The sequence below is a fragment of the Myripristis murdjan genome, chromosome 8 (assembly GCF_902150065.1).
Source record: "Myripristis murdjan chromosome 8, fMyrMur1.1, whole genome shotgun sequence".
NCBI classification, from domain to species: domain Eukaryota; kingdom Metazoa; phylum Chordata; class Actinopteri; order Holocentriformes; family Holocentridae; genus Myripristis; species Myripristis murdjan.
The window spans coordinates 29,925,395-30,048,429 of NC_043987.1; the positions used below are offsets into that span (position 1 = coordinate 29,925,395).

The window sequence follows — 123,035 nt, forward strand, 5'->3', positions numbered from 1 at the left end:
TCACTTTCGGTTGTGACTCTGAGTGAGTCTCAGCCCCATAATCAGTCCAGTGTGCTGGAGGAGAATCCCCAGAGTGCACCGTGAAACCTAATGAGCATCTTTGCTCACAATGCTCTGATTATGTACTCTGCTCTGTACTATCTCTCTCCTCCCTGCGAGGATAGTTTTGTTTTGTATTGGGTTATTTTCTGTTGGATTTATCTTGATTGGCCTCTGGAATATAGTACATGTTCACACATGCATCCACCACTTTCACTACTGAAACCACTGATACTCATATACATTGCATATTTGTAAGTGGTTAACTGTGCTCAATTAAATTTATTTCATTTAAAACCATAGTTATCTGTGTGGTCTCCCCTGTTTTTGTCTGGACTCTGAGCCGGTTCATGACAATGACTAAATGGTGTTTCATATCATAGTGTTGCTGAATTATTTATCGCTTTTTTTGCATATCGCCTGAGCTGCCTACCTGAACCATTCCTGGGTTCAAATCCAACCTCAGGCCATTTACTGCATGTCATCCCCTCTCTCTCCCCTGCCTTTGCTCTCTCTCTGTACTGTGACTGTCAAATAAAACAGAAATGCCAAAAAATAATCTTAAAAAACTACCTATATTAACTGAGCTAAAGGCTATTGTTAATGTAAGGCTTGTACTTAACAGTGAGATAGCGAGATATAGATGGAGATGGCAGAATAAAAAATGCTCTGTTGAAGGTAGGATATTATTAAAAAGATAGAGACATGCCAGTTTGTTTGAAGTGAAACTGTAATTGGCGAGTCACCCTCACTAAATCTGGCTCACTTCATGGGACATCCACTAATGTGGTGGTGACTTGTGAAAATGTGAGTTTAGTGTGTGTGTGTGTGTGTGTGTGTGTGTGTGTGTGTGTGTGTGTGTGTGTGTGTGTGTGTGTGTGTGTGTCTTTAGGGGTTGTAACTGGACAGGGTTTCCTCTGAATCTTTTTCTGACTCAGTCTCCATCATCTTCATCAGTCTTCATCTAAGTCTTGTAATTGAAAAAATTCAGTATAACATTTCAAAGCCTTTTCTGTCCATAATCAGTAATTCCTGTTTTTATCTGCCAGCCTCCTGTTGACATCGTGGCTCCTCTGATCCAGACTCAAGCAGACAGAAGTTTTCTCCTCTGGTCACAAGGGACTGGGAGACCATGGCCATCGCAGACGAACTCGTGGATGAGATTTTCTCCTGGATCCAGCAGAGCAAGCGCTGTGCAGAGAAGCTGAGGGAACTGGCCCAAGAGCTGGAGTCTCTCAGGGAGAAATATTCCCATATTAAGAGATTGTCTGAGTTTGGTAAAGCAAGTTTGTTATGGGCCGGCATGGCCACTGTCTTAACTGCAGGAGCTGCTCTTCCTCTTCTAGGTGCGGCAGGAGCAACATATGCGGTGGCTGCTGCATCAGGCAACGCTGTCTTGAAGCTGGCTGAGGACTTCACATCAAGTGACACACTGAAAGATGCAGAGAAAATGGCAAAGACCATAAGTGAAACTGAAGGAAAAATCAAGCAGATGTTCCTACAGCTAAAGGAAGAGGAAGAGGCCTGGAGCTCTGAGTCCGATGAGTAGGAAGGAAACGACATCAGTCAGGTTCTTGGAGCGGTGGCAAGACGAACAGGAATACCGTGCCCGGTGACGAATGGCCATGTGTCAAAGCTACAGGCCTCTTCTATAGAGTACCTTAACATGCAACTCCTGAATCCTGTGCATATAAAGGAGCTAGTTCATAGATTCACACTTTTTATGGAAAAAATATTTTTTCCACCAAAATCATCCGAGAACCTCGTCAGGGAGACGTCAGCAGCTTCACTTAAAGGAGGCGCCGAGGTTGGTCTGATAACTGATTCTGCAGTTATGAAAACACCAACAATAGTAACAATTTAGTTTTTCAGACCGAATCACAATTAAATCGTGATAAACAGGAAAATTACATCCGATGATTTGAAATGCATGTCATGCAGACAACATGGTTTAAACCGAGATAAATGTCTGAGCATGATGTGCTGTCCAAGGGGGGACATATGCACATTGTCTTCAGCTGACCGATCCTAAGTCCCGCCCCCTCCTAGTTACTGTTGCTAGGTTGGACGATGTTTGTGTGCTCACACGCAGAGAAAGTGAAATTCGGTGACAGGCTACTCGTCGTGTTTATTCCCGCAGTTTTAAACAAATATACATGTTATATATATATGTATATTTCCGGTGTTTTCTACTTTGAACCATGCCAGGGTCGTAGCAATTTGACCTTGACTTTTTACATGATGACTTTCAAAAAGGTGGCTCTGCCCTGTCCAAGGTGCACAAAGCCTCTTTCTCTCTGTGTTCGTTCCCACCATTTCAGTCAACCAACATGTCAGATATGAAAATGTTAAATCTGAACACGTCACCGTCAAAACAACTGCACTTCTTCTTTTCACACCACGTCTCCCAGAAGTCACTGGTGTCACCAAGGCTACAGTAGGCTAAATTAGCTGTAGATGTATTGTATGTATGTATGTATTGTTTACTGCGCTGCAATTGGCTGGTTTGAATTAGGTGGGCGGGACTTGGGATCAGTCAGTCGAGCAGCCCGCTGTACAAATCTACAAACTTGGAGCCTTTCCCAAATCCTTTCCCGATCATTTCCAGGTTCCACTTCCTGTGACGATTGACAACTGCAAGGATTCAGTCAGGAAATATCATGTGACCGAAGCCAGCCAATCACTGAGAAGTAAAGCTGATGAGATGATAGAAATTTCCCAGGAAGTTGAGACGATACTCAAAGGACTCAAGTAAGATATTTTGTCCAATGGAAAATGTTACCTTAAGTTTTCACTTAGTGTGTAATAACTGATGTTTAACTCTTATTGTTCCTCCATATGAAAATAGAGAAGGGGCTTTTTTTTTTTTTTTTTTTTTTTTTTTTCAAAATTGCACCTGTTGAAAATGGGCAGAAAACATTTCTCTGTTTCTGTGCAAAGTATCTGCTGCTGATCAGATTTTTATGAAATTATGGCACTTTCAAAATGTGCAACCACATTAATGAGGGCTGATATTTTGCTGTTAATTTGTTTTCTCCCTTTGGCCACAACATTTAGGAATTCAGCTGATTTTATGTTTATTATTCATCATTATTCCTTCATGTTAATTATCACATAAAACTATTTTTATCACCATTATAACTGTTCAAATGAGTAGTTTCAAAATCACCACTGTTGATGTCGGTGTTGTTTGAACCCTCCTCTTCATGATTGTTATTCACAGAGACAAGCTTGCTGGCATACAATCACAGATCCTCAGGAACCATCAGATTCCTTCAGAAACCGATCAAGATGAAAGCAGCTGTGATGAAGAGGAGGAGCGCTGGGCGAGAATGGGGCTGCTCAACGTTCAGTCCTTGAATAACAAAGTGGACAAAGTCAGAGAGCTCATCGTGCAGAACAAGCTCGATGTGTTTCTCCCAACAGAGACCTGGTTAGATCCGTCCAGTGCAGACATCGTCCTGCGACAAGCTTCACCTGGGGGCTTTAGCTTCTGTCATCAGTCCAGGGGTGGTAGAGGACAAGGTGTGGCAATTCAGTACTCAACTAAATTCCAGGGGAGGAAAATTAACATTGAATCCATGGAAACATTTGAATGTGTTGCCTTGGATCTGCGGCATGATAAGTGGGATGCACCGATCCTGCTGGTCAACGTGTATCGCCCGCCAAAACAAAAGCGGGAACACTTTGACAAGTTCCTGAGGGAGTTTGAAAAGCTCTTGGATGACATTTCGAATGATAAAAATGTCCTCCTGACTGGTGATTTCAATATTCATGTTGATAAAGTTTACAATAAGTTGCGTGATGAATGGGAGTGGCTATGCTTGCTGATCTATAAAAGGAGATCCCCTGAGAAGGATTTCCGTTTTTTATTGTCGAAACATGGTCTTTATCAACGTATACGCCAGCCGACCCACAAGCGTGGCCACATTTTGGATCTGGTCATTACCAGGAATGTCCAAATTTCCTCCCTCTTTGTCCGAAATGATGATATATCCGATCACTACACTGTGTATTTCAGTGCAAGGCCAGATGGGAAAAAGAAAAGATGCAAAAAGAATAAAGAACAGGGACCAGATGACCTTTGGGAAGTTTTATATAGCGTTACCTTTACAAACTGAACACCTGACAAATATGGAAATAATGTTGTTGTCGCAAAAAGGAAGCTTTTCTAAGAAATGACGAGTTTCAGTTTTAATGACTCAAATTTGGTGGCCAAAATTAGACAAGTTTATTGATATTTGTATGTATTGCATGGCAAACAAAGCAAACCCTGACTGTGCTGCAGCAAAGTCTGCAGAGACAGAGAGCGCAGTACAGTCTGTTGGCCACTGGGGGCAGCACTCACTAAACAGAATATGACCCGACTTTACTTTCTGATTTATTAATTAAAATCAATCCATTTTTAGTCAACCAATCAATGGGAAATTGTTGGCATGTTGACTCATGAAAATTACACGTAATGTAGAATTATATAAAGCAAAGGAGAGAAATGCAACAAATACAGAGCAGACAGGCTTGCCATTTTTGCAAAAAACTGCACATATCTTTTTTTCTTTCTTTCTTTCTTTTAATTCTACAAACAATTGTCATCCTACAAACCATGTTTTTTGATAGCGGTTTTGTTAAGCGTACACACATTACTATGATTCCGCTTTCCATAGTCACGGCACTTTTATATTTTCTGTTGATATTGATGTTTTGCGATATTGGAAATTGATTTTATTGTTTGTATTTATCTTATTGTCACTATAAATTTAAATCGTGCTTGTATTAGTATCATCGAGTTTGTTCTTTTAACAGCATTCTGTTTGTTTTATAGGAGATCATTATTCATTCATTCATTTTCCATTCATTCTATAAATAAGAATTATTATTAATATTATGACCTACAAGTAAACACGCTCACCAAATGATAACCTTGATGAAATTACTAAACAGTTTACGTTCAAGCTCATTAATTGATCATGTATCTATCGACGCATGGAAACACTTTAATCTCATTCAGTCAGGAGATTTTAACACGTTAATCATCATGGATCTATTTAATAACGTCTGTAGTTATATATATATATATATATATATATATATGTACACATGTAGTGTTATTAAATTACACTGATGTTGTAGCCTACAATTTGTTGTCGTGTTGTTACCATGTTTTTGAGCCTCTAATGTACAAAATAAAAACAGAGAAACACACACACACACACACACACACGCTTGTTTGTTTGTCTATCTAAATAATAAAATAATAACAATAATAATAAAAGAAATTAAAGCTGCAAGCAGCGTTGAACGGGCCCTAGCACCCGTGCCCCGCGTCCCACTCGTGCCCGTCAGGAACGGTCCATTCACGGTGCCATTCACTCAATCACACACACACACACACACAGACACACACACTCACACACACACACACACACACACACACACACACACACACACACACACACACACACACACACACACACACTCACATACACACACACGCACACACACACACACGCACGTACAGGTACACACACACACACACACACACACAAAGTTCTGGCCCTGTTGCTAGCGGTGCTCCTCCAGCAGATGGCGCCCTTAGCATGTCCTAGTGTGTGCTTGACATGACCTGTCACTCCATTTAAGGGGTATGTGCATTGGGGGATGTGACAGCAGCTAGTGTGTGTCAGTAGAGAAGGCAGAGTGCAGAGCAGAGCAGACCAGAGTCCCATCTGTTAAACAACTCTTCACCGTGGCCACAAACTTTTTCCAATCCACACCATGATATAAAGTTTTGTAGGAATTTTGGTCCTCTTTCCATCGGCATAGGTTTGAAAGCTGTCAGACTTTTACTTTAGTCACCGGGGGCCTCATGTATAAAGACTTGCGTGGATTTCCTACTAGAAAATGGCGTACGCTCAAATCCAGAAAACGGCGTACGCCCAAAAAAATCCAGATGTATAAATCTGTGCGTACACATGAATCCAAGCACATTTCCTTTGAACATCCCGATCAACGTGGAATTGAGCGCACATGTTGGCGTACCTGACCCCTCCCTTTCCACGCCGCCATTTAAATATGCAAATCATATTTAAATGAGCCCGGCACCTGAGATTGCCCTTTCTGTATGATCAGAAAACTACAACCCTTGACATGAATAAGACCGAAGAAAGAGAAATTTCACGGAATGTGAATTAGAGACGTTCCTCACTGAAGTGTAGGCGCGCAAAGATGTCCTGTTTGGCACGCTGTCCAACACGAAAAGCAAGAGGAGTGAGCGGGAGAGTGTGTGGGGCTGTCGGTGCTGTGGGGTCGGAAAGGCGCACACACGCTGAATTAAATGCATTGGTGAATACGTGAATTCTGTGTCCTTGCCTCTTTTAAATGGTTGAAATCAAATGTTGCCGGGCCGAATGGCCTCCCGGGTAAGATGTGAATTCATTAATTGCTTGTTAATTTTATACACCACTTACACGGATCTAGTTGTAAATGAATGCAGAAGTGCGCCGGGGAAAAGGTGAGGATGATTAAGACATTTCACACTTTACGCACAGGTTTATTAATATTATTTTTTAGCAGTTCTGCTTTATTTGGTAGTCACAATAGAGATAAACAGGGGACGACATGCAGCAAAGGAGCTGAGGCCAGATTCCAACCCCGGTCGCTGCGATCGGGACTGAGCCTTGGTGCACGGTACGCGCTCTTGGCCGGTGAGCCACCGGGGCGTCCGACGCACGGCTTTGTTGACATGAGTACTTTACACACAGAGACAATCAAGCTGTAGTTTAACCAGCAAAAAACAGCAAGTCACTAACTTGAACCACAGACTGGTACTGATGTTGTGAAGACACGATCATATTTGGGGGCGCACATGCTCAATGTGCATGAGGGGGCTTAATATTAGGACAATTAAACGAATAAATTATTTACTCACCAAGAAGCCACCTATCGCGCACAGTGCCAGTTTGTAGTCTGCTCCCTCAGAATGTATGAATCGTGCGTTGAACCAGGCCACGGCACCGGTATTTCCATCACTTTGACATGCGGGCGTATTAATTGTTCATCAGTTTTAATTGTTCATGTGTCTGGGACGAATTGTTTTCATATTATCAACAGTTTCCCAGCATCACCTCTAAGTGTCGCCAAAGGAACAATAGCTGTAGAAACGTGCGTACGCCAGCTATGAAGTTGGCGTGAGGCACCGCACATTTCCACGCTCATTTCACTTTTTATACATCTGAACCTTGCCGTGGAAAAGGGCGTACGCCACGTTTTTGTGCGTACGCACGCTTTATACATGAGGCCCCAGGGGCCTAATTAGCCCCTAGCATTCTGCATTATTCCCACCAGGGTCCATGGGAAAAAGTGGAGGCGCTGGTTGTGGACACTCTGACTTTGAGGGCTTCTGAAATCCAAACTGTTCAAAATGTTCTTTTGTTAAGCACTGTGTCCTCTGTCATATATTAGCTGTTCAAGCCAATAAAATTAACGCCCTGGGAGGAGATACATTTTCTACAAAGCGCAAATTTGGGCGAAAACGTGACTTTCAAATGCAAATTGCGGACTTCCTGTTGGTTTTAGGACGGGGGCACGAGCACGAAAAATGTCGGGCTCGATGAGATCTACGTTTCGGCGCTGGTTTGGTCTTTCTATCACATTCCTGTGGGCCGCATCGGCTGCCTTTGCGTCCCTAGGTGGCGCTACTGAGCCCATTTTTGCACCGGGGGGTTCCGATTTTTGATTTTATTGAATTTTTCGCTGGACCTGATGTGCGTGCCGAATTTGGTGAGTTTTTGAGCATGTTTATGGGGTCAAATTAAGCGTCAAAGAGACGTAATAGTGTTCACAGTTTGAGCAAATCATTTGGATGAGCTTTTTTCCCTCCAAGAAGTCATGTGCATAAAAATTAAAAGTGTGGGGTTCTGGCTTGTTTTGTTAAGTTAATCGATAATCAATCATAAATCAATAGTGTGAAATAATAATAATGTAGACTGTGAAATGTAGCGTGAGTCGGTGCTGATATGCTGTAACTTGGTAATATAATATGATGCTAAAACGTTGTTCCATGTCTTCACAGGCAGCTCTCTCCAGCAACATGAGTGCAGCTAAAGGTGTAGCTATTGGCATTGACCTGGGCACCACCTACTCCTGTGTGGGGGTTTTCCAGCACGGAAAAGTAGAAATCAACGCCAACGAGCAGGGCAACAGGACCACTCCCAGCTATGTGGCCTTCACAGACACCGAGAGACTGATCGGTGATGCGGCCAAGAACCAGGTGGCCATGAACCCCAGCAACACGGTGTTTGACGCCAAGCGGCTGATCGGAAGAAAGTTTGATGATGCGGTGGTGCAGTCTGACATGAAGCACTGGCCCTTCAAGGTGGTTTCAGATGGAGGGAAGCCCAAAATTCAAGTGGAATACAAGGGGGAGGACAAGTGCTTCTACCCTGAGGAGATTTCCTCCATGGTCCTGGTGAAGATGAAAGAGATTGCCGAGGCCTACCTGGGCCAGAAGGTGTCCAACGCAGTCATCACTGTCCCAGCTTACTTCAATGACTCCCAGCGTCAGGCCACTAAGGATGCGGGTGTCATCGCAGGACTGAACGTCATGAGGATTATCAACGAGCCCACAGCCGCTGCCATCGCCTATGGTCTGGACAAAGGCAAGTCAGGAGAACGTAACGTCCTGATCTTCGACCTGGGCGGGGGCACCTTCGACGTGTCCATCCTGACCATTGAGGACGGGATCTTTGAGGTGAAAGCCACAGCTGGAGACACACACCTGGGCGGAGAGGACTTTGACAACCGCATGGTCAGCCACTTTGTTGAGGAGTTCAAGAGGAAACACAAGAAGGACATCAGCCAAAACAAGAGAGCCCTGAGGAGGCTGCGCACTGCGTGTGAGAGGGCCAAGAGAACCCTTTCCTCCAGCTCCCAGGCCAGCATTGAGATCGATTCTCTGTTTGAGGGCATCGACTTCTACACCTCCATCACCAGGGCCTGCTTTGAGGAGCTGTGCTCCGACCTGTTCCGGGGAACATTAGAGCCTGTAGAGAAAGCCCTGAGTGATGCCAAAATGGACAAGGCCAAGATCCATGACATTGTCCTTGTCGGTGGCTCCACCCGAATCCCCAAAATCCAGAAACTGCTGCAGGATTTCTTCAACGGCAGGGAGCTGAACAAGAGCATCAACCCAGATGAGGCAGTGGCTTATGGTGCCGCCGTCCAGGCCGCCATCCTCACAGGCGACACCTCAGGCAGCATTCAGGACATGCTGCTGCTGGACGTGGCACCTCTGTCCCTGGGTATCGAGACAGCTGGAGGTGTCATGACGTCCCTGATCCAACGCAACACCACCATCCCCACAAAACAGACCCAGACCTTCAGCACTTACTCTGACAACCAGCCTGGGGTCCTCATCCAGGTCTACGAAGGGGAGCGAGCCATGACCAAGGACAACAACCTGCTGGGCAAGTTTGAGCTGTCAGGAATCCCCCCTGCTCCCAGAGGGGTTCCTCAGATCCAGGTCACCTTTGACATCGATGCCAACGGCATCCTGAACGTGTCTGCGGTGGACCAAAGCACCGGCAAAGAGAACAAGATCACCATCACCAATGATAAGGGCCGGCTCAGCAAAGAGGAGATCGAGAGGATGGTGCAGGACGCTGACAAATATAAAGCTGAGGACGATCTTCAGAGGGAGAAGATTGCTGCCAAGAACTCCCTGGAGTCGTATGCCTTCAACATGAAGAGCAGCGTGCAGGATGAGAGTTTGAAGAGCAAAATCAGTGAGGAGGAGCAGAAGAAGGTGGTGGAGAAGTGTGAGCAGACCATTGCCTGGCTGGAGAACAACCAGCTGGCTGATAAAGAGGAGTTCCAGCACCAGCAGAAAGAGCTGGAGAAAGTGTGTAACCCCATCATCACCAAGTTGTATCAGGGAGGAGCACCTGCAGGCGGCTGCCGAGAGCAGGCACGATCCAGCTCTCAGGGCCCGACCATCGAGGAGGTGGACTAAAGCGGCCCTTCATCTGGACTCTGACATGAATCTGCTGTCATCACTGTGATCGTTTATGAACGTTGACCTCCTGCCATATTTTTTAAATATTTGACTGTTTTGTGTTTGTGATGTATAAATTGTAAAGACCTTTAAAAGTGGAGAAATGACTGTTCCTACTGTTAACTATTCATCCATGCATTGCTGGACATTGCAATAAAATGACAATATAATTACATAGGTTTTGGTAGTTTTGGCTCCATCTTTCTGATTTTTGTATTGATACTATCATGCCAGTTATTTCCTTTAAATATTGACAAGTAAGCCTGAACAGTGCAGCCTGGAAACGTGAGTCGATGAAAGCATTTCACTTCCATGTCAGACTTACTCATCATAACTAACAAATGAAACTCTGCACATTTTCCCCCTCACTCCAAAACTGTTGTTGGGTAAAACAGATCTCTATAAATGACTGTGAATTCCTGTCACATCTGTAGACTCCAAAAAGGTGAATATTTTCAATCAAAGACTTTTATTACAGTTTTTAACCAGTTTTCCAGACCATCACCCACACACCTCTACACACTTACCATAAAAACTCACTCCAGACTAGCAAAATGTAAAATATGTACATCTCTTGCAAAAGCAAACAATTCTTGTGAAACTTTTCAAACTCTTTTAAGAACTTGTGTTTATTCAAATGATGGTTTGTGTGTATTGACAAAAAATATATCACAAACACACAGACTAGAGATGAAAAACACTGTCTGCAGAGCAGCAGTTTGCAATAAACTTTTGTCATACATGTAGGGAACACACACACACACATAGGTATCCAAATGTGTAAAGTATGAATGTGTATTCCTTACAACACTATCAATACAAATAAGGGGATTTAAAAAAAAAAAAAAAAAAAAAAAAAAAAAGCTCTACTGCAACTCTCACCAAATAACAAAATCACAGTTGAAGAAAACCAAAAAATACTTGTGCCGGAAAAAAAGACCCCCCAAAAAACTGGGCAAAATCTCACCTTCTATTTTAGTCCAGCGTTTGGGTTGGATATCACTCTGCACTGTTGCCACCGCTGCATTGTGGGAAAACAGTGTACATGTTAGGAGCCGCCTCTATCCTGTCCCTGTCAGTTTGTTTTCCCTCGGTTTCCCCTCCCCTTGTGTTTTGTCAGTCTGTCTTCCTGTTTGTAGGCTGGGCGTGGCAGGCTCATTGGTCTCATCTCCCTCACCTGTCCCTTCACGCACCTGGTCTGCATCTCCAATTATCTCCACCCTGCTACAGTATATTACCCCGGTTCAGACCTCCATTCTCCGCCAGTTCGTCGTTTGCCATGCGTGACCCTGGCTGAATCTCAATCTCCTCTCTAAGCCCTGAGCCCTGAGCTCTCACTGACTTACGTAGCTGCACCTGGAAAGTGACTGAGTGCGTGAGGCTGCAAGGGGCTGAAGTACTATAAAAAGGAATGGGACAGCCCTTTGTTTGGTTGTCAGCAGCGATGCATCATGTTTCTCACAATCGCAGCTTTGGGACTTTTTATTTTACGTTTTTTGCTTGGTATTTTAGAGGAGTTGTGAAAACAGCATTAAAAAAATGATCTACTCTCACAAAAGGCATTGATGAGTTTGCCAAGAGATAAAAAACAAATAGCCTATGCATTGCCTATCTGCTTATTTCCTTAGTTTCTGAAGGCCATCATATATATATTATTATACTCACATGAGAACATTTTCTTTTTTGCAGCGTCACTGCTGATTGCACCCTCCATGTTTTTTTCTTTTTATGCTGTGCGGGCACTGCATTTTACATATTTTATTCTATTTAAATTATAATTGTATTATTATTTTATTTTATTTTAGTATTTTATATTATCTTTTCTTATTATTATTATTATTTTATTTGATTTGATTTGATCTTATCTTATTTTATCGTGTTATCCTATTGTGTATTTTACTTTTTTATTCAGCTTCTATTGTGTTATCTTGTGGTGTTCTATCTTGTTGTGCAGCACTTCGGAAAACCTTGTGTCTGTTAAAATTGTGCTTTATAAATAAAGTGGATTGGATTGGATTGGATTGTTTACAAATTTGCTCGTTTCACTTCACTTTTATCGCGGCCGCCAGCTGGTTTCCCCAGGGGAATCATGTCATATGTCACAATGCAATGAACTATGGGTAATTCCCTTACACTAAGTCTGCGGAGATGCCCACTTATGGAAAGGGTGCATTAAGGGCTCAAAAAGTCCGGGAGAGATCCCTCACACACTTCATGATTTGTCAATGGGACAACCCTAAGACCTCACGGACTTAGCGGGAGCGCGCCTCAAAGTCAGTGAGTGTGTGAGGGTGGACATTGGGATTGGGCCCATATTACCCCAGTTCAGACCTCCATTCTCTGCCAGTTCATCGTTTGCCATGCGTGACCCTGTCTGCTCCTCCGTGCCCTGCCTGCCTCTCCTTGCCCTGCCTGACGCGCCCAGCCTCGTCGGTGGATCTCCATTGTCTCTGTCTATTTTTGTGCCATCTGGCCTCGATTAAAGTGCTTTTTGATTGTATCACCGACTCCACATTGTGGGTTCAGTTTTGTTCGAAAGCCTCGGCTTAACAGTACACACTCAAAATCCTGAGCCGGTTCAGTGTGGACTGATATTCTGGAGTTTACTGCATTTTGAAACCATTCTTAAAGCTTGGTTAGAATAACTATGGAGTATGCTTTTGGGTCATAGCTAAAAACTCAAACAGTGGTTAAAGAGCGATTTCCCCCGAAGTCACTGTCTCATAAACTGTAGCAGCAATAGGCAGACAGACTGAAGTTTAGTTAAACAGGCTAATCCCAGACATTGCCACCCCAAGGCCCTCTGATGTCTGCGCCTCCATGACGATGCTGATCTCAGGAACCACCTCAGACAGAGTGATCAGAACCAGAGTTTACAACATAACAATAGAAAACATCTGAAAATAAACCAACTAACATATTAATCCCTTAAATAGGATCCATCTTTAGCAGATTAACACAATCAAAAGAAACTACACCAACAACACATCGTAATCTGATGCATACATTTATTTGGGAGTGTGCGTATTGGAACTGTGCACCTGTTTAGTGAGGCGATGCCTGCAGCTCCATCACACACACACACTCAGACTGCAGTTTCTCATTACAACACAGTGATCAGGATGTGAGGAGCCACAACAGTTATAAACTTTAAGTTCCCTTTTTAAATGTCTGTGTTCTTCCCGTGCAAGCCTGGAGCACTTTTCTAATTTTAATCTCATTTTTTGAAAACAATATGTATTTTTGATTCTTAACTAACTAAAGATTATTATTATCATTACTATCATTAGTATTAGCAGAGCTGTTGCTGAGCCCTGCAGCTCTGTCTTATCATCATGCCATGCAGCGCTGAGGCTCTCTGTCCCATCAGTATGTGGGTGGGAGACTGTCTCTTCACTCAGAGAACCATGGTGATAACATAACCCCAGTTCCTGCAGACAGAGCATTTACAAGAAATCACATGGTGAGCAGATATAAAACCACCCAGATCGTCTCTGGGAGTCCAGTGCAGCAGCTTCCCCTCTGCACACAGACCTCGGCTGCACAACACTCAGACACAGAAGAACAGGTAAGTTCCTTGTTCGTTTTCTCTCTCATGATTCAACTCACTGTCTCACTATGTGCATTTACAGATTGATATATAGGCCATCTTTTTTCCCTGCAACATGCATGTCAGTGCGCACAGGCCTTTTATTTGTCTTGTAGTTATTATTAGTTATTATTTATCTGTTATTTTACCAGTCTAATTTTATCCTTTCATTTGTTTGGTTGGTTTCTTACTGTAATTTGTAGTTTCACAAGAACTTTTATTTAACACAAAACTCCTCCTTGCTGGTTTTACTTGAGATCAGTCCCTCAGCTGATTCCTATCATGTCTGCAGGATTGCAATCTCAGTCGGTTGGTTGATCATCATTTCTGTCGTGTCATCCAGAGACTCAGGTTTCACTTTCGGTTGTGACTCTGAGTGAGTCTCAGCCCCATAATCAGTCCAGTGCGCTGGAGGAGAATCCCCAGAGCGCACCATGAAACCTAATGAGCATCTTTGCTCATAGTGCTCTGATTATGTACTCTGCTCTGTACTCTCTCTCTCTCCTCCCTGCTAGGATAGTTTTGTTTTGTGTTGGGTTATTTTCTGTTAGATTTATTTTGATTGGCCTCTGGAATATAGTACATATTCACACATGCATCCACCACTTTCACTACTGAAACCACCGATACTCATCTACATTGCATCTTTGTAATTGGTTAACTGTGCTCAATTAAATTTATTTCATTTAAAACCATAGTTATTTGTGTGGTCTCTCCTGTTTTTGTCTGCACTTGGTTCATGACAATGACTAAATGGTGTTTCATATCATAGTGTTGCTGAATTATTTATCGCTTTTTTTGCATATCCCCTGAGCTGCCTACCTGAACTATTCCTGGGTTCAAATCCAACCTCAGGCCATTTACTGCATATCATCCCCTCTCTCTCCCCTGCCTTTGCTGTCTCTCTGTACTGTGATTGTCAAATAAAACAGAAATGCCAAAAAATAATCTTAAAAAAACTACCTGTATTAACTGAGGTAAAGGCTGTTGTTAATGTAAGGCCTGTACTTAACAGTGAGATAGCGAGCTATAGATGGAGATGGACATAGAAACAGACTGCAGAATAAAAAATGCTCTGTTGAAGGTAGGATATTATTAAAAAGATAGAGGCATGCCAGTTTATTTGAAGTGAAACTGTAAGTGGCGAGTCACCCTCACTAAATCTGGCTTACTTCATGGGACATCCACTAATGTGGTGGTGACTTGTGAAAATGTGAGTTTAGTGTGTGTGTGTGTGTGTGTGTGTGTGTGTGTGTGTCTTTAGGAGTTGTAACTGGACAGGGTTTCCTCTGAATCTTTTTCTGACTCAGTCGCCTTCATCCTCATCAGTCTTCATCTAAGTCTTTTTATTGAAAAAATGCAATGTAACATTTCAAAGCCTTTTCTGTCCATAATCAGTCATTCCTGTTTTTATCTGCCAGCCTCCTGTTGACATCGTGGCTCCCCTGATCCAGACTCAAGCAGACAGAAGTTTTCTCCTCTGGTCACAAGGGACTGGGAGACCATGGCCATCGCAGACGAACTCGTGGATGAGATTTTCTCCTGGATCCACCAGAGCGAGCGCTGTGCAGAGAAGCTGAGGGAACTGGCTCAAGAGCTGGAGTCTCTCTGGGAGAAATACAATTCCGATGCTGAGAGATTGTCCAAGCTTGGTAAAGCAACTTTGGTATGGGGCGGCCTGGTCACTCTCTTAACTGCAGGAGCTGCTCTTCCTCTTCTAGGTGCGGCAGGAGCAACATATGCGGTGGCTGCTGCATCAGGCAACCCTGTCTTGAAGCTGGCTGAGGACTTCACATCAAGTGACACACTGAAAGATGCAGAGAAAATGGCAAAGAACATAAGTGAAACTGAAGGAAAAATCAAGCAGAAGTTCCTACAGCTAAAGGAAGAGGAAGAGGAAGAAGAAGAAGCGAGGAGCTCTGAGTCCGATGAGCAGGAAGGAAACGACATCAGTCAGGTTCTTGGAGCGGTGGCAAGACGAACAGGAATACCATGCCCAGTGACGAATGGCCATGTGTCAAAGCTACAGGCCTCTTCTATAGAGTACCTTAACATGCTGCTCCTGAATCCTGTGCGTATAAAGGAGCTAGTTCATAGATTCACACTTTTGATGGAAAAAATATTTTTTCCGCCAAAATCACCCGAGAACCTCGTCAGGGAGACGTCAACAGCTTCACTTAAAGGAGGCGCCAAGGTTGGACTGATAACTGATTCTGCAGTTATGAAAACACCAACAATAGTAACAATTTAGTTTTTCAGACTGAATCACAATTAAATCATGATAAACAGGAAATTACATCTGATGATATGAAAAGCATTTTTTTTTTTAATTATTTTTTATTTTGTTTTTATTTGATATGGACATCACAAATACACTGAGACTGTCCCAGTGGACAGACCAGATGCTTTTGCTTGGGTGATTGTAGCACACGTGCTAATTTTCAACACCAGTCCATAGGCGGCTTTTCTGAAAACACAGAGCATATGATCAACAATGATAAAACAAACACAATTCATGTTCACAACAGTAATATTAGTAACAATAATAGACTAAGTCCATATTTATATGTGTGAACATTGTTGTTTTACTTTTAACCATGCTTTTAGTCCTCTGTTAAAAGCATCAGTCTCCAGTTTCAGGTGAGTGGGTAGAGTGTTCCATAGGTTAACGCCTTTTACTGAGAAGGCAGACTGTCCAAATGATGTTGTACACCTGGGAACAATGCAGTCACCATTATAGGAGGCCCGTGTGTTTATTTGGCTTGAGCTCTGACGTCTTTTTATCAGTGCAGAAAACAGGGGTGATACATAGTTATGAAGATATTTAAAAACCAGTCTGGTATTAATGTAAATTATGAAGTTTTCAAATGCAAGAAGGTTGTGTTTTCTCAGGATGCCATAGTGGTGCCATCTCATTGGTTTTTGGTCCATAATTTTTATTGCTTGCTTATATATTGCTACTACGGGTTTCAGAATGACTTGAGAGGCTTGTGACCATGACGTGATACAGTATGACAAATGGGAGAGAATCATAGCATGCATGTAGAGTTGTGCTGCTTTGCATGACAGGTCTCTTCAGATAAAACGAAAACAGTTGAGGTTTGGTTTAACCTTCTTGCAGATGTACTGTACTTGTTTATCAAATTTTAAGTTTTTATCTAATATAATCCCCAAGTATTTGACCTCATTCACCTCTGTAAGTATTTCATTTTTAATTTTCACCTCAAACAAATCGTTCACAGGCTTATTGCGGATAGAAATACACATAAAAAAACAGTTTTCTTGACGTTCAGGGTTAAATGAGACAACTCAAGCCAGTTAGTGACTTTCTCAAGTGCTTGCGTCAGGTGGTCAGCTGCTTTGCTAGCTGTTTTAGCAGATGCATAGATGACAGTATCATCAGCGTACATCTGGCAGCTTATACCTGTACAACTTAGCGTGTCATGCATACAACTTAGCGTGTCATGCATACAACATGGTTTAAACCGAGATAAATGTCTGAGCATGATGTGCTGTCCAAGGGGGGACATGTGCACATTGTCTTCAGCTGACTGATCCTAAGTCCCGCCCCTTCCTAGTTACTGTTGCTAGGTTGGACGATATTTATGTGCTCACACGCAGAAAAAGTGAAATTCAGTGAAAGGCTACTCGTCGTGTTTATCCCCGCAGTTTTAAACAAACATACATGTTATATACACTATATTACCAAAAGTATTCGCTCACCCATTCAAATGATCAGAATCAGGTGTCCTAATCACTTGGCCTGGCCACAGGTGTATAAAATCAAGCACTCAGGCATGCAGACTGTGAAACAAGACATTTGTGAAAGAATGGGCCGCTCTCAGGAGCTCAGTGAATTCCAGCGTGGAACTGTCATAGGATGCCACCTGTGCAACAAATCCAGTCGTGAAATTTCCTCGCTCCTAAATATTCCACAGTCAACTGTCAGCTCTATTATAACAAAATGGAAGCGTTTGGGAACAACAGCAACTCAGCCACGAAGTGGTAGGCCACGTAAAGTGACGGAGAGGGGTCAGCGGATGCTGAAGCGCATAGTGCAAAGAGGTCGCCGACTTTCTGCACAGTCAATTGCTACAGAGCTACAAACTTCATGTGACCTTCAGATTAGCCCAAGTACAGTACGCAGAGAGCTTCATGGAATGGGTTTCCATGGCCGAGCAGCTGCAGCCAAGCCACACATCACCAAGTGCAATGCAAAGCGTCGGATGCAATGGTGTAAAGCACGCCGCCACTGGCCTCTAGAGCAGTGGAGACGCGTTCTCTGGAGTGATGAATCACGCTTTTCCATCTGGCAATCTGATGGACGAGTCTGGGTTTGGAGGTTGCCAGGAGAACGGTACATTTCAGACTGCATTGTGCCGACTGTGAAATTTGGTGGAGGAGGAATTATGGTGTGGGGTTGTTTTTCAGGAGCTGGGCTTGGCCCCTTAGTTCCAGTGAAAGGAACTTTGAATGCTTCAGGATACCAAAACATTTTGGACAATTCCATGCTCCCAACCTTGTGGGAACAGTTTGGAGCGGGCCCCTTCCTCTTCCAACATGACTGTACACCAGTGCACAAAGCAAGGTCCATAAAGACATGGATGACAGAGTCTGGTGTGGATGAACTTGACTGGCCTGCACAGAGTCCTGACCTGAACCCGATAGAACACCTTTGGGATGAATTAGAGCGGAGACTGAGAGCCAGGCCTTCTCGACCAACATCAGTGTGTGACCTCACCAATGCGCTTTTGGAAGAATGGTCAAAAATTCCTATAAACACTCTCCTCAACCTTGTGGACAGTCTTCCCAGAAGAGTTGAAGCTGTAATAGCTGCAAAAGGTGGACCGACATCATATTGAACTCTATGGGTTAGGAATGGGATGGCACTTCAGTTCATAGTATGAGTAAAGGCAGGTGAGCGAATACTTTTGGTAATATAGTGTATGTATATTTCCGGCGTTTTCTACTTTGAACCATGCGAGGGTCATAGCAATTTGACCTTGACTTTTTACATGATGACCTTCGAAAAGATGGCTCCGCCCTGTCCAAGGCGCACAAAGCCTCTTTTTCTCTGTGTTCGTTCCCACTGTTTCAGTCAACCAACATGTCAGATATGAAAATGTTCAGTGTCCTCTGCTGAATCTGAACATGTCACCGTCAAAGCAACCCCACTTCTTCTTTTTACAGCGCGTCTCCCAGAAGTTGCCAGCGTCACCAAGGCTACGGTAGGCTAAATTAGCTGTAGATGTATCATATGTCCGAGGGAAACGTTTACTGAGCTGCAATTGGCTGGTTTGAATAAGGGGGTTGGGACTTAGGATCAGTCAGTCGAGCAGCAAATCTACAAACTCGGAGCCTTTCCCAAATCCTTTCCTGATAATTTACAGGTTCCAGGCGGTGCTGGTGGATTGACGCTTCCACTTCCTGTGACGATTGACAACTGCAAGGATTCAGTCAGGAAATCTCATGTGACCGAAGCCAGCCAATCACTGAGAAGTAAAGCTGATGAGATGTTAGAAGATTCCCAGGAAGTTGATATGGTACTCATGCAACTCATGTAAGATATTTTGTCCGATGGAAAATGTTACCTAAAGTTTTCACTTATTGTTTAATAACTGATTTTTAGCTCTTATTGTTCCTCCATATGAAAACAGAGAAGGGGCTATTTATTTTCTCTGTTTCTGTGCAAAGTATTTCAGTTGCTGCTGATCAGATTTTTATGAAATTCTGGCACTTTCAAAATGTGCAACCACATTAATGAGGGCTGATATTTTGCTGTTAATTTGTTTTCTCCCTTTGGCCACAACACTTAGGAATTCAGCTGATTTTATTATTATTATTATTCAGTCATTATTCCTTCATGTTAATTATCACATAAAACTGCTTTTATCACCATTATAACTGTTCAAATGAGTAGTTTCAAAATCACCACTGCTGATGTCAGTGTTGTTTTATCCACAGAGACATGATTGCTGACATACAGACCCTCAGGAACCATCAGATTCCTTCAGAAACCAATCAAGATGAAAGCAGCTGTGATGAAGAGGAGGAGCACTGGGCGAGAATGGGGCTGCTCAATGTTCAGTCCTTGAATAACAAAGTGGACAAAGTCAAGCGGCTCATCATGCAGAACGAGCTCGATGTGTTTCTCCCAACAGAGACCTGGTTAGATCCGTCCAGCGCAGATGATGTCCTGCGACGAGCTTCACCTGGAGGCTTCAGTTTCTGTCATCAGTCCAGGGGTGGTAGAGGACAAGGTGTGGCAATTCAGTACTCAAATAAATTCCATATGAGTCCAATTGAGATTGAATCCATGGAAACATTTCAATGTGTTGCCTTGGCTCTGCGGCACAATAAGTGGGATGCACCGATCCTGCTGGTCAACGTGTATCACCCGCCAAGACCAAAGCGGGAACACTTTGACAAGTTCCTGATGGAGTTTGAAAAGCTCTTGAATGAGATTTCGAATTATAAAAACATCCTCCTGACCGGTGATTTCAATCTTCGTGTTGATGAGTTTTACAATAAGCAGCCGCCTGGAGAGTTGCTACGCTTGCTGATCTATAAAAGGAGATCCCCTGAGAAGGATTTCTGTTTGTCTTTGTTCATCCGCGGTCTTGATCAACGTGTATGTCAGCCAACCCACAAGCGCGGCCACATTTTGGATCTGGTCATCACCAGGAATGTCCAAATTTCCTCCCTCTTTGTCCGAGATGATGATATATCTGATCACTACACTGTGTATTTCAGTGCAAGGCCAGATGGGAAAAAGAAAAGATGCAAAAAGAATAAAGAACAGGAACCAGATGACCTTTAAGAAGTTTTAGTTAGCTTGGTCCACCTGTTACTGAAAAGATAGCCAATGGTAATAATAATAATAATAATAATAAAAAAGAATATAAGTAGTAAGATGTTTTCAAAATAGAGTGAAGCACTCCCAAGAAACATGAAAAACAATTTCTGAAAACATTAAAAACAACAAATCAGTCCAACTGGGCAACAAACTGATGCCAAAAGCATCATTTGAATATGAAACAAAGTTTGGATTGTACAAACTGAACACCTAACAAATATGGAAATAGATAGATAGATAGATAGATAGATAGATAGATAGATAGATACTTTATTCATCCCGAAGGAAATTCACAGTTTTTCAGCAGTATCCACAGATTACAAGATTAAATAAATAAAAAATAAAGAATAAGATCTAAGTACAAATAATGTTGGCACAAGGAAAGCTTTTCTAAGAAATGTCGAGTTTCAGTTTTAATGACTCAAATTTCATTTGGTGGCCAAAATTAGACAAGTTTATTGATATTTGTGCTGCAGCAAAGTCTACTCCTCAGAGAGAGAGAGAGCGCAGTACAGTCTGTTGGCCACTGGGGGCAGCACTCAGTAGACAGAATATGACCCGGCATTACTTTCTGATTTATGAATTAAAATCAATCAATTTATAGCCAACCAATCAATGGGAAATTGCATGTTGACTCATGAAAATTACACGTAATGTAGAATTACATAAAGAAAATAGGAGAAATGCAACAAATACAGAGCAGACAGGCTTGCCATTTTTGAAAAAAAAAAAAAAAATGCGCTTATCTTTTTTCTTTCTTTCTTTCTTTCTTTCTTTTTTTTAATTCTACAAACAATTGTCATCCTACAAACCATGTTTTTTGATAGCGGGTTTGTTAAACGTACACACATTACTATGATTCCCCTTTCCATAGTCACGCCACTTTTATATTTTCTGTTGATATTGATGTTTTGCGGTATTGGAAATTGATTTTATTGTTTGGATTTATCTTATTTTCACTAGCTATAAATTTTAATCCTGCTTGTATTAGTATCGTCGAGTTTGTTCTTTTAATGGCATTCTGTTTGTTTTATAGGAGATCATTATATATTTGCCTTTTGTATTTACATCTTCACCCATTCATTTATTCATTCATTTTCCAAACCGTTGATCCTAGTGAGGGTCTATAAATAAGAATTAATATGAACATTATTACCTACAAGTAAACACGCTCACCAAATTATAGCCTTGATGAAATTACTAATCAGTCTAGTCGCTCAAGCTAATTAATTGATCATGTATCTATCAACGCATGGAAACACTTCAATCTCATTCAGTCAGGAGATTTTAACACTTTAATCGTAATGGATCTATTTAATGACGTCTGTAGTTAAATACATATGCAAACATGTAGTCTTATTAAATTACTCTGATGCTGTACAATTTGTTGTTGTGTTATTTCCATGTTTTTGAGCCTCTAATGTACAAAATAAAACCAGAGAATAATAAAATAAAAAAAAGGGGTGTGTGTGTGTGTGTGTGTGTGTGTGTGGGGGGGGGGGGGGGGGGGGGGGGGGGGGGTCATTGATAGAAGCTTCATGTCGTGTTTTTTCTGGAAGTTTCTCGGTTTCGCTCCAACAGTCCAGGCTGAGACGTGGGTTGACGTGACCGGGCCGTCATCGCTCATTGGTCAGGACTGTATGAATCAGCTGAGTAAAGTAACCAGAATTATCCACGAACAGAACCGAATATAAGAGTAATTTACCTTCAAAATAAAAGCAGCAACGACACGCCTTCTTGATTCGAGTGCACGTTCATGATGAGGATTTTATTTTACAAGCGACAGACGGAAGTGACTTGTTTTATTCAGGAAAACTTGACAATAATGTGTGAAACGTCTGGAAACAACTAGAACTCATTGAAAACCGTTTATAAGAGCTCCGCCGGGAGCAGAAAGAGAAACTGCGGCAGGTCAGACCTCAGCAGAGGATCAAGAGGAGAAGAAGAAAACTCGTCCACTTCCTTTATCGGACAGGCACATTTAACAATAGTAAGTAGCCTACTGATTCACTATTATTTATATGAAATAAATGCTATCAAACTGTATGATTATTACTGGGACAATTTACGGTTGGCAATCAAGTTGTTCTTATTTTATAATAGATGGTAGGCTATGAAAAATATTCATAGCAGTAGTGTTTACAGTTTGAGCAAATCATATGGATGAGCTTTTTTTCCCTCTAAGAAGTCATGAGTATGAAAACAATTAAAAGTGTGGGGATTTGGCTTGTTTTGTTAAGTTAATCAATAATTAAATCAATAGTGTGACATAATAATAATGTAGACTGTGAGATGTAGTGTGAGTAGGTGTTGATATGCTGTAACTTGGTGATATAATATGATGCTAAAATGTTGCTCCACGTCTTCACAGGCAGCTCTCTCCAGCAAGATGAGTGCAGCTAAAGGTGTAGCTATTGGCATTGACCTGGGCACCACCTACTCCTGTGTGGGGGTTTTCCAGCACGGAAAAGTTGAAATCATCGCCAACGAGCAGGGCAACAGGACCACTCCCAGCTATGTGGCCTTCACAGACGCCGAGAGACTGATCGGTGATGCGGCCAAGAACCAGGTGGCCATGAACCCCAGCAACACGGTGTTTGATGCCAAGCGGCTGATCGGAAGAAAGTTTGACGATGCGGTGGTGCAGTCAGACATGAAGCACTGGCCCTTCAAGGTGGTTTCAGATGGAGGGAAGCCCAAAGTTCAAGTGGAATACAAGGGGGAGGACAAGTGCTTCTACCCTGAGGAGATTTCCTCCATGGTCCTGGTGAAGATGAAAGAGATTGCCGAGGCCTACCTGGGCCAGAAGGTGTCCAACGCAGTCATCACTGTCCCAGCTTACTTCAATGACTCTCAGCGTCAGGCCACTAAGGATGCGGGCGTCATCGCAGGACTGAACGTCATGAGGATCATCAACGAGCCCACGGCCGCCGCCATCGCCTACGGTCTGGACAAAGGCAAGTCAGGAGAACGTAACGTCCTGATCTTCGACCTGGGCGGGGGCACCTTCGACGTGTCCATCCTGACCATTGAGGACGGGATCTTTGAGGTGAAAGCCACAGCTGGAGACACCCACCTGGGCGGAGAGGACTTTGACAACCGCATGGTCAGCCACTTTGTGGAGGAGTTTAAGAGGAAACACAAGAAGGACATAAGCCAAAACAAGAGAGCCCTGAGGAGGCTGCGCACTGCTTGTGAGAGGGCCAAGAGGACCCTTTCCTCCAGCTCCCAGGCCAGCATTGAGATTGATTCTCTGTTTGAGGGCATTGACTTCTACACCTCCATCACCAGGGCTCGCTTTGAGGAGCTGTGCTCCGACCTGTTCCGGGGAACATTAGAGCCTGTGGAGAAAGCCCTGAGTGATGCCAAAATGGACAAGGCCAAGATCCATGACATTGTCCTGGTCGGAGGCTCCACCCGAATCCCCAAAATCCAGAAACTGCTGCAGGATTTCTTCAACGGCAGGGAGCTGAACAAGAGCATCAACCCAGATGAAGCAGTGGCTTATGGTGCCGCCGTCCAGGCCGCCATCCTCACAGGCGACACCTCAGGCAGCATTCAGGACATGCTGCTGCTGGACGTGGCACCTCTGTCCCTGGGTATCGAGACAGCCGGAGGTGTCATGACGTCTCTGATCAAACGCAACACCACCATCCCCACAAAACAGACCCAGACCTTCAGCACTTACTCTGACAACCAGCCTGGGGTCCTCATCCAGGTCTATGAAGGAGAGCGAGCCATGACCAAGGACAACAACCTGCTGGGCAAGTTTGAGCTGTCAGGAATCCCCCCTGCTCCCAGAGGGGTTCCTCAGATCCAGGTCACCTTTGACATCGACGCCAACGGCATCCTGAACGTGTCTGCGGTGGACCAAAGCACCGGCAAAGAGAACAAGATCACCATCACCAACGATAAGGGCCGGCTCAGCAAAGAGGAGATCGAGAGGATGGTGCAGGACGCTGACAAATATAAAGCCGAGGACGATCTTCAGAGGGAGAAGATCGCTGCCAAGAACTCCCTGGAGTCGTACGCCTTCAACATGAAGAGCAGCGTGCAGGACGAGACTCTGAAGGGCAAAATCAATGAAGAGGAGCAGAAGAAGGTGGTGGAGAAGTGTGAACAGACCATTGCCTGGCTGGAGAACAACCAGCTGGCTGATAAAGAGGAGTTCCAGCACCAGCAGAAAGAGCTGGAGAAAGTGTGTAACCCCATCATCACCAAGTTGTATCAGGGAGGAGTGCCTGCAGGCAGCTGCCGAGAGCAGGCACGATCCAGCTCTCAGGGCCCGACCATCGAGGAGGTGGACTAAAGCGGCCCTCCATCTGGACTCTGACATGAATCTGCTGTCATCACTGTGATCGTTTATGAACGTTGACCTCCTGCCACATTTTTCTAAATATTTGACTGTTTTGTGTTTGTGATGTATAAATTGTAAAGACCTTTAAAAGTGGAGAAATGACTGTTCCTACTGTTAACTATTCATCCATGCATTGCTGGACATTGCAATAAAATGACAATATAATTACATAGGTTTTGGTAGTTTTGGCTCCATCTTTCTGATTTTTGTATTGATACTATCATGCCAGTTATTTCCATTAAATATTGACAAGTAAGCCTGAACAGTGCAGCCTGGAAACGTGAGTCGATGAAAGCATTTCACTTCCATGTCAGACTTACTCATCATAACTAACAAATGAAACTCTGCACATTTTCCCCCTCACTCCAAAACTGTTGTTGGGTAAAACAGATCTCTATAAATGACTGTGAATTCCTGTCACATCTGTAGACTCCAAAAAGGTGAATATTTTCAATCAAAGACTTTTATTACAGTTTTTAACCAGTTTTCCAGACCATCACCCACACACCTCTACACACTTACCATAAAAACTCACTCCAGACTAGCAAAATGTAAAATATGTACATCTCTTGCAAAAGCAAACAATTCTTGTGAAACTTTTCAAACTCTTTTAAGAACTTGTGTTTATTCAAATGATGGTTTGTGTGTACTGACAAAAAATATATCACAAACACACAGACTAGAGATGAAAAACACTTGTTGCTTTTTCTTTTTCTGTCTGCAGAGCAGCAGTTTGCAATAAACTTTTGTCATACATGTAGGGAACACACACACATAGGTATCCAAATGTGTAAAGTATGAATGTGTATTCCTTACAACACTATCAATACAAATAAGGGGATTTAAAAAAAAAAAAAAAAAAAAGCTCTACTGCAACTCTCACCAAATGACAAAATCACAGTTGAAGAAAACCAAAAAATACTTGTGCTGGAAAAAAAGACCCCCCAAAAAACTGGGCAAAATCTCACCTTCTACTTTAGTCCAGCGCTTGGGTTGGATATCACTCTGCACTGTTGCCACCGCTGCATTGTGGGAAAACAGTGTACATGTTAGGAGCCGCCTCTATCCTGTCCCTGTCAGTTTCCCTGCGTTCCAAATCGCATACTTATACTTTTTAACTTTAGTATGTACTGCAGCTGCCCTTACAAAGTATGTAGTTTAGTATGTATTGGGACATACTAATTCTTTTTTTCCCTACTAAATAGTATGGTAGTATGGGTCTTGGAACGCAGGGTGAGTTTTCCCTCTGTTTCCCCTCCCCTTGTGTTTTGTCAGTCTGTCTTCCTGTTTGTAGGCTGGGCGTGGCAGGCTCATTAGTCTCATCTCCCTCACCTGTCCCTTCACGCACCTGGTCTGCATCTCCAATTATCTCCACCCTGCTACAGTATATTACCCCGGTTCAGACCTCCATTCTCCGCCAGTTCGTCGTTTGCCATGCGTGACCCTGGCTGAATCTCAATCTCCTCCCTAAGCCCTGAGCCCTGAGCCCTCACTGACTTAAGTAGCTGCACCTGGAAAGTGACTGAGTGCGTGAGGCTGCAAGGGGCTGAAGTACTATAAAAAGGAATGGGACAGCCCTTTGTTTGGTTGTCAGCAGCGATGCATCATGTTTCTCACAATCGCAGCTTTGGGACTTTTTATTTTTACGTTTTTTTGCTTGGTATTTTTGAGGAGTTGTGAAAACAGCATTAAAAAAATGATCTACTCTCACAAAAGGCATTGATGAGTTTGCCAAGAGATAAAAAACAAATAGCCTATGCATTGCCTATCTGCTTATTTCCTTAGTTTCTGAAGGCCATCATATATATATTATTATACTCACATGAGAACATTTTCTTTTTTGCAGCGTCACTGCTGATTGCACCCTCCATGTTTTTTTCTTTTTATGCTGTGCGGGCACTGCATTTTACATATTTTATTCTATTTAAATTATAATTGTATTATTATTTTATTTTATTTTAGTATTTTATATTATCTTTTCTTCTTATTATTATTATTTTATTTTATTTGATTTGATCTTATCTTATTTTATCGTGTTATCCTATTGTGTATTTTACTTTTTTATTCAGCTTCTATTGTGTTATCTTGTGGTGTTCTATCTTGTTGTGCAGCACTTCGGAAAACCTTGTGTTTGTTAAAATTGTGCTTTATAAATAAAGTGGATTGGATTGGATTGGATTGTTTACAAATTTGCTCGTTTCACTTCACTTTTATCGCGGCCGCCAGCTGGTTTCCCCAGGGGAATCATGTCATATGTCACAATGCAATGAACTATGGGTAATTCCCTTACGCTAAGTCTGCGGAGATGCCCACTTATGGAAAGGGTGCATTAAGGGCTCAAAAAGTCCGGGAGAGATCCCTCACACACTTCATGATTTGTCAATGGGACAACCCTAAGACCTCACGGACTTAGCGGGAGCGCGCCTCAAAGTCAGTGAGTGTGTGAGGGTGGACATTGGGATTGGGCCCATATTACCCCAGTTCAGACCTCCATTCTCCGCCAGTTCATCGTTTGCCATGCGTGACCCTGTCTGCTCCTCCGTGCCCTGCCTGCCTCTCCTTGCCCTGCCTGACGCGTCCAGCCTCGTCGGTGGATCTCCATTGTCTCTGTCTATTTTTGTGCCATCTGGCCTCGATTAAAGTGCTTTTTGATTGTATCACCGACTCCACATTGTGGGTTCAGTTTTGTTCGAAAGCCTCGGCTTAACAGTACACACTCAAAATCCTGAGCCGGTTCAGTGTGGACTGATATTCTGGAGTTTACTGCATTTTGAAACCATTCTTAAAGCTTGGTTAGAATAACTATGGAGTATGCTTTTGGGTCATAGCTAAAAACTCAAACAGTGGTTAAAGAGCGATTTCCCCCGAAGTCACTGTCTCATAAACTGTAGCAGCAATAGGCAGACAGACTGAAGTTTAGTTAAACAGGCTAATCCCAGACATTGCCACCCCAAGGCCCTCTGATGTCTGCGCCTCCATGACGATGCTGATCTCAGGAACCACCTCAGACAGAGTGATCAGAACCAGAGTTTACAACATAACAATAGAAAACATCTGAAAATAAACCAACTAACATGTTAATCCCTTAAATAGGATCCATCTTTAGCAGATTAACACAATCAAAAGAAACTACACCAACAACACATTGTAATCTGATGCATACATTTATTTGGGAGTGTGCGTATTGGAACTGTGCACCTGTTTAGTGAGGCGATGCCTGCAGCTCCATCACACACACACACTCAGACTGCAGTTTCTCATTACAACACAGTGATCAGGTTGTGAGGAACAACAACACTTATAAACTTTAAGTTCCCTGTTTAAATGTCTGTGTTCTTCCCGTGCAAGCCTGGAGCGCTTTTCTAATTTTAATCTCATTTTTTGAAAACGATATGTATTTTTGATTCCTAACTGTTTGTGCAAGGTATTATATAAATTAAAAAATTTATCATTATCATTACTATCATTAGTATTAGCAGAGCTGTTGCTGAGCCCTGCAGCTCTGTCTTATCATCGTGCCATGCAGCGCTGAGGCTCTCTGTCCCATCAGTATGTGGGTGGGAGACTGTCTCTTCACTCAGAGAACCATGGTGGTAACATAACCCCAGTTCCTGCAGACAGAGCATTTACTAGAAATCACATGGTGAGCAGATATAAAACCACTCAGATCATCACTGGGAGTCCAGTGCAGCAGCTTCCCCTCTGCACACAGACCTCGGCTGCACAACACTCAGACACAGAAGAACAGGTAAGTTCCTTGTTCGTTTTCTCACTCATGATTCAACTCACTGTCTCACTATGTGCATTTACAGATTGATATATTGTCCATCTTTTTTCCCTGCAACATGCATGTCAGTGCGCACTGGCCTTTTATTTGTCTTGTAGTTATTATTTATCTGTTATTTTACCTGTCTAATTTCTTACTGTAATTTGTAGTTTCACAAGAACTTTTATTTAACACAAAACTCCTCCTTGCTGGTTTTACTTGAGATCAGTCCCTCAGCTGATTCCTATCATGTCTGCAGGATTGCAATCTCAGTCGGTCGGTTGATCATCATTTCTGTCGTGTCATCCAGAGACTTAGGTTTCACTTTTGGTTGTGACTCTGAGTGAGTCTCAGCCCCATAATCAGTCCAGTGCGCTGGAGGAGAATCCCCAGAGCGCACCATAAAACCTAATGAGCATCTTTGCTCACAGTGCTCTGATTATGTACTCTCCTCTGTACTCTCTCTCTCTCCTCCCTGCCAGGATAGTTTTGTTTTGTGTTGGGTTATTTCTGTTAGATTTATCTTGATTGGCCTCTGGAATACAGTACATGTTCACACATTCATCCACCACTTTCACTACTGAAACCACTGATACTCATCTACATTGCATCTTTGTAATTGGTTAACTGTGCTCAATTAAATTTATTTCATTTAAAACCATAGTTATCTGTGTGGTCTCTCCTGTTTTTGTCTGGACTCTGAGCCGGTTCATGACAATGACTAAATGGTGTTTCATATCATAGTGTTGCTGAATTATTTATCGCTTTTTTTGCATATCCCCTGGGCTCCCTACCTGAACTATTCCTGGGTTCTAATCCAACCTCAGGCCATTTAGTGCATGTCATCCCCTCTCTCTCCCCTGCATTTCCTGTCTTTCTCTACTGTGACTGTCAAATAAAACAGAAATGCCAAAAACTAATCTTAAAAAAACTACCTGTATTAACTGAGGTAAAGGCTGTTAAGTACAGGCCTTACATTAACAACAGAATAGAATGTCTTTAGAATGTCTTTGGAATTAAAGACATTCTAAAGACATTCTAAAGACATTCTATTCTGTTGTTAATGTAAGGCCTGTACTTAACAGTGAGATAGCGACATATAGATGGAGATGGACATAGAAACAGACTGCAGAATAAAAAATGCTCTGTTGCAGGTAGGATATGATTAAAAGATAGAGACATGCCAGTTTATTTGAAGTGAAACTGTAAGTGGCGAGTCACCCTCACTAAATCTGGCTCACTTCATGGGACATCCACTAATGTGGTGGTGTGACGGCCTCCTGCCTGGCAGGGCCTGCTGGGTGTGGTTATGTGTTTTCCCCCTGTTGTTGTGTGTATGTGTGTCTCCCTGTTGCAGGCTGCTGGTGGGTGGAGACTAGTCTCCCCAATTGGGAGCACCTGGCCAGGCTCCCAGGGGTTAAAAGGCCCCCTCTCCTTCCCTCATTCTCCCTCTTATCCACCCTGATGGCACCACGTCTTTTCTTTGGTTGGCTTTGGCCTGATTTAGTTTTATTTCTCTTACACAACACCCCGCACTCACCATTTGTTCACACATCCATCGGCAGACACACTGACATTACAGATTCTCACACTTCACAACTATAGAATGGTTTTGGTTAAGTTATGTTAATAAATCTTTAATTCTTTACGTTAAACACTGTGTACCTCCACTTTTTGTCACGGCTCATGAGCCGGGTCGTGACAAATTGGGGGCTCGTCTTTTCCCGGTTTGTATAGAGACTTTGGTAATGTTGTTGATAGTAATTGTGAATTAGATCACGCATGTCTCTTGGTTTGTTGTTGCGAGTGTGCGCTGATTACTGGATTTGGTCCTGGTGTGCGCAGCCAGGTACGCGATCGGTAAATGGTGATTTGTGAATGGGCTCCGAAGTTGTGAATGAGCTGACGTCATCGGGGTTCCCACAGCGCAGCTGTTGTAGAGCGTAATTTGGAAACCTTGAGTGGTTGTTTACGCACTCTGTTGGAGTTAGACAGTGTTTGGTAAGTTGTTTAATGTTTAAAAGTTTGTTGCTTTTGTTGTTTTGCATGGTGCTGGGGTATTAGTGAGAGTCGGCTGGTGCTGAAGGTTTTTTTCGGGTGTGTAATCCCCTAGATAGGTATAGCGGCGTTACCCCTTTGGGTGCGTCGAGTTTATTGTTTTCACTAGTGTTGCAGTGAACGTGGTTGGAGCAATTGCTCGGGAGCACGGCCGTGGTTTCGGGGGAGTTGCCATTCATTGGTCGCTTTTCCGTGCCAGCGGTATTTAGTGCATAAGTACCCGCCGCGGGACTGCATGAAGACTAGGGATGAGTGGAGCCAGGTAAGTTTACAGTAGGCAGGTAAGATAGAGGGGATTGTGCGCTCTTTGTGGTTGTAGGCACCGTGCTGACACTTGCTTTTGCCTCCTTTGTTTGTGCAGGGTGTTTGGATTTAATTCTCTGGTTTGGTGTAAAATGGCGGAGATTGTAGATTTTGTTAAAGCTCCATCGGAGGAGTTTTTGGATAAATGCACCAAAGATCAGCTGTTAAAAATAGCTGAGCATTATGAGGTGGATGTGCCTGACAAAAGGTTAAAGGACAACATTAAATGTATTTTGAGGGCAACCTTGTTTGATGCGGGGGTTTTGGCCGTAAGTGAGGAGCAACCTCCCAGTGGTCCTCCCAGTCCGGTTGAGACCGCTGGTTTGCCTCCACCGGCTGCCGCCGGTGGGTTAACATTTGAGCAACAGAAGGAGATGCTCACGTTGCAATTGGAACACGATCGATTGAAGCAGAAGGCGGAAATTGAGAAAGAACTGGCAGTTGAAAAACTACGCTTTCAGTCTGAACAGTCAAAACTGAATTTGGAGCAGTACAAGCTTGATTTGATTAAATGTGGTAAGTTGCCTGTTGACAGTGTTGCGGAGCGGGAGAGTTTCTCCAGTAGCTCTGGGCCGGACAATGGTTTTGACATTTTGGGTAACTTGCGTCTGTTGCCAAAATTCAATGACAAGGATCCGGAGACGTTTTTCGCTCTGTTTGAACGGGTGGCGGACACGCTGAAATGGCCGGAGTCAGCTCGCACGTTAATGCTTCAGTGCGCATTGACTGGGAGAGCGCAGGAGGCCTACTCCTCGTTGTCTTCTGTTGACTGTCAAAGCTATGTTGTTGTAAAATCAGCTGTCTTGAAAGCTTATGAGCTTGTTCCCGAAGCTTATCGCCAGCGTTTTCGGACGTGGGTAAAAGGAGATAAGCAGACTCATTTGGAATTTGCACGTGACCTGACCGCGCACTTTACGCGCTGGTGTTCTGCTTTGAAGGTAGAGAACTTTGACCAACTGTGTGATTTAATTGTGCTGGAGCAGTTTAAGAACTCAATTCCTGAGAGTATTGCCACGTACATCGGCGATCAGAAAGTGAAAACTGCTGCTGCAGCGGCTGCTCTAGCCGACGACTACGTTTTAACTCACAGGCGTAATCCAAGGGAGTTACGCGCGCACAGTGTTGGTTTTGTGGAGAACGCTGACGCAGGCGGCCCGTTTTCTTCTGCCCACACAGGTAGACCTGACATGAGAGAGCGTGGCATGAGAAATTCTGATAAAGTCTGTAATTTTTGCCATAAAAAAGGGCACTGGAAGGCAGACTGTTTTGCCCTTAAGAACAAGTCTAAACAGACTGGTCCTGCGGGACAGGCAAAGGGTGCTTGTGTGGCTGTGTCTAAGCCTACGTTGTCTGCTGTGCATGTGGTAAGTGCTGAGAAGCAAACGAAAGCCTTACCTGATGAACTTGATTCGTTCCTCCCTTTTGTGTCTGATGGTTTTGTTTCCTTGGTAGGTAGTGATGTTAAAGTGCCAGTGAAAATCCTGCGGGATACTGCTGCTTTTGATTCTTTCATCCAAGCCTCAGTGTTGCCATTCTCAGAAGAAAGCGACACCGGGTGCTCCGTTCCTGTCTTGGGAATGGGCATGAAAGTGTTGCAGGTGCCGCTGCATAACGTCATGCTGCAGTCGGATCTCTTTGAGGGCAAGGTGGCTGTTGGTGTGCGTCCGGCGCTGCCTATCCAGGGCATCACACTGATTTTGGGGAATGGTGTGGCAGGAGATCGTGTGTGGGCTGATGCCCCGCCGCCACCGCCTCTGGTGGTGTCATCTGTTCCGCTAGTGAGGAAGCAGCCTGATGACAGTGAAGTGAACTTCCCAGACGTTTTTACTGCTTGTGCGGTAACGCGCTCTATGACGAGTGGCAATTCAGATGTGTCTGGTGTTGAGAAGTTGGAGGCTGATGTCTCAGAGTTGTGTGCATTTTCTTTGTCTGGTGTTCCTCTGGAGATTTCACAGGAGGACCTGAAGGCTGAGCAGCGAGCTGATCTCTCTCTGGGAGAGTTGTTTGAACAAGTGCTATCTGCAGAGGAGGTAAAAAATAACTCACGGTGTTATTTTATGCATGGTGGATTGTTAGTCCGGAAGTGGGTGCCCCACGGGGACAGGTTCATTGGAGACCCCATCATTCAGATTGTGTTGCCTCGTAAGTATCGTGAGTCTGTGCTGAAGCTGGCCCACGATGATGCTGGGCACTGGGGTGTCCGGAAAACCTACGACCGGTTGCTGCGGCATTTCTTTTGGCCGCGTGTGAAAAAGGATGTTGCCGCTTATATTAAAACTTGTCACACCTGCCAACTCACTGGTAAGCCCAACCAGGGTATAGCACCTGCTCCTCTGTTTCCAATTCCAGCTGTAGCGCAGCCTTTTGAACATGTAATTATTGATTGTGTGGGTCCACTGCCTCGCTCTCGTTCTGGCGCAGTTTACCTTCTCACAGTGATGTGTCAATCCACCAGATATCCAGCTGCTTACCCGCTTCGCACGATAACTGCTCGGTCTGTGGTACGTGCTCTCACCCAGTTTATGTCTATTTTTGGTATCCCAAAAATCATCCAGTCGGACCAGGGGTCAAACTTCTCTTCTCATCTCTTCTCCCAGGTGTTGAAACAGCTCCATGTAAAGCATAACAAGGCCTCGGCTTACCATGCACAGAGTCAAGGCGCACTAGAGCGTTTCCATCAGACCCTGAAGTCGCTCTTGCGGGCTTATTGTGTTGAGATGGATGCAGACTGGGAGGAGGGGTTGCCTTGGCTGATGTTGGCGGCTCGAGAGGTGACACAGGAGAGCACGGGATTTAGTCCAAATGATTTGGTGTTTGGGCACACTGTACGTGGCCCGTTGACCCTGTTGTATGACAAGTGGAGGGAGGCAGAGCCTCCCAAGAATCTTATAGATTTTGTAAATGGATTCCGGCACAGATTGTATGCAGCTGGAGAGCTGGCAAAACGGAAATTGTCATCTGCGCAAGGTAAAATGAAAAATCTGTATGATAGACGTGCTGAGCGCCGTGTATTTTGTGTGGGGGACCAGGTATTGGCGTTGCTGCCCATTGTTACTTCGCCATTCCAGGCGAGATTTACTGGTCCACACAAGGTGTTGAAGCAAGTGTCTGAACAGAACTATATTATATCAACCCCTGAGCGCAGGAAGGCAACTCAGCTGTGCCATGTAAATTTGTTGAAGCCTTATTATGGTCGTGGGTCTGGTCCATCTGTGGCTAATGTTCAGTCTCCTCCGGTGCGCACGCACCCGGCATGTTCAGTGCAAAGAGTGTCTGTGATTTCTGCTCCTCAGTCTGTGGCAGCAGATGTAGAGGATGGATTGCCTGGGCTTGATTCTGCTGTGTTGCATGGCCGTTTGAAGAACTCAGAGTCACTTTCCCAGTTGAGTGTTTTGCTGGGTCATCTGGCGGAGTCAGAGCAGGCAGATTTATCAGAGCTCATCAATGCTTGTCCATGTTTGTTTGGAGACACTCCCACCCAGACGCACCTCATTGAACATGATATAGATGTTGGGGATGCTCAGCCAATTCGGCAGAGATTTTACAGAGTCAATCCTGAAAAGCGTAAATATCTGGACGCTGAGGTAATGTATATGTTGGACCATGGAATCGCTGAGCCCTCGTCCTCAAGCTGGGCTTCACCTTGCCTGTTAGTTCCCAAATCTGATAACACTCCCAGGTTTTGCACGGACTTCCGTAAGGTGAATGCGGTGACTAAGCCCGATTCGTTTCCACTTCCTCGTATGGAAGACTGTATTGACCAGGTTGGCCATGCTAAATATGTGAGTAAATTTGATTTACTGAAGGGCTATTGGCAGGTCCCATTGTCAGAGCGGGCACGTGAAATCTCGGCGTTTATAACGCCAAATGGCTTGTTTTCTTACAATGTAATGCCTTTTGGTCTGCGTAATGCGCCGGCAACATTTCAGTGGCTCATGACCAAAGTCCTGGGGGACTTGGAGGGATGTACTGTCTATTTAGATGATGTTGTTGTATGTTCTGATACGTGGTCTTCTCATCTGGAGCGCATCCGGGCGCTGTTCAGCCGTCTGGCAGAAGCGCGTCTCACTGTCAACCTCGCCAAGTGTGAGTTCGCGAGGGCGACGGTGACGTACTTGGGTCGGGTGGTTGGTCAGGGCACAGTCTGTCCGGTGCAGGAAAAGGTGCGAGCTGTGGAACAGTATTCTCCACCTACCACGAAAAAAGAACTCATGCGCTTTCTTGGTCTTGTGGGATACTACAGAAGTTTTTGCAGAAATTTTTCTGAAGTGGTAGCGCCACTTACTGATTTATTGAAGGGTAAGGTAACTTTTGTGTGGTCCCCTGTGTGCCAACAGGCTTTTGAGCGTGTGAAAGCACTATTGATTAATGCGCCAGTTTTGGCGGCCCCGCGGTTTGACCGTCCGTTCTCACTCCAAGTGGACGCTAGTCACGTGGGAGCGGGCGCAGTCCTCCTGCAGGCTGATGATTTTGGCTTTGAGAAACCCGTGAGCTTCTTTTCGAAGAAATTCAACTCCTACCAGTTAAACTATTCTACGGTAGAGAAAGAAGCGCTTGCACTCATTTGGGCCCTGAAACATTTTGATGTTTATGTGGGATGTGGTGTTGTACCGGTTGTTGTTTACACCGACCACAATCCCCTAACTTTCCTTAACTCTCTGCAATGTCCAAACCAGAGGTTAATAAGATGGTCTTTACTCCTGCAGTCCTACTGGCTAGACATTAAGTTCATCAAGGGTTCTGACAACGTGGTGGCAGACGCGCTGTCCAGAGCTCCTCAGTAGGACTGTAATAACTGTGTAGCAACCTGCATGTCCTCAGTGTAACTTTTCCTTGTGCGTAACTTTCCCTTTCTTAAACTGCTTCTTACTGGTACCAGGTTGCTGAGGGGGAAGGGGTATGTTACAAGTGCTGAGCTGCACCCACGGATGGAAAATGTCAGGTTAGTAGTTCGTTTGGTGGGGAGGAAAAAAAAAAAAAAAAAATGTATATTTATGTGATAACTTATGTCTAGCTTGCAAGAACTTATTTAATGGTTAGAGATACTTTGATTATTTGTTGTTCCGGGGTTGGAACCCCTTTCTTATGGAGGGGGGTGTGACGGCCTCCTGCCTGGCAGGGCCTGCTGGGTGTGGTTATGTGTTTTCCCCCTGTTGTTGTGTGTATGTGTGTCTCCCTGTTGCAGGCTGCTGGTGGGTGGAGACTAGTCTCCCCAATTGGGAGCACCTGGCCAGGCTCCCAGGGGTTAAAAGGCCCCCTCTCCTTCCCTCATTCTCCCTCTTATCCACCCTGATGGCACCACGTCTTTTCTTTGGTTGGCTTTGGCCTGATTTAGTTTTATTTCTCTTACACAACACCCCGCACTCACCATTTGTTCACACATCCATCGGCAGACACACTGACATTACAGATTCTCACACTTCACAACTATAGAATGGTTTTGGTTAAGTTATGTTAATAAATCTTTAATTCTTTACGTTAAACACTGTGTACCTCCACTTTTTGTCACGGCTCATGAGCCGGGTCGTGACAGTGGTGACTTGTGAAAATGTGAGTTTAGTGTGTGTGTGTGTGTGTGTGTGTGTGTGTAGGGGTTGTAATTGACAGGGTGTCTTCTGAAACTGTTTATGACTCAATTGCCTTCATCAGTCTTCATCTAAGTCTTGTAATTGAAAAAATTCAGTATAACATTTCAAAGCCTTTTCTGTCCATAATCATTCATTCCTGTTTTTATCTGCCAGCCTCCTGTTGACATCGTGGCTCCTCTGATCCAGACTCAAGCAGACAGAAGTTTTCTCCTCTGGTCACAAGGGACTGGGAGACCATGGCCATCGCAGACGAACTCGTGGATGAGATTTTCTCCTGGATCCAGCAGAGTGAGCGCTGTGCAGAGAAGCTGAGGGAACTGGCCCAAGAGCTGGAGTCTCTCAGGGAGAAATATTCCCATATTAAGAGATTGTCTGAGTTTGGTAAAGCAAGTTTGGTATGGGGCGGCCTGGTCAGTCTCTTAACTGCAGGAGCTGCTCTTCCTCTTCTAGGTGCGGCAGGAGCAACATATGCGGTGGCTGCTGCATCAGGCAACGCTGACTTGAAGCTGGCTGAGGACTTCACATCAAGTGACACACTGAAAGATGCAGAGAAAATGGCAAAGAACATAAGTGAAACTGAAGGAAAAATCAAGCAGATGTTCCTACAGCTAAAGGAGGAGGAAGAGGCCTGGAGCTCTGAGTCCGATGAGCAGGAAGGAAACGACATCAGTCAGGTTCTTGGAGCGGTGGCAAGACGAACAGGAATACCGTGCCCGGTGACGAATGGCCATGTGTCAAAGCTACACGCTTCTTCTATAGAGTACCTTAACATGCAACTCCTGAATCCTGTGCATATAAAGGAGCTAGTTCATAGATTCACACTTTTTATGGAAAAAATATTTTTTCCACCAAAATCATCCGAGAACCTCGTCAGGGAGACGTCAACAGCTTCACTTAAAGGAGGCGCCGAGGTTGGTCTGATAACTGATTCGGCAGTTATGAAAACACCAACAATAGTAACAATTTAGTTTTTCAGACTGAATAACAATTAAATCATGATAAACAGGAAAATTACATCTGATGATATGAAAAGCATGTCATGCATCCAACATGGTTTAAACCAAGTTAAAAGTCTGAGAATGACGCGCTGTCCAAGGGGAAACGTGCTGACCGATCCTAAGTCCCGTCCCCTCCTAGTTACTGTTGCTAGGTTGGACGATGTTTGTGTGCTCACACGCAGAGAAAGTGAAATTCAGTGGCAGGCTACTCGTCATGTTTATTCCCGCAGTTTTAAACAGACATACATGTTATATATGTATATTATCAGCGTTTTCTACTTTGAACCATGCCAGGGTCGTTGCAATTTGACCTTGACTTTTTACATGACGACCTTCGAAAAAGGCGGTTCCGCCCTGTCCAAGGTGCACAAAGCCTTAAACGGCTCTATCTCTGTGTGTTCGTTCCCACCGTTTCAGTCAACCAACATGTCACATATGAAAATGTTCAGTGTCCTCTGCTGAATCTGAACACATCACCATCAAGGCAACCACACTTCTTTTTACAGCATGTCTCCCAGAAGTCGCCAGCGTCACCAAGGCTACGGTAGGCTAAATTAGCTGTAGATGTGTTGTATGTCTGAGGGAAACATTTACTGAGCTGCAATTGGCTGGTTTGAATTAGGGGGCAGGACTTAGGATTGGTCAGTCGAGCAGGCCGCTTTACAAATCTACAAACTCGGAGCCTTTCCCAAATCCTTTCCCGATCATTTACAGGTTCCAGGCAGTGCTGGTGGATCGATGTTTCCACTTCCTGACAACTGCACGGATTCATTCAGGAAATATCATCTGATCGAAGCCAGCCATTCACTGAGGAGTAAAGCTGATGAGATTATAGAAGACTCCCAGGAACTTGAGATGCTACTCAAAGAATTCATGTAAGATATTTTGTCCAATGGAAAATGTTACCTAAAGTTTTCACTTATTGTTTAATAATTGATTTTAAACTCTTATTGTTCCTCCATATGAAAACAGAGAAGGGGCTTTTTTTTTTTTTTTTTTCTCAAAATTGCGCCTGTTGAAAATGGGCAGAAAACATTTCTCTGTTTCTGTGCAAAATATCTCAGATGCTGCTGATCAGATTTTTATGAAATTCTGGCACTTTCAAAATGTGCAACCACACTAATGAGGGCTGATATTTTGCTGTTAATTTGTTTTCTCCCTTTGGCCACAACATTTAGGAATTCAGCTGATTTTATGATTATTATTCAGTCATTATTCCTTCATGTTAATTATCACATAAAACTGTTTTTATCACCATTATAACTGTTCAAATGAGTAGTTTCAAAGTCACTACTGTTGATATTGGTGTTGTTTAAACCCCCCTCTTCATGATTGTTATTCACAGAGACATGGTCACTGACATACAATCACAGATCCTCAGGAACCATCAGATTCCTTCAGAAACCGATCAAGATGAAAGCAGCTGTGATGAAGAGGAGGAGCACTGGGCGAGAATGGGGCTGCTCAACATTCAGTCCTTGAATAACAAAGTGAGCAAAGTCAGACGGTTCATCGTGCAGAACAAGCTCGATGTGTTTCTCCCAACAGAGACCTGGTTAGATCCGTCCAGTGCAGACATCGTCCTGTCACGAGCTTTACCTGGGAGCTTTAGCTTCTGTCATCAGTCCAGGGGTGGTAGAGGACAAGGTGTGGCGATTCAGTACTCAAATAAATTCCAGGGGAGGAAAATTAACATTGAATCCATGGAAACATTTCAATGTGTTGCCTTGGATCTGTGGCACGATAAGTGGGATGCACCGATCCTGCTGGTCAATGTGTATCGCCCGCCAAAACAAAAGCGGGTACGCTTTGACAAGTTCCTGATGGAGTTTGAAAAACTCTTGAATGAGATTTTGAATTATAAAAATGTACTCATGACCGGTGATTTCAATATTCATGTTGATAAAGTTTACAATAAGTGGTGGCCTTGGGAGTGGCTACGCTGGGTGATCTATAAAAGGAGATCCCCCAAGAAGGATTTCTGTTTGTTTTTGTTGAAACATGGTCTTGATCAAGACCATGTTTGTGAGCCGACCCACAAGGACGGCCACATTTTGGATCTGGTCATCACCAGGAATGTCCAAGTTTCCTCCTTCTCTGTCCAAAACGATAGGATATCCGATCACTACACTGTGTATTTCAGTGCAAGGCCAGATGGGAAAAAGAAAACATGCAAAAAGAATAAAGTACAGGAACCAGACGACCTTTAAGAAGTTTGATATAGCTTGGTCCACCTGTTACTGAAAAGATAGCCAATGGTAATAAAAAAAAAAAAAAACTAATATAAGTAGTAAGATGTTTTCAAAACAGAGTTTAGAAGCACTCCCAAGAAACATGAAAAACAATTTCTGAAAACATTAAAAACAACAAATCAGTCCAACTGGCCAACAAATTGATGGCAAAAGCATCATATGAATATGAAACCAAGGTTTGGATTGTGTTATCTTTACAAACTGAACACCTGACAAATATGGAAATAATGTTGGCACACGTTAAGCTTTTCTAAGAAATGTCGAGTTTTAGTTTTAATGACTCAAATTTCATTTGGTGGCCAAAATAAGACAAGTTTATTGGTATTTGTACTACATGGAAAACAAACCAAGCTGTGACTCTGCTGCAGCAAAGTCTGCAGAGAGAGAGAGCGCAGTACAGTCTGTTGGCCACTGGGGGCAGCACTCACTAGACAGGTATATGACCCGACTTTACTTTCTGATTTATTAATTAAAATCAATCAATTTTTAGCCAACCAATCAATAGGAAATTGCATGTTGACTCATGAAAATTACACGTAATGTAGAATTACATAAAGCAGAGGAGAGAAATGCAACAAATACAGAGCAGACAGGCTTGCCATTTTTGCACTAAATAAATAAATAAATAAATAAAAAAAATAAAAAATGCGCTTATCTTTTTTCTTTCTTTTCTTTTTCTTTTTTTTTTTTAATTCTACAAACAATTGTCAACCTACAAAGCATGTTTTTTGATAGCGGGTTTGTTAAACGTACACACATTACTATGATTCCCCTTTCCATAGTCACGCCACTTTTATATTTTCTGTTGATATTGATGTTTTGCGGTATTGGAAATTGATTTTATTGTTTGGATTTATCTTATTGTCACTATAAATTTTAATCGTGCCTGTATTAGTATCGTCGAGTTTGTTCTTTTAACGGCATTCTGTTTGTTTTATAGGAGATCATTATATATTTGCCTTTTGTATTTACATCTTCACCCATTCATTCATTCATTCATCCATTTTCCAAACCGCTGATCCTAGTGAGGGTCTATAAGTAAGAATTATTATTAACATTATTACCTACAAGGAAACACGCTCACCAAATGATAGCCTTGATGCAATTACTAATCAGTCTATAAGTTCAAGTTCATTAATTGATCATCTATCTATCGACGCATGGAAACACTTTAATCTCTTTCAGTCAGGAGATTTTAAAACTTTAATGATCATGGATCTCTTTAATGACTTCTGTAATTAAATATATATGGAAACATGTAGTCTTATTAAATTACTGATGTTGTACAATTTGTTGTCGTGTTGTTACCATGTTTTTGAGCCTCGAATGTACAAAATAAAACCAGAGAAACACACACACACACACACACACACATACACATGCTTCTTTGTTTGTCCATCTAAATAATAAAATTAAAAAAAAAAAAAAAAAAGGGGGGGGGGGGGGGGGGGGGGGGGGCAATCATTGATAGAAGCTTCATGTCGTGTTTTTTCTGGAAGTTTCTCGGTTTCGCTCCAACAGTCCATATTAGGCTGGGACGTGGGTTGACGTCACCGGGCCGTCATCGCTCATTGGTCAGGACTGTATGAATCAGCTGAGTAAAGTAACCAGAATTATCCGCGAACAGAACCGGATGTAAGACTAATTTACCTTCAAAATAAAAGCAGCAACGACACGCCTACTTGATTCGAGTGCACGTTCATGATGAGGATTTTTTTTTACAAGCGACAGACGGAAGTGACTTGTTTTATTCAGGAAAACTTGACAATAATGTGTGAAACGTCTGGAAACAACTAGAACTCATTGAAAACCGTTTATAAGAGCTCCGCCGGGAGCAGAAAGAGAAACTGCGGCAGGTCAGACCTCAGCAGAGGGTCAAGAGGAGAAGAAGAAAACTCGTCCACTTCCTTTATCGGACAGGCACATTTAACAATAGTAAGTAGCCTACTGATTCACTATTATTTATATGAAATAAATGCTATCAAACTGTATGATTATTACTGGGACAATTTACGGTTGGCAATCAAGTTGTTCTTATTTTATAATAGATGGTAGGCTATGAAACATATTCATAGCAGTAGTGTTTACAGTTTGAGCAAATCATATGGATGAGCTTTTTTTCCCTCTAAGAAGTCATGAGTATGAAAACAATTAAAAGTGTGGGGATTTGGCTTGTTTTATTAAGTTAATCAATAATTAAATCAATAGTGTAAAATAATAATAATGTAGACCTTGAGATGTAGTGTGAGTAGGTGTTGATATGCTGTAACTTGGTAATATAATATGATGCTAAAATGTTGCTCCACGTCTTCACAGGCAGCTCTCTCCAGCAACATGAGTGCAGCTAAAGGTGTAGCTATTGGCATTGACCTGGGCACCACCTACTCCTGTGTGGGGGTTTTCCAGCATGGAAAAGTAGAAATCATCGCCAACGAGCAGGGCAACAGGACCACTCCCAGCTATGTGGCCTTCACAGACGCCGAGAGACTGATCGGTGATGCGGCCAAGAACCAGGTGGCCATGAACCCCAGCAACACGGTGTTTGATGCCAAGCGGCTGATCGGAAGAAAGTTTGACGATGCGGTGGTGCAGTCAGACATGAAGCACTGGCCCTTCAAGGTGGTTTCAGATGGAGGGAAGCCCAAAGTTCAAGTGGAATACAAGGGGGAGGACAAGTGCTTCTACCCTGAGGAGATTTCCTCCATGGTCCTGGTGAAGATGAAAGAGATTGCCGAGGCCTACCTGGGCCAGAAGGTGTCCAACGCAGTCATCACTGTCCCAGCTTACTTCAATGACTCTCAGCGTCAGGCCACTAAGGATGCGGGCGTCATCGCAGGACTGAACGTCATGAGGATCATCAACGAGCCCACGGCCGCCGCCATCGCCTACGGTCTGGACAAAGGCAAGTCAGGAGAACGTAACGTCCTGATCTTCGACCTGGGCGGGGGCACCTTCGACGTGTCCATCCTAACCATTGAGGACGGGATCTTTGAGGTGAAAGCCACAGCTGGAGACACCCACCTGGGCGGAGAGGACTTTGACAACCGCATGGTCAACCACTTTGTGGAGGAGTTTAAGAGGAAACACAAGAAGGACATCAGCCAAAACAAGAGAGCCCTGAGGAGGCTGCGCACTGCTTGTGAGAGGGCCAAGAGGACCCTTTCCTCCAGCTCCCAGGCCAGCATCGAAATCGATTCTCTGTTTGAGGGCATCGACTTCTACACCTCTGTCACCAGGGCTCGCTTTGAGGAACTGTGCTCTGACCTGTTCAGGGGAACATTAGAGCCTGTGGAGAAAGCCCTGAGTGATGCCAAAATGGACAAGGCCAAGATCCATGACATTGTCCTGGTCGGAGGCTCCACCCGAATCCCCAAAATCCAGAAACTGCTGCAGGATTTCTTCAACGGCAGGGAGCTGAACAAGAGCATCAACCCAGATGAAGCAGTGGCTTACGGCGCTGCTGTCCAGGGGGCCATCCTTACAGGGGACACCTCGGGCAGCATTCAGGACATGCTGCTGCTGGACGTGGCACCTCTGTCCCTGGGTATCGAGACAGCCGGAGGTGTCATGACGTCTCTGATCAAACGCAACACCACCATCCCCACAAAACAGACCCAGACCTTCAGCACTTACTCTGACAACCAGCCTGGGGTCCTCATCCAGGTCTATGAAGGGGAGCGAGCCATGACCAAGGACAACAACCTGCTGGGCAAGTTTGAGCTGTCAGGAATCCCCCCTGGTCCCAGAGGGGTTCCTCAGATCCAGGTCACCTTTGACATCGACGCCAACGGCATCCTGAACGTGTCTGCGGTGGACCAAAGCACGGGCAAAGAGAACAAGATCACCATCACCAACGATAAGGGCCGGCTCAGCAAAGAGGAGATCGAGAGGATGGTGCAGGACGCTGACAAATATAAAGCTGAGGACGATCTTCAGAGGGAGAAGATTGCTGCTAAGAACTCCCTGGAGTCGTATGCCTTCAACATGAAGAGCAGTGTGCAGGACGAGAGTCTGAAGGACAAAATCAGTGAGGAGGAGCAGAAGAAGGTGGTGGAGAAGTGTGAGCAGACCATCACCTGGCTGGAGAACAACCAGCTGGCTGATAAAGAGGAGTTCCAGCACCAGCAGAAAGAGCTGGAGAAAGTGTGTAACCCCATCATCACCAAGTTGTATCAGGGAGGAGCGCCTGCAGGTGGCTACAGAGAGCAGGCACGATCCAGCTCTCAGGGCCCGACCATCAAGGAGGTGGACTAAAGCGGCCCTTCATCTGGACTCTGACATGAATCTGCTGTCATCATTTTGATCGTTTATGAACGTTGACCTCCTGCCACATTTTTCTAAATATTTGACTGTTTTGTGTTTGTGATGTATAAATTGTAAAGACCTTTAAAAGTGGAGAAAAGCCTGTTCCTACTGTTAATTATTCATCCATGCATTGCTGGACATTGCAATAAAATGATATAATTACATTGGTTTTGGTAGTTTTGGTTTATTATTTCTTTTAAATATTCACAAGTAAGCCTTTATGACTTACTGGGGTAAAAAGTGTTTCTGTTTTTTTTCTGAGGTGATTGACTGAATAAAAGTGATTGAGGTCAGTGATCACTAGGTGATTGACCATGTGTAGAAATATGAAATTCATGCCGGAGCATTGCGTTCTGTGGAAAACTTGGGCCTAGAGGACCAGACTATCTACTTCAGCGGTGTGTGTTATTAGCACTCCACCTGTAATCACAGCTTTTGTGAACCTAAATGTAGGAAGAGCAGATACTAAAAAAACCTACATTGCCACTAGTCAAAGGAAATCATTCCTCTAACTCACACAAACACAGCAAAGATGAGCCATATTGTCTCATATCATTTAGTGTGCAGGGTCATAACTTTGACAAAGTGGAATTATATAAATTTTATATGGAGTTATTGATCTTCTTTCTTTCTTTTTCACACATCTGGGGAATTAGTTAAGTGCAGCATGATCCCAAAGATCCACAGTAAGAGCAGTGCAGCCTGGGAATGTGAAAGAATGAAAGCTTTTCACTTCCTTGTCAGACTTACACATCATAACTAACAAATGAAACTCTGCACATTTCCCCCTCCCTGCAAAAGTGTTGCTGAGTAAAACAAATCTCTATAAATGGCTGTAATTACATTAGCAGTCCCCAAGAAGGTAAATATTCTCAATCAAAGAAAAGAGATCAGAAATCATTTTAATTTCCACACAATATGATAGCATTGACATAAAGGTAAACACATAAAGGAAAATCAGTTGCATATTCTATAAGAGACAGACTCTTGATGGATCGCTTACAGTTCGGTGTAAAAACATCCAAACCTGAGAGAGCCCGTTTCATTCAGTCGTACTTCAGCTGAGGCAGAGTGTTTCACTGAACTCAGCTCTCCAGTCATTTGTCATGAAGAGACTTAATGACAGCTCTCTGGATTTCTTATGTGAATGTAAATGAAGCCAGAGTCTCACCGCCAATTTTCCTCCAGGACTGGAGCTCGTCAGTAAAACCTGTCCAGATCACAGCAGAGCTGCAGGCGCTCTGCATGCCACAAAAAACACCTTCACTCATTTGGCTTTTCAGGTTTTCAGACCTAGAAATTCTTGATTGATCCCCGAGGGGAAACTGAGTTAGTTACTGTTGCACAATTATCAAGGGAAGAATTGAATAATAAGAAAAATAAAAGAAAAACAACATATAAAATATAAAAGTGTGTGCCTTACAAATCTAAAAAAGTATGTGCATTATTTATAAGTTGCATCAAAGATATAGAATAATGTGCGTTAAGTTTTAGTGCGTGCATGAATCCTACAAGTGTTTCAACAGTAACTACAGAGATAAGACATTGAGCATATGTAAAAAAAAAAAAAAAAAAAAAAAAGGTCTGCCTATATACACCATGTATACACTAGATCATATTAAATTATTATACATTCTACAAAATGCTATATCTGAGGTTAAATAAGGGGTTCATTGTATGTATAACTTTTTCACAATCCAGAAAAGCAGGTTTTCAGTGGAGGTGAAATGTACTTTCAATGTAAGCCGTCATTTAAGTGTTTCTTCACATCCTGTTCAAACTCCTGACTGGTCAAACTGGTTGGAGCTTCATGATCATCAAAAACCTGACAGCAGTGTGGTGGAGTCGGCTAAAATGGGCCACTTTTTGGTAAACGATTTGTACGACCATCAAAGACGCTGTGCATGAGATTTAATGATGTTTTTAAAAATTGGCGTGGGTGTCTTAATAATAATTTGTTAAAAATGTGAAAAAATGTAATTGTTTTGGAATAGTAAGAGTCAGAGTATGAGCAGGTTCCCTCTTAGGCTGCAACACACTCATGTTCAGGTAAAATGAGCCAATATAAAGAGTATTGTTCTCAGCTGAAATAATTTTCATTTTAACAGGAAACTGACAAAAAACTGTTGTTTCTAGTGTGCTAACAACACCGTAAATACATCACATGCAAGAAAAAGTTGTGTGTGTGCGCGTGTGTGTGTGTGTCTTTATGGGACTGTGTGTTGGTGTATGCTTGTGTCAAACATGTGGAATGTCATGGACAAAAAAAAAAAAAAAAAAAAAAAAAAGCCAGAACAGCTTGAAGGTTTCCAGAAGCTTGGTCCAAACGTATCATTTGGTCAGCTCCTGTCAGGTCTTGTCCTGCCTCACAAACTTTGCACATGTAACCATCATCATCATCACAGACACCTTCATCCTCTCCGCCGGAGCTGCACTGATGACAGCACACCTGCTCCTCAGGCTCACTCACATCACCGTACACTCTCTGGCAAGCTCAAAAAGATTAGTTACATTTTTACAGATACATATCAAGACCTATGAACCTGTTGTGTGCCTTCAGTTTCTGTATTTCTATGTAAGTGAGAGAGAGAGAGAGAGAGAGAGAGAGAGAGAGAGAGAGAGAGTGTGTGTGTGTGTGTGTGTATGGCGTGTTTTAGCTGGACATCATGGCCCATTTTAGCTCGCTGATTACACTAAAATAGGCCACTACCTAAAATGAATTTTTCATCACAGTCCAAGTTTAAATTTCAGCTTTTTTTTATTTTGAAGTGTCTGTCAAAACATTGTCAATAAACATTTTACTTTGTTGGTAAACTCACTTATAATCGCTTAATCAACCTCATGTTGAGCGAAATCTCCTACTTTCCTGAATGATTTCTCTGATATGCTTCATGTAACACTCTGCCCCGCCCACCTCAGCAGCCTCCGACCAATCAAAACCACTGTTACATGTCAACTTGTGTCAGGGCTGCCCCTGGTCAAATTGGGGCCCTAAGCAGCATTTTATTTGGAGGCCCCCACACCCCCGGCTGAATCAAAAATTACTGGATTTTTGGTGTGACACCTCCTGCCGACCACACAATCCCAGATGTATAGTGGGAATAAAATGACGGCACAAAGACATTCCATTAAACTTGACAAGCTTTATTAGTAAGAACAAAGTACTGTAAGTGGAATAAGCAGTACTATATGCGTCAACTAAAAAAAAAATAACTTCAAACTAGAATAAATAAAAAAAAATCTGAGTCACAAATAGTCATCAATTAAAAAAATTATTTCACCAAAAGATGTTTTTCTAAAAAAAAAAAAAAAAGTAACTTCAACCTGACAAATATCTTAAAGCAGGTCAGTGAACTAAACAAGCATGTGTGTTATGAATTAAATGAATTAAATTCAAATAGCCTTAAATTTATCTTCTTTACTGATGCATAGATTGATAGGCTATAAACTTAAGCTAATATATGACCACCAACTGGTCAATTTACCACTCCTTTTTCACAGAGGTGAATGCATATGCAGACAAATACATTAACAAGACATTCAAGAAATGGTAAGAGGGCTGCTGGAAGATATCATCTCCATTTTAGACAGAGACTTACAGAAGTCTCTCTTCTATCTCATTATGAGTAGCAGCTATTTAATTTAAGAGGGTTATGAGGCTCCAACCTTGTCTGGCCCTTTTTTACATGATGGCCTGTTTTCTCCGGCTCCACCCGAACTGACCTGAGGGGATGAAAGCTTTTCACCTCCATGTCAGACTTACAGATCACTCAGATGTCCATTTGGCTTTTCAGGTTTTCAGACCTAGAAATACTTGATTGATCCCCGAGGGGAAACTGAGTTAGTTACAGTTGCACAATTCTCAAGAGAAGAATTGAATGATAAGAAAAATAAAAGAAAAACAACATATAAAATATAAAAGTGTGTGCCTTACAAGTGTAAAAAGGTATGTGCGTTATGTATACGTTGCATCAAAGGTATGTGCAAAATTATGTGTGTTAAGCCTCATAGTGTGCATTAATCCTACAAGTGTTTCAACAATAAATACAAAGATAAGACATTGGCCATATGTAAAAAAATAAATAAATAAAAAATAAAAAATCTGCCTGTATACACCATGTATACACTATATCATATTAAATTATTATGCATTCTACAAAATGTAATACCTGAGGTTAAATAAGGGGTTCATTGTATGTATAACTTTTTCACAATCTAGAAAAATATGTTTTCAGAAGTGTACTTTGAATGTTGGCTGTCATTCCAGTGTTTGTTCACATCCTGTTCAAACTCCTGACTGGTCAAACTGGTTGGAGCTTCATGATGTTTCTGAGAGTAAAATCATTCCTGAATGTAGGGACTCAAATTCTGCATTTGGTGGCGGCTGTGACATTTTGAATCACATTACAGATTATATTTTATAAAGCACGGTCAGGTTAACATATGAGAAATAAGGATTTCTCAGTCTGAGGCCCAATTTGAAATGCCTTCCTTCACCATGCATGTGATATTTTACAAGTACATTCACATTTAATTACTGGAATGCTTTTCAGTATTTTGTTGTTGCTTGTTTGTTTGTCTTAAACGTGTCATGTATTGTTTTTCAGAAAGACTTTTTATTTATATTGGCTATGAAGCAATTTATTATGTTATAACAGTGTCATTCTTAAATTTCTGATTACTATCAGTCATAGGCTATCAAAAATAAAAGTTTGCATTCGTAAAAACTGTCATCATTAGCCTACTCTTGTTATTGTTTATACCTGATTTTTTTTTTTATTCCTGACTTTTTTTCCCCCGCTTTCAACCTGTAAAGGTATTTTTGAGCCCATTCACATTGCTGTCATTGTCTTTCTCAAGCCGGTATGAACCTAAAGAAGCTCCTCAATTACAATGTCTAACCGGTTTTACAGACCATTACCCAACATTTACGAAACACGGGGACCACACACAAGTCTGTCTGCTGAAGTCGAGAAAAAAAAAAAACAAAAAAAAAAAACCCATCACGTTAAACCTGTAAACACAAATTATCTAAAGTCCCTGAATGTACAAAAAACAGCAAAAATATTCTCCAATATATTTTTCTGTCTGGATTTCTCTGATTTTCGCTCCATATGTCCAAATTATTCTTGACAGCAGAGCCGGCGGCCCAAACTGCGCTCCTGCTGCTGATTGGTCAATAATCTGTGCAGCAAGATCTCAGAGTTACTATGGATTACAGCAGGAGGTTGAATATGTTTACCCTCAAATTAAAAGCACCACTGACACTCCAAGTGACATGCGGAGCACTTGCGTCTGAAACAATTTTATTTTGAAAGTCACGCACGGAAAACACTGCTTTTGTTGAGTCTGACTTGACGGACTGGTGTGTTTGAAACTTCTAGAAGCAGCCAAAAAAGTGTCCGCAGGGTCCATATAAACAGCAGCGGGCCTGAGAGCAGAGACAGAAAGCAGAGGCTCAAGAGGAGAAGAGCATCAGTCCGAAACACAGAGCAACAAACAGTGAGTACACACCTCATGTTCATAGGAGAGAAACTCTGCCGACTTAACCTAGTGCTCATTATTTTAATATTTACAGAAACAACAACAACAACAACAACAACAACAACAAACAAACAAAAACATAGCAGCAGCAGTAGTAGGTTAGTAATAGTATAATTTTCTTTTGTTTAATTTTGCCTTGTCTTAGGACCTAATCAACTGATCAATAATCATTTTCACATAATAAGCTGTAAAAATGAAGCGTGAGTAGGCCTAGGTGTTAACGTGTTGTAGCCTAATCGTTAGAGCAATTGTATAAATTTGTTTTGTTATGTTTTGTTTTGCCTTATTTTTTAGGAAACTAATCTATAACTGAATTCAACCAACAGTGTGAAATATGACCCAACGGTAAAGCACATTTTCATTAAACTAGCTACATGAATAAATTGTTTAGGCTTTATAAAATGACCACATGGAGATGTCTATTTCTTATGACGTTTTGAAGGACATGTATAGGCTACCTGACAAATAAAAGGTACTTAATAATTTTTTCCCTTTTATTTGGAACCTTTGTGCAAATGTTCAATTCACCAGTAAACAAAATAGACTATTAAATTTACTATGTAAAACATAAGTGCTATGATGAAGGGAGTCTATCCGCGATCTTCCCGATGCTGGCACAACTTTTTCCCCGGGCAACAGTCGTGCCGTGAAGGCGTCACACGGAGCTACATTCCTTTAGTCAATTACCTAGACCCTTTATTTTTCTGTCAAAACGCCGCCAGACCTGCACGGCAGGAATGTGTGAATCCTGCAGGGGCCCCCGCGGGGGCCGACTGCACCTCTGCAAAAATGTGCCGGCATGCGGGGTGATACTAGACATTTTTGTGCCGGTTGATGAAGAATTGATGCCGGTTTTCATGTCCCGCCAACCGGCTGGAACGGAGGAGGTTTGCATATCTGTTCTAATGCCAGCTCATCCCCAAATTGTACTGCAATGTGTCACTAAATTCACGGTGCGAAATAATCCAAACATTGCTTTGGAGTAAAGTTTTTGTCTCGGTTTATGCAGCCATCACCTCTGCTGTTTTTATCTGAGCTTCATTAGCGCAAATGACATCACTGTCCAGCAGTAGCGGTTTTAGGCACGGGCGAAGCGGGCAGCCGCCCGGGGCGGCATATTTTCATGTCACGTGGGGGGGCGGCATGAGCGCAAAAAAAAAAAAAAAAAAAAATCATCCTCGCTGCAAAGCAGTTTTCTATTACCGTATTCATCTGAATATAAGACAATATTTTTTCCACTGAAAATGCCCTGAAAAAACGCCCTCGTCTAATATTGGGGTCTACACATGTATTGTGCTTGCATATAAACCAGTAGGTAGGCTCGCCTGATGCCGCAATTACCGGCGAATGGCCGCATTGCGCAGTCAATAATCAACCATGTTGTCTGTGTCATTGTCCGTTGTGCTGCTGCAGCCGCATATGAACAAAAGTTGATTTATAATGAGAGGATGGCAGTATGTGTGTGCTGCTCACCTGTCAGATCGGCAGACCTGACCGGGTGGGCGCGGCACCTGTAAGCATCAAGCCGGTGCCTCGACCGGCCCGCCTGATGCCGACCGGTGGCTTTTTTTTTTTTATGCAAACAAGATTTTGTCCATATAAAAAGTATTTTTCCAAAAAAAGGTATTTGTGCAGGTGTTGGCGCCCCTGATCTGGGAGGGGCGCGTGTGGCCGCCAGAGGGGCACCGGTAACGGCCGTTATCGCTTGGAAGTTATCGTTATCGCTTGGAAGTTCGCATGCGCGCGCGTGCAGTAATTTCGCCCAGGGCGGCAACATGGGCAGAACCGCCACTGCTGTCCAGAGTCTTGGACTATTACAAATGACAGAAAACGAACTCCTGTAATACTGGAACAAGCTTATTTTGTGTCACAATGAAATAAATCAAAGAGCAAAAAATGGAATGATATATTGGGGATGATATAGTGTGAAATAATAATGTAGACTTTGAGATGTAGTGTGAGTAGGTGTTGATATGCTGTAACTTGGTAATATAATATGATGCTAAAATGTTGTTCCACGTCTTCACAGGCAGCTTTCTCCAGCAACATGAGTGCAGCTAAAGGTGTAGCTATTGGCATTGACCTGGGCACCACCTACTCCTGTGTGGGGGTTTTCCAGCACGGAAAAGTAGAAATCATCGCCAACGAGCAGGGCAACAGGACCACTCCCAGCTACGTGGCCTTCACAGACACCGAGAGACTGATTGGTGATGCGGCCAAGAACCAGGTGGCCATGAACCCCAGCAACACGGTGTTTGATGCCAAGCGACTGATCGGAAGAAAGTTTGACGATGCGGTGGTGCAGTCTGACATGAAGCACTGGCCCTTCGAGGTGGTTGCAGATGGAGGGAGGCCCAAAATTAAAGTGGAATACAAGGGGGAGGACAAGTGCTTCTACCCTGAGGAGATTTCCTCCATGGTCCTGGTGAAGATGAAAGAGATTGCCGAGGCCTACCTGGGCCAGAAGGTGTCCAACGCAGTCGTCACGGTCCCAGCTTACTTCAATGACTCCCAGCGTCAGGCCACTAAGGATGCGGGCGTCATCGCAGGACTGAACGTCATGAGGATCATCAACGAGCCCACGGCCGCCGCCATCGCCTACGGTCTGGACAAAGGCAAGTCAGGAGAACGTAACGTCCTGATCTTTGACCTGGGCGGGGGCACCTTTGACGTGTCCATCCTGACCATTGATGATGGGATCTTTGAGGTGAAAGCCACAGCTGGAGACACTCACCTTGGCGGAGAGGACTTTGACAACCGCATGGTCAGCCACTTTGTGGAGGAGTTCAAGAGGAAACACAAGAAGGACATCAGCCAAAACAAGAGAGCCGTGAGGAGGCTGCGCACTGCTTGTGAGAGGGCCAAGAGGACCCTTTCCTCCAGCTCCCAGGCCAGCATCGAAATCGATTCTCTGTTTGAGGGCATCGACTTCTACACCTCCATCACCAGGGCTCGCTTTGAGGAGCTGTGCTCTGACCTGTTCAGGGGAACATTAGTGCCTGTGGAGAAAGCCCTGAAGGACACCAAAATGGACAAGGCCAAGATCCACGACATTGTCCTGGTCGGAGGCTCCACCCGAATCCCCAAAATCCAGAAACTGCTGCAGGATTTCTTCAATGGCAAGGAGCTGAACAAGAGCATCAACCCAGATGAGGCGGTGGCTTACGGCGCCGCTGTCCAGGGGGCCATCCTTACAGGGGACACCTCGGACAGCGTTCAGGACGTGCTGCTGCTGGACGTGGCACCTCTGTCCCTGGGTATCGAGACAGCCGGAGGCGTCATGACGTCCCTGATCAAACGCAACACCACCATCCCCACAAAACAGACGCAGATCTTCAGCACTTACTCTGACAACCAGCCTGGGGTCCTCATCCAGGTCTACGAAGGGGAGCGAGCCATGACCAAGGAGAACAACCTGCTGGGCAAGTTTGAGCTGTCAGGAATCCCCCCTGCTCCCAGAGGGGTTCCTCAGATCCACGTCACCTTTGACATCGACGCCAACGGCATCCTGAATGTGTCTGCGGTGGACCAAAGCACCGGCAAAGAGAACAAGATCACCATCACCAACGATAAGGGCCGGCTCAGCAAAGAGGAGATCGAGAGGATGGTGCAGGACGCTGACAAATATAAAGCCGAGGACGATCTTCTGAGGGAGAGGATCACTGGCAAGAACTCCTTGGAGTCGTACGCCTTCAACATGAAGAGCAGCGTGCAGGACGAGAGTCTGAAGGGCAAAATCAGTGAGGAGGAGAAGAAGACGGTGGTGGAGAAGTGTGAGCAGACCATCGCCTGGCTGGAGAGCAACCAGCTGGCTGATAAAGAGGAGTACCAGCACCAGCAGAAAGAGCTGGAGAAAGTGTGTAACCCCATCATCACCAAGTTGTATCAGGGAGGAGCGCCTGCAGGCGGCTACAGAGAGCAGGCACGATCCAGCTCCCAGGGCCCGACCATCGAGGAGGTCGACTAAAGCGGCCCTTCATCTGGACTCTGACATGAATCTGCTGTCATCACTGTGATCATTTATAAACGTTTACCTCCTGCCACATTTTTCTAAGTTTTTGACCTTACTGTAATTATGATGTATAAGTTTTAAAGATATTTAAACTTGGAGAAATTATTAGAATTTTCCTGGTTTCATTTTTCTGGTGTTTCTGGTGTTCACATTTATTCAGTCATGTTATTTACTAGTTATTTACTTTGATGAGTACTCCAAGACTTAAAGTTTTTACTTAAAATACCTCATTTTTGCTATGTACCAAACGCAATGGTAACGTTACACCAAACTAAATGCTGTATACATTTACATTCATGGGTATCATAATAAAAACAAACAAATTGTATCCAGCTCACAGTTTTTATTTTGCCTTCACAGGAAATACATTGTTTGAATTATTCACATTTGGTGGGGAGTTTTAGGGCAGACCCGAGACATTCTTTACGGGAGGGACAGACTGACCAAATATGTCTTTTAGGACTGACACAAATGCTTTGGCGGGCAGATATATTCTTTAAAGGCTTATCTCAAACTGAAACGCATATCTAAGACTAAATTTATTTAATATTTAATAGATAATTTAATATGTAAGCGACTGTCATTAAATAAACTGGAACTTGAGCTTAGAACTTGACAGAGAAGGCCAGTGCCAGTGTGCAAGGACTAAAGAAGAAAAGTTTTCTAGTGCTTTGTTTTTTTTCTCTGTTCAACTGCCTGTAAGAAATACTCGATAGGCATGCACATAGATGTCATTTATACATATATAGCAAATAATGCTATGTATCATCCGCTAGAAAGACCTAGCCTAGCCTAATAAGACAGGGAACAGGCTGACCCTGAATTTAAAGGACCATAACAATGATTCCGAATGTCTGGGTCACTTACCACAATTTTGCCACATTTTACTTTGCAAAAGCCATTTTGCAAATCATGCAGGAGTTCTAAAGATACAGCAGCATATGATCAATAGCCCTCTATTTTCAAATTTGAATTTTTGGTTAAAATAGCCACCTTACAATGTTCTGGTTCTGCAGCTGACAAAGTCATCACCATTCATTAACCACAGAATTGGCAGTGGAAAGCATACATTTTCCCAGGAACTATTTTTCTGGGCGGAGGGATCCATTTCAGTCAACCACAATTTCAAAAAGTCATCAAAACACAATAGTGCCGCTGCATTTAAGAAATCTAATATGGAGGACTTTACTTTTAGTGATGTGATACTGGTGATGTGATACTGGTGTGAAGACAGTTTGAAGTCTCTAAAACTTCATTTTTTATATCATAGTGGAATGACTGGAAACCAACAGCTGAAGAAAAGGTGAGAAAAATGACATCGCAGTTCTGAAAATACAGCAGCTTGCTTTGGGAAAAGATTAGGAGAAACGTGAAGTTTATACATTTTGTAGATGTTTGGCTAAACATGCAAAATCATGGGTATACTCCTTTAAACTCCACCTCAGTTATACTGTATGTTTTGTCTAAATCCCCACCAGTTAGAAGCCAACTCATAAATTTTTACTGCTGCTGGCAATACTGTGAAGGTTGGTAAAGCTTACAACTTGTCTTCAATCTTCCAGAACACAGATAACTAAAACAAAAAATCTAATATTTTCAAGAATCCAATGCTTCTGTTTCTAACTGAGAAATGACAACAGGTAGCATATAAAATGAAGTGCTGGCTACTGAGGTGCATACAGATAAAAACATATATGAGCAAAACAGCTCAAAGCAAACAATAAAGAAACAAAATCTCAGTACAGAACTTCTTATTTTCTCCTTTTTCTTATCGTTATTATTATTATTATTATTATTATTAGTAGTAGTAGTAGTAATGCTTCTCTTGCCCCTAATCATTTGTACTTACCCAGGATCCTGCTGGGTGGTGGAATGAAATCCACTGCCACTCGCTGTGATATAGCGACATCTAATGGTACATCTGTGTTCTGCATCACTCAATTCAATTCAGTTCAATTCAAAGGGGCTTTATTAGCATGGGAAACTGTGTGGAAAGTGTGAACTAAGTGTGAAATAAAAATAAAAAGTGTACAGTAAACAGAGGAATTGCTGTTAGGATTCGACATACAGATACAGATATATACAGATAAGTAAGTAAAATAACCATCATTCTTTCAGTTCTTTAGGGTTAAAGGTTCCAGTGGTCATCATTGTGCTGCTGCTTTTCTGTGTGACCCAGGTTTAGATTCCTGCTGTCCAATCAGGTTGTGATTAAGACCTGGGAGCCGTCTGACTGGTGATTCATCTGTGCAATAATAAAGTGACAATACAAGTGTAAAACAATACAAAACATTAAGTAGGTGTGTAGGACAGACGGGGGAACACAGTCACAAAATAATCAGACATTTATTAGTCTGCTTAACACTAGCATTCATTTTAGACTTGATTTCACATTTTAGCTCATGCATAATTTATTGCTGTCTGTGTGTCACTAGGCTTATGTACATGCAGCTCCATACAAATTGCCTCTAGAGGGATTAATTGTTGGCACTTAACTGAATTGTTTCTACATATTTTACTTAATTTGTTTCATCTCCAACTTTCATAAATCTTACTGATGTTTGTTTTTCAATCAGTTGCTTGGTTTCATCATGTTGTATTCCCACCTTCAATCACCCGTGTTATACTCTTGTTTTTTTTTTCACCTTTTTGTAAAGCACTTAGAGCTACATCCTCTTTATGAAAGGTGCCATATCAATAAAGTATGATTATTATAAGACCTGTGCAAACTACAAGCTCAGTAATAAACATATAATTAAATTTGCACACAATGTCAACACAAACTGGGCATTATAAGGTGTTGCACTGAACTGCATTAGATTGTACAGGTGGATTTTAAGTGTCATCTAAATAAGTCTGTTGGTTGAGTAAAAAAAAAAAAAAAAATCCCACACCTTCCAACACATTAGATGCAGAGACTTTGCAGTAACATTGGGGCTTATTGATCATGGACCCACGGGGGGCATCCAGGGGCCGGGGCCAGGGTGTCTCACAGTGCCAGGAGGTGGGGTGGAAGATGTCGGCCAAGTGGTTTTTTTTTTTGGACATTGCCCACATCTATGCACATTGTATACATCGATGCACACTGGTTTTATTGGCTTTTTATCATCTATTTATCATCTGGGCGCTATTTATTTATTATCTGTTCGATGCACACTGGTTTTATTGGTTTTTTGCACATTGTTCTTTTTGCACATTGGTACTTAGATCTTTAGATCTCGAGGGTCATCTTTATTCTTTATTCTTTATTTTTGATTTACTTATTCTTTATTTTTGATTTACTTAATCTTGTACTCTGTGGATACTGCTGGAAACTGTGAATTTCCTTCGGGATGAATAAAGTAGGGGAGAGTGGGGTAAATAGTGCCAATTTTTACTTTAAGTGCCTTTAAAGCGAGGGGATTACAGTAATGCCTCCAACTAAAATATGCACATATAGTTTAGGATGTTGTGCATCCCTGGGAACAATCACTTTGGATCTTATATAAACTGTTTGAGAAATATAGCTTTCGAAAAAAAAGTGGTTTTGTGGCACAACTTGCCCCCGGTGCGGGGTAAATTGTGCCATTAGAGAGAATAGTCTCGGGTAAATTGTGCCATTGATAATTGAAGTAAAACAGATCATTTTAATCTCACAAATGATAATGCTATATAAAAGCAAAACAAATTCAATACAAAATTATTTATTTAACATTTATTTATTATTTTAACAAGATCACAGGCCACTTTCCTATAACAAGGCCGAGCGCCACATGAACACATACCCAGAACAAAATAAAAATTCCAAAATGAGCACCAACAAATCATCTTCATCTGAATCTGAATAGTTTTAATGATCAAAGGTAAGAAAACAATGTACAATAACAATAAAATACAATAAGTAATATATAGTATATAATCACAAGTTGTACCACTGGCACAACTTACCCCAAGGCCCTTTGGCACAAATTACCCCAAGCCCACCATTTTGAAAAAAAAAAAATGCATCCCCCAGCTGTTTTGAGCTAACATCATGCTAACTGTATAGACTCATGGTGTAGCTTACTAAAGTACTAAAACCTGTGTGAACTGTTTTCAAAGTTTTCTATAATTGTTCAAACACAGCAATCAAAAAACCTTGATCATGGAATTTTTACTTTGGAGGGCAAAAAAATGTTTTTTGAACTGAAATGTGCTTACCTCTCAAGCCATGTGTCTCCCTTCTTTGCAGGATGAGTGAAATGGATGCCTCTTCAAAAATATGTGGTCACATGACCAACTTCTTCTATGGTTTTCTAGATAACAGGGGTGGCACTACTTGCCCCTTGGCACAAATTACCCCACTCTCCCCTATCTATCTATCTATCTATCTATCTATCTATCTATCTATCTATCTATCTATTTATCATTCGCTCCTCATTTTTATCGTCATAGTTTTTTGGGAGGGGAGTGAGCAGGTCATTCATCAAAAAAAAAAAAAAAAAAAAAAGAAAAAAGAAAAAAAAAGAAAAAAGAAATCCAGCAGTTGGCAGAGACGCAACTATTTTTAACATCAGCTGTCAGAAAGCATGAAGGAGCAGCGCTGCGGATATCGCGAGAACCCGCGGAGCAGCGCGAGAAGAACGGCTACAGGCAAGGCACAGCAATATTCATATTTAGCAACAGCAGCAGCAGCAACAACAACAACAACAGCAACAACAACCATAATAAAAATGATTATCACGCCAGCTAGACTGGAACCATGTCGAACCGCGGTCTAGTCCCGGAGAAAGGCAGATGAAAACACCGGAGTGCGAAATCCAGGTAAAGGCAGCAAAAAATAATGTTGTGCTGGAGCAATATTGATAGCTAGCTAGGTGGTTTATTAATAGCGAGCTAGCTGGCTAACGCTAGCGACGTTAGCTTAGCTTGCAAACAATCTTTAGCGATCCGCGATGCAATATGTGGACATTTTACCCAGCCGAGCGAGCTGACTACACTCTGAAATAGCGTTATGTCTAACTAGCTAAGCGGAGAGGTGAAATCATGGCTGGTGCTGAAGTCAGACAGCGAAAGGGAGCTGTTGTGAGCTAGCTAGCGTTACACGTCTTTGGAGAAAGCTGAATGGGCAGGACACACATTGCGATGCTAGTTCTCGTTAGCAGGCTGGCGAATGAACCCAGCAGATCTCTGAGGCTCACTTTCTCAACATGGACTGTGTTTTTTTGCGGTAGTTAGCAGAGGTCAGTCCTGTGGGTTGCTCGGCCACTTGAAGAGCAGCGAGTTTGTTTATATCACGTTACATCTAACCCTAACCCAGAGCCAGCAGATCACAAGTCACCTTTCCATTACAGATCACAGATCAGCAGCTGAAATTGTGACAAAATCGACTAAGCATCAGATAAACTCTTGTGTCGTAGTCTGAGGAGTAGTTGATTGATTTGATTGATTGATTGATTTATTTTTTGAAAACAGGGACAAGATACAGGGGACATTAACCCGAAAGGGAGAGATGCACTGTACAAGGCTATAGCCCTAGAGCTAATTCCCACCCTTAGTCCCTGAACAAACAAATGTACAATCATTAAAATATTGTAAACTAATAAACCATCGGCCATAGTTACTTACAAGGCTAATACAAAGCTCAGACCCTTAAAACCCCAAATCCCCCCCCCCGCATGTGCTTACACACACATACACACACACACACACACACACACACACACACGCACATAGCCGCAGGTGCGACTACAGGTGCGAGCAGCTCTGGTGTGACAGTAGCCGCTGCTTTGTTAAGCGGGAAAAAGTGTGTAGATTTGTTGTGGTTGTGAGTTTGGTTGGGAGGCTATTCCGCTGTTTTATGGCAGTGAAGATGAAAGACGATTTACCAAAAGCAGTCTTACGTTGTGGGATCCTGCACGCCCCCTGAGTAGTTGATCTAGTGGCTCGGGTCATTATTTCAGAGTTCAGAGTCACAAACTGTCTCCGAGGGTGAGGAGCATCATTATGGATGATCTTAAACAGTAGCCGAACATTTGAGTACATGATCAAATTTTCATTGTTTGGTTAGCTAGTGAACGGGTTATGTTTCATTCTCTGCAAACAAATGAGACATGAAAATGCAGTAAAAATGTGTCATGTTATTTCTGCAGGATGTGGCCATGCTCCTTTGGATGTATGAAAGACGGTGAAGAAGGCGCAGACCTTGAGAATCTCACACATCCAACCTCCTTTGCCCTTCCACTCATTGGCTCGTCGATACCCATTTTTTTTTCTTTTTACGATGATAAATAATTAAAATTTCATGAAAGAATGTAGCAAAGAGCTTCGCCTTGCAGATATTTGACCTCTTCTAAACCCCATCATGCATGGGTTTGGTGCATTGTCTTTTTAACTGTTCGTTTTAGATGGAGCTGAGCACGACACTAAAGTTCACACCAATTTGTAAATTATTAGACCAATGTGCCGTGTTTGCCCCCACCCGATTACCCCAGCTGTGCAATCACTTCGGGTTTTTGTTGTATGTTTGAAGTGATTTGAAAGCTCATCAGTCAGTCAGTGCGCCTGGCCCCTCAGGAGAATGAACGGCTCTCTTTTAACCCCGCCCAGCCCCCGGGCGGCAAATTCATCTCCTTTGCCTCCATCACCTTCCCCGTCTCCGTCTCCGCCATCTCCCTCTTTACTGCCCCTGTCCACCCGGCCGCCTCCCCTGCCACCTCTGGTGAGCCCTCCACCCCAGGCTCACCCGTCCTCCCTGTCAGACACCCCCACACCATCCCCTTCGCCTTGCCTGAGCTGGACCGAATTCTGTGAGCTCCATGCCCGCGTGGCAGCCGGTGACTTTGCACGCCACTTTCGAGCTTTTCTCTTGGAGAACCCCCACTACTCCCCAGACTCAGCAGCCGCCTTCTGCCGCCGCTTTACCGACCGCTTTGTTCGTCACTTCCAAAGCGAGTTGGAGGGGGCGCCTCCGCCTAGCTGTGCCAGTGGGAGGGATGACATGGGGAGCTGGGCTCCCCAGTCAGATGCCACTTCTCTAGAAGAGGAGGCGGTTTCCCCCCTGCCAGCATCTGGGGGTGCTGTCCTCCCTTGTGCCCCAACAAACCCAACACGGGCCCCAGCCAAGCCCGCGCCAACACGCCTCGTGTTGGAGAACCGCAGCCGAGATAGGTTTCAAGACTCCCAGTATAGCCTCACCCAAATCTTGCCTCCATCTTCCTCCTCGTCGTGCTGCTCCTCAGTCGGAGGGAACAATGGGCGGCGTGAGGAGAGGGGGGGCATGGTGGTCCCTGGGAATGGGGAGGCTCCGGTTGAGGAGGAGGAGGACAGCTGGCTGGGGGTGGCAGCTGTGGGTGAAGATGCTGAGCCTGAAGAGAGGGAAGCAGAATCCACAGAGGTGTGCCTGGACAATGCAGACCCCTCCCACACTCCTCAAATTCCACCTTCCTCTTCCTCTGCCACTCCTCCACCTGGCTCCAAGGGCAACGGGACACCCAACTCCTCCAAAAGCAAACTGAAGAAGCGCTTTTCGCTGCGGAGTGTTGGTCGCAGTGTGCGGGGCAGCGTCCGGGGCATTCTGCACTGGCGAAGCTCCTCCAGCGACTCGGCCCAGAGCCAGAGCCAGCTGCCCTCCAGCTATAGCTACACTATGGGCGTACAGGACCCCGCCTTGGCTTCAGCCTCTAAGAGGAACTCTGGAACGCAGCCTCCTACGCCCACCTCCTCCATGCCCGTCTCCCTGTCCCTGCCCCTCTCCCTGCCCCATTCCTCCTCCTCCTCTCTGCCCCCCTCCTCCTCCAGCAGCGCCACGTCTCTTTCTCTTTCGGAGGCGGCTCGTGACCGGCGGCGGAGCAACGGTGAAGGTGGCGAGAAGGAGAAGTGGAGCCAGCGGCTGGAGAAACTCAGGCTGTCACGGTCGCCGCCTCCTGTCCTCACCTCAGCAACCGTCGGTTCTCACTCCTCCTCCTCCACACTGCCCCCCAGCAGTGCTGCCGCTGCTGCCATGGGACCCCCCAGGAAGGTGGGCCGGCTCGTGCGGGAGGGCGGGGTGAGCGTTAGTTCTTCGAGTGACGAGTTTAGTGGGAGCCACGGCTTCTCCGGCTTCTCCTTTGGCCTGCTGCATCACGGTACGGACAATAGTAACGCCGCCTCGGCGTCAGCTGCTACAGCCCAGGCAGGTCCAGTGCAGCCTCTGGCCAGCGGAGGCAACGTGCCTTGGAGAGGAGGCCGCTGGCATAAATGTCGTCTGGTCCTTAGGGAGAGGGACAAAGAAGGTGTTGAGCGGGGAGAGGAATACTACCTGGAATTCTTCATCCCACCCAAAGTAAGTGTGTACCCTCCTCCACCACAAGCCGGTTAAATGATGCCAGTGCTGACAGGCGGCTGTGAATCTGAAGCACTGATGCCAATAACTCCCTTTAGGAATTAGCTGCATGTGCAAATAAAGAATAAGATCAGCCTGTCATTCAAAATGTGACACTAAAGTTCTTATGAGCGATGGCTGTGGTCTTCTCAGGTTGTTGAAGTACCAAGACTGTGATGCTGATAAGAGGCAGAGTGACAGCAGAAACAAAATAGATTGGCTGCTTTGAGAATTTGCAGAGTTAGGCAGAATTTGTATGTTAAGAAACCAACCAAACCTTACAGTCCTCTGCCACGAGCCTCCACGCTCCGCACGTCCTCTGCTTCACCACTTTGAACACACACGTCAAAGCAAATGCTTTTATCCCTTTTTCTTAATTTATTTTAGGTCATCGTTAACACTGCAAGCCCTTGATATTTTTCTGTGACGTTTGATTGATAAAGGCCCTTGCAAATACAAGAAAACTGCTCCTGTTAAAACAAAGTTATTGATTTTTGTGTTGTTCGTTGCCCCAGTCGTCCAAGCCCAGGCTGACTGTTCCATGCTGCTCTATTGTGGATGTGAGGAGCACCACGGCGCTGGAGGTCCCCGACAAGGAGAACACCTTTCTCCTGCAGGTAATCACTCCTCATCTCTGCATCTGTTAACCTTTCGTCTCTGCTCAGTTTGTAAGGGCTCATTCACACCAAGCAAGTATTCTCTTCAAACTACTAATTTTTCTTCAAACTTTAATTTGATTTGTTTGGGTCAGTGACACTTTGTGAGACTATTAAACCACGCCGCACCGAGATAGCAGGCTCGGACTATTACACCCTCAATAAATATATTCCATAAAATCAAACTCCCCTGCCCCTCTGCTGCCGAAGACACAGGATCAGAGCCAGACCAAAGTTGAATGACTGTGCAAGACTCGTCTCTTACAGAGCATCGTTATTTTGATAACATTATTCTGAAAAGAATTGGAAGTTTCAGTTTAAAGAGCAGGTTGGAGACCCCAGTGAATCAATGTGTAGGAAAATGATGTGGGAACTGAATTTTCATTGAAATATGCATATATATGTTCTACAGTGACCTCTGGAGTTGTTTTTGTGGCAGAATTTTACTTCCGCTTCTGAAAAAGCTAAACCGGAAGTGACGTAGGAAGAGGGAGTGCGGTCAGTTTGAACAATAGGAATGTAATGGATCTTAATGCTAGTTGTGACACTGATGAGGCTGTGAATGTGTATTCATATCAATATGACGGAGCACAGTCTTATAATTACGAGCCTGTTAGGCGTCAGAGAGACCAGGAACAGACCAGAGTCAGAAGAAATAACGGGCAGAGAGATTCAGCTGTGCTGCGAGGAGAACCAGCGGAGGAGCGGGCAGGTGACCAGGGTTAGCTTGTAGATATATAAGCATTTATCTATGAACGTTAGCAGGCGTTATCTAACACTGTGTTCACATCACAACACTGTAAAGTTTGCTATCACGTATCAGGCTATAACTAGTAATGATCGTCTAATACCAGCAGGAGTATTGATAGTTACCTATAACGGAAAATAATGAGCTTCTATCAGTCGTATTTCACACTGCATCATATAACTCCACACTGCGTCCTATAGGGCTTTACCGTTACTGCAGGAGAGAGAGAGAGATAAACAGCTTCCTGATAAATGATAAACTGATTTTAAAGCCCCCGCCTTGTTGTCTGTCGCTGTCGTGCTGCTGCAGCCGCGTATAAACAAAAGTTGATTTATGATGAAAGGTATATATGGCAGTCTGTGTGTGCCGCGCACCTGTCAGATCCGGCAGACCTGACCCGGTGGGCGCGGTGCCGGCTGGCATCAGGTGGGCCGGCCGGTGTGCGCCGCCACCCGGTTTAAAAGTAGCAGCCAGCGGACATGCCGCTCCGGCACCGCGCTCCCCCGGTCCGCGGCACCCGGTCTGCCGGATCTGCTGGATCTGACAGGTGCCGCTCCGGCTGTCAGTCGGACGCTTTCTGAAGAAGGAGGAAGTCACCTCCGAAACTGTCGAGGTAAATAAACATCCCATGTCTGATTTAAGAGAAACAAAAACGTCTTTGAGCTAAAAAGAAGACATGATGAATGTGTTTGAACTATATTGATTTATGATAACATCGGACCATGCCTGTTGTCGTATTTCAACGTGATGACGTGCATTCCCAGGGCGATCGCTTTAGGTAATGTGACTGCCCTGTGTGAGCAGCCCTTTACAGTACAGTAACGAGTGTAGTTGTTGTCAACCCAACCCGGTTCACTGTCTCTGCTTCACTCCGTGGAGACACACGGAGCGCTCAGCTCTGCCCGCGGTCAAACAGAGGAGAGGAGAGAATCTCAGCTCAATCATAAATGACAGCAAAACGCAATAGGGCCTGTTTATTTATGTTATTTACCTAATTTATGTGAACTTGTTTCATTTCAGCTCAGTGTGAGCGTCTACTGTGTTTTGCTGTCATTTACGGTCGCACTGAGTTTCTCTCCTCGAAAACGGTGGAGCCGACGTTCTGACAGGTTGGAGTTTGTGCAGCCAGCACAAACACAATAATTTACCATGATGATGATAAATAAATGCTATGTAAAACTATTGAAAACAGACCAACTCATTAGACCAAGACCGCTCAGACTCACAACCACCTACTGCTGCGCACTGAGCTGGAGCAGAGCTGAGGAGACCGACTCCCTCTTGTTACGTCATATGACGCGATGTTGAAAAAAAAAAGCGTTTTTACGGCCACTTTTTCCTCTAAATACGTGCCGTAATATCTTGTAAAACATATGAAATCCTGCATTAACCTTTCGCATGGTCATTTTCACACAATGTTAAGTATAAATTTTGTAAAAAATTTAACCTGCAATATGCTCTTTAACATTTTGTCTCAGTGGGGGCAAATCTTAAAAGTCCAGCAACAGGATAAGTGTTGTTTCTGCACATCAGTATTATTACCTCAGCGTCAAAACTCAGTGCTTTTATTTGATGCTACATTGGTTTTATATGAATTAATTGTTTTGTATTATTTCATTTATCTTCTGTTTAATTAAAAAAAGCTTGCTGTGTGCTGCCACTACAGCTATAGTCACCTGTATAACAGCTGAAAAGATACACAGAGTAATAGTGATGGTGAACGTTGGCAGATTTGGTTACACACACGACAACAAGACATTTTGTGTCATTGGGTTGGGCAGTGATAATATTGACTATTGCAACATACTGACGGGCCAATATCATGATATAAAAGTTTGCATGTCATCCAAACCTACCTGGAAACACGAGGCTCTGTTCTTCAAGAGAGCTGCATTGGATTTTATTAGGAATGGAAAAAGTAATCTTCAACAACCGCGCGGTGCTTATGTTTTTCATCGCTTGTGTTTCAGCTGGACGGGTCAGTGCAGTATGTGATCGAGACTCGTGACGCCGTGCAGATGAGAGCCTGGCTGAGTGACATCAGGAATGGCATCTGTCTCAGGTAATGGACGAGCTGGGGGCATCAAACGCATCGAGGTATCACCCGATAACTGGAAAAGTGCACTTTTTTTTTTTTTTTCAGTAAATACACTTTTCTAGAGTGTTTTCTTTGAGATGGATGCCAGTGGATCACGTCTGAATTTGCACGTCTGCTCCAAAGGTAAAAGGTGCACCATGCAAAGTTGTCGAGGTTTGATTGAAGTGAGGACCTTTAAGGCATTTTTATTCCAGAAACAGAATAAACATGTAATTTCATTGTTCAGATGAAATGGTGCCCGACTCACTGATAAATTATCCTTCCACGTTTTTGTCAGTCGAGTCGAAATAGTCCTCACTGCAGTTCACAATGATATTATCTTATATTGTTTACAATGAGACCAGATGTTACTTTTCATCCCCAGTCACTCATGTCTGTGATAAATGTCTTAAAACACACAGATGCTTATAAAAAGTTGAACATATACACACATCTCCTCAGTAACATGAACATATTAAAATTTGCTTTGAGTTTCTAGCTGAACGTTTTTACAACCACGTTTTTCAGACTGCTGATTTTTTTTGGAGATATTATATTGGCAATTATATGTATCTTAGTGCCTTTGCTTGCATGTTCATATAATATAACAGAGTGCAATTTACATTTTATTTGAATTATTGAGCAGTGTATGCGTGCCCATTTTCCCCACATAATTTGGAGAGATTTTGTGCAGCGCGACCAGATGACAGAGGCTTGCAGTCCCGTTCAGTTTTGTTTTGCTTCGAGGGTTTTACCTCCCGTTTCCTCCCTACAGTGAACAGGAAGATGCTGAAGGTGTGTGTGTGGGGCCGCTGGACATTAGTGGGACGCCCGAGTTTGTCGATCGCCTTTCACAAGGTCTGTGAATCCCTGGAAGTTCAAATGTGCAGCATGTTCCTTTGTAATGGAACCAAACGTCTGAGCCAAAAGTCGACAGCGGGAGTCTGCACATTTCATTATCATGATATGTAGTTAGTCTTTTAATATCATTTGCTCCACATAGTTTTTGAGTGAGTGTTTTTTTTTTTTAAGTATTTTAGTTTTTTAGGCCCATATCTTAAGTGTAATGGCATTTTCCAGTCATTTGTATGATTGCTGTTACTACATAGGTGGGGAATGAATCCTACGCAGATCCAAATCGATTGATTTTTCCAGACGTTACTTGTGTGTTAGTTTGTTATTTATTGAGTTAGCAGGCAGTTGTAAAAAAAGATGAACATACCGGTGTGTGTCCGTTTCTGTTGTAGTGTGTTGATCCGTTCCTGGTCTGGTGAGAACTGTGTGCTCTCCCCCACCTGTGCCCTCATTTCCTGTCACCTGTGCCCCTACATACACCTCTCTGCTCCTAATGATCGCCCCCAAGTGTTAAAAATAATACTGACAAGTTATATCTAACTAAATAATATTTCATGGCAACAGTAAATGGCTCATACATCAAAGATAGCAAATGTAATTCAACAGGAACTTTAAAAAGACATTAACCAAATCATTGCGTCTTCATTTGACCTGCCTTAACTTTTCCCTCAAACCCTGAAGGCACCACACAATATATCTTTTGCAACGTGGATTTTTGGGTGCAATAAAGAAAGCATCAACAAATTGATACCTCGTATATACCATATACTATTACATTGCTACAGTGTTATACGACTATCACTTGTACATGTATGTGTATTTGTATTTAGAGCCATGGTTAATTTTCCGTATTCCTGCTGTCTCAGTGTGTTATGGAGGTATTGGAGGCTCCTCACCTCTGATGGATCCTCTCCCACCGGAGCTGCCGCCTCGAGCCCCTCTGGATGAACCGGACGGCCGGGTTCTCGGGGGAGGCGGGGCGAGTCTGGGTACACCGTTTGCTGAGACACCAGATGCCACAGGTGAATTTTTTTTTATTATATATTTTTTATTATTATTATCGTTATTATTATTATTTGTATTTTTTTATTTTTATTTTTATTTTTATTTTTATTTTTATTTTTATTTTTATTTTTATTTTTTACTTGCAGTGCCGGAGTTGTTGCAATTACATTTCACTGCTGCTGTACCTGTACATTCATGCATGTGACGAATAAACCTTGAATCTGAATCTTGAATCTGAATATTACCTGTGGACGTTTTATTGTTCAAAAGGATGAAAATCTAAATATTTGTCTCAGACGCAGGACTGGGGTTGATTGTCCCGGTGGAGGACAAAGTGAGAGCTGGACTTGTCAGTGGGACCGCTCTTTATCCCGTTTAATCCCCCATAACTCTCTTTGCAATTCATTTTGCACGACTAAGAATTTCACTGCTTCCTCCTCTCACGTTCGCCACATGCCAAGCAACCCAAGGCCCACGGTGGAAAAAGTTTTTGTTTCCAAGAATATTTCAGTTTTAATTGTTTTTCACCTTAAAAAACAAAAATAAGTCATTTACTTGCTTTTTTTTTTTTTTAATTTGAGTTTCAGTATCAAAGATGTACAGTATTTTTAAACATCAGTGTGCTCAATATAACAGGTAAATGAATCTTTGGTAGTAACTTCGGTGTAGTTACCGTAAACAAATGAAAGCATGGTGGAGACAGTTGAAAATCGCTTGGCAGTGGTGTTGCTGTCGCTTGCACTTCTCAAAATTAAGACCACATTTCCTGTGAAGCCCATTGCCTCCTATCATGAAGAGAAGATTACTCCTTGCTGCTGCTTCATGTGCGTTCACTTCTCTTTGACTTTACTTAAGAGGATAAACACGTTGGAGTTGATTTAGTCTCTCTCCCTCCACCATCCGCCGCTGCCAGAAACTCTGCAAGCTTTAGCCCTCAGCTGGAGGAACACCGCCCTCCTGCTGTTTTATTCCGTAAAGTGATCTCTCTTTGTGCCGAAAAGCAATAAACCAGATTTACCATCAAATCCGACCAGGTGGCACGCAAAGTGTAAAATGTAGTATAGAGACTGCCACTCTCCTCCAGGGGCAGTCTTGTTTGTTTATGATAAATATTCTACTGATCTAAGATTAATGTGGTAGTGATTTGCGTGTAAAGGCACCATCAGGTATAGCAACATCGTCATTTCACCCTTCCTAAAAGGAGAGATTAGACCTATAAACCAATGATGGCAACTGGGAAATCAATGAAGCAATTCATCTGCCACTGATCTGTTTGTAGGCTGAAATGCTGCATCTTAGGTTTGCTGGTGGGTAACAGTAGAGGAACTGTTTTTTCAGACATCATCACATAGCAAAATGTATAAATGACATTCATGCCGAATTGTCTATTCCACTGAAACATTTTCTGCCGTAGTTACACTTGGGAGCTGTTATTTTTGGCAAAACGGTGATGCTGACTAAGGACAAACTAGAAACGCTGATGAATCTAAGGTGCATGTCTGTGTGTAGTGTAGGGTGGTTGAAAAAAATTAGCGAAATATCCCTTTAAAACTGATGAGCTCTACCCAACCTTTTAACCCCTCTGCAGGCTCCTTCCTCTTCTCGGAGACGACGTCCGCCGAGACGGTGGAGCACCCGCTCAGCGAGTGCCAGTGGTTCCACGGCACCCTGTCACGCCTAAAGGCCGCCCAGCTGGTGCTGGCTGGCGGCACGGCGAGCCACGGCGTCTTCCTCGTACGCCAGAGTGAGACGAGGCGCGGCGAGTACGTCCTCACCTTCAACTTCCAGGGCAAGGCCAAGGTGAGCCTGGGGAGAGACTTAAATAAAGAGGATGTTTGTGGCAGTTTTAGGCAAAACAGAGGCTGCGTTATCGTGTGTATTCAGTAGTAACTTTAATGTTGCTGATGGGGAGCCTCTGTATGGACTGTGTGTGTGTGTGTGTGTGTGTGCGAAGTGGATTCCTTTTTCATATAATTTGAACATACATTTTGATATTTTGTGCTGATATTTGTCTTTATATTTAGAGCTGGAATGATTCTAGATGTAAATTTAGTGGATAAATTCAGTGGATCAGTCTCATTTAAGAGAAACTTACAGGTGAAAAACTTAAAGTTTATTAGAGTGTAATTCACTGTGACGGGAATGTTTATGTGAAGACACTAAGATAAGATAAGATAAGATATTCCTTTATTAGTGCCACGGTGGGGAAATTTCAAGCATTACAGCAGCAAAGTGGACAGCAAAATATGAAGCATAATTTACATTATAAACAGCATAAACAGATAATAAATAGCAAAAAGCAATATAAACATTATAAACAAGGAATATGGAAAAAAATAGAAATATGAACAATTTAAACAACAGAAGAAAATAACCTAAACAAAACCTAAAACCGAAACCTAAACTATGGATTTCCCCCAGAAAGAAAATGTGTTGGCTCTGTTCCGTATTTTGGCGAATTCCATATTTGGGTAAAGATTTGTAATCAGCGTCCCATCAGACTTACGGAAGTTGAACCCTAACAAACTTGAGACTTTTTTTTTAGTTTTTAAATGGGAATATATTCCAGTGTAGAGGCTTTGGTTGGCTCTTCTTACTTTCATCCTGCGAACAGATCCCGTCATGCACCACGTTTATTTAGGGACAGAGGCAGTTCTTACAATTTAAGGCCTAACCGTGTGCCTCCTTCCCGCCAGCACCTGCGTCTGTCCCTGAACGAAGACGGCCAGTGCCGGGTGCAGCACCTTTGGTTCCAGTCCATCTTCGACATGCTGGAGCACTTCCGGGTGCACCCGATCCCCCTGGAGTCCGGCGGCGCCTCGGACGTCACGCTCATCAGCTTCGTGGGTGCCACCGCCATTCGCCAGCCAGGTAAACTGGGAGACCCACACACGATCGGACGGTCGTGTGTGGGTGTGTGCTGCAGGTGTACGAGGGCCATATTTACCTGTGTGCATTTAAAAAAAAAAAAAAAAAATAGATACTACATGATATCTGTAACCACATGCATGCTCCCATCTTCTGGCACATGGACACATGGATTCATTTTTTTACAGGGATGCAAACAGTGCGCCGAAAAGCGCAACTTGCTTTTTTCGTGGCCATTTGGGTGACTTGTGTGAATCGTGCAGATCCGATGAGTTTTTTTTTAACTGGCTAACAGCGGCACACTAGCTTAGCTTGTCTATTCAGAGAAGAGGTATCACTTCGGCTTATTTTTCATATTCAATCTGCGTTATCACATGCATACTACTGCTCATTCATTGGTAGTTGAATTGTTAGGTCTGTTTGATAAGTAATTTACATTTTTTAAACAAATAATAATTTAACATATTGTTAAAAAATTAAATAAAAAAATTAAAAAATGTCTGGAGTCACGCTTACTGGTAAACATCCACTCCTTCATGATAATTTATTATATATAATATATAACTCATAAATATACATTAACACTACATACTGAGTGTTTGAGCAACACATCTCTGTGCTACAAAAGATCCGTGGTAAAAGCACCCCTCCCCCTCCTTTTTGAGGTCTTGCTGTTTGCATCCCTGTTTTTACCAGTTAGATGGGCACTCGCTCATTTCACTTCAGCATTTTCTGTACCGTCTCCAAATCATTCTCATCCTCTCCCCCCGTTACTAAACCAATCTATCTTGTCTCATCTGCGTTTCCTTCACTCGTTCTCTCGGCTTGTCTGTACCTCCTCAGTCCCTCCTCCCTCTTCCACCTGTCTAGAATCAGATGTTGGAAAATTTTCCTCTCAAACTATTATAAATGCAACACTGGATCTGAAGTGACATCTCCTTTTCTAACACGTGTCAGACCATGCTGAATTGATTTCTACAGGAAAAATGTCCCTAGACTATAAAATGTCTTTGTAACTGTTGGTGTGGCACGTCGCCATGTTGAATGTTGTAAAATCACCAATAATGGAAAATAACAAGTGCCAGTAAATATTTTGACAGCAAACCCAGCTCACCGACCATATCCTCCATCTGCCCGCTCTCCCATCGCGCCCATGGGTGCTCTGACCTGCCTGTCTCTGTTGTTGTTGTCTGTCGTATCCGTTGGCTCATCCCTTGCAGGCCGGGACAGGGCAGGCAGCCGGCCTACAGTCTGTGATGTCATCACCACGCGCCATCCTGACTCTCCATCAACCCCCATCTCTGACTGTGTGTAAGTGAGACCAGACGCAGCTGAGTACGAGTGTGAGAAAGCGGGAGTGTTTGTCAGAGGGATGGGTGAATTGACTTTTTTTTTTTTCCTCGTTATTTGTTATGTTTAGATCAGACATGTTGACGTGTTGCTTATGAGACAAACAGCTGGGCAGGGGGAAAAAAATCAATACATTATAAAATCTACATTTTATTCTTTCTGGTTCAAAATCCATTCTTCAGCTCCTGATATTAACACTGATACTAACCCACATTTCACTGTTTCACCACAAGTTGTTTCAGTTCCTTAATTGTCCACTCTTTACACTGAATTTGACTGAATTTGATACCAGCATCTACAAAATTAAACTGATTAAACAGGCGCAAAACTTCAAGCAGCAATGTCCGAGACACGAAACATCACATATTAAAAAACTAGAAGCTCACATATCATATCACAACACAAAATGATACTCCGTAGTAGTATCAGTGCACAAATATATACACTACTCACAAAAAGTTAGGGATATTTGGCTTTTGGGTGAAATTTATGGAAAATATAAAAAGGTCACGCTACAGTGATATTATATCATGAAAGTAGGGCATTTAAGTAGAAGCATACACTGGTGATTTCCTCATCTCAAACAATTTATTGAAACAAAAGCCAACAACAGTGGTGGATATACCACAACAAAAAATGTCAGTGTCAGTAACTTGTCATGTGCCCTTGAGCATCAATTACAGCTTGACCACGACGTCTCATGCTGTTCACAAGTCGACTTATTGTCTGCTGAGGCATGGCGTCCCATTCTTCTTGAAGGGCGGCCCTCAGGACATTGAGGTTCTGGGGTACAGAGCTCCGAGCCTCTACACGGAGACTCAGCTGATCCCATAGGTTTTCTGTGGGATTCAGGTCTGAGAAAGTGCAGGCCACTCCATCTGAGGTACCCCAGTCTCCAGCAGCCGTTCCCTAATGATACGACCTCGATGAGCTGGAGCATCAAACACCTGATGTGAATTTTGCCGTTAAACTCCTTGTTAGAGAACAGCAACTTGTGCAAAAAGTACTGAAACATTGAACAGTTGGACATGTGCATTCAAAAGTTTACAGAAGGTCACATTAAGTTCACCTGTAAAGGTTAGAATGCATTTTAGGTTCATCCTGAAATTTCACCAGAAAGCCGAATATCCCTAACTTTTTGTGAGTAGTGTATGTAAAACAGATTGTATTGTTATGTACTCAAGCCAAAGGGAGAGGAGTAAAAAATACAGGCTTAAGGGGGAATCTAACATCATAGAATAAAGATAGAATATCGTAGAATATCGGTCCGGCTTGAGAAACGTTTCAGATTATCCACCATCAATCATAAGTGCGTTTGTGATTTGCACACCTCCCTGTCCCGTTCTAGTCGTCTCTCCAGACATATTTCCCTGCCAGACTCCGAGCTCTAAAGTGTCTAATCGTTTTTTCAGAGGTAGAGGTAGAGGTGTGTGTGTGTGTATGTGTGTGTGTGTGTGTGTGTGTGTGTGTGTGTGTGTGTCCTCGGTTTGGACTGCTTCCATGACTCCCATGGACTCCATGACCGCAGACTTCTCCCACCTAACCCGGGCACTCACCCTCATTTTCTCTCTTCTCTCCTCCTCCTGCTCCTCCTCCTTCTCCTCCTTCCTCCCACCACACTGTCATCCACTCCTTCCACTTTTGGCCACCTCTCCTCCTTCCCCTCCTGCATTCCTTTATTTACACTTATTTCTCTTTTTTTTCTCCCCCTTCCTCTCTCTCTTTTTCTCTGTCTCTTTTTTCTTGTTTCTCCTCCGCGCAGACTTGACCAGCAGACCCCGTAGCCCGCCTCAGCCTCCTCCCCCTCCCCTGCCACCGGGCCGCCCGCCACCCCCCACGCCGCCGCAGGAGCGAGGGAACGAGACGGAGCTGGGTGGAGGAGGAGGAGGAGGAGCGAGCGCCGTGACGACGGCAATGACGGGAGTAGGAGCGGGAGGAGGAGGAGGAGGAGGAGCAGGCGGCAGCGGAGGAGGAAGTGGGGGTAGTGGGAGTGGAGGAGGAGGAGGTGGAGGAGCAGCAGCAGCAGCAGCAGCAGCAGGAGGAGGAGTTGAGGACTGGGAGGAGAGGGACAGGGACACCCCTCTCCGCCAACTGGAAGCCGTGGAGGGCGAAGAGAGGGAAGGAGCGAGGGCCCCCCGAGCCATTCTTAACGAATACTCCGTCTTCTGATGGTGGGAAGGGCGGCGAGGAGGGGGACGAGTGTGTGTGTGTGTCCGTGTACGCGAGTGTGTGTATGAGTGAAAGGGAGATCGAATGAGGCGGCGTACATCATAGCCATTCATAACCAGTATTTTTTATTTTTGTTAGCAAGGTGGAGGTGAGGAGGAGGAGGAGGAGGAGGAGGTGGAAAAAAAAGACTAAGTACTAACACTATATGTGAGAGAGAGGAGACTCTAAGCAGACGGAGAGCAGGGTGAGAGCAGCTTTTCGAACACTAAATAACGGTACTTTAACTTTATTTTTAGCCAGATAAGCTTGTTTTTTTTTTTTTTTGCCGGTACGCCTCACAGCAGGCTCTTGTACGTGCAAATGACAAGTAGTGAGAGCTTAAGCCCTGTGAAGCCAGCAGCCCTGATACCTCACAGTGGTCCTGCCAAGACAGCACACGCTAGCCAGAAGCCAAACACACACTTGGACAGTGGCAAACCGACCCGATGCCTCGCCCTCTCTCTGTCCCGAGAACATCACACCGACCCGCGCGGCCGTTTGAAGGTGCAATACGTAGCATGTCGACGTCAATAAACCATCACCACACTTAACGAGGTCGGGGAGTGACAGGTTACAGTGACTGAATCTTTCTTTTTTTTTGTTGTTGTTGTTAAATTGGTTACTGATCAAAACGTTGGTGATTACAAAAGGGGTTACGTTGGAATATCTTTACCAGGAAAAAGCAAACATGTAGAATATAACACTCATTCTGCTGCCTGTCATATTTTCGCTGTGCAGGCATGCTGCGTTGAAGTGCCATGGGAAATATAGGAATTACTAGCAGAACACACGTGACTGAGAAAATACAACGGTGAGACAACCTAAATCCTTGGTTGTGCTTTTAAAGTTGAAATATTGCAATCTTAATTTGTGTTATATTGAAGAACTTTTCATAAAATTTTTTTGGCAGGAATCAGCATCAAGCACCGTTATAAGGTTTACTCCTCCAGCTTTGCCTGGTTTAAAACATTTTTTTTAGAAAAGTAGTCAAATGCTTATTACATTTATCTGTAATCTGTAACCGATCACATTTCAAAAACAAGCTTCCTAGCATTGCACAGAGTTTGAGGTAGTGGTGTAATGACTGGAAACAAATAAGGTTCACTTACATGTATGTACTTACATCACAGGTTTCCTCTCGGGAGTCGGTGATCTGATGATGTTTTGTATATAATTTGCATATTAATGAGGAAAAAGTGATTTACTACTTCATCTCCTCAGTGCTCTAAGATGCAGCATTTATATTAACACTACCCATCTGTTATGTGAGGACAAGTATGTTGGCATAATAGTTTTTACATGTTAATTAGTTAATTAGCTGAATGTATGCGCTCATTAGCATAACGTATTGTTGGATATGTTTCACATGTTGTGGTCGTTATGGACGGACATCAGGCAGCTCCAGTGCCTCTTGTACATTGTGAACCACCACGTCTGATTTCGTGGGAAATCTTTTTCATTGCTTTACGACGCAAAGGTGTTTTGCTTTAGGGTACGAAACCCGTTGTTGCAAATAATGCGCAACTTTATTCAAGTTCTCCCAATCAAACTGCACAGTTTTATCTTCATGTTATCTTACCTCATCAACATGCACAGTGGCTGCTATCAAGGGCCGAGGCGCTCGTCCTCGCTCTGTGACGGGAGGCGGTGGATTTACGGAAAGCGTGCTCTTCGTTTTGAACAAAAAGCAAAATGCTACATGTAGCACCTTTTAACACCGCCGTGCTTATTGGCAAACCTAATCTGGCGAAACCTGAGTATTTAGTCGCACCGTAAATTGTGGTGAATTTGGCGTACAGGTGATCCACCGAGCAACAGTTTATTTCAATAAGGTCTCAACTTTTTGAACTGACGTACGTGGCGCACTACTGCCCGTTTTAGTGGAGGACGATGGTGAGGGAGACAGCAAACAGATCTCAAAATGTAGTGGACTCAGTGCAGCCGGGGTGTAGTAGATGTTTGCTGGATCGAAGACTGAACACTAATGACGCATAAAACATTAATTCATGTTTGCCAAATATGTATGTATGTATGGTTAGCCTTAAACAAGGGAACTGACAGATTGTTTTTCACGTTTTGTGTGATGTTCTCTTCGTACGAGAGGGGATCGGACGTATCGGGGGCAAAGTGGCAAATAAACTACAGCAGGCAGGAAACATTTACCTCAGTCACTCAGCAGCATCTCTCTCTCTCTCTTTCTGTCTCTCTCTCTCTCTCTCTCTCTCTCTCACTCTCTCTCCACTAACTCCTGGCTATACCTTATGGTAGAAAAAAGACTGAACTGGGAGAGATTTATTTTCTTTCAAAGAGAAATTACTATTGATAATGATACCTATAACAATAATATTGATGGGAAAAAAATAATAATGACGGAATAATGGTATTAATTTTATTATTTTTTTGTTTTTGTTTGTTTGTTTTTAAGATACCTTTTTATTTTGTATGCTTACTCCATGTACGTGTAACTCTTGTTCCAGCCCGATCCTGTATTTCGTTTGAAATTTCTTTGTGCCTTTTTATTTTTGGGAAAAAAAAAGAAGAAAAAGGAAGAAAAAAAAAAAGGATTATAATAATGCCTCATTCTCAAGGCTACCCCTCACCCTCTCTCTCATGCTGTCCTCTCCTCCTCAACCTCATCCTCCAGTCATTGAGGAAAAGAAAAAAAAAAAAACACAGAAATAGCAGAAAAAAAAACAAAACACGAAAATGTTAATGAGAAATACCTACTTTTTCTACTTGTGCCTTTCTGTGTCTGTCGTCTCCTCTCGCCATCAGCCTGCGTTCGTATCGCTCTGTCTTTCTTTGTCATTCAGTTAAGAGCTTGCCTGTTTATTTCTTCTTCAGTTGACCCGACCCGACCCCCCCGTTGTTGACATTTCAACCGGTCTCTCTCATATTTCTTTGCTTGGAGTCATGTATTTGTCTGTATACGCACCTTTACCCCCTCCCTCCCTCCCCGGTCATCATGTTCTGTGTCCTTTTCTCAGTTTTAAAACTCTTTGTGCCTTTCTCTGTCTCTTTTCTCTCTTTGCTGGGACCGTGTGTTGAGGGCGGGCGATGTTGTCCACCCTGTGTGGTTAGTTTCAGGTACTACATTGAATTTAATGATAATGATATAATATAAATATAGTGAAACATAGTGCTCTCTTGTGTGTGCGTGTTTTATTTTTTCCCCCCTGCCTTCACACTGCATGTCAAGCATATAATGAGACTGGTTAGGATGCAAACTTCACCTTTTGTCAAGAAAAAAAAAAAAAGGTGCAGTGAGTTTATTAGTTATTACAGCTCAGCATCACTTGTGCGAGCTATAGTTTATTTATTTATTTGGTTCCCATTGGTCTCTACCAAGGAAGCAGCTACTCTTCCCCACAAGTAAACATTACATCCTGATGCCAAAAAAAAAAAAAAAAAGACAATGAATAAACAACAGCACCCTTTCAATAACGATAATTACAACAATGACCCGGACTCTATCAGGACATAATCAATATATAATCATTAAAACATTTGACACAGCTCAAACATAATATAGCATCACTAAAAACAGTGTATACAGTGACAGAGACAATAAAAACAGATCATATAGTCAGATATTATATAGCAGTGTGTCCTGTTCTGAGCCAGTAGGTGTTTTTTTTATTATTATTATTATTATTATTATTATTATTATTTTTTTTTTTTTTTATTTTAAATCTTTTTCTAATGTTTGATGGCAGACCATGCCACTCAACAGTATGTTGTCTTGGATTAGTTTTGCATTCCTTGTATTAAAGTTACGGTCATTTCTTCTATATGGAAAACTGTTGGTACAGAGCATGTGGGATTTTAGCCTGAAAGAGTCCAAATTTGACCTTGCAGTTTTTATCTGATGGAAAGCTAAGATCAAGCCTCACTCAGTCTTAACAGTGGTATTTGTCTAGTAATTTAAATCCAAATAATATATCACTAGTAATCAATCACTGCTCTGCTTAATTGAGTTTTTATAGAAGCAGGTATGGATTCTTGGTGCCTCGCAGATCGGTGATTTGATTCGTGCAGTAGCTCAGTCACAACTAGAGGCAACATCTGGATGTAAAAAAAAAAACACCTTAGGAAATCATGACAATATACAGTACAGTCCATTAGACCTCTGCTTTGGATTTCAATATTCAAGTGGGCTAATCACACTGCCATAAGGTCAGGTGTGTGGCCTCTAAACCACAGCAGAGCTCTGCCTGAAGACCGGCCAGGATGTGTGGAGCGAAGGCCTCAGACCTGCTGTGTCACCGAGGTGTGACTCCTGGAGCTGCAGCAGAAACAAAAACACTTCACCTCGCCAACAGGAAATGACCTGACCGAGCCCTGACCAGGCCCTCTGGCTGCACACAGTTCCTGTACCAGCTCGCTCGTTTTTTAAAATCTCTGGAACACAAGTGCAAGCAAACTAAACTAGGGAAGGGCAAAAATCCACCGAAAATGTATCTAGCCAGTGACTGATTATAAAAATACTGTCATTCAGTTAAATATATATATTTTTATAAATACACAAACCACTTCCCAGCACAGGTGATCTTTTAATATCGATAAATAATATTGACAAGTTTGATGCCAAGTTGAAAGGCTGCAAGTGAATAACGATAAGTTTATTTATATAGCACCTCTAATAACAGAAAATGTAGCTCGAATTGCAATGCGTATTAAAAACAAAAGGACAAATATTCAAAATAGGAACTATTCAGACAAAAGGAAAGAAAAAAAAATCCTAGAGGATTAAAAGGAGATAAAAACCAAAGAATGAGAAAGGATAATTATTAGTAGTATTTGTTTTATTTGTTATTTTTATCAGCTATCACCCATCTGTAGCCCACTAAAACTGTGGCATTATTTTTTGTTAATTCTTATTTGACTCTCAGATAGATAGATAGATAGATAGATAGATAGATAGATGTACTTTATTGATCCCAAATCGGGACAGGGAGATAGCTACACAAAATATACCTATCAACAGTGGAAGAGAGAAATATGTATCTTTAGAAAAATTTAAATAGAAAAATTAAACACAAGTAACAAATAGAGTGGATCAATACAATAATAATAATAATGAACACAACACAATAATAAATAATTAAAAATAATACAGCCATAAAAAATGAAATACACAAATATATCTGGATGTATCTATAGACTTTTCACCTTTGAACTTTTCCATAGACATTATGTATAATTAAATATAGACGTACACTCATAAAGTTTAATTTATAATATAATTTCCATGCGGAGGCCCTGATACCACAACAAGCCGCTCACTGGTTTTCGATCGCAGCTAATGAATCTTAAATAATCAATCGATTAGCCTTGACCGGGGCACGTCTAAGGAAAAGGTCCGCCTACTTTATAATTGACAGCTAAAGGAACCAATGACAGAAAAGGCCGGAGATGATTGATGGAAAATCTGTCCAATCGGTTTTGACAACAGAGCGGTGGGAGGGGCTTACTATAGGCGCGTTTGATGAAATAACTCGGACGAGCTCGTTAGCATGTGACTTCCAGCATGTTAAAGAAATGTCATTATTTGTTATAGACGTGATAAATCTCATTGATTTCATCATGGTGAATTTATTGAGTCTGTATGGTTGATTTCATGTAGATAAATGCAAAATTTCCATGGTTACTCCCATTTTCTTTGTTTTGGTGTAAATTTAAAGAGTATATGAAGACTATCAATCTTACACTAAAAAAAAAAAAAAAAAAAACATAAAACAAAAGTAATAACATTATCATCATGCACTTTCAGGATTTTAAAGCAGAAAACCTTATGTGTTGTATTTCTTTCTATGTTGATTTCAAATTAAGGGAATACATTTTTTCCCAACATTTTTTTTTTTTGGATATTTCACTTTATACAATTGATATTATTGTACTATACTAAATATAAATACTATATTACATAACTTCAATTCATCTGTTACTTTGTGCAACAATATGTGGAGCATATATGTTTTTTTTTTGTTTTTGTTTTTTTGTATATTTGAATGTTGTGGATAAAGATTAATAAAACAAAACACTCACCTATGAGGGTGAATTGTGAATTCACACATTCTGTTTGCCAACATTTTGTTCAAATTTATTTTTTAAGATAACAAACAAGCACGATGTAACAAACAAACAAACAAATATACAAATAAATAAAAGCCTGCTGTTAGCCTTTTTTTTTTTTTTTTTTTTTTTTGCACATTGACCTACCTCTATGCACATTTTATGCACCCATGCACACGGTTTTTTCCGTTTTTTTTTTTTTTTTTTTTTTTTTTTTTTTTTTGCACATTGCTTTTTGCACACTGGGTTGTACTTAGGTTATTCTGTTGTACTCAGATCTTATTCTGTTCTGTTAGATCTTATTCTTTATTTCTATTTTTTTTATTTACTTAATCTGTAATCTGTGGATACTGCTGAAGAAAATGTGAATTTCCTGCGGGATGAATAAAGTATCTACCTACCTACCTACCTAGCCTTGTGTCATACCTGTCAAGTATCCCGTTTTGGCCGGGATTTTCCCGTATTTTACCCTCCTTTCCCGGCCCCCTCCCGTATAAGTATTTTCCCGTAAATTTCCCGTATTTAAAGTGCATTTATTAAAAATAATAACAATACCCCGGGGCGAGCCGCCCATTTCCAGTCTGCCCTCTGCCACCCGCTACAGTAACCTACTGCATGTACTGTAGATGGCAGTTTTCGCGAGGTTAGTGTGACATTGTCAGAGAAGAGTGACAATTGACCTCCGAAACTGTCGAGGTAAATAAACATCCCATGTCTGATTAAAAGGACCAAAAACGTTTTTTAGTTAAATGGAAGACATGATGAATGTATTTGAACTACTGATTTATAATGATGTCGGGCCATGCCTGTGTATTTCAACGTGATGATGTGCATACCGGGGGCAACCCCCACCCCCCCCCCCCCCCCACCCCCCCCCCCCCGCCGACACAAAAACCTCCCGGATTTTACTACTCAAATGTTGACAGGTATGCCTTGTGTTGCTGAATCCGTCCCGCCCGCCGATGCTGACTCGCGTCACGTGTCCGGGCAGCCGCCGGTGTGCAGTAAACCGAGCGCACCCAGTCGTGTGTTTTTGTTATTGTTTTTCGACGGTGTATCGTGTGTCTGGCCTGTCAAACCGTGTGACTTTTCCACTGAAACGACAAGACTGGAGTACCAGGGATGCACATGACTAAAAAGTACTCGTTACAAGCTGAGACCGGGCCTCGGGGCGGGTGTCACGCTCGTTAGCGGCCAAACTGTCGGTGCTTTAACACCTTAACCGTTTACTCTGGCTGGGTTAGCCCCGCTAAGCTAATGTTAGCTCACCGGGCAAATGCCGTATTTACAGCAGGACAGCGGCGTTAACGGTTGATTTTCAGCTTTCCCGACTTCGTCAACAAGAGCAGCCGTCTAAAACTTGTGTTCAAACAATGTTTAGGTTATTTTTTCCTCGTTAGAAGTCTTTACGTTGCCTGCTAGCTACCGAGCTAACACTTGTCACCGACTAGCCAGGCTGGTATTGTTATTTATTGTTCTCCTCCACGGAGGGGCGGCTGACATGAGCTGGTTGTCGGTGAGCCGCTGTGTTATGGTGTAGTTTATAACTTAGATAGCTGAGGTTCAATTTTCAACCTTTTCCTTTGGTGTCTTTTAGGACAAGGAACACAATGAAGCCACCATCACAGACTCAGTCAACTCCTGTAAGTAACAGCAATAACCCACACCACTGTTATAATTGGCCTTATAGTTCATGTCTCTTGCAGTATCCAATGTATGTTAAAGTTCAATGTTTCTTGTATTATTCAGAACAGCTTGACTGCTAGCAGAAGGTAGACAAAGCTGGAACCAGACATATTTTCTCTATCTTATTTGTTAGGTCTGTTGCATTAGATACACGCCCAGTCACATATTGTGTATATGTATGTATACATGTATGTGTATGTGTGTATATATGTATATATGTATATACATGTGTATGTGTATGTATGTATGTATGTATGTATGTATGTATGTGTATCTATGTGTGTATAGACATGTGTGTATGTATGTATGTATGTGCATGTGTGTATGTATATATGTATGTATGTATGTATATATATATATATGTGTGTGTGTATGTATATATGTGTATATATGTGTGTGTATATATATATATATATATATATATATATATATATATGTGTGTGTATATTTTTAAATTTTATTTTAATCCCCATACCCTTCCCCAGGGGGCCACTACCCCCACCTAGGTCGTTATTGCAAATAAGAGTCTGCTCTTAATTAACCTGCCTAGTTAAATAAAGGTTGTAAGTAAGTAAGTCAACATACATACACATAGCATCACACATTCCGAGATCAAGGCATGGACACTGGTTGGCCTGTCCATGTCCGGGTAACTGGCCAATTATTCTCGGTTGCGTTTAAGTCCAACCTCTGTACGGGGCAGGCCCAAGCCCAAGAACATAAATGTGTATCATTTCCTGATATAGGGGTCTTTCTGACTGAGATCCTGCGGGAGCTCTGTCACACTGAGACCAGCGCTGCCTTGCTTTACATGTGACCAAATAAATATTATATCTGAGAGCTGAAGATTGACTCCGGTCTGTACTTGGGCATTCAACAAAAGAATCGGGTGCTAACACCACCTTTTTGTATACATACAGCTTACTTTCTTTACAAATTTGTAAAGAAACTAAGCTGTTACGGTTTGTATGTGAGTATTTGGCCACTGGAGAGAATCCCAGTCCTTGATTTACTATTCACTCCTCTCAGGCATTTTGCTGATATTTGCTTGGGTGTTAGGGCTGCACGATATGGACAAAATTTCATACCTTGATATTTATGTGAAATATCTCGATAGCGATACCATATATGATATGACTGTGGGTTCATGCTTATGTGAAATGTTAAGTGTATCAACAGTGAAGATTAAGCATTCTTCAAGAATCAGCAAAATAATACCAAATGCATGTAGAAAATGCAGTTAAGTCTTTTATTGGTCAGAACAGACCAATTGCTGTTGTAGGCTAACCTTAACCTTTAAACAATATGAGAACAATGCATTATTCAGCCCTAGTTTGTACTTGAGTATTTGGCTACTACAGAGAGTCAGTCCTTTGTGAATGATTGACCCTTCTCAGGCAGGCTGCTGGTATTTGCCTGGATGTTTTGTTGAAGTAATGGTGACCTCTGTTCTCTGACAGGGGGACACATCAGATGGTGACGTCTCCTAATCACAGCATTACAATGTTATAACAGTACAGTCACGCTTTTGTAATTTGGACAGCGAGTTTAATGTCAAGATGTGCAACTTACATCTTACTGTAAATCGAGGAGCCAGTGTTGGTGCAGTGATTAGGGAGTAGTCATGCCCTTGAGCTAGTCTGGGTTCAGACAGTGCCAACACACATCCAGGCTGCTGAGGAGTCCTTGAACAATACAATTAATCCTTACCAAGCCGGGCACATTTTTCCTTCCAATGTATCAGAAAAGAAAAGAGTAGCAGAAAAAAACAAATTTACATGTTTGGTTTGTTTGTTCTTTTTGTCCAGGTATTTGAAGGTGTCTACAACAACGCCCGCATGCTTCATTTCCTAACTGCGGTCGTAGTAAGTAGCGTATGCTCCTGTCTGTCTGACGTTCTGCTCGTTGAGCTTGTTTTTGCAAATGCACGACCTGCGGTAACTTGAAGCGTCTTGCTGTCCTCACTGCTGCTTTCAGGGTTCCACCTGTGATGTGAGAGTGAAAAATGGCACAGTGTATGAAGGGATCTTCAAGACTCTAAGCTCACAGGTAAAAGCCTCTTTACGTGGCCCAGGTGTAACCCGTGGACACATTTTCAATATCAACACGTGAACATTGTCTGTCTTGCAGTGTGAGCCCTCCACTCACTGACACCACGTGACTCCAAAAGTTGCACACACCGCATCTTATTTGAGTTGCCAATTTGAAATGATGTGATCTAAATGGCTGTGCAAAACAGCACCTGCAGTACATGTGCCAGCTACTTCAGTTTAATACTGTTGAATAAATATGGCTGCCAAGAAAAGATATAAGTTAGTCATAATCCTCATCTTTTAGAGGCTATGTTCAGGTTTCAAGGAAGATAAGGCATTCACAGCAAGCACGCATGGAGTGGCACATTCAAACCCTGGAGTGTTACTTCTTTGATCTGTTTGGCCATGAGAGAGCGATGCCATCTCGATTCAGGTGGCGCCTCATGTTACTTACTTTTGATTTCTGATATCTATGCTCTGTGTTGCTCCTGTGTCTGACTTTGATCTGCTCCGTGCAGCTTGACGTGGCTTCTGTCAAAAATAACTAGGCGTGCGTTTTTAGAGGAGCAGAATGCAGAGCTGCTTATGGGATCCTTCTGAAACGCGCTGCTGTGCGTCTGGTAGAATCACAGATATTGTCTAGAGTGGGCGCGCTCAGCTTCGGCGGCCGTGTTGCAGTCGGAACGCAGCGCAGCCAGGTGTGGTGGAATCAACGAATGAGGATTGAGAGCATAGTCCCAGCCACCTACAGCAGACAACCCCAAATGTGCAGGACTGATGCAGATAGTGACGGATGTTGAAATCTGATAGCCAGCAGTTCCTCATTCATGCCCTGACTGTAAACAACCTCCGGCTAGGATTCAGTTCTTTGGCATGGCCTTAAAATGTTTTCCACAGTTTAAGTTACACAGCGTCAGTGCTGTTTAAACCCACAAACAGGATTTACACTTATGTCTGTACTGTGTGTGTTCACTCTGACTTCTCCTGGGCTTTACAAGTGCGAGCTGGCTGTGGATGCTGTTCATAAGAGGAGTGAGGGAGCCACCGGCGATGGAGGTGGGGGGAGCGAGGGGGGAGGAGGAGGAGGAGGCCAGTCCACGCTCCCTAAGATTGAGGAGATCACAGACACCATGATCTTCAGCCCCACTGACCTGGTCACCATGACGTGCCGTGATGTGGACCTAAACTTTGCTATCAAAGGTAGTTTCTCTCATGAATACACAGCAAACATTTAGGAGGAATGTTGATATGATGATATCCTAATAATTGTTTTTAATGGATGCACTGCTGTCTCGTGATACCTCTAGAAATATCTTTAAAATGTGGCTGTCAAAGATTGATTGAGACAGCTTGCACTGAGGGCTGAATTCGATTGTAATACAAGTAAATGATAAATAATAATAACCGTAGCCTTCTCCAGAACCAAATAGCATTCTGAAACACACTTTTAACTACCAGATTTTTAAGTTGTTTTCTGCCCAGTGGGAAATATGGAAATATGAAATTATGGATGAGGAAATTTCATAATGTGATGTTTTGTGTTAGATTTATTTGTATATTTTCAGCAGATCACATACCTGCACCAGAATATCTGTGAAAGGGTACCTGTTTGGCCTGTTTTGTGTGTGTGTGTGTGTGTGTATGTGTGTGTGTGTGTGTGTAGACACATTCACCGACACAGCAATTAGCTCGTCACGGGTGAACGGGGATATCAGAGAGAAGGTGCTGCAGAGGTGGGATGGAGGAGATATCAACGGAGAAAACTACGACCTGGAGGCAGACACAGTGAGAACACCAACACACACACACACACACACACACACACACACACACACACACACACACACACATGCGTACATGACCATGATTGAAGTAAGTGGATTATTTTTACTGCTGGAAGTCCTCTAATGTAAGTTATACACACTGTTAAAAGTTATACACTCTGTAAAAATGAAGAGCCGTGCAGAGGTGTGCTGGGACGATGTGCTTATCTCCTGATTCAATACCAAAATCCCTCCAAAATATCACATTGAGACACGAAGATCTTAAGCAACACCATAGATATATTCATGCTCTGATTTGGTATCAAAAACATTTGACATTTGGAGATTTGTGTAACAGTAGCATTGTTCAGCGATTGGATAGGAAGGGCCCTATCTTGTGCCACCCGCTATCCGCTGCCACTACCCGCTACCCGCAAATTGCGGATTTAGGAGCTTCCGCTATCCCTAAACGGTATCTTGCGCCACCCGCTACCCGCTATCCTTATGCCGACTCCGTCATTTGCGCCTGGAGGTGTGTTCGTGGGCGTGTTTCATGCGCTTTCCCTAAAGTTGCTATCTTGCGCACACAAGTTTGGGCTGTTACGAGAGCGCGCCCAGGCGGCTTCAATGCGCGCCCCGACGGAGCCTCGCCACACACACGGTTGGACTGATACCGGGACGCCGCCGGAATGGACTGAGTATATTACTCATATAGACTGTTTAGAGGAAAGACTGTTTTAATTGGACACTTACGCCAGCACGGTTTATTGTTTTATCATAAGCCAGCAGCTGTGCTATATTTTTATTTTTAATATTTTATTTGCCCAATCTACCTTGTCAATAAATTAGTTTACACATAGTTCCACCTCTGCCTCTTGTGTGTGTGTGTGGTGTGGCCCGGGGATTTTACTCAATCAGTACAACCTTGTGACACGTCCACTTGGACACATGTGGCTCCACCTCCCGAATTAACTCGCCTATAATATAATATATCATATGTATATAAAGCCAACTTGCTTTAGCCTCAGTAGAAGCCCTGAGAAATCTATCTCCCTCTCTCCATCGCGGGTTTAGGATTTAGGATAGCGCAGCCTGCCCTTAAAGGCAATGGCACCTGGCACACTGATTGGTTTAACTGGCATAACGCCCAAAACACGCCTATGCATAATATAGCGGGTAGCGCAGGTGTTTTGCGGATAGCGGGAGGTGCACAAGAGAGCAACTTTTACGGGGGAACGCCTCTTCCTAAATCCTAAATCCGCAAATAGCGGGTTTAGGGAGTCTGGCGCAAGATAGGGCTCGAAGTGTCCTGTTCTGGAAATTGCAGAACAGGACATCCTCTGAATTCACTCAATCTCTAGTTTGTGGTTGTAAAGTTTCTTGAGGCTGTGATTATCCTAGAGGCCACCGTAGCTTATTTTATACAGCCTCACAACAATGAAATGACTATTGTAGGGAAAAACATCACACATGAATAAAAATAGGCTCGTTGAATCCACAAAAGTCTCAGCTTTCCAGTCAAACCCAATTTATGCAACTTCAAGATGGTTTAGGTTCCAGTATGCAGAAATATACCGTTTTAGAATAGGCCAAAATAACACATTTGTACTGCCCCACACGGCATTGGATTAGTAGAAGGTGGGCAAGTGTGCAAACGAGAGACCCGTGGGTGCCCATAGAACCCACTTCCATTCATATATCTTGAGGTCAGATGTCAACAGACCCCATTGAAAATGGCCATGCCAAGTTCTCCCTTTGCAAAAATTTAGCCTAACCTTGGAGCAATATTTACCCCTCTTCCAAAAATCTACCATGACATGCTTGGTACAAATTTATTCCTTAGGTTGTCTAGTCTTGTATGATAGATAGATAGATAGATAGATAGATAGATAGATATACTTTATTGATCCCAACCAGGGAAATTCTGGTGTTCCAGCAGCAACAGTAGAAACATACAATAAAGTTAACTAATACCAATGTCTTTACTAAATCTTTTCAATGAAAAAAATTAACATCATCATATAAACATTAGGCATGCTGTTGGTAAAGATCACAGTTCCACAGCATTTAGCAGCAAAGCTGATCCAGCTGATAGTGAGCTTAATACAAAGGACACATCCACTCAGTCCAGGTCCATTTGGCTTCTCCTTTATTCTTGATTTTCTCTCTCTCTCTCTCAGTCAAATGGCTGGGACGCCAACGAGATGTTTAAGTTTAACGAGGAGGCATACGGCGTCAAGTCCACCTACGACTCCAGCCTCTCCATGTACACGTGAGTACCACCTCACCTGACCCTGACACAGGCTGATGGCCTTTCATTAACAGCTGGATATCAGACAGTCAGTGTCACCCACCTCTGGTATAATGCAAATAAAACAAGACAACTCCTTGGTTCTCCTCAGCTCTTAACCACACATACCATACATCTATAATCGTACAAAGTCACTGTAAGGGAAATCTGTTTGCTTGGGGACCATATTCATAACTGTGCAGGAACATCACAGCTGACAGGACAGGACTCCTTTCTCTTTAAATGGGGAAGTTTTGTATCCTTAATATCCTGTCTTTTGCGGTTTTATATTCATCAACACTGATGAGTTGTGTACAACACTGGGTGCTAAATGTTGTTGAAAGGGTCTTTTTTCCACTCAGTGATACCTCTACACATCCAGAAGCACCACCCAGTGCTTCATGAAACAGTGAGAAGGCAGAGAGTCCCACATACTCAATGCCAGGGTATCAACTGAAAACAAAGCCAAACCATATAACTTCTTGATTTGATTCATCTGGCCTCTGTACTGGTTAGTATGATGCTATTGTCTTGCACATCTGTTGTCAGAAATAACCTGTGTGAACCTGAAAGTATGATAGCAAGATTTTTTTAAATCATAGTATAGCTGTGCAAAAATATAGATAGATATGCATGTGTGTGTGTGTATACACACAAATGTGTATCAGTTGGCCAGTATTGTTGACATCAAACTGTCAGTACCACCCTCTATCGGGTTAAGGTTTTTCAGATCTGTTGGAGTGCCCCGGCTTTTTAACAAAATATTGTCTTAGTCAAACCCTAAGAGTAACCATCACCCCTCCAAAGTCCTGCCATCAAACTGACCAGTTCATAGAGACTGAAAACAAATCCTCCTCCATATGACCTTCCTGCCTTTTTTATGTTTTTTGTCCTATCCTGTGCTCTCTCCGTCAGCGTGCCTTTAGAGAGAGGGAGCTCGGAGGTTTATCGGCAGCGAGAGGCGAGAGCGGCCCGGTTAGCCAGCGAGATCGAGAGCAGCCTGCAGTACCGCCGCCGGGTCTCGCTGGAGAACGATGAGGGCCGGAGTGAAGAGGACAGATACAGCGCCGTGGTCAGAGAGAGGGAGGAAAGGGGCAGTCCTGGTTTCAACTCTGGCGGCAGGTAAGAATGGCTTTCACATAACAGAGATGCATTGATACTAACATCAGAAGCAGCAGATACTGGACCAATACAAGTGTAACTTGGAGAATGTATCTCCTAAGCGAATTTCATAATTGCTGGACTGTGACACTAAAAACATAGGTGCACCAACTGTTACCATGATCAGCATTGATGCTAATCCATCCCATAAATACCTGCAGTGGGATCAGCAAACTGAAGTGTTCTAACTAATATCACTACCTTAATGAAATGCTTAGCCCAATTTTTATTTTTTTTAACAGCTGGAAAAATGTTTCCTGACATGAAAATGTTGAAATGCTGCTCTTTGTGAAATTCATAACAAGAATTAGAACAGGAGCCTTGGCTGTGTAGAATAAACGCCATTCTGTTTTAGTAGAAGGAACCCAACACTCTGTTCTTTATCTCCTAACCTTTTCTGTATAAGCTGATTCTGAGAGTCAGTAAGCAGTGTTAATCCATCTGTGGAAAACAGGCAGGCACAAAATCACCTCACTTTGCACTGATTTTCTGGTCTCTTGGATGGTGGTGCACTGGTAACTTTTTTCCAGAAACAATATGACTTTCGAGTACTTTATTGAGAAGATGGGCCAAGGCTGGCATTATGTAAAAACTGATCTGCCAATTTCCATTTTAGCCCATGAGTTTACAGTGGACTTTCATTCAACTATCTGTATACATATTTCAGTGTATTCAGAAAAAGAAAGTGAATGAATAAAGGTCATATATTGAAGCATTAAACATTTTGTGATAACTTAGGGTATCTTACCCTCACTGTCACTTGCAGCTCTGTCCTCGTGTTTTTGCTGAAGAGGCCAGCTCTGCTGAACCGGTGTTTGTACATCAACACTGAGGGCTGTCAGCCTCATAAAAATTCCTCTCTGATTGAAAACAGCACTTCATTTGATCAGCTTCCAAGCAGGCCTCTGACCCCTTCTCTGTCTGATCTCTTGTTTTCCAGGGAAGGTAAATACATCCCCCTCCCCCAGAGGGCCCGGGACATCAGCATGTCTGCCAGCAGCGGCAGGGGTGGAGCCTCCGCTCGATCGGGAGCGCCAAGCTCCTCCAGGCACTCGGCACCCAGCTCCTCCTCTCCCAGGCCGTCCTCTGACAGGAGCAGCCCGCTGTCTGTCAGAACGGCCTGCTCTCCTCACCAGTCCCAGAGCAGCCTGCCGGCAGCCAGCAGCCCTCCCTGCTCCAATCACTCGCTTCCTCACTCCCTGTCGCACCCACAGGCTCTGGCCGACACCACGCGCTCGTCTGTCAACGGAGGTATCGAGGCAGATAGGTCCAGGGATGGGAGGGATTTTTTTTGCAATTTTGCTAATTTAATTGTCCATCAAAGTAAATAACGTGATGAAAGTAAATAATATTAATTTTCAAATGAGTAATATATTATTTTTTAATAACTAGCCCAACGCTGGTTCTTAATGGAGTCAGATGTGGTAATGTCATCTTTCACACGTATAAATATTGGAATTTGTTCCATGAATACTGAGATTTTGGTCCAAAACCTTTCAATACTTTGCCACGTTCAAAAAAGTCTTTGCTTCATGTGAAGCCTATCTGATGTCACGGCAGGCCACCTGCTGGCAGTGAATGGTTTTGACTTCTTGTTTCTCTGTCTCAGTTGCGTCTAGAACCTCCCCTAAATCCCAGAGACCTCAGAGCAACAGAACGCTGCGCACCCCAAACTCCCAGTCAGCACCTGCAGGTATGCGTGAGCAGATCACACACACACATACACACACACACACACACACACACACACACACACACACACATACGGAGTTGTGAGGTTTCCATGCACCAGTTTTTATGGAAATGTTTAATTTGTACATAAGAAAAACTGAATGGAAGGAGTTGAATTCTGCAAAAACTGCTGAGGTGGATGAAGACATGAAGAGAAAATGCGATGAAGGTTGATGAGTTCAGGTTATTGAAGAAATGATGATGTAGCAGGGACTTTTGTCTTGTGGTTCTAGCCTGTTGAATGACAACAAACCTGGTGGACGGAGGAACATACTGTGTGTGGACAAATTTTAAATGAAGTCATGAACAGCTGAGTGAGGACTGTTGTTACCACTCTTCCCGGAGCAGGGAGCTCATCAGATCTCTGCTCCTGAAATGTTCGGTTTCCCACCTGTGATTACATAAAAGCCTGCAGTTGTTTGCTTTACGAAATGATTCACATCAAAATGCTCATTGATTCACATTTGCTCTTAAACTATGTGAAAAATGTGGATGGAAACATTCCAGTTGATGCACACACACACACACACACACACACACACACACACACACACACACACACACACACACACACACACACACACACACACTTTTTTAAGAACTCCTTAAGGATTCCTGATAGTAGTCTGCCAGCCTGCCCACTGTGAGCTGGCTGTAAAAATGAGCAAATTACTCACTAATGAAGCACTCTGTAACACGGTGAGCAGCTGTCAAAGGAATCATTCAAAGTCCATGTACATTTCCTTTGTTTTAACCTGAGATTCTTTTTCCAAAGAGCTCATGAAAAAGCCATACATCCAGGGTCAATATTGCTGTGGGGATAAATTCTTAGAAAAGGAAAAATTAAAGGCTAGCTAATGTAGATTAACTCTTTGATCCAACCAGTAGATTAACCCTGATTGGCTGAATAAATCCACAGTCAGTGATTTGTCAAGTTCTGGTATGGGTTTGTTTTGTCCCTCCATCCTTACTGGAGTCTGTCCATCACATGACCGAAGGGTAGTGGCCGCTCTCAAATGGGCACACCCACCCTGAGCTCCTCCATGAGTTAACACACACACACACACACACACACTCACTGTACAGAAGCAGACTGCAGCACAGTGTCAAGCAGACAGATCATCACTGTCACATTTCCTCCTCCTGTGTCTCCTCCTTGAACCCTCATCTCTCTCTCCCTCTCTCTCTCTCTCTCTCTCTCTCCCCATCTTCCCATCAGCATCCCGCTCTCCAAAACCAGATGCCCCTCCCCCGGACCTCCCTTTGGTTGGCCCCACCTTCCTGGACTCCTCCCCCTCCACTGTTACCACAGCAACTACCAAACCCTCCGGCCCCACCCCACTTTTCCCTGTTGATGGTGAGACGCTGTTTTGACAGTTTTTAGGTGTAAAAAATTCACAGCAAATTTTGCGAACGAAGTGGACGTTAACTGAGAGAGTCTGAGTGTTAAATACTAACATACTGCTAGTCAGGGGAACAACATTTAGCTTTCACTAGAATACTGAGACAAAGAAGTAATGAATGGATACATATGTCTAAAAATAAATAAAATGGAAAAAATATAATAACGACATAAATGTAAAGTTGAAAATACCAAGATGAGTGGAATATAAACAAAATGGGAAAATATGGGAATATGGGAATAGTTGTCTGAAAAAAACTGAATTTTGAGCATAAATACAGGATGTACATAAATGTGTCATTCACACTTGCAGGCTCTACCCGAGGCTGTAAATATGTGGAGAAAGAGAACAAAATGTTCACCTTAGCAAGCTTATTCAATTCACCAGTCTTGATAATGATGATATCCATATCTTTCAGATTTGCATTATTATGTGCATCACTCTCTATTCACCTTTATGAAAACTAGTATGCAAGTCTGCTTGTGAATGTTTTTGTTTTCGTTGTCTGTGCCATTATCAGAACACATTTAGAAACAGAGGCACAGGACTATGAACTCCACACATTTCCTTTTCCCTTTGCTGTTTTAATTGATAAAGGAATCTCATTACTTTAATCTGCGCTAGATTCGTATTCAAAAATCCATCCATCTGATTAGGCTCAAACTGGAAATGGCGCTACAACAGTGAAGAGTATGTCATCTTTCCTAATTAAGATACTGAGATTTTCCCAACTGAAACTGAGGTGTTTGGTCACAGGAGGTAAATCCTCTCCACACAGGAACTCGTGAATTCATACTTCAGAGTAGTGAGCAGCGCCCTGTCCAGATAAATTTGGCTTCACCGTTGGTTTCTTAGTGCCTTTCTTGTTGCTCTGGTATCTTTTATATAAAGCATCACAGATCAGGTGCAGTGTGCTGTGTGCAGTTTACTGATGACTCAGTACATGGGTTCAGAAAGTTACCTCTTATTATGGTGTGCAAACTTGCTTAGCACTAAATGTACTGTTTGCAGGCAGCACCTAAGCATGTCCTTGTTGAAAGCAATTTGAATTTATTGTGTGTTTTTCCCAAGAATTTCCTGGTAACAGTTCCTCCAGTAGGACTTGACTTTTTTCTGTCATCCACAGTGAATGAAATCCTCAGCTCAGCAGCGAAGGAGCGAGCTGAGAGTCTGGCCAGTCCACAGGAGAACAAGAGCAGCAAAGGTACACGAGAGCAGCGGTTCCCAAACTTTTTTTTTCTTTAACTAAGGCATGTTGTTGCATGTTCTGAATTCTACTCTACTGACTTTTCTACTTTTCTTCTAAGATGATATTTAGTATGCATTTTTTTGTCATGCATAAATTGTAATATTTAATACTGACATGGGCAGCTATAAGCCAGAAATAGCAGTACTCACATTGGTCCTCTCTATTCATCTCTGCCTCCTCTCTCTTGCTTTGTCAGCTCCGTCAGTCCAACAGAGATCCCAGCTGGAGGAGCTCCGGAAATTTGGCAAAGAGTTTCGGGTAAGAGCAGCCGGACACTCTGGGCCGCCGTTCAGACAGTCCCAGGGACACACAGGGCCCAGTTTTCTGTCTGGAGAGTGAAAGCTAACTGCAAAGGTTTTCTTTCATTAGACACTTGCTCTGAATATGTTGCATGCATTTACATCCTGGTGTAATTTAAATGCTGCTGGGAAATTCTGGTATGTGCCTTTTCAGTGTGTACAGTAACTTGTCAGAATGTGATGAGAAACATTATTTCTCTGAATATCTGTCAGTACAAATTACATCCATCAGGTACATAGAAAAAAACCTACGACCTGATATAGTGCAGTTTGACTGATTACATTGCCATTATAAATTGATCAGTACAAGTTTTATATGGGAGGTTTCTTACTTGAATCCATTTTTATTTGACATTTTAATCAGATTGGGGTTTGCATGATTATGTTTTATTGTTGTCCTGGGGTTCAGTGGAGCGTTGGCATGCGCCGTTAAACAATGAAAACTTGTATCTTTTTAGTAATTCAAAAACATTTTTTGCCCTTGAAAGAAACTTCATTTCCATAGTAACTCAGGTTTCCCTCTTTTTCTCAGCTGCAGCCCAGCTCCTCCCCTTCAGCTGCCCCGTCCTCGTCAGAGCCCCCTCAGCCTGGCCCCATCCAGGCCGCTGACTCCTCTCCTTCCTCCACTTCCTCGACTACCCCGCCCAAATCTGCCAACTCCCCCTCCTCCCAAGACCTGCAGCAAACTCCTGAGGGAGCTACCTCCACCACCGCCCCTACTGCCACCACGCCGACCCCCACAGCACCTGCCATCCCCCAGGCTGCAGGCCCCGATGGGCAACTGACCGGCACGCCGCAGCCAGCTGGGACCCCTGGCAGCGAGGAGCCCCGGCCAGAGAGCAGTGAGCGAGCTGAGGCTACATCTGCAGCTGCAGCGTAAGTTCAGTCCAGTCCAGTTCAGTTTTCAGCGTGGCGTTCAGGGACATCTGGGTGGCTTTTCCAGGAATCCAAAGCAGAATGATGAGAAGTAGATAAATATTTAGGGTGTAAAACCGAACAATAAAAAACACAAGCCGTTTATTACACAATAGACCCTACAAAGTTCTCACCAGTGATGTTTGGACCTTCAGGGCGACTGAGAGTTACCTGATCCTGAGTGTTGGTTGTATTTTGAACTGGGAGATGAACAGTGCAGTATTACAAACACATCCACCGTATGAGAGCCATACAACCTTTTTTTTATGTTCGTTTTACATAGTCTAAGTAGACTTGTGCCTTTGAAAGAATATTTGCTTATTTCACATTTTCATCCCAAATGTATTTTTGCAAATAAGACAAAATACAGAAAACACTGGAAATGGTATTTTTTTTTCTCCCTAATGTACAGTACGAACCGATCTGAAACCCAAATTGTGACCCAAAAAACACAATACAAACTGAACTGAAGGTTTAGTGAGCCGCTACACCCCTAATAAATATCCATATAATTTAATTTGCTTTAAATGATCCCAGTTAGAGAGTGAATGAGAGCGGCTTTTCATATCATAGGTTTCACTCTCATCACTATTACGTCTACCAGATCTCCTTGATTTATGAGTTCAGTGTTCCAGGTGAGCATTTCTTAAACTCAAAAAGCATCAGTGGTCCCTGAGATGTGGCTCCATGGCCTCTGACCTGTTCAGTGTTCTTAGAAGACGCTGTTCTCTGCTCTCAGTCCAGTTCTGTGATGTGTTAACTTGAATGTAAGTGGTCTTGGAGGACTGCTTACTCACCAGTCAGAGACACACAAAGAGAAATGTTTGAAATGGGCTCTCTGTTTGAATCTGGGTCTGGTCCTCAGAGGATTTGCTAGCTGTGCTGCTGAGGAAGGCAACAGCTAAATGCCCTGCAATATCCAGATCTCCCATTTAAATACATGATTTGTTTAGGAACTGTTTGGTTTTTAAGGAGAAGTCAGCTCATGACAGATGAACGGACTGAGATACATTTTGTTTTCTCTCCTGTTGTTTCCTGCTTGCAGGCACGTGAAAAACTCCACACTGAATCCCAACGCAAAAGAATTTCTTCCCATCAAAGGACCCACGCCATTGGTCAGTCTGCTGAAACTGTTGCATACACACACACACACTGATATTGATCCTTTACTGAAAATTTGATAAAATGATTGATACAGTGCAGTGTGTTTAATTATATAAGTTATGATATTGTTGGTCATAATTGCTCTGTGGGAAGTGGGTTGTCTTTGGGAAGGTCTTAACCCTAAAATACATGAGTATGTTTCATGATTAGTAGTAAATGTTTCATGTAATGTGTAAAACAGTGCAGTGACCATGTGCAGCTCTGTACTAAATGAAACAGCTTAGATGAGATTCGAGCTGGCATTCTCTTTGACATGATTTCTTTCTCGGCTGCCTGACAGAAACCTGCGTCGACCCCCACCCCGCCTCGACCCACCCCGCCCAGCCCTTCGGTCGTGCTGCCCCCCCCCGCCAGGCCAGCCTGGGGCAGGGGCCATATACAGCAGCCCCCCTGGACACTACCTGTCGTATATGTCCCCCATCACCATCCCGGGACACTCCATTCAGGTCGGCATCCGAGCTCCATGAGAGCTCACTTTGTTTGACTTTTTTCATCCCTCTGGTTTCCATGTTAGTCTGTTTAATTATCACATAAGTTACCATACAATAACATCTAGACCAAATGCTGAAAATAACAATTATTATGAAATCTCGGTATGTTGAGACCAGCAGTGTGTTATTGGCGCAACAGAAAGATGGCATGACAAGCTCGAGGCGTACTCACACTTGATACTGATGTCATTTCAGCGTTTTCCCTGCTTGTCCTCTCCTCAGGCTCCCCAGATGTACCAGTACACCATGTCGACAGTCAACCAGGGCAAATACACCAGAGCTAAAGGTACTACACTACATAACTGTCAGTTATAATAAGATATCAACAGTAGAACATGCAGGTAGAAAGAAACAAAATTTTCAGCAGCAGTGATGCTACTGAATTACTGTACAAATACTTCAGGAACAATATAGGTGGTAGTGTGTCTGTACATCTGTGCTCTGTCCGCAGCAACAGAGCATTGTTACTTTGATCATGGAGGTGTGTCTTGACAGAGAAAGGGTACATTCAGCCACATTTTATTTAATAAAGGTGGAAAAAGACCACAGTTGCCCTCCACTGTACAATATATAGAGAAAATGCACAGAAAGTTTGAAGGTTGACCCATGAGAGAAACAGTGACTGGGTGGAGGTGTGGGATGGACAGAAAGAAAAAAACAACACGAAACTCAGATCACCATTCAAACTGAGTCAAATCAGATATGACCAAAAATCAGATTGTAGCTGCCTGTCTGAGCATGGCCAGACACGTCATGCACATGCTTGTTTATGCTGACCTCCTTCTGTGTGGCTTTAGGCCCGGTGGTGGGACCGCGTCCAGAGCACCACGCCTCCCCAGCCTCTCCCATGATCCCAGCAGCCTCAGCCACAGGACCCCCGCTGGTGGCCTCACCCTACCCCCAGTCCTACCTACAGTATGGCCAGGTCATCCAGGCCATGCCCCCACACTACCACGGACAGGTACTGCAGGGCAGGGCATGAATGAGCGCCGCTGTCTGTACAGTTTGACATTGAATTTCCAGGTTCAGTCGAATAATCCAGAGCAGAAACCAGAGGGCAGCACCGCCCCACCAGTTCAAAAGATGACATTGGGTACATTTACACTAAATCAAATGGGAAAAAAGTTTTTAAAAAATGTAAAAAAAAAAAAAAAACTTGACATGAAACCTTACTTTTAAAATAAGTATATACATATAAACAACACAATCAAACCAAACAAAAACACGGCTCTTCACCATTACATTCATTATGATATTATAACAGACAGAAGTGCATGTCAGTTCATTTTCTCTCATAGATTCAAACACAAACAATTTTTCCTGCATATTTCAGAAAATGTTTGATATTCAGATGTAAGAAAAAGGCCTCTTTTTTTTTTTTTTTTTTAAACATGTTTTGAATGGTTTTTCCCTCAAACATTTCATGTTACAGCTTTCTTACTGCCTGCCAATAGTATTCCTTAAAACTACTTGTCTTGGGCTGGCAAATGATCTGCAATATTGCCAAGATAAATTGTAAAGAATGAGCAATCAGTGTCATCACCAAAGATGTTCTGGATTACCTGAGTTACATCGGGCCAACATGTCCAAATCACTGGGCAACCCCCTCCCAAAAATATGAATACAATGATCAGAAAACGATCAGCCAGCTATTCTCTACTTTTCCTCCAACAAAGACCTCTTTCCATCTCACCTGAGGTCTCCAACAAAGACCTCTTTCTATCTCACCTGTCTGTACATATTTCAGTTTGGGAGTCGGAAAGAACCTAATCAGATTCCACCACCTAAACACTGCATACACCTGAACTGGTGGAAGTGGGCTGTACCGAACACGTTTAGCCAGCCTTTTTCTGAAAAGTGAAGTTCAGATTTTTACCTTCTTTGTTGAATGTTTCTTGTTCAATTAAACCGTTGTGTATCGCCTTGAAACCAGTTTCCTCTCATCCTTAGTTTTGTACATATCAGTAAAGATATTCGTCACATTGCTTCACATTTTCCCTATATCTTATTGTTCTCATTAAAATAATCTCTAGTTTTTAAATGCCTGTTTAAAAACGCCATTTTTCCTCATTCATGTCTGAGATCCCCAGAAGGCAACTTATCAGGGTTTTTTTTTAAATTTTTTTATTCTTTTTAATCTCCCCTCTGTCTCTTATGATTCCAGGCAGTGTACTCGATGTTGCAGGGGGGAGCGAGGATGCTGACATCAGGGGCCCCGCAGCCCATGGGTCCTCCTGGCCCCCAGTATCCCGGCCAGGCTGAGGGCCCACCAGGACCACAACAGGCCCTGTATGGTAAGCAGGGAGGGGGAGCCATGTGACATATCCAGCATCAACAGAATCTGATGGCTTTTTCAGGTCCTTTTCTTCAGTTATTTTGGGTGAAAATCTGTAAATTTTAAAGTGTTTCTTTGTTTTGCTTCCTAACTGAAGTACCACCACTGAAACATGGCTTTGTTTGTCTGTTTTATGAATTAGTCTGGGTACATTTCACACAGCAATGTTTCATGCTGACTGCAGTTTATCAACCAAAGTCAAGTCTTCTTGACACAGAAATCTGCTGCAGGAAAGGAATGACAGTGTATAAATACTATTCAAAATACAACTTACTGCATAATATCTGGACATGAAAATAAAATATAACACATTATATGATAAAGTACTAAAGTGTACTCTGTCTTCTCTTTTCCCTCTCTCCCTCTCCCTCTGTTTCTCTCTCAGCCGCTCAGTCATTTTCTCACCACTCGGGCTCCATGCACCCTCCTCAGCCCTCCAGCACCCCCACTGGGAGTCAAGCCCCACCCCAGCACACAGCACCCAGTCCAGGACACAATCAGGTGGGTGCTCCTGATGCACGCCACACCAGCACACCTCTGCTTCTGCATTACCCAAGTCTACTATCAAAGGTCCATGCGAATATTATTATTATTATTATTATTATTATTGTTATTATTATTTACGTATTTTCTTGGTGTGCTTGTTTGTGTGAAGAACCACAGGCCTGTCAGAAATGTCTCTGAGATTTGTCTTCACAATCATCATAATAGACTAAACTGAGTGTAACAATCAGCAGTGTAAAAAAGAAGAAAAAATAAACAGCTTAACAGTGATATTGTTTGAAATGTATGATACAGTGAATGCAGTAAACCAAGTGGAAAGCAAAAGCAATCAGAATGCTGTCATCAGTAATGAATGTATGAATCTAAACAAAAATGTCAAGCCGTGAACCTCTATGGCCTCCCTCTCTGTGTAATACGTGTAACCAAGGACTTCCAAGTGATGAAATCAGTTACAAAGGCTACTGTGGGTCTGATTGTCACCACTTCAGTGTTGAGGTTTTCAAAGGGGACCGGCCAGAAAAAAAAAAATCCTAATCCGCACAGTATACCAAACTTGCTGCTGTGACCAGGCTCTGATTGTCTTCTGAGTGTCTTCTGAACGTTCCCTCGGTGTGTTTGGTTTGTAACTCCACCTTCACTTTCTGTTCCCCAGCAGTCGAGCCAGGGCGGTCCTCAGCCCCAGTCCATTTACCACTCTGGCGGCCTGTCGGCACCCACGCCGCCTAACCTGCCGCCCGGCCACAGCTCCCCGCAGGCCTCCTACCCCATGCAGGGCTACAGCCTGCCCGCCCACCAGGCCATGCCGCACGGCTTCCCAGCCATCAGCCAGCTCACACAGGTACGACGCGTCACGCTCAGCGGACTCCTGTCGCAGCGGCTGGTGGAGTCCAGGCTTCACCTTCCACTTTACTTTGGGAAAAATGAAGAACCACTGATGGTTGCTTCTGTGCATTTTTATATTACATCCTTGTTGTGACTTACAAGATTTTTTATAGTTGAGCATTTTTCATTTGTTTTTATTTTTATTTCATTTTGACTTTTTCCAGTTTCAGTTTCAATTTATTTCTTGAAAATGCGTAGTTTATTTTTTATTAGTTTCAGTGTTAATTTTTGCCTTTTTTTGTAATATGGGCTTTTTGTCAGGCAGAATTCAAAAAGGTCAGAAAAGGCACTATGTAATAAAAACTAAACAAAACATTCTAAAAAGGATATTCACAGAGGACATAAACAGCCAAATAAACTGACAAAAACTAGAGAAAATTTCCTTATAATTTTAGTTTGTTTTAGTTATTTTTGTATACACACAATACAGTTTCAGGTATTTTTTTTGTAAAGCTTCTTTTTCATCTGTATTTCAGCCACTGCAAATGTTTTTTCACATTTGGTTTTCATTATTTTGTTAATTTTCGTTAACGATAGTAAGCTTGGTGACTTACCACCAAATGAAGTCACAGCTTGAGACAAAAAGATGCAGCTGCTTTGTGTTTGTTCTGTTGCTTCTCTAACAGTGACAGATCAGTGTTTTTTTTAAAAAATCTAATTCCCTCTGTTCAGTGTCACCATGTCGTGTCTCTCCCTCCTCCCCCCAGGCCCATGTTGCAGGGGGAATGTCAGGACCTCACCACAACGCCAGCCACGGGCCACCACCCGTCATGCTGCACTATGCCCCCCCTCAGCAGGGCGCTGGCTCCACCCCCCAGCACGGCCCCCCTCCCCAGCAGGGCGCACCTCAGCACTACTACATCGGGCCCCCCCAAGGTGAACACGCAGCACCTTGAACAAGCCAAATACATTCTCCTGCTGAGACTTTCTGGGTGTAACAGCATAATTTTGTGAATTTGTTTTATTATTCCACATAAAACACTTACCAGGTGCAACAAAGGTTAATACATTTTTACTAAAACGGCTTTAGAGACATTTCCCCCCCCAGATTCGTTCAGGCCAAACGTTTCGACTGCAGTAATTAAAGTTCTTCTGTAGAGAATTTTGTTTTCCCTCTGCTTCTCTGATGCATGTAGTGCTCTGTCCAGTGGATAATCACTGCTGTTCTTAAAGGATAGGATTTGGTATTTTTCAACCCAGCCTGTATAAAAATGTTGTTACCCATCATTTATAACTATAACTGCAGCTTCTTTTTTGACCTTCAGCACAATCTAACAGGACACTCATTTTCAGCCTCAAAAACCCATTATAAATGCCCTTTCTGAAAAAAAGGAAACTCACAGCCCAGTCAGATACGTCTTGAAATATTTTACCCCCAAAATTTTTGAAAACAGTGCTTTCAAATAAGTTTTATTTAGCTTTTACAATAAGACGTATCCTTTTGTACTGTGTGTGTACGCCATGCTGATGCTGCGTTCAAAGTTTCCAGTGGTGTTCCTGAAGTTAACTCGGCATAAATAAATGCTCACAAGAAGAAGAAACTAAATTTTCCTGAATGGAGAATCCCATGGAAGAGAGCATCCATCTGTGAGTTTCCGGATTTCAAAAACAACATTTATTAAGATTTTGAGACTGAAAGCGAGTACCCTGTTGCACCGTGCTGAAGGTCAGCAAGAGGCTGAAGCAGATTGGTGAGTTTCTCCTCATGAAAGCGAGAGGTGAGGCTGAGCTGTACCAACATATCAACATTTTAATACAACTTGTGTCAAAAAATACCGAACCCGTCCGTTAAACATGAAACGTGTAATTAACATGTTTATTGTCACTGGCAGCTGTGAAGTGGCTCCTGCTGTTGAGTTTCATGAATAAAGTGTCTAGATAGATTGGCAGAGATAAAGTGTCTAGTTGTTGTCGGGGGACATTTAGATAAAAAATGAGCATTTGTACTCAAAATGTGGAGAACTAGTTTTAAAAGAGTTTTTGTGTCTCTTGTGTCCTCCAGCTGTCCAGGTTCAGGCCCACCCCACCCAGCAGCTGTCCTTCCACACTCCTGGAAACTGAAGCGTCTCCATCGCAGAGGAACGGAGAGGCGTTCACTGCCCCTCTGTGGAAGAGTTTCCATCAACGGCATTCCTGTGTGATACCCATAAACCCCCGAAACCCAACCCCAGCAAACAACTGTCACCCACACTCACCACATTCCCACCCCTCGCCAAAACAAATTAACAAAATATTTTAATTAACTTTTTTAACCAGTTGTTTTTTAAAGCGGAGGAGAGCCAGAATGGTCTCAGATGAAGGGTTCCAGGAGGAAGCGCCGCGGTTCTTTCTACGCGAGGACGGACGACATGAAGCAGATATAGCAGGACTATAGACAACTACTGCTGGAAACTTCCAGACTGACGAGAGTGGCATCATTCTCTTTCTCCCTGTCCCTCCCCCATGTCCCACTCTTGCTTTTGCAGGCGAGACATCTTCATAAATAATAAAACTATTGAGGAAAAAAAAAAAAAAACAAAACAATAAAAAATAAAAACTAAACCTTTAAATTCAATCTCAAGCAATGTTCCCAGAAGCTGTTTCTTAACCGTGAGACGCTGTAAAACTCTGCAGCAGGTGCATGTTAACACTTTACATGTGGTGGGTGGTCAGGTGATGTCATCTGGCGGCCATATTGGAGGTCTTCAGCTCCAGGGAAACAGTGACTGTAAACACATGGTTGTGCTTCTAAACATGGGTTTATCTGTGTGAACAGACCTGAACCGACACAGTTCAGTTCTGGAAGCTGATCACTTCATCACTTTGACCCGGGAGACTTTAGATTTAGTTAATGCAAGCTGGTTAGATAACCATCACTGTCTCCTAACAAACTGTCTCATTTGCACACAAGCTAACAAATCCAGTAGAGTCAAAGGAGGTTTTTGTTGAAATTACCATTAACAGTGTCTAGTTGTCATACGTCAACATAGAGGAAAAATGTCTTCTGCTGGTTGTGTTCAAAGAAAAAAAAAAAAACCCTTCCCATTGGGGGTTGGGGTGAGGGTCATTATAAATGAGTATCAGATTACGTACTGCCATACAGAAATGAACAAAACCACAAACTGCAGTCTGAACTGTAGTATTGCGTGTGAATGCCACTAGCTCATTTGAAACAGATAATCTTTCACAATCAGATTTCACATTAACTAGGGGTGTAACCTCACTTCCTGTTTGTAAAATGAAAACCATCAAATTCATTTCGATTGCTACTTTTGGACCCGGCCAGCAGGGGGAGATGCAGCGACCTTCCCCTCCTTTTTAAAGATGCTCTTTGCAGAACTAATGAAGGTTAACTTTAAAGTGGAGATCGGCAGACTTGGCTGACTTAAAAAAAAAAAAAAAAAAAGTAATCTGATGGTTGGATCTACATGGCTCTCATTATCTACTCATTCCAAAGTTGAGTCTTAATGGTCCTCACTTCAGGTGACTCAGCAGTTTTGCACTGCGACTTGTCCCAGGTGCGAGGTCTCTTTAGCTTCCCTCACAGCAGCTGGACCACATGTGCTCTCTTGGAGATTTGTGACCAAACAGCAAAGCCGCCGTGCTTTAACCGGTTTAATCTGCGCCGCATTTTAACTGTTTTTTATTTAATGCGGCATCCTGATGATCGATGGGACTTAAAACCAGAGGAAAATCACACTGGCAGGTGTCCAGGTGCCTCGTGTGCAGGGTGGAGTTCAGTCGTACGGCATCAGTACCATCAATGAGCCAGAGCAAATCCATAATCCTGACTAATCCCCTGAATTCATCCCACAATGCATTTCTCTGTTTCATGGGACTTGAGGCCTGCAGGAAGACCAAACCGTGACCTTGATCACCTCGACTGTGATCCTGTCAATAAGCAGCTGTAATGAGGGATTATGATGAGAGGGTGTCTCCTGCTGCCAGTGGAGGGCGATCACTGCTCTGAATGCAGGAAGTCAGTGGATTAAAATCTGATAAGAGACCCAGAATATTACAGCACCGCCATCAGCGAAGGAAGCAAGTGTCTCTACCAATGCAGGAAATAATACTGAGATTAATAATCCAGGACACGTAAGAAAGAAGTCAGCTGATTGTGTCAAAATTAACTGAATTGTAGTTATTTATTGAGAACAATTCTAGTTCAGACAGTTGAAATGTGGATTTATGTCCAGGTAACAGTAACTGGTAATAACACATAAATACTGTGTAATAAAAACAATAACAACAACAACAACAAAGTCAGACATTCTCAGGAGTCGTCAGCAAATCCAAACTAAAGCTCAAACGTATCAGCCCCCGCGCTCGGCCGCAGCCGCAGCCCAACCAAAACTTTTCACAATATCAGATGAATAATGGAGGACCTGGTAGGAATATTAACTGCAATAAATTTACTGTTGGCTACTGGTCGAAATGACCAAAGACTGAAAGAGTAAAAAAACAAACAAAACAAAACAAAACAAAACAAAAACAAAAAAAACATTAGAAATACAGAATTTCAACTGCTTTCAATATTCTGTCATAAAATTGAAAGCTGGATGGAGAATCAGCCATGGGAGTTTCCGTGACAACCACTGCAGCTGGGATTAAGACTGAAACACCGATATATTGAGCCAATCCTGGCCCATATTTACAGCAACAACAAAAAAAAAAAAGTGATAAAAACAAAACATACAGTAACATGACACATTCTGGCCAAACTCCTCTCATGGCACTTTGCTGTGAAATCATTCCCTGATATTTTTTTCTACTTAAACAAACCGCTTTGCCATTTGCACGGCTTGTAATGCGGCTTCAGATGCCAGCGCACCTTTAACCAACAAAGTATTGCAGCCGTGTGTCACCCAGCCGGAGACCTGCAGCTCCTGAAGTAAACACCGCAGGAAACAGCGTTCATGGTCAGCGTTCCTGCTCGGAGACGCTGACTGAACCAGAACATCTCACCGGTAAAGAAACATGAATTTAATATTTTTTTTTCCCCACTTAAGTCACTTCACAGCTTTGGGTTCTCAACTCCTGTCAAACTGTCTCCAGGAACTAAGAAAAACTGGTCTAATTCCCTGTGGAGAGTCATGCATTTTTGTCGTTTTTTGCATTTTCTAGGAGTCCCAGCTTCATTTGACAGCTGCTGTGGGTTTGACGATGTCAGTGGTAAAAAAAAAAAAAAGAAAAGAAAAGAAAAAGTAGGCAAAAACTGGAGATACAGTTGAAAAGCTCATGGTCAGGCGCTCACAAGTCACTTCCGTGTTTCCACACATCACTTTCACTCCCATCATGGAGTGGGCTGGTTGTCAATCATCTGTAAGGAATGAGAAAAGCTGAGCGACAGGACAGACCTGGGCGTCTGAACAAACAAGGCGAAAAGAAAAAAAGTTTGTGTTTGAACTCACGGCTGGTTGGTTGACGTAGTTCGCCTCGTAGTCGTCGTCATCGCTGTCAGCCTCCTCTGCTTCTGTTGAGAAATTTCTGTCAGAGGTGGATCGACATCGACACAGGCCTAACGCTAAATTACTAAATAAAAAAACGAAATTAAAGAAAGATTGACAATTGAAAGATTAAAAAGAAAGATTGAAAAGTTTGACAAATTTTAGCAATTGTAACTAGCTACAATGCTGCTAAACATGAAGTACTCGTATGAGGACATGGGGACTTTGTTCATGCAAAGTGAACCTCTGTAAAAGTAAAAGAAAAAAAAAAAAAACACTTTGGGAAGATTTTTATTCTTATGCAATTCCTTTCCAGGACATATTACTCTGTCAAGAGCAGAAAGACTGCTGAATGCAACAGTAGGAGATAACTCTGAGGTGGAAGATTTGTCTGATCTTTATGATCAGACAGTGATGATAGCAATAGTGAACCTGTGCAGCAGGGTTCCCCAACCCAGTCCTCAAGGACCCCCTGTCCTGCAGGTTTTGGTTTCAGCTCTGCTCTTGCACACCTGACCCAATTAAGGCCCACACATCTTCCTTCATGCCCTATTCAGGTAGATCTGCTTCAGCCAATCAGCATGAAGCCCTTAAATGGATCCGGTGTGAAAGAGCAGAGCTGAAACAAAAACCTGCAGGACAGGGGGTCCTTGAGGACTGGGTTTGGGGAACCCTGCTATGCAGAGATCCAGAGGCCGTGGCCATAAACGTCAGAGTGGTAAAAGTGTTGATGTTGATTATGAGCCAGGACCTAGTAGACATCACTCTGTGGGATCCAGAAGACGTGGGTGCAAACATCAGTTAATAAAAGTGTTGACAGTCATGGTAAGAACCTAGTATTGGATGAGGACCTACTATTGACACTGATGGATGCTAGGTCCTAGGCCAGGACCTGATATGGAACAACTAAGTGCTGAAGATCAATGCAATGAAGATTACTGTCCTGAATCTGAACCATCTGATAAACCAGAATCTGATCAACAGAGTTGGGATGCCACTGACAGCGACACGGAAGCCATGGATGATACTGACAACGAGCCACAACACCATCTGCATGCATCTGAACCCAGGCCACAACCTCGCAAAACTGGACGTGAAGATGACAGGCAGGAAGAGCGAGAAGACTGGCAACCGCTGGACTATGTGGAGCAGTACATTGACACAGAGCTGATAAAATCCATCACTCACTGTACAAATGCTATGTCACTAGCTGCCACTGGTGCATCTATCAACACTTCAGTTGATGAGCTTTATCACTTTTTTGGAGCATCAATTTTGATGTCTTGTGTGCCTTACCACAAGAATCCACACAGAAGAGCTTCCTTATTAGTGTGAGGAATGAGAAAACATGTTTTGATGTTCATAAAAGTATTTACTTAGAAGAATACATGCAGGAGAGAATCCATGTCAGTGTTGTGAATGTGGAATATGGAGTGATGATTTGCACTGTTTACAACTGTTTTTGCCCTTTTTAGGCATTAAAATAAACAGGTGTCTACTTTGTCACACAAAGGTGACTTTATTGTGTTTTATAGCGAATTAAGTCCTGATGTACTCATATGAGGACATCATTTTTTAGGAAAGCTTCTCACTATTCAAAGATATTACTTAGTTTTTTATATTTATTAGCTCCTACTAATCCCAAATAACTAGGAGAAATTAAAAATGCATACCAATCAAAAGCTCAGGTCTCAGGAGTTTAAAGCTAAGTTTTCGCTGCAGGGGCTGGGGTTCAGCCCAGTCCCACTGCTGCATGTCATCCCCTCTCTTCGGCCTGTTTCTCTCCATGGTAACTGTCAAATAAAGAAGAAATGCCAAAAAATTTAAAAGTAGACTGTCTATGGGAGAAATGAATGGGGTTTTCCTAATGCCTTCAAAATAATTAAAATTAAAAAATAATAATCCTCCTCTTCGTACTTTTGTTGTCATCCTTTTTTATTCTTTCATTTTTTATGGAATGACTAGTTATGAATTTAGGTGGCAAAGCAGCTCACAACACAGCCAGCCACGTATTCAGTGTGACGTGGTGTTCGCTTTTTGTCAGCAAAATTACTGTTTTGGTTGGAAAGCAGCAGCAGAATTCAATGGATCCAGAGAAAGACGCAGATAAAACCATTCAAGATTTAAACAGCAGCTTGATGTTGATGACAATGTGTGAAAACATCATGCACTGTCAGAAATGAGGGAAACTAACATGACGGGCTTCGAAAACTAAACCACCAGACACTCGGCCTCAGGTCAGTGGTGCTCAGCTCACAGTCAGTGTGTTGAAGTGTGTGAAGTGACAGGCTCACCTGGATTTGCCGGCTCCACATTCTCATAATCTCTATCGTCTGAGGAGAAACCAAGAGGAGAGCAGAGTGACTTTGTGGCACCTCAGAGAACAAACCGCAGCGTCAGAATGATCGCTCAGATTATAAGTCATACTGTGGCGTTTGATGCTGCAAGGCGAGTGTAACACATCCACCGGGTTTGGTGCACGAAATCCTTCCCTGTCACCAGAACCAGAGCTTCACCGGGAGCTCTCTGCTGCAGAATGACTGAAGCAGATACAGAACGGAAAACGACACGATTTTGAGATGGAAAATTGTGAAAAGGGGGGTGAAAACGAAACCAAAACAATCGCGTGTCATCGTGCATCCTTCAAAATAATTTTCCAGCTTTGTGTTGTTTCCCGGTTTGTATCTATTTTTATTTATTTTTGAACCGTGCACTGCCGGTGAAGCTCTCGTTGTTGTGACGGGGAAGGAGTCAACAGACCAAACATGGTGGATGTGTTTCACCCACACGGAGCTGCAAATACGACTGAGAATCCAAACCGTCACTTCAAGGTCGTGACATGTGAGGAAAAACTGATCCACACACAAAGTGCAGTTTATAAAAAGGTGTTTGGAAGCTGTCCGGAAACAAGTGGGAAGTATGACAGCAAATAACACTACTAAAATAGTTTTTAAAAAAGACAGAAGAAAGTAAAATGACAAGATGAAATAATAAACTAGAGGATATAAAGTTTCTGAAGAAACTTTGATGCGCTTGCCTTGCGAGCGCCTAGACATGTGTAAACCACCAGCCCTATGCTGTTTGTGGGCTGTGTAGTGTTGTTGCTCTTGCCCAGGCGGGGAGTTGAACCCTGGTCTCCTGCATGGCAGGCAGAGACACTATCCACTGAGCCACTGGGGCTTGTGTGGGCGGAGCCAGAAATGAGGCTCTATGAAACACACAGCATGAGTGACAGTGCTGCTTCTGTGAAAAATCACCTAAAAGTAGTGGTCAAACAAATGCTTTTTTCTCAATAATAGTAAGTCCGAGCAGAAAATAAAATGTCCCATGAGAAAGGCAAGGCTTTGGGCTTTCAAACTGTGTCAAAATTATTTCCCAACTCCCAAAAATGCCCACCCTAGCGCGAGTTGAAAAAGTGTGTGTTTCTGCTTCTCTCCCGAGACTTTGCATTCCAGATATAATGGGAGTCTATGGGGGAGAGAGCTGGCACTCCTGCCTCGTTAAGCGTCACAGTTTAAAAAGTTGAAGCTACTTTGCTTTTGTATTTACATTTTTCAAAGCACAACTATTTTTCCTACAATTTGATGCCAAATTTATGCATGTGGAGTGAAAATTGTGGCCAGGAGAGCAAGTTAAAGACAAAAGTTTTAGGCGAATTTTAAGGGCTGCTCCACTCTAGCCCTCAGGAATGCCACTCTAGCTCACGCAATACACACTCATTCAAAAGTCAGAGGCCGCTCAAAAATAACTTAAACTGTGTTTTATGGCAAACTAAAGCAGACATGAAAAATTGAAGATGACACACATAAAGTTGAACATCTGCTGAGTCATTTAAGCTTTGAATGGAGTCTGTGGGCCAAAGAATGAGGGAGCTGTGAGGCTTTGAAAATGTGTTGCCTTTTCAAGGCAAGCACATAATAAAGGAGTTTCAGCTCCACTGGCTTCAACCTCTTATACTGAGTGATCATACAAACATAAAGCACATTGATAACAGAGAATTTAAACACTAAAAATGTTAAAACGTGACTTGTTTGTGATTCGAGTAAGTGTCACCAATGAGGGGAACAATAATCTCAAAAAGAAGAGTGAACAGAAGACTTTATGGAAGCTCGCTATCTACAAACCCCCTCGGCCAATAGGAAACAGGTAAGTTATGATGTCATTAAATGAACAGAGAGAAATGTGTCATATACAACAGGTTACACTATATAAGGTTACAATATTAACTATGTAATTAGCTACTAAGGAAAAAAGCATAAAGAAATCCAAGCTTGGTGGGAGATCATCATGTGACAACAGAAGCAGGTAATTTGGACTAAAAAAGACAAACTGCACGATGGTGAACAGTTTTAGATTATCACGGCAAATTTTTAAATCATTTTTGAGCATAAACTCCCATCTCGACGCAGATTATTTGTCCAGCGTTGTCTGATTGTTCTTGAACCTGCATGGCATTTTTGCATTTAAGGTGAAAGGTTGAAAATGTTCCTTCAAAGTAAAACATCGCCTCGGGTCCATGAACGCATCTTTGACTGTGTGTTAACGTGACGGATACCTGGCTCTGAGTCCCTGTCTCTGTCCGTGCTGCTGTTTGGGTCCACGTTGACGTACGGGGGCTCCACTGTTGACAGAGAAACACACGGCGTGTCGGTCTCATTTTCACATCACAGGCAACATTCAGGCGACATATTTTTAAAGTGGTGGATACAGAGCGGAGAGGTTTATTGCATTTTCTCGGCTAAAGGAAAACTTAATAAAGAGTGCTCTCTAAACGTCTGAATGTCATGGTGCAAGGATGATGGTTCAGTTCTTCTGTGAAACCCCTCCACCTGGATTGTGTTGGTTTGGAAATTTGAATATTAAAAGTAAGAAGAAACTGCAGAAAACAGTTCATTAAGATAGATAGATAGATAGGTATACTTTATTGATCCCAGACTGGGAAATTCACAATTTTTTTTTTTTTTTTTTTTTAAGTCCTCCAATCCAATCCATTTTTTTTTTAAGTCCTCCAATCCAAACGACTGCATAGGTAGTTTGTTCCAACCCTTTAATACGACCAACAGGAGTGTTTCCTAAATTAACAGCCACTAAAAAGCTACTAAAAATACTTGGTTATGGTTAGGAAAAGGTCAAGGTTAATGTTTGCAAAAGGTTAGGAAAAAACGAGGATTCTCCTAAGCGCCATAAGGCTTTTAAACAGAAACTAAGAAAGATGGTAGCACCTGAGTTTTTTTCTGCAACATCTGTACATTTGTGCCGCCTTAATGTGGTGACAGATTGAGGAGGAATATCTGTATTTTAGCGAGGTAAGTACTGTTGGATGTTATGTGTCTTTTTGTCTTCCAGTATCCCTCTGAGTCTTTTAAATTGTGAAGAAATGGGCAAACGTCCACTTGATGGACAATAAGGAGTCATATTTGGATTAGTATTCGTAAAACTGCATTAAGATGTATTGAAGTGACCTGCAATTTCAAAATGAAATATTACTGGCTCAGGATTAACCAGGAATCTCAGATGTCATTAAATGTTCTGCCAGTGAAGTGGCAAATTCCCTGTTACAGGAATGTGTATGATTGTTTACACACACAAAAAAATCCCAAATAAATGTATATTTTTTTTAACTCTTTGCGCACACAATGGAGGCAGGGTGAAACTGAGGCAAACTCTGTGTACCTGAGCTGTGAGTCGAGGCGAGACTCTGGTTGGACTGACGGATCTCGACTACAGGAGGATCAGGCAAGACTTTTCTGTAAGAGGAGAAGCAGAGGATCAGACACGCCGCTGCAGTTTGGCTGCTGCTGTTGTTGTAAAGTGTCGGGGAAACAGCTAAAGACAGAAAGAGGAAACCCACATGTAGCCTGCCTCCTCTCCGTCGCTCTCAGCGTTTTCATAATTTGGTCCTACACAAGAGAAACAGCAGAATCACATTATAGTTTAGGCAAGTTATAGACGCTTCAGATGGTTTATCCACTATAACAAATAAATAAATCCATTCAGTGATATATACACAGCTCTTTCAGTCAAAGATGTTACACAGCAATAAAACAAACCTCTATAAGTTTAGTATTGAGGAATCAGCTTCATGGAGATTTTGTAGGGAAGAGTTAGACCAGATATTAGATATGGAACAGACTAACATATTGCATAAACATATAGATTTATTACTGATAAGACTCTGCTTACTAATATGATTTTTGGGGCATTATTTTTTGTTGGGGGTAAATGAAAGACTTTTGTTTTAGTTTTTGTTTTCACAGGGCAACTTGTGAACATCATTGTGTCATGGTCAAGAAAAAAAAAAAATGGTCACCAGCCACCATTGATTGTTTTTCACCCGAAAATCACTGACAAAATGAACGCTGCGTAGACTGAACATGTTTAACTGATCCCACCGACCGAACATGTGTTTCCACACAGAGGCAATGGAAAGCTGTCATTTATGTAGAGGCAGAAACATGGAGGTTCAACAGGTTCAAGTTCTACTCAACTCAAAATTCAGGGAAAAATCGTAAAGTGAAGTTAGGAAATCTGGCCCAGAGAAGTTAGGAAATCTGGCCCAGAGCGTGCTGGACGTCGCTGCTGTTCTGTTCAGCCCAACATGGTGAGGAGTGGCTGACAGAACGTACAGTACAAGTTGGTCTTATTAGATAAATAAGGATTGATGAGTGAGGGAACAGGGGATGTGTGCTTGCTCTGTGCCATCTTTGACCTCACTTTCAAGATCTGATGACTTTCGTTGAATCTCTGGTGGTAAAAAGAGTCGCTCGCCCGGCTCTTCGGTTCAAACATGAGCCACACCTTTTCTAAACATTATAGCTTCTAAACACATAGCTCTAGTGGCTCATATGATGGGCGCTCTTTAGTGAGGCAAGTCAAAGTCCAAAGTGCAATTAGAAACAAAATCCTGGGAGTTTTCCGTGATATTAATCTACAGGTGATGCAGACAACCATGAAAAAGAAAGAACTAAGGCTGTTTAGTTGTCTTGCTCAGTAATAAGTTATTTTATAAGACTTCCAGGATTTTGTTTCTAAACTCCTATTACTAGATAAAGTGTTCCTGTCATTGAAACTCAAAGCAAATTCTTCTTACCATCTGCAGGATTCTCATAACTGGGATTACTTTCTGTGTGGGAAATAAATGACACGTTAGATTTTTAAAGACACGACGACAGGACTGATCAAGACAAAATGCGTGAGAAAGAGGCGTCATCTGCAAATGTAGATAATAACCGCATCAGAATTGAGCAGAAAATCAAACATTTTCACTACAAAGAGGAGCTCCGTTTCATAAGGGACTCATTCAGGATTAAAACATCAATCCCTGCTTTACCATTCATCCGCAAATATTTCCATGTCAGCATGAAATGTGTAACTCATGGGTGACGTTAAACGCAGCTCCACGTCTGAGAGCACCGAGGCGACCGTGAGGTGTGAGAATTAAGTTTCTATCACGTTTTGTTCTTGAGCTGACACGTTTCTCCACATCAAGACTCACACTCTGAACACAAAGCACTCACACAAAACACAAAAACTCTCCGTGACTGAAGCCCAACTTCAACTAACCGTCCAATAAAACATTCTTCTTTCACACAAATTACATAACTACATGAAACACTTTTTTCTCACGGGAAGTAATAAATTAACCTTTACTTGACTTGATAAGCCATGAATGTCCTGGGTTGTCGGAAATCAAGGGGTTAATCTCATTCATCAGTTCCTCCACGTGTTTTTGTCTTTATCACGCAAATGTCAAAATGTCATACTGGACAAAATGTTTATGAGGTCAACAAAAACTAACTTTCCCGTGTGAAAATGTGAAATTTTACATGTTGTGGTACTTCCGAAAGTGTGAGGAACATTTCACCCTTAACTGTAAATTAAAATGTCTCATTGGTAAATCAGATTGTGGAAAACAAAACAGGGTTGTGTGTGCGGTTCATTTTAAATCATGAGAGCTCCTGTGTGGAACGAGGCCGAGTGTGCAGGTTTGCTTTCTGTATCGATCTTATCAGAGAGGAAAGCAGCATTTTGAAATGAAGCCGTTTCCAGAAAGTGAGCCTCGGTTTGGAGAAAAGAGTCAGATCAGGTGGGAAACAGTGCGACTGTGCTCATGAAACTGTGGCTGCACACACACACACCCACACACACACACACAGACAGATCATGTGTCATGGTGGAGAGACAAAATGTTGGGTAGAGGACAGAGATACCAGTCAGAGAAAAGAAGACACCTCACCATTTTCTGTTAGGGTGAAGGAGTGGTGCCGCTGAGAAGCCGAATCTAAGCTGAGTGTGAAACAGAAAAAAAAAAAAAAGTATGAGTCACTGAGCTGCCAGCTCCACAGCAAATGCACAAAACACTCAAGACTCAAAGGTGCACTATGCAAAAATTGCCGAGAGTCGATTGAAGTGAGGAACCTGTGAAAGATAAAAACTTTGAAGTGTTCTTCTAGAAAGCGAGCTGCTCATGTGACAGTTATTTCTCCAAACATTAGAAAGACGACTGCTAACTCTGTGTAATGCACCTTTAACCAGGAAAAACCCAAGCAAAGCTCCTTTTAGCGCTCTCACCTGTTCAGTGCACTTTAAGATGAAGAGTTTAAGATGAAGATTTGAGCTTTCAGGCAATTTAATGCAACACTGAGGCCGTAGTATAAACTAATATTGCTGATGGGCTGTATGGTGTGTGTGTGTGTGTGTGTGTTATAGAGGAAACTCACAAAGGTGAAAGCGTGGAGGGCGGATTGATGGTGTTTGAGTGACTTTGATCTGCAATTCAACAGAGTAGTGTTATCATCACATCACCATCATATCAAACAAAATGGCAGCAGGACACAAAGAGTTAATTATTCATCATGACAATCCTGGAGCTCAGATGTTTTCGGTCACTAAATTCAATCAAAATCTTCCGAAAACTGCAATCGAGGCTTCAACCAAGTGTTTTTTTTCCCTACGTGACCTGAACGCAGCATGACACTCCCGCGCGTGTAGTTTACGAACACGGTCATGCTGCACCTGAACGTCTCACAATGCCAGGCTCCTGCTTTTTGATTTTTTATTCGACTGAAACTGTCGTGTTTGTGACTCACATGGGGGGACGATCCTGAATCCCGGCGACCTGAGAGGAGCAGAGAGAAGACAACAAAAGACTTTACGTCGTTCTCAGTGCTTACAGGAGGCAAAAATCACACAATAATCACAATATTTCTGACTGAAAACCTCAATAAGAAAACACTGTGATGATACTGTGGGGATGACTACCAGTACCATTCACACACAAGATATGGTTTTTTGATAAATATGAGTAATGTGGGTATGACGTCCAGGCAGATAGAGTCAAATAACTGAACAGTCTAATAATTTCACAAAACTGCATCCCTTCATTGAAACTCACAGGAAAAGACAACACTTAAACCAAATAAGCACATTAGCCGAGACAAGATCCCACACACAACATCAGCTGCAGAAGCCTTAAGGGCATGGATGTGTACAAGGATGTTTATCATCATTGTAAATGCCAAATCAAACTTTCTGGAAAGCAACCATTGCAACACACACTACTCACAAAAAGTTAGGGATATTCGGCTTCGGGTGAAATTTCAGGATGAACCTAAAATGCATTATAACCTTTACAGATGAACTTAATGTGACCTTCTGTAAACTTTTGAATGCACATGTCCAACTGTTCAGTGTTTCAGTACTTTTTGCACAAGTTGCTGTTCTCTAACAAGGAGTTTAACGGTAAAATTCACATCAGGTGTTTTGATGCTCCAGCTCATCGAGGTCGTATCATTAGGGAACGGCTGCTGGAGACTGGGGTACCTCAAATGGAGTGGCCTGCACTTTCTCCAGACCTGAATCCCATAGAAAACCTATGGGATCAGCTGAGTCGCCGTGTAGAGGCTCGGAGCTCTGTACCCCAGAACCTCAATGTCCTGAGGGCCGCCCTTCAAGAAGAGTGGGATGCCATGCCTCAGCAGACAATAAGTGGACTTGTGAACAGCATGAGACGTCGCTGTCAAGCTGTAATTGATGCTCAAGGGCACATGACAAGTTATTGACACTGACATTTTTTGTTGTGGTATATCCACCACTGTTGTTGGCTTTTGTTTCAAGAAACTGTTTGAGATGAGGAAATCACCAGTGTATGCTTCTACTTAAATGCCCTACTTTCATGATATAATGTCACTGTAGCGTGAACTTTTTACATTTTCCATAAATTTCACCCAAAAGCCAAATATCCCTAACTTTTTGTGAGTAGTGTTTGTCAAAGACCTATTTATTTTTAGTTTTATTTATTTGCACATGAATCCACAAGAATCCAGATTCTGGCTGGGCTCTGAGTTTCCCATTTTCAAAAATGACAGTCATGATGGTTTTGTTCTGTCGGAGGATAAGAAGAGGCTGCAGCAGAGCGGTGAGTTTCTCCTCACTTGAGCCGGCAGTGAAGTCGTGCTGTATGTTGTGTTCGGGTTTTGGATGACGGGTGTCAGCCTGAGTTTAACAACACTGAAGCTATCCTTTAAAACGTGAGTCAACCCGCACCCTCCCGGCACCTGATCTGCACTCAGTTCACTCATCAGAGTAAGAGAAGGACTTACGGTATGTACTCCTCTGACGCGTGGCCCTGCCTGATGGAGACTGGAAGGAAACACAGAAAATGTTTAAGAAAAGAGTTCAAAGGCACCACCTCCCTGCAGCGCACTGTCCCTGTCAGCCCGAGGTTCGTTAATATTATTGCAATGTTTTGAATTTGCCAAGCACACAGCCCTACGCATACACTTCTAAAGACAGCACGAATCCCAAATGATCAAACTGAATGAGCAAACAGTGAGTCCAGAGATTAGGATGTTATTCCATCTACTGTGAATAAAGTTACACTGATTTTCTTTTTTGGACTCGCTCAGTGCAAGAGACCTGAACTATTATCGGCTTTTCTTTACTCTTTCATGAAGTTACAGTTAGAATTATACTGATTTACTTTGCCGACATTGGTCTTCAGATCAGTTCCAGACACGTCTGATATGATGCACTTTGATCAATTAATCATTTATTGTAAATTTGATCAACCGAAGCTCTTCATCTGAACAAGTGGGCCATCGGTTGAGACATAGAAGAAGAAGAGGAAGAAGGAGGAGGAGGAGGAGTAAGAGAAGAGATAGAAAAACAGGAAGGAGACAAGGAGCAAGAAGAAGGAGAAGAAATGAAGGATGAAAAGAAAAAGAAGTAGAAGAAGAAGAAGGAGAGGAGGAGCAAGAAGAAGAAGAAGAAGATGAAGGAGGAGGAGGAGGAAGGAGGAGAAGAAGGAGGAGGAAGAAGAAGCAGAGGAAGAAGAAGAGGTAGTTGAAGAAGAAGTAGAAGAAGAAGAAGAAGAAGGCAAGGTGGAAGAGAGGAGAGAGCAGAGGAAGGTGAGGAGGTGGAAGGAGGAGGAGGAGGAGGAAGAGAAGAGGGGGAGAAGGAAGAAGAGATAAGAAAACAGGAAGGAGACAAGGAGCAAGAGGAAGGAGAAGAAATGAAGAATAACAAGAAAAAGAAGTAGAAGAAGAAGAAGATGAAGGAGGAGGAGGAGGAAGGAGGAGAAGAAGGAGGAGGAAGAGAAGAAGGGGAGGAGGAAGCAAGGAGGAGGAAGAAGCAGAGGAAGAAGAAGAGGTAGTTGAAGAAGAAGTAGAAGAAGAAGAAGAAGGCAAGGAAGAGAGGAGAGAGCAGAGGAAGGTGAGGAGGAGGAAGGAGGAGGAGGAGGAGGAGGAGGAAGAGAAGAGGGGGAGAAGGAAGAAGAGAAAGGAAGAAGCAAGGAGGAGAAGGAAGAAGAAGCAGAGGAAGAAGACGAAGAGGTAGTTGAAGAAGGAGAAGAAGAAGAAGAAGTAGTTGAAGAAGAAGAAGAAGTAGTTGAAGAAGAAGAAGAAGAAGAAGAAGAAGAGGTAGTTGAAGAAGAAGAAGAAGAGGTAGTTCAAGAAGGAGAAGAAGAAGAAGAAGAAGTAGTTGAAGAAGAAGAAGAAGAAGAAGAAGAAGAAGAAGAAGAGGTAGTTCAAGAAGAAAAAGAAGAGGTAGTTCAAGACGAAAAAGAAGAAGAAAAGAAAAAGAAGAAGAAGAAGAAGAAGTGTTGAGAAAAGAGAAGAAGAAGAAGAAGAAGAGAAAGTAGTTCAAGAAGAAGAAGAGGTAGTTCAACACGAAAAAGAAGAAGAAGAAGAAGAAGAAGAAGAAGAAGAAGAAGAAGAAGAAGAGGTAGTTCAAGAAGAAAAAGAAGAGGTAGTTCAAGACGAAAAAGAAGAAGAAAGAAGAAGAAGAAGAAGAAGAAGAAGAGGTAGTTCAAGAAGAAAAAGAAGAAGAAAAAGAAGAAGAAGAAGAAGAAGAGGTAGTTGAAGAAGAAGAAGAAGAAGAATTTGTGATCCATAATCATTATGATTGTAATCCTTTGTTGTTAGTTTGTTGGTCTAAATTCAGTTTTTGAGGCTTCCCCATCCTGATGAGGGCAACATTTTTGCAGAAACACCAAAAACCAGGAATTTTCAGGACATTTAAAGCAACATAACCAGCATCAGAGCATCAGAGCAACACGTTCAGCCTGAGAGGAGCAGCGCTTGGTAACCACGTGTAAAACCTAAGAGCTCGTCCCACCCAGAGGGCCTCGTTTCCCGCAGTCGAGGCAGAGGATGGCCAGGAGGATGGAGGCAACGACGACGGCGGCGGCGACCAAGACCCAGACGACCCCGGAGACATCCATGGCTCATCTGAGGAGGAGGAGGAGGAGGAAACACCAGGAGGAAGTCAATCAATTCAACCTCCCTCCAAATTAAACAAAAACAACAGTCAAAAATAGTCATCGCTGTCACCCTTGTAGGCTCACTGAACGGACCCAAGTCAGAGCCCGCGCCACTTTACGGGGTCTTTTCTTTTTCTTCTTCCAAAATCAACTTAAATCTGTCACTGCATTTCAAAATAATGCCAATAATTCAATCTTCCAGCCATAAACACACAGATGAACCATAGGAAACATGCTTATAAAAAGGGGGCATGATGCTGCTGCACATTAGGAATCTGTTATCAAAGAGGAAAAAAAACAAATGTCAGATCAGCAAACTAACTTGAAAAACCAGCTGCATTCAAAGTGTGAACGAATTGGATTTCATGAGCAAATGAATAGAAAAAGGGTCCGATCTGAAAATGATTTCTCTTAAAGGACCATCGTCAAAGTGAGAAATGTCAAAAACACATTTGGACGAAGCTTCAGAGTGAAAACCCGTCATGGTCTTGGTGACAGCCTCCCACGTTTGGGGAGTAACGGGATTACATGTTTCACTTTCTTTAGCAGCGTTTAGAGCACAAGTAGAGGTATTACTCAAGATGAGGAGAGAAACGAGCAGCAAAAGCCATTAGATTACGAGCAAGATCGATAAAATTAATTGAGATTATGACATTATTTAGAAATAAACATAAATAAAGCTTACTACTGGTGTTTTTTTTTTTTTTTTTTTTTTGCTGGAAATAGCATTAAATGAACTCAGAAAACAACCTCATCTTACATCATGCCGTCTTCGTTTCTTTGACATGAAGCTGTGAACGCGAGGCGGCAAATGTTTTATTCCAAACAGCTAAAACTGAGACTGAAACCCGGTGATATTTTACATATTTTGGCGGTTATGAAACTTTTCTCCCACCGGTTACAACATCACATAAAGCAGCATCACAAACAGCGAATCGAATCCCTTGTGAGGACAGTGTGATAGCACAGGAAGAGCGTTTCACACATGGTGCAGCTGGTTTTCACTCCTCAACTGTCCAATCGCTTGTCCGATTGCCTTCGCCGCACTAAAGCCAGGAAACACACTTCCTGTATTTTGAGTAATAGAGAGCATCTGCACGCTCCTCAAATGGTCTACGTGTTAACCTCAACATGAGCCTGAGAGAAAAGCCACACGGGCACTTTGGCTCCGGTGCAAAAATCACACCAGGAGCCTTTTTCTTTGCCACATTCTAGACCAACTCTGGATATTTTTTGCTCGTTTTGCAACTTCAACGGTGAAACCTCAGCTGCACCGTCAACAAGCATCGAACGCAGTTTCCCACTCCCTCACAAGATTACAGTGTAGGTGGCAGCCATCTTGTGTCTCCACGTTCAATTCCAATTAAATGGGGCATTGTTTTGTTTTTTTTTGTTTGTTTTTTTCTTTTTCACAAAAAACCCTGAATGCACCTTCATGTAGTTCATATGCAGCGACATGGTAAAGCAGTGGTCAGTGGTGTGCAGGTAAGAGAGAGGAAGACCGGAGAGAAAACCACCACGAGACATTTTGGGTTGCAGAGAGAAAGAAAAGCACAGGTGATGGTTAAAAGCTCAAGGAGAGAAAACTGTGGCATGGAGATGGTTTGCCGTCTTGATGCAGTGTCTAAAAGAAATTTGGCATTGCATCGTGCATCGGAGCAATCCCTGATGCAACGAGCTGCACCGACACTGAAAGCTGCTTTAAACACCAAATTAAAAGTTCACATTTTTCTGCACCGTTTGCTGAAATCAGGATCTAAACATCCTTCTGATATCAAATGAAAATTGGGAAAAATGTTGTGCCTCAGTGGGTTGCCACTGAATATGGCCACCTCCTGCATGTCGCTGTCCACCAAAATGCATGCTGGGTATTAGTCTGAGCGGTTTGTCTGGCTAAACGTGGTTGAAGCCGCTCCCCGAGCCCCTGAACCCGACCTGACGGAAGAAACGGACTCACCTACAGCTGAGAAATGACACTTTTAAAGACAGAGATGTGTGCCGGTGAAGACGTGGATCGGTCGAGTCTCAGAGCCTTTGGGAGAGCCGGCTGCTGCGTCCACTCCGCTGTCCAGAGGCGCCTACAGTAACAAACATCTGCCATGTCTGAGGAGGCTCTCCCTTTCTGCTAAAAACCAAGCTCTCTCTTGCTTTCTCTGCCTTGTCGTTTGGCGTCTCCTCCCTGCTGCCTCAGCTCTGGCGGCCCTGTGCACCTTCACTGCCGTCAGCGACCTACTTGGTGCGTTTTCCCCCCACCCTGTCTCTCGTCAGAAAACTCTCCTACTCTGTCATCGTTGCACCCAACCACCTCCAGTGAGCCTTTGTGAGTCGACTCGTTCTCACACGTTGGGTTTCGTTTTAACCTCCCGCCACAGATCCTGTCATCTCTTCGCTGTCTTCCTCAGCGTTTCCTCTGAGAGAGGCGAGGGCTGACTTGTCACCAGGCCCATGTGCACCCCATGAGGGTGGGCCTGCAGGCTCTCAGATTCATGAGCAAACACACATAGAAGATAATGGGGGCTCTCAAGAAAAGGAGAGAGTTCTGGTTTTGGGTGAAGCACTGACTAAACCCTTAACAGAGGACATCTTTCCATCTTTGAGGGTGCAACCTGGCAACGTCTGCACCAGTTGACTCACTTAGATAAGCCATCATTTCTGAGAACAGGTTGGTGCATTTTTTTTTAAGGTTTCCTGGTGTGTGAGTGAGCAGATGAGCCTTTTTTGGGCAACTGGACTGCCAAAGGTAAAAAAAAAAAAAAAAAGGGGGTCTGCAGCTCAAGAAAAGAAAAGGTCAAACGCATCAGGCACAAACACCTCTGTGTGCCGAGGCTGTGCCACGACGCCTCACTTCACAGCCGAGCTCGGTCTGCTCAGTGTGTGAGCGTTTGCTGCAGCCGGCTGCTTCATCTCAACATCCTCCCACCTACAAACAGGAAACCACACCGAGGGAAGGAAGCCAAGTCCTCCCCTCCTCTCTCTCTTTCTCTCTCTCTCTCTCTCGGTGTCTTTTTGTCTTCTGTTAAGATGGAAGGCTGAGAGAGAAGAAGGAGGGTTTGGAGGGGGGGGGCAAAGAAATCCCCAAGATAATGTGGCAGGAGAGGGGAGGCGAGGTGACGGGTTCACCTGGCTGAGGAAGAGCTGGAAAAGGACGAGAGGCTGGAGCGGCTCGGTGCATTTGCTGATGCGAAAGTGACACCATCTGTTTGTTTTCTCTGTGTTTCACTCACTAAGCTGCACCAGTGTGTTCTGCACACCCTCGTAAATGCCGGTCACATGAACTTGACTCTCTGCACATAATGCACACGGCTGCTTTGTTTCATGCCCCCAATCTTTTTTTTTTCTTACCCTCTTTGGTGTATCCTGTTGCTTTTGCCGCTGTGATGACTCACTTTCCCCTCGAGGATCGTGACACTTCTTTCTCATTCTATTCCGCATCAGAGCCACCCGGCCGAGGCTCTGTTTTTGCGAGACGTTTCCATGACACGAGCCTCCATGACAAAACACAAGTGCAAAGCTGAACCACAGACACACACAATCACAGCGAACACACACACACACACAGGCGTCAAGTCGTCCAGTTGGTTCAATTCTCATCGTTTAATGGTTCACAAAAAAAAAAAGAAAACAAGATTAGCTAAAATGTTCAGAGGTTAACAAACGAGTTTCATTACTAACAATCATTTAAAAGTTTTTTTTTTTTTTTTTTTTTATAACCGTTATAATACAGGAGGTTTTTTTTCCGGGATGTTCGGTAACTGTCCTCACTGGGGAAAAAGTCTAACTAGTTTCCCCTCTGACAGTCAAACCAGATTTAGCTTTCTGGTGGTGACGTTACCTCCAGCCCGGAAAAGAAAAGCCAAACAGAGCAGAGGGGAAAAAAAAAAAAAAAAAAAAAACAGTTTTGCAAAAGGGTTTCAAAGCTTTGAAGTGCTTAAGGCATGGCTGGTCCAACTCTGTCCACAAGACGGACGTAAACCAAGCGCTTCTATTCCTCTTCAAAACACCTGAAACATTCCCACCTGTTGTGTCCGACCCAAATACCGCTGAAGAGACATTTAAAAAAAAAAAAAAAAAAAAAAAAAAAAAAAAAAAAAAAAAGAGCAGTTGGATAAAAACAGCGGCCATGCAAGTAAAAAGACAAACGGGTAAATAAAAACCAAACCGAGGTAAGAGGATTCCCTTCCCGAAATCGGACAGATAGACTTGGATTCTGCTGTTTCACTCTTAGAGTCAAACTCGGCTGCTGGGTCGTTTCCACCCAGCATGAACAAAACTGCAACTCGAATAGTGTTTCTGTAAAAGACTGATTCAAAAATATACAATAACTTGGTTATGATAAGAGATTAATTAGGTTTTTTTTTTTTTCTATATAAAAGTCAAACTGTGCATTGACCTTCTTTGGGTACATGCTTAAGCTCATGATGATGTAGACCGTCCTCTTGTTCATTCATTTTGAAATGGGACTGACTGAAAGGTTAACTTGGCGTGCGTCTCGGGACGTGAAAAGTGTTTTTTTTTTTATGTTTGGAGATCATGATGATGAGGCTGTACTGCTGTGTGTGTGTGTGTGTGTTCTCGTGCTGAATTGAGCTCCTGTAACTTCACAACACGTGGCTTCTCCTCGCAAAGTCTCTAGTGTTCACTTTCAACTTCTCACCTGCTGTGCATACAATTCCCATCAGCCCCTTGTAAGCACATTTGAAACGGGCGGGGGAGGGAAGACAAACAAAAAACAAAAGTCCACCAGAATGCGTGGAGATGTTAAACACTTTTCTCCTGAAATGCCGGCAGATCCCCGGGCAGAGGAAGGTTATAAAAAGCAACAGTGGCAACATATTAAAAATAAATTATTTGACAATTCCTCTGCGTGGGGACAAAAAAAAAAAAAAAAAAAAAAAGAACAGTCTGTCCACAGTCCTAAAATACAGCTGCGTCTCGGGCCGTGCTGAACGCAGGGGCCCCGTCAGGATGCGGCGCTCCCCAGGAAGCGGTGACATCACGATTCTCTCGTCAAATCAGAACACTGGAAACTGGCACCCGGGCGGTTCGGCCGCTTTGGGCACAGC

The 123,035-nt window shown here is 43.0% G+C and overlaps 9 protein-coding genes and 1 long non-coding RNA gene across 13 annotated transcripts in view; 8 read left to right on the top strand and 2 right to left on the bottom strand.

The window, feature by feature from the left end:
- The window catches only part of LOC115363206 (uncharacterized), a 20,778-nt gene extending 13,969 nt beyond the window's left edge, over positions 1–6,809 (bottom strand). The window contains exons 1-2 of the long non-coding RNA XR_003928579.1: positions 6,799–6,809; positions 2,093–2,097 (exon numbers count right to left, since the gene is read on the bottom strand). This is a non-coding gene — a long non-coding RNA (uncharacterized LOC115363206). The remainder of the gene's footprint in view (positions 1–2,092; positions 2,098–6,798) is intronic.
- LOC115363205 (uncharacterized) overlaps positions 1–20,966 on the top strand; it is a 21,320-nt gene extending 354 nt beyond the window's left edge. The window contains exons 2-6 of one of the 2 annotated variants that reach the window (XM_030057311.1): positions 1,089–1,846; positions 2,648–2,790; positions 3,263–4,187; positions 18,255–18,267; positions 20,921–20,966. In XM_030057311.1, coding sequence (XP_029913171.1) covers positions 1,706–1,846; positions 2,648–2,790; positions 3,263–4,160 — 1,182 coding nt within the window. In that variant the 5' untranslated portion in view covers positions 1,089–1,705 and the 3' untranslated portion in view covers positions 4,161–4,187; positions 18,255–18,267; positions 20,921–20,966. Of the gene's footprint in view, positions 1–1,088; positions 1,847–2,647; positions 2,791–3,262; positions 5,057–18,254; positions 18,268–20,920 lie in introns of those variants that run through there. The other variant, XM_030057310.1, reaches the window with a different exon arrangement.
- On the top strand, positions 7,389–10,198 carry LOC115363202 (heat shock 70 kDa protein 1-like). Of its 2 annotated transcripts, XM_030057306.1 has the most exons (2): positions 7,389–7,398; positions 8,145–10,198. In XM_030057306.1, the coding sequence occupies exons 1-2, from the start codon at positions 7,389–7,391 to the stop codon at positions 10,046–10,048; spliced, it is 1,914 nt and encodes a 637-aa protein (XP_029913166.1). In that variant the 3' UTR covers positions 10,049–10,198. The 2 variants fall into 2 exon arrangements, with proteins under 2 accessions (XP_029913166.1, XP_029913165.1); XM_030057305.1 differs by lacking the exon at positions 7,389–7,398 and having other exon boundaries at positions 8,129–10,198.
- Positions 20,967–22,416: 1,450 nt separating the features above from the next.
- On the top strand, positions 22,417–25,046 carry LOC115363380 (heat shock 70 kDa protein 1-like). The gene is made up of 2 exons (XM_030057555.1): positions 22,417–22,525; positions 22,907–25,046. Exon 2 carries the CDS (start codon positions 22,925–22,927, stop codon positions 24,842–24,844), a length of 1,920 nt encoding a protein of 639 aa, XP_029913415.1. The 5' UTR covers positions 22,417–22,525; positions 22,907–22,924; the 3' UTR covers positions 24,845–25,046.
- Positions 25,047–37,257: 12,211 nt separating this feature from the next.
- On the top strand, positions 37,258–40,466 carry LOC115364114 (uncharacterized). The gene is made up of 3 exons (XM_030058544.1): positions 37,258–37,518; positions 38,320–38,480; positions 38,951–40,466. Exons 1-3 carry the CDS (start codon positions 37,378–37,380, stop codon positions 39,813–39,815), a joined length of 1,167 nt encoding a protein of 388 aa, XP_029914404.1. The 5' UTR covers positions 37,258–37,377; the 3' UTR covers positions 39,816–40,466.
- A 1,253-nt stretch (positions 40,467–41,719) lies between these two features.
- Positions 41,720–44,307, top strand: LOC115363742 (heat shock 70 kDa protein 1-like). Its single transcript, XM_030058015.1, has 2 exons — positions 41,720–41,792; positions 42,174–44,307. Exon 2 carries the CDS (start codon positions 42,192–42,194, stop codon positions 44,109–44,111), a length of 1,920 nt encoding a protein of 639 aa, XP_029913875.1. The 5' UTR covers positions 41,720–41,792; positions 42,174–42,191; the 3' UTR covers positions 44,112–44,307.
- Positions 44,308–51,748: 7,441 nt separating this feature from the next.
- LOC115363743 (heat shock 70 kDa protein 1-like) lies at positions 51,749–53,763 on the top strand. Its single transcript, XM_030058016.1, has one exon. It carries the CDS (start codon positions 51,754–51,756, stop codon positions 53,671–53,673), a length of 1,920 nt encoding a protein of 639 aa, XP_029913876.1. The 5' UTR covers positions 51,749–51,753; the 3' UTR covers positions 53,674–53,763.
- A 4,496-nt stretch (positions 53,764–58,259) lies between these two features.
- Positions 58,260–76,944, top strand: sh2b1 (SH2B adaptor protein 1). Its single transcript, XM_030058014.1, has 10 exons — positions 58,260–58,500; positions 59,829–61,999; positions 62,554–62,655; positions 65,413–65,504; positions 66,295–66,377; positions 67,241–67,396; positions 68,968–69,179; positions 70,076–70,250; positions 71,468–71,558; positions 73,360–76,944. The coding sequence occupies exons 2-10, from the start codon at positions 60,257–60,259 to the stop codon at positions 73,379–73,381; spliced, it is 2,676 nt and encodes an 891-aa protein (XP_029913874.1). The 5' UTR covers positions 58,260–58,500; positions 59,829–60,256; the 3' UTR covers positions 73,382–76,944.
- Positions 76,945–80,885: 3,941 nt separating this feature from the next.
- atxn2l (ataxin 2-like) lies at positions 80,886–101,981 on the top strand. The gene is given in 24 exon segments (XM_030058477.1): positions 80,886–81,019; positions 81,478–81,523; positions 83,375–83,431; positions 83,544–83,615; positions 84,598–84,799; positions 85,263–85,384; positions 87,543–87,634; positions 88,568–88,774; positions 89,754–90,064; positions 90,423–90,506; positions 91,764–91,901; positions 93,074–93,151; positions 93,393–93,454; positions 94,028–94,371; positions 95,456–95,525; positions 95,855–95,920; positions 95,922–96,020; positions 96,288–96,351; positions 96,863–97,026; positions 98,230–98,359; positions 98,786–98,901; positions 99,557–99,742; positions 100,494–100,662; positions 101,789–101,981. Coding segments are annotated over 24 exon segments (2,955 nt in total). The 5' UTR covers positions 80,886–81,002; the 3' UTR covers positions 101,848–101,981.
- A 1,899-nt stretch (positions 101,982–103,880) lies between these two features.
- LOC115364299 (uncharacterized) lies at positions 103,881–120,054 on the bottom strand. Of its 2 annotated transcripts, XM_030058798.1 has the most exons (14): positions 119,930–120,054; positions 117,828–117,940; positions 115,814–115,853; positions 114,302–114,330; positions 113,933–113,981; positions 113,449–113,498; positions 112,303–112,335; positions 111,064–111,112; positions 110,886–110,959; positions 109,768–109,833; positions 107,507–107,545; positions 106,886–107,005; positions 105,177–105,238; positions 103,881–105,085 (listed from the first exon to the last, which is right to left on the bottom strand). In XM_030058798.1, the coding sequence occupies exons 2-14, from the start codon at positions 117,931–117,933 to the stop codon at positions 105,059–105,061; spliced, it is 744 nt and encodes a 247-aa protein (XP_029914658.1). In that variant the 5' UTR covers positions 117,934–117,940; positions 119,930–120,054; the 3' UTR covers positions 103,881–105,058. The 2 variants fall into 2 exon arrangements, with proteins under 2 accessions (XP_029914658.1, XP_029914659.1); XM_030058799.1 differs by lacking the exon at positions 106,886–107,005.
- Positions 120,055–123,035: the final 2,981 nt, after the last annotated feature.

Bases quoted from the DNA above. Each gene is read 5' to 3' on its own strand.
- LOC115363742 (XM_030058015.1), top strand. From the start codon at position 42,192: ATGAGTGCAGCTAAAGGTGTAGCTATTGGCATTGACCTGGGCACCACC.
- LOC115363202 (XM_030057305.1), top strand. From the start codon at position 8,129: ATGAGTGCAGCTAAAGGTGTAGCTATTGGCATTGACCTGGGCACCACC.
- sh2b1 (XM_030058014.1), top strand. From the start codon at position 60,257: ATGAACGGCTCTCTTTTAACCCCGCCCAGCCCCCGGGCGGCAAATTCA. The intron at 70,251-71,467 runs GTAAACTGGGAG...CATCCCTTGCAG, and splicing joins CACCGCCATTCGCCAGCCAG to GCCGGGACAGGGCAGGCAGC. The intron at 71,559-73,359 runs GTAAGTGAGACC...TCCTCCGCGCAG, and splicing joins ACCCCCATCTCTGACTGTGT to ACTTGACCAGCAGACCCCGT.
- LOC115364114 (XM_030058544.1), top strand. From the start codon at position 37,378: ATGCAACTCCTGAATCCTGTGCATATAAAGGAGCTAGTTCATAGATTC. The intron at 37,519-38,319 runs GTTGGTCTGATA...GATCATTTACAG, and splicing joins CACTTAAAGGAGGCGCCGAG to GTTCCAGGCAGTGCTGGTGG. The intron at 38,481-38,950 runs GTAAGATATTTT...TGTTATTCACAG, and splicing joins ATGCTACTCAAAGAATTCAT to AGACATGGTCACTGACATAC.
- LOC115363380 (XM_030057555.1), top strand. From the start codon at position 22,925: ATGAGTGCAGCTAAAGGTGTAGCTATTGGCATTGACCTGGGCACCACC.
- LOC115363743 (XM_030058016.1), top strand. From the start codon at position 51,754: ATGAGTGCAGCTAAAGGTGTAGCTATTGGCATTGACCTGGGCACCACC.
- LOC115364299 (XM_030058798.1), bottom strand. From the start codon at position 117,933: ATGGATGTCTCCGGGGTCGTCTGGGTCTTGGTCGCCGCCGCCGTCGTC. The intron at 115,854-117,827 runs GTGGGACGAGCT...GTTTCCTTCCAG, and splicing joins CGGGAAACGAGGCCCTCTGG to TCTCCATCAGGCAGGGCCAC. The intron at 105,239-106,885 runs GTATGCATTTTT...ATTTCTCAACAG, and splicing joins GAGACCTGAGCTTTTGATTG to AAGCAGAGGAGGCTGACAGC.